Source organism: Anarhichas minor, unplaced genomic scaffold (genome assembly GCF_050575085.1).
Source record: "Anarhichas minor isolate MPS153535 unplaced genomic scaffold, ASM5057508v1 ptg000136l, whole genome shotgun sequence".
Lineage (NCBI taxonomy): Eukaryota > Metazoa > Chordata > Actinopteri > Perciformes > Anarhichadidae > Anarhichas > Anarhichas minor.
In genome coordinates, this window is record NW_027466582.1 from 4415068 (window position 1) to 4558014 (window position 142947).

Consider the following 142947-nt stretch of genomic DNA (forward strand, 5'->3'; position numbering starts at 1 on the left):
ATACCATGTTCTAATAGCGTGTAATATCCCTCTGACACTGATTTACACATTGAAGAGGTATGAAAATTCCAATCCAATAATTGCCAGGAGGCGTGAATCATTTTTTCGCACAGCCCTGTAATTTTAGGATGACACGCATCTTGTGACCAGCAGTGAGACACAGCGTGTTAAAGATGTGTTTGCTATCACTGTAAAACAGTGCCTTAAAAGGGAAATATTGTAGCTACAAAATAACTACAGGCTGATCGATTGATGACAAATTATTCCCCCCATTATAATCATGTTATCATTCAAACTCACTATGCTGAATACTGCCTTTCTGAGCCATTCATAGTTTGGTCTCATGCTCCAGTGGAAGACATGTTTGCTCCCCGTTCTTGAAGAATAGTTGAGTCAGTGCTCAGTGATTGTCAGATTTAGTGGCCAGTCGCCATGATTTTGTACTGGCTGTAAGCAGTAACACTGAAGATGGAGAAGATGGAACGTGTTTTATGCTGTACGTTTTCAGAGAGATATTGGCGTCAATATCACAATGAAAAGGCCACCAAAATAAACAACTTTCAGCACAGTGGATTTAGGGGCAATGGGAACTCTGGTTATGCTGGTTCTGTAAATACCGTTATATTGTTATGATCGATATGAGCCAATTAACGTTCTGTCAAAATGCAAATCAATATATTTATTTTCTCACACAGTCCTTCCTTCTTTTTTTCTTGTCATGTAGGAAACATGTAGTCCGGTCTAAACGTTTTTTTGTCTTTTACAGATTTATAGTTTTTATCAAATAGATCAAATAAAAAAATATCAAAATCACTGTTATAACTACTCAACAAAATACAAACACATTGTTTTTCTCGTGACTGTACAGCTTTCAGTCCCCTTTTTCCTCGTCCTGTTCCTTTTAAATTAAATGTAAATATGGTCTCAACCAATCAGTAGCGTTCAATCAGAAGCAGTCAGCGGATTCTTTCCTTCTTTCTTTCCCACATGTGGCTAATTTATTTTAAATGTCTCTGCTCCTCTCTGTAGTCCAGCATACTGGTCATCACAAAGATAAAGGTATTGCCATCCGGCATCAGGGAGGTTAAAGAGGTCAAACTGTCCATGTGATCCATCAGCAAACACCAGAGCGACCTTTCTCAGACATCCTGAGGAAGACTCTGGTCTCTGTAGCCTGAGGAAGAAAGGAGAGAGAAAGACTTTTGAATGCTTGTAGAAATGATTGTAAAATCTATATTCTGGCTTTTATAGCCCCAGTTAAGAGGGTTTTAAAGTGCTGCATGTAATTTCTAAGTATTTATTTTGAACTTTTGACCATAATTTCTTTTCTCCATTTCATTTAATTGAGAGAAATGAAAGCAACAACCGAAAAGGAGCTCGGCTGGAGCATTAGGCGGCAATGCTTTATCAAGTAGCCCATTGGCTGGCAAGCCATTACCCCAGCTTCCCCAAAGTGGGAAACAATACCAGTCTGTCTGGTATTATGGTTTTAAATGGATTTGAAACTTTAAATTCCACCAGTGTGGAATAAGAAGCTTCTCTTATCAATGAGCCAACGTTTCTAAAAACAGAAGTGTAACAGCTTCACACAGCACATTTTCAATGCAGAGCTTATTATTTTCCTGCGATCATTTGTAGGCTATTTTTATTTATTTATTTATTTTTTGCTGTGGATTGGGCAGAACAATACATCCATTCACTTATCATACCAATAATTTAAAACTGTTTAAGGAACTAACATTTGTTTGTATGTGTTTGTGGCTGCCGCCTCTGTGGAGTTTCTATTGTTTAAACATGTCCACCTTGTGGATGTTTTCTTCTACTGTTTCAGGGACCGTGGAGTCCATAGCTCATTTTATTTATTGTCAATCATTTTTATTTAATTGTCTGAGTTTTGTCTCTCTCTGGTTAATTCTTGTGAGGCTGCACTGAGGGAGGCAGCTGTATATTTATTATTTAATCGATAATCTGTTGTATGCACAGACAGCAGATCTCCTCTGTTGGTTTGGACAAACCCCCTCTTTTACTTTAGTACATTTGTACTTTACTACTTTTACTTTTACTTGAAGAGAAAGTCTTTAAAGTAGCAGTACAGTACTCTTTACACCTCTGCTTTGAAGCCATGCACGCACCTTTATTAGTGGATGGAAGCTGCTCAGTTGTCCTGGAGCTTTCCAGGACAACTGAGACCCTTACATGGACTTCCTCATCAGATCATCACTGCTGATCAAGACTGTGATTGATAGAAGCTCTAATGCTTGTAAGGGGACCTTGAGTTTGGATTGATTGACTTTATTTCTTATACTTTATTTTCAAAGCTCATGAAGGAATGCTTGAGTTAATGAGTTTTTTTATACGTTTTTCTAAGTCTGGGAAATGTGGTTATTTGTTTTGGCTTATTCAGAATCAATGTTAAATTTAGCAACAGCTGACTATTCATTATATCTTTTACGTGTTTCTACACATGACTCCACAATGTCATCAACTCTCTGTGGGACTGTTAGTGAGGGGGGAAAAAGAGAAACACCTACCATCAGAGACTTGAGTTGATGAAGCGGAGGAGAGAAAGAGAGACAGTTACTTTTGAAATATTATCATACAGAGATCGACGAGACAAAACCGGCTTTTTTCCACAAAAAGAGAAATTCCCACAGAGCATTGCGGTATCTTTCAAGGGAAAGGAAAGAAAAAAAACGTCTTTCAACATGATCTGACCTTTGAGTCAGATACATTACATGATCAAATGAATACACATACAGCAACATAACCCTGGTTTGTTGGATCGATGAGCAGAAACATGGAGACAAGGATGGAGAGGGAGACTGGGTAAGGGGGGGAGAGAGTGGGAGGAATAATGTGAAAGAGAGGGAGCAAGATCAAATAGGAACAATCATTAGATAGGGGAAGAAGCAGATCTTCCTCCCACTGATCGCCTGAAGGAAGGGCGATCAGTGGGAGGATGATAATACCATGATCATTAGACAGATAGGAGGAAGAGGAGAGACGGAGTGAGGTCGAAAAGAGAAGAGGGGATGTTTGGAAAGAAAAAGTCCATTGATCATATGCAACGTCGTCTCATTGAAGACAGAAGGAGAAATAGATATGCCACATTATCAGTAATTCATGGAGGAAGAAGGAGGGAATAGCTACAAAGAGTGTATTGTGGTGAGTTGAACAATAATTGATCTTATTGAAGCAAAAAGCATGCACGATTTCACCTTGGCCTTTACTGCTCACGTGAAGATGTTTTTTAATTCAATATAAATATTCACTACGCCGTCAAAACAGGAGTTTTAATTTCAAGCAGCAGCAATTGAATAAGACGTGTGCCCAGAGGCCTGGAAAACAGTGGGGAGCAGTGAACAAAAACTCACCAGGGGGGCCGCTCACTCCGACACACACACACACACACACACATACACACACACAGACACAATTACTGTACCTCACACACACAATCACACAGATTCTTGCAGGCATGTAAATACCAACAGTCATTGGGTTGCACACGCCTGCAGCAATTACCTCACAAATGCACACTCGTACACACAAAGGAGAGAGCGCTGTGGTAATTCAAAGGCTGCCTTGGTGCAGAGAGAGAATTGTGACTTTTTGCGTGTGTGTGTGTGTGTGTGTGTGTGTGTGTGTGCGCAGGCACTTGTTCATGCATCCATGCCCGAGGAGAACACACTACTTTCTGACAGAGAAGACGATTAAAATAACCCAACCTCCCATCTGTGTTCTCTGCATCAACCACTTTCTTTCTTTCTATCTTTCTTATATCTGATGGTTCTGAAATAAAAAATATATTAGTAGCATTGCACAGAGCTGCTACGATTTGCTGGCGTTATTCAACATATTTTTCGAATTTTGTGGCAACATCCGGGTGCAACACTATGTTGATGTCTTATTAGCTCAGATTGAGCAAAACCCGACCCGACGCCTCTCAGTGCTTTCCGACTTCCCCAACCTGCCCCAGCCCGTTGGTTCCTACTGAAGAGGCTTTAAATGCAGGTCACAAATACTTTGTTTCATTTTTTTTAAAGGCTAACAGTTCCCTTAAACTGCTGGGCCATGTCATTTCCAGCCAATGTTACTCACAGCAGTAAGCATTTATGCATTTATTTGGGACAATTTTCAGGTGTGGATTAATAAACATTTTGTGTATAGTGAGTATTTACGGTGGCATGGCACGAATTTTGTGTGCGTCAAAATGTAACCTGAGCATCATTGGTGTCTTTTAATAGTTTTTGTACATAACTAGAGCTCTATGACACCAATGAATACGTTATATCAGACTTTAACCTCACAGACAAAACTTGTTATGCTTTGTTTATACTTAGCGCGAGCCTCCGCAGATGGCAAAAATATATACTAAAATAAAGACTTTTAAGCATTTCTTAAGCATCTAAAAACAAATCGGCCAATAATTCAGAGGTGCACGTCCAAACGCTGCGACCACTTGCGGACCCTTTGCTCACGCCGTGATTACGTCATTTTCTGGCGTGCACGCCTCGTGCCGGCATCACTACAGCGAGTACAAACTAAGCTTTAGAAGGATCAGTTCATTGCTAATCAGTTTGTTGAAAACTGGAAAAGTATAGAATACCGCTAGACTTGTCTTTCAAATATTTTACGACAAACAACTTGAAAAGAAAACTTCTGGACAACTTTAAGTGGTGGCCAATTTCCCACCACTCTACCGGCTGTGGTAACCATAACATTTTGTGTGACACCAATATTAACCCTGACACTGGAAGACTATAGACTGAGTTTGTACACAAGTAGTGTGATATGATTTTCATGTTGTTACATTTTTATAGTTGTTCAAATTCCCCCTTCTGCACGTCATGCGACAAACAAACAAAAGCAAAAGAGACAAGACTAAAATAAAAACAAAGAGAGATGACGAGAAGAAGGTCCGACAGAAAGATAAACACAACTAGATGGGCACTGACTTGCCAGGATGACCATGTCCATTCCCCAGAAGATGCTCATGATCCATCCAACCATGACAACAGCTGTCAGTATCTGGATGAGGGCTGCCGCCATGTTGAGCCAGAACACACAACAAACACCTCGCTCCGAGATCAGCTCGTTGCGAGCTCCACACAGCACCGCGAACGCCGAGATGAAGGTACCTGTGGGACAAAAAGAAGAAAAAACGTCCTGTTACCAACAATGCATTTGGCTCGGTGATGAGTTCAAACAAACATGACGAAAAGTTTTCCACTCTGGTTGATTTCCCTTTGAAGGATACCGGACAGCAAACGTTCCATTGAAATAAACCAGAGGCTTGTACGTGCACGCCTCTACTGAAAACACGACACAAGTAAATTCCAGTGTAATATTAGCTAAATGATGCTAACTTCAGAATATGCTCACAATGACACACATGCTGATGTTTAGCAGGTTGTGTTAACCAGGTTCACCATCTTAGATAGGTGTGTTAGCATTAGCTAATTAGCACAGAAAACGATGACATGTCATTAGTTGTGCAGGTTATAAACTAAAGTATTTGGTAACCAAAGTATTAAGTGACCAAAGGTTCGTCATCTTGACACCATGGATATCTGTACCAATTCCATTTGATAGTTGTCAAGATGTTTCATTAAAAATCAAACGAATCAACCTTATGAAAGGTCTGGCTGCACAATAGAACCCAGTCCCTGTGTAAATGTCAAATGGCCGCCGCTTGTGAGTATCTGGCCACGACAGCAGTGGACCTGTGCCTGAGAAAAGAGCACAGAAAGTCACGGACACATCGTCGCTCACACCCACTGGGCTTCAAACAGGACTATCTCCGTGGACAATCCTCGTCTGCCTGAACGAAATCTAATATCACTCCTTATCTTGTTATCTGGAGACCTAGACCTTCACAGGCACCGCTCACTGTACAGCACTGTGTGTGTGTGTGTGTGTGTGTGTGTGTCTCGGTGCACACTAATCCGATTATTTTATTACAGGATGTTTCCATGACAACCTTCCCTCAGGAATAAGATATATGAATTTTACTATTTGTATAATAGCTCCACCGCATGTTATCAATGACATGTTCAGATTTGCTTACTAAGCGATCATTGTACCAACCTGCAGTGTTTTCTTTGCCATTATTTCTAGCACTCTAGCATTGTTTGTTACAGTCTATATGACATCCATACATTCATTTTTGTGAATGGGACAAGACCAGATAGCAACACCTGCGTCTATGAGAAAATGAATCTACTTCTCACTTGATTTGATAGCTCAGTAAACATTGTGAACATGAGTTCATGATCTTAATCGTTAGTTTCAAGTCTTCTGCAGTCATTACTTAATAGATTTCTATTCATTAATATTGTGTTTTCTTTTATAAAAAAAAGAAGAATCAGCTGATGTTTAGACCTTCTCTCCGCAGGCTTTTTGTACTCTTTTGCAAATACTGAACTGAACACTGTGAATAGTGAATGCGACACAGGAAATGCCTTGTGGGAGTAGTGTGCATCATGGCCTTGGCCCTTCTCTTTCTGCTAGCTCCATTGCTTGTCACATTGGAGGAATTCAAATAACAGTGCAAGTCAAACAGGTTGGGGGGGAGGGAGGAATAAAGAACGGCCGGGCTGCCAGCTCAATCTCGTTTCTCAGGAGCGAGGAAAGGCCAAAGTTGACTCATGTTGAAGTTTCTTATCACTGTTTCTCTGTTTTTCCTCTCTGTCTCTTTCTGATTAGCTACGTAATCAGGCCAAATAGTAACTGAGGGCTCTGTCATGATGAATCTTTCTATAGAAACACAGACGTACCAATTTGTCCCATAATGACAAATCTAAATGGACACCCTAATATTTACTTTCACATGCCCCACACTGCCTTATTTGGAATGGTCAAACTCTGGTACAAGCAGAATCCCAGAATAGTGAGCAGCCCGGCAAAAGAAAAACAACGTTAAAAAAAACCTGTTTATGTGGAAAAGGAGAGATGAAGATATTTACTTTTCCTTTCAAGCGTTTAACCGATGCTCATTTCAGATGCATCTCACGGAAAGAGCAACAGCGGGCTTAATTGAGAGCCGATTTGGTCTGACCAGACAGAAACATTCTCAGGTCGCAGAGGCCACGCCCACCAGCAGATGCTCTGGCTCCTGGCGAAGCTGCCCACCGCCACACATGAGCCATGATTGACAGCAAGCCTTGTGGCTGAATGGTTACACATCACTTCCATCAGTGGAAACCAGCTAGTAAACACTTGACATATTCTCCCCTTTTAGTGGGTTACAAGTTGCACAGATGCGATTGACAGATGCGTCTCTTACTAGTAACTTTGAAAAAAAAAAAATAGTGGATTTGAATTAACAACATTTTTAAGGTCTAATGCCCAGGAAAATGTCCCCCTGATACGCGTCTGATCAGTTGCACTTTAGCAGAGCAAAGCTCGTCTGCCTTTGATACAGTTATTGCATCCAAGCATCATTTCTTTGCTTTCTCATCATCCCACCAACGTCTCTCTGTTTCACGAGCAGAAGAATGAAACAAACGTTATTCATGGGTTCAAACACTGCAGCTGTCATTTGAAAGAAACGTTCCGTTAATGAAAGAATAATTCTGCCCCACAGGCAAAATCAAAGCAAAAAAAATTAGCTCTCTGTTTCACACTTTGTAGCTGCTGACCTCATACAGCGCCTTTCAAACTAAACCATTAATTGATGCAAACAAAGCAAGGGGATAGCTTGCTGTGAGTGAATGTGTACAGTTGGATAGAAAACACACTGTATGTGTGCTCAACAATCCTCAACAAAAGATTTAATATAAAGGTATATTAAATCTTTTATCTTCTTGGTTTGAGAAATCTACTCTTAATAATCCATTATGTGTGACGAGCTCTTAGATTCCCTGTATGTTGCATGTGGGAGATGCGTGTGTGTGTGCGTGTGTGTGTGTGTGTGTGTGTGTGTGTGCGTGTGTGTGTGTGTGTGTGTGTGTGTGTGTGTGTGTGCGCGTGCATAGATAATACCCAGACTAATGACTATAATTACACAGAGAACTCTACAAAGCACCCACTGGTATAGTGTGGGAGGTTAATGATGGCGTGTAAAAGACATAAAGATGGAAAAAGGGAGAAGGGAAAGAAAGTGAGAAATTAAAGGAGAAAGACAGGTGAAGCAGTGTGCTTTGACCCTTTTAAATTGTTATTGGACCAGAAGGATCACATTCTGTTTTACAGTCATTTCAAGAGGGTTTGTGGCAACCAGAAAAGTCAATTCAACATGTTATGATAGCTGTTCCTTGTGTTATAATTGTCTTAAGTCTTTTGGGCCAGTGGCCGTCATGTGCAATAACAAAATGGCCTTTCAGGCGTGCACTGCTCCTGGTGCACACATCTTCTGCATTTAACAAGAATAAGCAGGAAGTTATTTGTGCACTTTACACAGACGATAGTCTCACCTCCAGCCCCTGCGCTAAGCGAACATGCTCTAGATGAATCTCTCTCCTGAACGCACAGAAACGAAAATGACATCAATACCAATGAGTCAGCAAACAAGCCGACCCCCTGAAAATGTCATAGACACACAGTGTGACATGGATTGGTAACTCCTAACGCAATTACTAAATTTCAAATTCCAATCCCCTACACAAAGCACTGCTGCTGTAAAAAAATGCACAGAAATCAGATAAAGTGGCACGGGAGAACCAGAACCAGAACCAAGGTTTGCGCAAAGTCAGGCGCCTGCTCCAGTGAAATGAGTTGGTTGAATGGTTTTCTAAAGGGACACTACCACTGTCTTCCACAGGGACTGCCAAAATCAACACAAAACGAAAGTTCTTCATAGTAACTTTAAAATGTGTATGTATTCTGAAAATACACACATTTCTATGTTTATTTTAAATCCGTCAACCAATGTACAGTTGTCTATGAATATCAACATCACTAATCTATATTCATATCCTAGCTCAGGGACTGGTACTTGATCCGTTTATAGATGTTGGAGATGTTGCTTAACATGAGAGACATTAAACCATCCTGATGAGCTGAACTGATGCTGTGTCTCCAACATCACATTTCATCAATCATACACACACACACACACACACACACACACACATGTGACCTCTGCCACCCACACACTCACGCTGAGGATTGAATCATATATTAACCCTCTGTGTCTCACACTGTCTATTCCACTTATGGCAAAGATCGTAAAACACAACTAGAGCGCTGAGCCGTTGCACATACAGTAAGTATGTGTAATTATTTACAAGCCGACAGCTCTTTACACGGCTAACGCTGCACTGATTAACAGCTTCTCTGCTACTCAGTGGATATTTACTCAGTCTTCAGGGGACATCTTCATGACGCTGCAGCAACATAAGGTCAGGCAGGATTAATGTGAAGTTAAAACAAGCGGACTCAACAGAAGGTATGTTGTGAGATTAAATCTTCCAAGAGCTCATGGTGTCGACCATAGACGCTTTACATTCACGCTATCCTGTTGAAATGCACCTTTGAGGCTCGATCAGGAAGACATCAAACCTACTATATATTTTAGATATTCGGAGGCAGTTTTTGTCAAATAAAAACATCACGGCGCTGTGTCTTTGTGAAATCATGTACTCGAGTTACACCAGAAATTGATCTTTTCATCCTCAGTGTCTCAACAGTAACAGGAACAACAGTCATCATGTGTTACCTCCTCGCTCTAGCTCCGTAGTTAACGCGCTAACATGAGAGTGGTACCTATCTTCTTATATAACTCAGAAAGAAATTAATGTTGAACTTTTCATTTGTCTCCTACCAACAGTCAACCTTCATTTCTTCTAAATGAGTCGTTCTCTGTGAACTTTACTCACTTTCTTTATGTTGGATGAGAAGACGTCTGTGTGCTGTAAAGATGAAGCTAGAGCTTGCAGCCACTTACTGTAGCCTATTAGTGTGATGAAAAAAACCGGAGAAGCAGTTAGTTCACATGCTGATTTTTGAACTCGAGACGTGCTATTAGTCATATTTTGTTACCTTCAGACAAAACAAGTCAATAGACTTGTTTGCTATTAGATAAACGGAGCTACAAAGAAGTATGACCGTGGACAGATTCAGCCATCTCAAACAAACTCCATGTACGCCATCTCATTTATGTGATCTTCAGGAAATGTGACTTGAGATTTGAAAGGTCAGCTGAATTTGTTTAAGCTTCTGTTGTGCTGCAAAGTGTTTGTGTTTTTTCACAGTGATGCACAAAATGCATTTGCATTTTACAGCCACGAGGTTGAATAGAAGAAGCTGCCGTCTTCAGTCAGTTAGACCGAGAACGGCATTGACACACACGCGCCGCTCACAGAACGCGTGCATTGTGTTAATTTCAGTCAGCGTTGTCATGGCAACTAACCGCAGCTGTTCAACGAAATGTCAATGCATTCAGGCCAACCTACACACACACACACACACACACACACACACACACACACACACACACACACACACACACACACCCACACACACACTCGTACTGTACACACACACATACCTAGATAAGGGTGTCACCTTGATGCTTTTCAAACACGTTGGGGACAATTTCTACTGCAACATGTCAGAGCAACGTTCCTGCCAAAAAATGATCATTTGGTTTGTTTTCTTACAAAGATGTTTGTGAAATTTTCAAGCGGTCAGTTATTCAGTGTTAACTGTAGAAAGGTTTGCAGCAAACAGACTGCTGAATGTGTGACTGAAAAGAATGAATGAATGAGGGAAAAGATTCAGGATTTGGTATCTGAAGCCTTCTTCTGGAGGGAAAGATAACAGAGGAAGAGAAGATGGAAGAGATGACAAACACGTATACGTCTCTGGAGAGCTTTGACCAATAGATCAGAGGCGAGAGGAGGAGGGGACACATCTGAGGTGATTTGGTGATCGCTATCGAGACATCAGTCTCATAATTACGTCAGATTTTTTCTTCTAATTCCAACATATTTAAATATTCTATCCTAGAATAAAGCTCTTTTCATTCTCATTTTAGGTGCTGCTTTTGAACTGATTTACTGAAGTTATCCAGATTAGTGAATGACTGCATGCGGGTGTCTGAATGTACGGAGGTGTTTGTGTGTGTGTGTGTGTGTGTGAGTTAGTCATGGCTCCACAGGTTTTGTGCCATCTGTTTGAGTGTCTTTAGCCACCAGATGTTGTTACATAATCTTACTATACACAGGAATCCATGCACAGACATCCAACCAAGTGGAGGATCAAGAGGCAAAGAGGCAACCTAACAAAAGAGAATGATCTGGATGGGCATCAAAGTACACAAAGTGAAAGAACTGGACAGACGTCCTTAGAATACCTAAATCTTGAGATTATTGTGGCTTTAAAAAAAGGTGAATTGCTCAAAGTTTAAAGCGAGTTAGACTCAGCAAAACTGAGTTATAGCTATTTAAATGTATCTGTAAAAAATATCTTCTAAGACGAACTACTGAGATCACATCGTAAAGCTACAGTATCAAGATTTCTACACATGATATCGACACAAATGTTGAGTCGAGCAACAGTGACGATGTCTCTACCAGCTGTCCAGATGCAGCCGCCCACAATGTGTATTTACGCCGTGACACGTTTATTATAGCACAAGGTGTGAGCGGTGTCTCCCGCCATCTTTCTCATCCCTTTTCTCACACATGTATGCACAGAGGAAAATTCACAGACATGCATAGGCAGATATGGATTTGACTCGTAGCTATACCTACAAAAAGTAATGCAAAGTAATTCATATACATCCCAAATAAATCAATGTCCATGTAATCCACGTTACTGTAAACCAGGAAATGTAAAGAGCGACACATGGGGATGTTGTCTTATTTGTCACAAAACTTCGGTACTTAAGATAGTTATTAACCAAACCACAATCCTCTCTTAACCATGCAGTTTCCTATGAAGATGGACTTCTACAAAACACAAACAATGAGTCCAGAATCAGAGAAAAGGGAACTGTGGTTCTCAACTTACCGAGTCCAGGTATGAAGGTGTTAAGGAACAGACAGATGACCGCCAAAGGGAAAGGCATTGTGGGTATTGCAGCCCGCAGGGGTCCCTTCTTCTCCCTGACCTCCACCACCACTCCTCCACCTGCTACAGGGGCCCCAGCTATGGCTTTGGCCCCTAGATGGTCCCCGGTTTTAAAACGCCCCTGCTCTTTTCCGCCTTCTTTCTGTGCCATCTTTCTGTCTTATTTTCTCCTATTTCTGGTTTGTGTCTGGAGACTGAAATAGCTGGTGATGAGCAGGAAAGCTAGTTGAGGATATTTTGTAGGTTTGAATGATTTTTCCTCTCAGTCACTCTCCCTCTGGAAGAAGTAGAAGCCGAAGATAATCAATGTTGATTAACTGTATCCTTTAAGAATTAGATCAAATATTCAGCAGTGCATCTCAACAGTTGGTTAACAATTCACCAGCTATATCACATTCACTATGTCACCATTCATTCAAATAAATAACTACAAGTAGTGTAAATCTAAGATAAATTGGTAAAAAAAAAAGTCCATAAAATAATTTTTTAACAATTGCAATATGTTCCCAAAGTCAACTAGAAAAACCTTCAAGCTGCTCCAGCTTTTGAAGTCCCACCAAACAGTCGGAAGTAAATCACAGACTTTTTCTCTCTGAAAATATCTTCAAGACTGTTGACTCATTCTCATCTCAATCCTTTTACGTTCCTTAAAATTGAGCATCAGAAGTCGAGATATCTGCCAGTTGTTTCCATGTCCAAAATGTTCTTAAGCAACGTTAAATCATGACAGTTCCTCCTCAAAAATGTTGGGAGAAAAATCCACGACTGATTTGAAGCTCTTTTTTTTACAAATTTCCTCTGAAGTCACTTTCGTTCTTTCTTTTTCTTTCTTTCTTTTGGACAAATCTCACTGACACACCTCTCCAAGACAAAGAGAAAGTGCACATAAGACCCCCACCCCCCCTTTTTTTCTACTACATCTCTCTCTCCTCTCCTCTCTTCTCTCTCTCTCTCTCTCGACTCCCCATCCCCTCTCTCCATTTAAAGGAACAGTGCACCAATCTAATGTTGCACTTCAATATAACCAGATTTATATCTCTAAATACATACAGTGATGGACAATGAAAGAAACTGGAAAGCAAGGAAGACTTGGAAAGTAGAAAAGAAGACATGAAATAAAAAGAGACCAAATAAAGACACATATCAGGACACGGAGGAGATAAAAGTGAAAGCAAAGCCAGGACAAAGTAGACGTGGGATTAGAAGAGATAAGAACGATTGGTCCGGACGATGGCGAGATGAAGGCAGAATCAATGCCTCAGTAATTATTCAACCAAATCCTCTAAAGACCAGACATATATTTCTGTCCCCTCAACCGCCCTCCTTCTTCTCTGACTTTATTTAAATTCCTTCACTTTTTTTTTTTTACTTTCTTTCTTCTTCCTCACCTCATCTGTCAGCATGAGCGCGACTTCATCACAAGAGGCAAAAACACACAAAACAATCAGTGCAACCCTGAAATTGTGTGTGTGTGTGTGTGTGTGTGTGTGTGTGTGTGTGTGTGTGTGTGTGTGTGTGTGTGTGTGTGTGTGTGTCTCTCTCTCTCTCTCTCTCTGTTTCTTCTTCTTCTCTTCCCCTCTCTCTCGTCTCTGTTTGGTCTCCTAGCAACCCAGGAAGCTGTAGGTAATTATACGGTAGATTTGATCTCAAGGTTTTTGGTCGCCTCTCTCTCTCTCTCTCTCTCTCTCTCTCTCTTAATTTCTGTTCAATTCCCACTTTTAATTTCCTTTTAATCTTCTCTGACACACAAAAAGATAGCGGCCATAGAAGGCGGTTTTACTTCTTTTTGTCATGCAAAGCAGCATTATCGTGTGTCTGACAGCGAGGGACTCTGAGGAACCTGGACCGCTGAACTCAATCATCATTGGATTGTTCAGCCAAAGGCATGCTGTGTCATGTGCTGATGCTTATTACCATGACAACGTGACGAGAAAAGTGTAGTGACATTTTGGTTTTGAGATTTTCGTCACAGAAATGTACCTCTGATGGGTTTGTTCAATTTACAGTCTAATATCCCCTTTGTCTGTTAATGGTGAGCATCGTTATGCGCTAATTGTGTGTGTGTGTGCGTGTGTTTGTGTGTATGTGTGTGTGTGTGTGTGTGCACGAGACATACTCAACAGGGTGTGATATGAAACATAACGGTTGCTCTGGAGACAAATTGGAGTAAATTGTTTGTTTTTATTTGTTGACTGTCAGCTATCATTGCCTTTATTTTGTTTTCTATATCTGCAGTAGACCCTGGAGAGAGAGAGTGTGTGTGTGTGTGTGTGTGTGTGTGTGTGTGTGTGTGTGTGTGTGTGTGTGTGTGTGTGTGTGTGAGTGAGTGACAGGTGTTATTGGTGTTGACACATGCTGTAACACTTTTGTGTTGCTAAAAATATCCTTTGTGACTCTTTCCCTGCCCTGTCTGTCCGCTTTCTTCTGCACACACACACACACACACACACACACACACACACACACACACACACACACAGTCCTTCTCTCAGGGGAGTTAATTTGTTGATCCCATCTGTCTGGAAAAGCTGACATCACACACCAATTATTTATATACATACTGTATGTGTGTTCACGTGTGTGAGTGTGTGTGTGTGTGTGTGTGTGTGTGTGTGTGTGTGTGTGTGTGCTCCTGCTGACATCCCATTGTGTCCGTCGCCCCCGACTGGATCATCACCACAGTGACTGTACTGTTCACATTCACTTTTTTTCTCTCGCCTTCCTGCTGCAGCTGACTCTCGCTTGCTTTCATGTTTCTCTGTTCTCTCGTCTGTTCTCTCCCGTAACGACACACAGCATTCCCTGAACGAGTGTATCACAGCAGACTGTGTTTTCATTCATCTTCTCGTGAACAAACAATCATGAGATTGTTGTAAAGCCGCAGGAACGTGTTTTAATGTTTCCTTGTGCTCACCAACATTGGAGCTCTCTCAGCTTAAGAAGGTCACTGACTCACCATGCTGTGGCTTCAGTGATCCTTCCATCTTTTCATCATCTGAAAAATACCAAATATATCTTGGGTGACGGACACAAACACACATATCTGTAGAGGAAGTAATAGTCTTTTCTATCGCTAAGTCAGTGGTGGAAAGTAACAAAGTACATTCACTATTGTAAGTAACTACCAATACTAAATACTATACTTAAATACAGTGTTGAGGTCTATGTGAGTATTTATATTCCATGCAATTTAAAACTTTAACTCCATCACATTTCAGCTTTAAATATGGTGTTTTTTACTTTACCATGTTTATCTGACAGCTACTTACTTTGCAGATTAAGATGTCACATCAATAAAACATGTGATAATCGTATAGAATACAATAAATTGTTATAGATTAAACCAGTGGTTCTGAACCTTTTTGGAGTTTAGTAGTGGCCTCTTGTCACATTTCAGATGTCTAAAAGTTCTCAAAAAGTAGTTCCACTAAAGAGATATATTCCCTCTAAACCTGTCTAATTATTTCCCAACAAAGAAAAAGAAGTCTGAAAATGGCTACAAAAGTGTGAAGTGTTTGTTTTGTCTTATTTCCTACATCATTGTCTCCTCCACAGACCTAGGCCCTGTGAGACAACACGCGCATTGAGGGGAAAACTTGGGGAGGGGTCGCCTGTTAGTCATCCAAAAAAACTGAGGAAGTGACACTAGGAGCTAAATATACAGCAGTTCATTTTACTAAAGGATGGAATGTATTTTTTTTTAAACTATAATACTCCCTAGTTTGATAAAAAGAAAAATAAGTGCCACGCTGTGTACTTAGAATTCATTGATAGTCATTACATTTTAAATATTTCTTCATGAATCGTTGAAATTGTTTTCATCCATCACATGATGAGGCACCTAGTCTGATTAAATGGTAAAGCACATAATTCAGATGCATAGCTGCATCAGTATCAACAATCTCACAATATCATATAAACTGTACTGATATCACTCACATAATGAGTGATTTTGCTTTTAATAAAAGTAATATCAGCAAAATAAAAGTAGGATTTTAATGACGATCTTTTACTTGTAATAGAGTATTTTATTTTGGTACCTTTACTCAAGTAAAGGATGTGAATACTTCTTCCATCATTGGTAAAATCCTCGGCTTGCTTGCTTGTGTCCTCGTTTCTTTCTGCTACAGGAGGTCACGCTGACAGACATGTCGATATGCTAATTTAATAGGACATCCGCATGACTCCCTCCGTTGTCTCATGAATGAGTACTTTTACCCAACCAACTGCTAACCCAGAGCGTTTCAAGTGAGATTTGGGGCCTTTGAACGTTTTTTATTTCAATTGTTGATGATCTTCACAATTGTACACAAGAAGCACTCGAGCTGCCCCATCTCCCGCCTGATTATTTCCCCCTCATTAATATGCAAATCTATGCAGCAAGGTCCTCCACAGATCTAATCAGACCATCTCCTCTTATGGGTCAACTGTGGTGTGAGCGTAAAGCCTTCGACGTGAGCTTTCAATGAGTAGACGTCCTCATATGATTGCTGGCGTATGTACACACACACACATATATGAAGTAGCATGCAGAGTGGCGTGGACGGAAATTTAAATCTGGGTCTGAAACTATTTAAAGAAAAGCTGGGTGGTGACGCCATCGCATTGACATCACTTGAGGCGTCATTCTGGAGCAGGAGGAGATTTTGGGGTCAGTTAGTCTAGAAATGTCTAACAAAGTTAGAGCACTGGTCTGTAATGTTCGTCGTATATTTTCATTTTAGCATTGACAGAAAGCTTTAAGTTGTCACATTTGACTTGTACATAACTGTGGTTTAGCTGCATTTAGCAGCCGACATAGGGAAATAAATACCTGGCTTTGGAAACTAATATGAAACATTTCCACTTGGAGAATGTGAAACAGAGCGGAGAAGAGTGGCATCTGTTGGCCGCAGAGGTGCATCACACGGTAAACTGCAAGTGGAGATGATCTGAAGAGTTAAACTGTTTGTGCCTGACTATCGAGCCTTTGTAATGCAGATCTGAACTTCCTGTGGCTTTTTCTACCATAAACCACATCAACTCTGATGTGTCACTATATTGTTTAACAGAACGTGTGTGAATGTGTACTTGAATTCTTTCTGATCAAAGTGTGTGTTACGTGGTGAATTAAAACAAAGAGAAACCAAATAATAGACGATTTTCTTTTTATATATAAAAGCAGAAAACAATCTTTCAGTACATCACTTGAAACCACATTAAAACAGATAAAAGCAAAGATTATACTGTAAAAAAGAGGGTTTTTTGCATTTATTTTTAAGCTAACGTAGAAATCTATATGAAGATAAATCACCAATACGCCTTTTTTGAGTTTGGTGTTAGTCAGTTTGGAGCCTCTCTTTGGCCTTGATGATGAACTTGACCCACTGCAGAGACGGGTCGGCACAGATTTCAGCTCCGTTCTTCATCGTAAAGCTAAAACAGAGACAAAAAACGTTGATGGCAAGCAGATACTCTACATTTGTCACCATTTGTTGCATGTCTGTTTTATCTAAATCTATATTCACACTTATGTCTGTACGTTTGCTTACATTTCTGGATGTCTGTGAATCGTGCTGTGTTTGTTCTCTTCACTGTGTATGAAGTGATTTATTGGTTGAAGTTTAATAACAGGAGATAAGACACTCACGAGACACCTTCCATTGAACACCGCTCGTCTGTGAACTTGTAGCTCACCACCTTGTCCTTCCGCAACCTTGTGGAGATGAAGTTGAAACAGCACTCATTTGGACCGAAGCTGCCTGGGACACAAATAAAGATAGAAAATGCCGTGAACGTGTAGAGAGACTGAGTGGTATTCAACACAAAACCATCACATCCACATCTTTTTGGCTCATTTTCCCATTTACAGTGTTTACCCCTTCGAGAATAATTCAGCTGTGATCTGAGGACGGCTGTGGTTTGACTCCGATATGACTCAACTTTTTGCTAAAACAAAAACAAATCAATTTAAATGCTCTTAACTTACTAGTATTTATATTTTAAAAATAGTAAATCTACTGCAAAGTTTTTGCAAAATCTTTTAATAATGTTTTTGGGCCTTTCCCCTCCCGACATCTCAAACGTATTAGGCCGACTCAGCCTTTAGTAGCTTTTCTTTATTTTGATCTAATTTTTTTATTATGGGACCGTATCATTGATCATTTTGACCTGTTATGAGGTAATACTTACAGTAATTAGTCCCTAGGAGAGATATTGAGAAATTATGACAGTGACCTGAAGATAGATTTGACCTTTTAAGAAATAAAAAGTGCCACGCAGACAGCTTACCTTGATATGCCACGACAGCGAGAGACGAGAAAAGCAAGGTACAGGTCATCAGAGTCATGGGGTTCTTCATCATCATCATCATTATCTTCAATGTCCTGCACGTCTTGTTGTCTTGAAGATGTCTTCTTTCTGTCCGCTTCACTCATAGCCCCTCACTTTTATTATGCTGTGCGTGTGTGTGTGTGTGTGTGTGTGTGTGTGTGTGTGTGTGTGTGTGTGTGTGTGTGTGTGTGTAGGTGTGCGTGTGTGTGTGTGTTCCATGACAAACATCATGAAGACCTTAACCTGAAACTGCCTAGCATGCAAACATCTGCAGGCATGTGGTCAACACTTCTCAGTAAAAAGTTAGTGGTGGGGGACAGAAGATGTTGTGGGTGTGAGGCAGGTTTTATAAAATAGAAAACATATCCGTACCGCAGTAATTCCACGCGTGTGTGTGTGTGTGTGTGTGTATGTTTGTGCAGTGTGCAGATGCACTGTGGTTTAAAGTCCCTTTCCCTATCGCTGGTTCATGTGTTGTGTTTTTTTTAAAGGATATTGTTTAAAATGCTGAGACATGATAAATGAAACATCTTTGATCTAAGTGATGGGTATTTAACAAGATAATGTGCATAAACAAGGCCAAAAACATCTGTTTTAAAAAGCATTTACAATATGTCACTCTTCTCAAAGCCCAGGTTAAGAACTAAACTTTTATTGGAGACAACAGTCTGTTTACAACAAGTCTCTCTGTGACTGGTGACATTTTAAGAAGATTGTGATTGTTTGTTCTCTGTTTGCTCTCTTTGTTGTATTGATTATTTACTGAATGTGCTTTTCATAGCGCTTCTGTAAAAAGGGGGGGGGGGGGGGGACAACAACTGTGAGACAAAAGCTGCATTTCCGCATGAATCTAACAGGATTTTTTTTTATTTAAGATCATATTTGACTATATTGATGTCATTAATACTGACTAATAATAAGTTATTAACTAATAATAACTAATATTAATGAAGAAAACAATAGATGAGGTTAATAGAATTACAGAAAAGAAGAAGAATGTAGAGAACCACATGGAGCAATGATGTAATGAATTAGGGGCGCAGCAAATAATATGGATTGGTATGTTTTGGGGGTCTAAAGAAAGCTTATGAATGTCATATATATATGTTATATTTTTGTATGAAAAACATCATCTTAGAGATTTTTGACAGGAAATGAAGGGACGGAGGTGGGGAGGGCCCCCAGCTGGACCGTAAACCACTTGTTCCCTAAGTTCTAATGTGAGACACACACTTGTCAAATCCTCCTGAACCAACTACATATTTGTATCGCTAGTTTAATTCCCAGCTAAATGTCAAAGTGATAACAGGTCCAGATTCTATATACTATATATATACTGTATCTCTGTGTGACTTGTTGGCTCAGAACAGATGTGTATTCTTTTTTTGTTGCATTTAAGGTTTGTCGTATTCTGTGTTTGTTACTGTGTCTCATAATGTGCATTTAAATGAACAGAAAGGAATACAGCCTGCGTGTATAATGTTACTTCTACCACACGGGTAAAGAGACAACCAGATCAATAACCCAGACAGACACACTGACTGCTGCAGAAATCAACTCTTTGCAACCTCGAAGTGAAACCTGCGGTTTGTAACAGAGGAAGGGGTGTAATGCAACGAGAATGCACAAACACGGACGTGCATGTGCAAACAGTAAAATATCTCCTTCAGCAAGCAAATTTGACTCATTGATACCTTTATATTAAAACAGACATGTGTTAGACACCGTTTATTATATGTAGGCCTACAAGGCTCAAAACCTTTAGGAAAATATATAAAGAAAATACATTAAGATTTGACATGAATAAAAAACAGCCGATAACCTCACGTCTTGTCAAATCCAAATATTCTCAAAGGAGATTTTGGTAAAACACTTGTATAATATAATTCTGCTTCAGGTGTAACTACTGGGAAATTTGCTCAGAAAGTGTAGAATGGAAAATCCACCTTACAGATTGCGGTGATGCGGTGGGGGTGATGGGGAGGGGGCGTTATTTGCCAACATGACTCATCGAGGTTCACGGCAAATTAACTCATCTTAACTTCCCCTTCTTGCCTTGCTTTTATGATTCTTTCCAGGTCTAAGTCAGCTAATTCAGCAGAGAACAAAAAGAACTGGCCAAAGAAGATTTGTAGGAACATTTAAACAAAATGTTCTGAGTTGAAAATGACAACGCAGCCGGCTCTATCGGTGGAACTAGTAGTAATGCTGGGGTTGTGAGTTCAGAATCAGAATCGGTTTATTGCCAATCACGTTTGCTAATAAAATAAATTTTGCTTGGTGATTGGTGCGTGACAATAAACACAGTTTAAGAATAGTATAAGACATCATTTAAGAATACAAAATAAAAATACACGATAAAATATGATAAATAAAGAGAGAGCGCAGACAAATCATTCAGAGCCAGGGTAGCTGTTTCCCCCTGTTTCCAGTCCTGATGCTAAGCTAAGTTAACCGGCTGCTGGCTGTAACTTTTATATTTAGCAGGTATTTGAGGGGGATCAATCTTGTTATCTGTGGAATCTCCACCAGAAAGCAAACAAGTCCCCTCGGTGTGGATTCAAAAGAGCTGTGAAGACAACTAAGCCAGTGTGACAAACTATTAAGATATTTAACTATTTAATTGTTTTAAAAAAAACAGAGGAAACATCGATGATGAGTTGCAATTATTTTTAGGCCCTTTTCGTAACTAAAGAAATTCAACTTATCACAAATATATAAACATTGCATGTAATTAAAGAAATTAAAATGTGTCCTAATATGAACATTCCAAAATAACATTATCTTCGAACAAATGTTGTATTATTTGATTTACACTATATTTACCTCCTTCTGACCTAAATATAACACAATGTTACAGTAACTCACAGTGACTGAGTGACCACTCGGTGGCAGCAGAGGAATGTGGAGAATCAGAGTTCATTTATTTTAGTCTTTGGTGGTTTTCTCTCTTTTTTTTTGTTTCTTCCAGTCATATTTTAGTTTTATGTATCTGTATGTGTGTTAGGTTTAACACCAGAGAGGCCGATCTGAGTAGAGAAATTGTGTGTTTGATAAATCATAGAGGGACATTTGAAAATCTCAGATATTTTTACTTGGGATGTGTCAAATTTTGTGTCTATTTATAGATTTGGAATATGATAGGAAATTATTTATACATCAAGGAAAGAAGAGAAGCAACCGAGGGTAATAGTGCTTCTGTTATTGTTTTCAATTGGACTGCCAACTTAAAAAATATTGTTTTTATTACCAGTGTGTTTATATTTCAGCTTTGTGTATGTTTTTTTTTCTGGGAATACATCCTGTTAAAAAGGAGGAAAATGTTTAGCTAACAATAACTACCTCGCTGCACATCCTCTCCTCATACATGGCTCTTGACCAGTTCAGATAACAGACGCTCATTCATCAAGTGATTCAGTATTCCCTGCGTTTTCAGTCAGCCGGCTCTCCAGGACGACTACCCTGCCTGCAGAAAATGCTCAGCCCTTAAGCACAACAAAGCAAAATTGGACAGTTAAAGCACAAAGTGTCCAGGCTGAAAAAGTCTTGAAAAATGCAGAATTAAACCACAAGTGGAGCGGGGATTCGATGGTGGGAAGTGACCTAGCGCCTCATCTATATCTAAGAATGAAACACTGATAGTAACTGACACAAAAAACTGATATTAAAACTTCCCATCAACGCATTCCTCTGCAATAACGTGGAAAACACTTTCTCGACTGCTGTAAAAACTAATTGTTCCATAACTGCAACAACTGTAGGGATCTTTGAAATTAGATGCACTTTAATGCAGTACTGCATGAAAATCCACTCAAAGGAGTATTCCAGCCATACAGTATTGCACTTAAGTGTGGTATGTTAGGTTGGGGAACTCACAAGAGACTAATTAAAACAAGAATGGTCCAAATGGAAGCATCAGAGGACAACATATTCTAACTTTTTAGACCCTAGTAAGACTCAAGCTCCAAAAACACTGGATACTACACTTCCCATGATGCAACTTGATAGTGTCTTTTATCAGACCCTCCTTGCCTCGTAAACATCAATATTTTTAATCCAAAGGATGTCTGTTAAAAATGTGAAATCTGAACTTGATGTGTAAAATCGGTAAATTCCCCTTTAAGTCAAATTAGAATATAAATGTTTAGGATGTACTCAATACCTTGAACTCACTGCTCTCATATTAATCATTAAGAATACTATTGATGAATGGTTAACTTCCTTGCCTGAATAGATACGTAGTCTTCAGCTGAGTCAGTCTGGTGCCTGCTCTCTCTTAAAGAAAAACAACTACATAATGTTCCTTAATGATAACGTATCCGAGAATTCCTCATTCGGACATCTCTTGCATAACAATGATTAAAAACTCAGGAAACTGTTCCTGCATGTCGAGCACACGCACTTCCACTCACACGCATGCACACGCAGACAGACAGGCGCACTTAATACAGGAAAGTCACCAAATTTGGCATGAACTGAAGAAAAGGGAGGTCAAAAATACTTTTTATGAATGCATTAAATGACTGACTTCAGAGGAAGGTACATTGCAGAAATGGATGGACATTAATAAATATGATGAGTGCAGTAACTGTCACAGGACTTATGATAGTGTCGAGAAGATAAATGGTATAAAAGCTGAAGTTTTGTCTTGTTTTGACAAAGAAGAAGGTTAACTTCCAGGTCTCTCAGAAATAGAGACTATAATGCATTAAATATCTCAATAGTGTGATGTGTTGTCTTGTCGTACTGTGTACAATAATGTGAAATATTGTTGTGTTGTCCATACAGGCAGGAGGCTAAACAATCAGAAGTGACAGCAGCGTATGATGAGATGCTAGCGTTGTTTTGAAGACTTAAACTTTATGGAAGACGTTCTTAATTTAACACAACCATGAACTTTATTTGTCCACCCAAAAGAGTAGGACGTAACGTCGTAACAGTGTTAACACTTGGGTGCAATTTACTCTCGGTCAAAAGGTGATATATTTATGAAAATGGTTCCTGGTTTCCGAAAAGCGATGCTTGTTATTTTAAGAGTCAAAGGTCGGATTTGTTTGGCAAGCAAAAGCCACGAGAGATTCTCTGCAAAATGAACAACTTGAGATGCGCATACGTTGTAGCATCCCCAAAAATGAACGAATGCATCATGAGTGTGTGTGTGTTTTTAACAGGATGTTGACCTCTTCCATGGACTCTGTCCTGGAAGAGGTTCAAGGAACGGCCACCAGAACTTGGGGATACTTTTAAAATAAACATTTTAACACACGAGTTGTTTCAGTCACAGGATAAAAACACGACAGAGACAGCTGACCCGACACCAGGTCATTGTCATTGTCTTCATTTTTGATAGTTTGTACCACCTACACTGAGCTCAAACAACTTTTATTGTTAATTTATTATTAGATTATATAGATTCATACTTGTATCTTTCACTTTCAACGTACTCGTCTTTTTTAATTCACTTCATGATTTGACTAAATTCAGAGATAATTTGAATGAACCCTGGTGGTCACTTAAAAGAAGCAGTTTTGTTGAAGTGTCCGTACAGTCGGCTGGGTGTGAATGAATAAATGTGGATTTAGTTTTGTTATCGTGCCCTGCTCTCACACATTCTGTCACCATGGAGACAGGGGGGGGGGGGGCAATTAACAGGAGGGTGTCACCCCTCGGCCGACCCTGTGACCACTCCACCCTCTAGCTCGCACGCGCACACTTCGAAGCAGCGATGACTTGTGAGTCACAAGTGGATGTGTCACGGCACTCAACTACAGTAGCCTGAGCCAGGTTCAGTCCCCCGGTGATGGGAAGCTGGTGAGGGATCATGTCGCTAAACTTGCGGGGATAAATCTGGGGAGATAGTTGGTGCCTGAAAAGGCGAGTACTCACAAGTGCTGAGTATCGGCCCTCTGATTATTGTCCACATAAGTACCCTGACTTATTATCTGTTCTGCCACCTGCCACCTGCCACCAAGATACAGTACATGCGATAATCATGTCATGCAACTGTTAGGCTACCTTTGTTGGTGTTAGTGTAAACGTATGAGCACTTTGTAGTGGATCATTGCAGAAGTCACCAACAAACCCACTGAACAGTCTAAGTGACATTTAGAATAAATATAAATGCACTGAATGAGACAATATGTTAGTACATACAGTGTATGTGTACACTCATACAATCATTTCTGCAGTTTCTAACAAAGCTCAGGATGATGTTAGCTTGTGTTTAAATCAGTCATGACAGGGAGATGCATGTGTGTTTTTGAGAGCATCGTCCCCACCCTGCGTTCTCAGATACCAGCTCCCTCGTGTGTCTGGGTGAATACGTTTAATCCTGATGTATAGCTTCCTTGTGCGTGCGTCTCCACCAGATAAACACGCAGACGCACATAAACGTTCATATTTCACTGTTGACAGACGTCTTTTTCATTGACAAACCTGTTCAAGATTAACCGTGTTCCCTCCTGAAGAGATAAGATACCAACCCAAACCAGACACAAACACGTTTCAGCTATTTTTGACTCTTTCTACGCTCTCCATCTATGTCTTTCTCTCTGGTCTCTTTCCGGTTTTGTCTCATTTCTCCACAATTTCCAGGAAAGACTAAAATGCTACTTTAAATAGCTTTCCTGTTTTTTTTTTCATTACTTTTTCCTATTCACAAATTAGTTTTCCTTTTTCTGTTTTTAGTTTTATGATTCAGAGCAACAGTTCCTGAATATTCACTCACCATTGTTACTAGTAACTGCTCTGTTTTTCACTATTTGTGTCATTTAAACATGCACATCTACTTTAGAAACCTAAACTCCTCTGGGTTCTTCACCTCAAGTGCACTTTAAGAAAAATAATATTAATAAGAAAATTGAAGTTGACTTTTGCAAGACTGATCTGCTTACAACAAAAACATTAACTTTAGTATATGATAGAGGATGTGTGTGTTGGTGTGTGTGTGTGTGTGTGTGTGTGTGTGTGTGTGTGTGTGTGGGTGAAGGTGGGACAGACAGGAAATGGCAGACAAGAACAGAACTTCCTGTGTGAGAGGAGAGAGTGCTACATCTTCCCTGTGTGTGTATTTATATATGTTTTAGGGGTCTCACAGTCCGAGGGGATGCTCTGATTTCCTGCCAAACACACACACACACGCACACACACACACACACACACACACACACACACACATATGGAAGTCTAGAGATAATAGCTGTAATGTCTAATGTTTCATGCTATGTTTCCTGTCATTCTTTTTTTAGCTCGTGTCATGTTATGGTCAATGTCAGTGACTCTTGATAATACCACGTAAATCTGGCCCTCATGTAAATACAGAACAGAACACATTCATACTGCAGTTAAAGCAGAATTATGTCTCATTGACTTACTGTAACATTGATAGAAACCCTCCCTAAACTAAGGCCAAGATGAGGATGAACCCCTTCAGGCTTACCGTGAAGAAATTCACTTCTATTCCTTTTGCACTAAACAGTATCTCCACCCTTTTCTTTATTAGTTGAAGCTTAACACATGTTTTTGTAATTCATCCCTTGAGTGCATCTCGTTGATACACCCCCAAAATAAGAAAATAATGTTTACATTCTTATCCTCTAGTGGTAAGTTTGTTTCTTGTTTTTAGTTTAGTCTGCGTCTGATTATCCTCCTCTTTCAGCAAAGTGTAAAGAAAGTCTGTAAGTGGCATCAACCCTTGTTTTACAGCAGAATAAAAGACCATTCTTCACATATGTTTGGACTTATTGCTCCATACATCACTGACGACAGTATAGTTGTCCAGTGTGAATCTCATGACTTGCATATTATAAAATGATTTCAGACAGACGGTTTAAGCCTCCAGTGTGATTTTGAAATAATTAACTATATAATATTAACATTGTTTCCTCCTTAATGAGTTAGCATTTTTGTTTTTCAGACAAACTATCATTATATTAGAGTGAAAAAGACAAATTTCAACATAAAATCCTGGAGATCTATTTAACCGTTTACAGAATGGTTCTTAATTTCCTCACAGTTGAATTAAAGAAAATGCACTTCATCCGGTAGCATATGATATTCTCCTATATAGCCACTCACCACTCTGATTGCTCTCAACACAAACAAAACAAGGCGAAAAAAGTAGAGTAAATTAATTTTTATTACACTTTTGGACTGTTGTTAATGTCGACAGAAAAACAGTGAAGTACAGATTCAGCAATGCATGGCCATCTTTAAAAAAGAAAAGAAAAACATAACGCCAGTGTTTCCCCTTGGTGTATTTACCAGCACACAGGACTTCATGTTGCAATCTGTCAGGGTATGAAAACAACTTGCGAATTTCAAAGGACTTTGTTTTGCAGAGGATCCACATCCAACAAGTTATCCTTTTTTTTTTTTTATATTTACTCTGTGGATCTGATCTGGCTCGTCTGTGAAATATGAGCAAGTGATGCATACGGCGCCCGAGATGATGTGGATGATTTCCCAATCTGTGTTCATGGAATGCAAACAGTCGTATTATGTACAGCAGATTCACAGTAACCGCACACAGTCACTTCTGTAGAGCTCAAACTGGGTAAACGCTGTCTCGCTCATAAAACACCATTTCGTATCACGTGGGAACCCAAATTTAGTTTGTTTGATGTTTCATCTTACTATCAAGATTCTCACAGGTGACAAACCACAAATAAAGTCCTTACGTGATGTATATGTGATGTATATATATACACACACACACATACACTGGCATTTTGCGACAGTGAATCTAATTACATTTATTACATGTATACATTTTAAACACATAAATTGGAAAGCCACATTTTCATTCAAAAAATGCTTTGATTAGTGTTTTGTTATCATCACAAAAGAAGCAAACAGGTGTGCTTTCACTCTCTGGACTGCCAGGTTAGGTTAGATTAGATCACTTTCACAAGGTGAATAATAAGTAATTCATCCATTTTTCAATTAACAACCCACTGAATACTCCCAACTCGGCAGCCTGTGTGAAGCGTAAGACTTAATACATACACGTTACAAATAATAACACTGATACATGTGGTCATATGCATACATACAGAAGGTGAATGTCAACACATTCCACATTCAAAGTCCGCACAATACATTTATGCTGAGGATGTCTGAACACTCCAAACAATACCCCATTGTATAGGTCCATATTATAGTCACAGTATTTCCAAACATGTTAATGATATTTCGAACAATGTATAAATCATAAAAGAGACAAACCACTTGTCATTCTTAATTTTTCCCCACACTTGTTTCCCATTAATCCAGGTGCTACAGTAAATGATATAAATCATATAACCAGAATTGTGTTCATATTCGTGTGTGTGTGTGTGTGTGTGTGTGTGTGTGTCCGCGCTTCTACACATTGGTTCGTGTATTCTCAAGCAACCTGACAGGAAACCCTTAAAGGAAATCTTCCTTCTCCCAGAATGATCCTTCCAATCAGATATCTTTCTTTCTTTTTGTCTCCACATTGTCGAATCTCTCCCATTTTCTTCCAGTAGTTTGGATCACTTTACATTCTCCTGTATTCCAGTGTTTCTCGTTTCAGATTTTTCAAATTTGCTTTTCTTTACTAATAACCTTATCAGTCGTCCTAACATCTCTAACACCCGTCCTACCCAACAGCTCTCAATATCTATACCCTGAAATACAAAAGAGGGCACTTGTCTTGATGGAAGGACACTCATAAGGATTTTCTTCCGTGGTAAAAGCTATTTCAGCACTGAAGAAATGTATCATTTCAATCCACATGCCAACAGTACATTAGCAATAATTATCATTCTTTATTTGAATGAAACTGAATATTTTGTTGTAATATTTGCCTCTTAGCAGTTGGAAATGGGGTACATTTTTTTGCTATAATGCTACAGGAATATAACTATATTAATTGGGGTAAGTCTACTTGCAGGTTTTGGGGGCAGGGGATGATGTAACCTTACATTTACTCAGGTATTTTCCTCTTGGAAGGAGGAACCAGGTGTGCAGGCAGCTCCGATGGCAATTCATGTCCCTCCAGTTTCACTTTTATCAGGTGATTGGCCAACGCAAACTCCTCATCGTCAAGCATCCCATCCTTATCGATGTCGGCCAGCTTCCAGACCTTTCCCAGCACCGTGTTGGGCAGTTTTGACTTCACCATCTCCCTCTTGGCGTTGGCTCCAGTCACCTTCCCGTTGACGGGGGACAACGTGTAGAAAATCTCGTCGTAAGCCGGTTTGTCTCGAGTGACGACCCAGTCGGCTTCGTCGATGCCTTCGCCGGCCCCTTCGCCGTACCCGTGTCCAAACGGGCCGTCCGATGTGCCGTCGAACGCACCGCCCTTCACGACCGGGTTGGGACGCTGGTTTTCTTCTTGGCGCACTAGCACCATTAGGCCAGCGATGTCGTGGGCCAGCATGTCATCTACCGCCTCCAGGAGTTTGGGTTTCAGAGGCTGGAATTTGTTGAGATCCTGAGAATTGAGTTGGTCCTGAAGGAGACAATACAGAAAAAAAAACATCACAAATTCAGATCTCATCTTTCTAATCCCTCTATCTATGAATCTACACAGCTCTTCCCCGTTTACCTGCATCTTCTTCAGACTAGGAAAATCTCCGGGTGATATCTGATGCTCTCGTTCGATGCGTTTGTAAATATCTCCAAGACTGCCGATCAGTTCTTTCTTCTTGTTCTCCTTCCCAAACACAGCGGGCATCTCTTTCTTCAGTGCGCTGATGATGAAGGCGTGGACCTGCATGGTGAGAGTGAAAGCTCAGTTACTCAACGGAAAATTTACAGCAAGTAAGCAAGTCGGCCTCTTAAAAGTTCTTGTATTTTAAAGTTATAATCCTTTTAGGGAAAATTCCAACCTTTGATGTGGATGTTGATGGTAAATGCAGTCGATTAAGGGAATAAATCCCCCAGTGTGTGCTATATTGACCAAAATCTGTTGTTCTTCCTGCATCCTGCTCCGAACATTTATGAAGACTATCTTTAAATCAACTGGGACAAAGGATTTCACCATTTCACTCATACTTGCTTTGTTTTATCACCGTCTCATCCTCAACCTTCATTGTAATGATCCTAATAAACATGAAACTAACATTGTAACCCGCAGACTGTTGCAGCCCTGGAGTCTGGGGACACTTAACACTCCTTTAACCAGATTAGTCATACAGCAAAGCATATAACTACACACAGCAAAAGTAACGGGAAAAAACATTTTTGTTATGTTGCCGTGGTGACATTTTTTGTGGGTTTCCTTGAATCCACCTTGTGTCCTTGAAGCTCATCACAATACAAACACACACACACCCTATCAGCTGTCAGACAGGAAAGGAGGCTCAACTCTCGGTGTGTGTACTTGAGTGTGTGTGCGAGTGTGTGTGTGTGTGTGTGTGTGTGTGTGTGTGTGTGTGTGTGTGTGTGTGTGTGTGTGTGTGTTTGAGTGCGTGCATCCTCAGCGTTTCCTCGAACTACAACAGGCAGTGGCCTGTCGCCGGTAATACCTGAGTTCCTGTGCGGAGAGGAAACAGGAAACAATTCACTCAGAGGAGAATGACCACACTTGTCTGGCTCTATTGGTTCTGTGAGAGCGACAAGCTTTTTCTGTCAAGGTTAACGGCTGGACGGGGCGGGTAGAGCGAGTGAGTGATGGGAAGAATGAATAGGAAACACACACACACACACACACACACACACACACACACACACACACACACACACACACACACACACACACACACACACACACACACACACACACACACACACACACACACACACACACACGTGTGCTTAAAATATACACTCGTCAAATAACATCCCAAGAGAAAAAAATCCACTCTTGCTGCCGTTAGTCAGCAAGCCGTCGCAGATTCTCCATCAACGTGTGTCCTTTCATTTGTGCCTTACCTTGGCTAGTCTTGCCCTCTTGATCAGATCGTTGAGTTTTCTGAGCGCTGCGTTTCTCGGTAGAGACTGAATGTCCTTAAATAAATCCTGCTCCTCCGCTTCGAACAGCTTCCTGTTGTCTGGAATCAGCAGAGGGTGGGACCAGAACGAGCCGATGTAGACGCGGATCACCTGTCAGCGAGGGAGACGGACAGAAAATCAACAAGACAAAAGACATAAAAGGCACAATTCAGCTAATAGCTTCTCATTGTTGACTCTTAAAGGCACTGATCTATACACTATTTAAGCATTTTAAAATGTGGTGTTTTATGCAGATGAAGTCGAGGTATAAAAAGAGGTGCATTATATCCACAACAAGCATCAGGACGACCAGTGAGTGTTAAAACTTTAAACCCAAACTCCTCCTGCTTACTATACCTCAGGGGTGTTGACTATTTTCCCCAGTGACCACATCAGGGCACCGTACACTCTCATCAACTGCTGGGTCTCTATCTGATCAGCCTTGTTCAGCACAACCCTACCAAAAGCAACAAGAGAGAACAGTGTTGATGTTGACTGAAAGCAAAGAACTGCTGACAATATAGTGTTGATATGAATCTAGAAAGAGAACGACGATTCTCCTCGCTTTTGTGTAGAACTGGATATGTCTGTAAGTCAAAGCAAACACTGCAGTACCGGATCTTGTCTTCGTGGTTCTTCAGGGCTTTTATCACATCTGAGAATTCATCAGAGATGTCCAGTTTGTGGGCGTCAAACAGTAATATGATCCTGTCCACTCGCTCTGCAAACCACTCCAAGACAGCTGCAAAGTCATAGCCTGAGAGGAGGAGGATCCAAGAAAGACATTAGGTTTTCAATTAGGAGGGACGGGAAGGTTTAGTTAAAAGAGTGAGAGAAAGAGATAATTCATTGTGTATCCCTTTGACTTCCTGTTTCTTTGATCCCATCCCATACCGGTGTCAAAATAGCATTTAAGAGAGGCATTTCACTTCATGCTACTTTTGAGGAACAGGTCAGGCCACTGAGTTTTTTGTGAAGATGTTCACATAATAAGAACATTATGTATAATCCATGAGCTGAGCCATGAACAACAGCTGTGATGTTGCAATTTTCCCAAGAAGAAACTATTAGAATGGCTTCAGGTCATAGAGGCAATACGAAGGACAAATTACATGCTGAGAGAACAGAATATCTGTTTACAGATGGAGGCGGTTCTGCCAGGGCTCAACTAAGTGAAGTTTTTAAAACTAAACAATGAGGTGGAAACCAAAAACAATATTTTATTGTCTTACTTGGCTCAGATGTTTTTGTGGGAAATGCAATCAAGGCGGTAACGAACGCTCGAATGAGTGCATGAATGGGTTAATGCCTCCATACTGCATGAATAAATTAATCAATGATTAAGTCTGTCAGCAGGAATACATCATTGCCTCCTTTGACTTTCTATCCTACTCAAGGACAAGACCGACGCTTACGTGGAGGAATTCCACAGGATATGAGAGGAGAACAAAGAACAGAACGAAGGATTAGTGAGCTAAAGTTTCCAAACACTGAAATACGCATAAGAGATGCAGATTCAATGGTGAAACCTGTTACCACTGAGATTATGGGAGAGAAACTATAGGAGGCATTTGCTCTCAATTGATAGTAAGAAGCTTTATGTTAATACAGTGAGTACAGTTTGAGTACAGACATAGCTGCGATAAAGATTGTGTGTGGCTGAACTGCTGCTCCTCCCAGAAGAGGAATAGTAATACTCAAGGTGTACGAGTTCCACAATGGCTATGTGTATTTATGTAGTTATATTTATTGTAGTGTTGATGCTAACATGATGCCTCAAAGGCTACTTTACCAGCAATTATTAAAAACCGGTGTTGTTGAGTGTTCAACGATTACTCGCTGGGTGTGTGAGCAAAAGTTTGGCAGCTGTAGCAATAAGTATGTAAAACATGGAAATTGGTTTTAGCCGTGTCTTCCTGTCCTAAATGAGCACAGCTGAGAGGAGACGGAGGACACACGGCTGTGGAGGGTTAAGAGAGAACGAGAGAGAGAGATGCCTTGATATTTTGAATTTTAGTGGATCATTCTTCACAGGAAGCACTTTTCACATGATGTGGGGAAAAACAAGACTGAAGTCTGAAGCTCCACATTCTATAAGTTGATTGTGGGTAATTACCATTATCAGGATAACTGTCAATATCGTCACGTGTGACTTCAAAAAGCTGTCTAAGACGCCATCATGGTAGAGAAGTGAAAAATAGAGCCTGATTTTAAAAAATACAGGAATTGTCAAGTGAGAAAGAACAGACTCGCATAACGTTGCGTGTCCATTTTATTTATGCAGATAAACTTTATGATTTCTTAAATATTTGGTTTTTCATAAAAAGATTGTTCAATAAAAAACAATTTATTTATTTCTTAACAAAATGTAAGGTACAGTGATTACAGTATGTTTTAAGTATATTTTGATGACTTCAAAAAAGGATAATTTCGTGAATCGTAATTATTTCGGTCAGTAAAATCGTGACATGAATTATCATATCGTCCCATGCATGGTGGTATAGTTAAGTTCAAGGGATCAAATAAACAATCAAGTGTATTTTTGGGGGGGCTCATGAATACCTACAATCATTTTATATATTAAAAAAAACAAAATAACTATGCTTCATCCTCTCCAGATCATGAATATAAACCTCACAGCATCTGGAAAGTAATTATTGAAATATCCTAAAAACCTAAAGGAAACAGACACATATGACAAATCCGTATAAAATATACAACTGGTTAACCAACAAGGTCAACTTTGTTTCCCCCAAACCGTGTGACAAGAGTCTGATGAAGAACGTGTAGCAGGCCATACATTCTTCAAAGTATCACTTTAATTAGCCTTTTTGTAGCTGGTTGATGCTCAGGTTTATTATCTACAATACCTCCATAAAGACATCTATGTAGGCAGCTATAGCCCGACTCCACATCTGGACACACACACAAAAATAAATACAGACATTGAAGACATTGATGAAAACAATGCAGCGGGGTGGAAGAAAACATATGATAGCATGAAGAGACACACAACAACATACAGATGAAGCATGAAAACATGACGTGCAAAAGACAAAAGGATGGGATTGGATGACAAGAAAATGAAGACACACAAACAAAAGCCTCACCGTACACTTACACACACACTCTGTCACCACAGAAAACACAGCTGTGCTGACTCAGCAGATGTCATGTTTAACCTGTGTTTTGTTTTTATATCCAACAGACAACCGCAGGGTCACACCTCACTGCGCTGTTTATTTGGTTTGACAAGACGTTCACGGGACACTTTGACCGAACGAATAGAAAGTAAAACAGAGCTGATGTGGATCTGCTTCAATTCAACTTCTTCCAATTGTGCTGACAGATGTGAACTGTTGATTCTCCACTGAAAAGCTGCAGACAGAAACGTTCTCATGACAAACATTAATCCAGACCCAACCCTGCTATGAAGTCATGCGCTGAACTCTGTGACCACAATATGTTCCCAGTTAGACTTTGTAACTTCATAAGTATATTTGTACATTTCATCGTGCATGATGATTTGATGAGGGTTTTTTTGCATGAAAAAAAAACCTCATAATCAAAGCATGAAAAATCATTGACTTATAATAACAAAATGGTGATATTGATGCTCTTCATGGCCTTTACGCCTGAACTGTTTCGAGTGCAGGTAAATCCTGTTGAAACAGAATCCGCTCAACATGCAGTCAAGACCCGTTACGACCAAGTACAACTCTATTGATGCTGTCACAGTGTTGTGTATTGATAAAAGCACCTTTACAACACAACATATTCAGAGAGTGTTTAGACGTAGAGTCGATCACGAATGCCAGCACCCCTATGTTTAGTTTGTGTTGTTAAATCGTTTAACATACTAGCGATGCAACGATCCGACTCTCTCAGTCCTGATACCGAAACCTGGGCTTTGGGTATCTGTCGATACCGAGTAACGATCCAATACCAGTGTTAAATTAATAAGCTGTAGACGCTGGCTGCAGCGAATATATGGGCCCCACTGTGACCGATACTCAATCCAGCTATTTGAGTCAGTATCGACCCGATATCCAATATCGGTACCAGTGCGTGCCTACAACATACAAAACCTTCCTTCTTTGTGATACTGTCAGCACTCAATGATTAATGCACTGTGGTGACAGCCAATAGAGTTGGTAGAAGAGACACATATATGTATATGGGCCCTACTTGGTACAAGAAACCTTCAAACAGAGCTAAATGAACACGAGAGTACAAACAAGGAGAATGGACAGAGGAGCAGAGGGAGAATTCAAAGATGGACAGTGTAAGAAAGAGTGGCTGAATGTGGAGAAAAGTCTAAATTATAGCTGTCTTTTATTATCCCAGCTCTTTTGTTGTATGTTAGCGGTTGGTATGGCAATACCAGCATTTAGCTCCGGGAATGCCAGGCATGCCGGACACACATCAAACTGTAAGAAAGCCCCGAGGAATTCTTGTAAGCCTTTCACACCTAAAGTTCTCTTCAAACTGTAGTCTCTGCGTTCAGTTCAACACCACGGCTGGGATCTGTCCGCTGCTGGTTCACTCACGTATAATTAAGAATCACAGAGCTTCCATTTGATTATTTCATCTGTTTCTGTGTTTTAGTTAAAAATGTTCAGTTTTAGAAAACTCCCATGAGCTGACGTGGGTGTCAAGAGATAAGCACCACCGAATAATCAAATTGAGATAATTGGGTTTTTGTGTAAAAAGATGGGATGCATCAAGAAACAATGTCATCAAATTAATGGCCATGTGACACTCTCTTTTACATTCATTTCAATTGGCCCTTAAGGTGCAGCTTCTTATATTTTTCCATCTTCATATTTATATGAAGATGCTAGTTTGGAACATTTGTTGCAAGTCATAGAAAACATCCTTATTTCCCTCTCTTAGTGCAATAAATGAGACATTCCTCTGGTATCTTTTATGCCGTCATTTCATAAAATAAATATAGCGTCCGTTTGTCTTTGCAATTTGGTCATAATACAAATTCAGAGTGTCTTGTTACCTCAGTTTTTTTTCACAAAAACCTGAGTAATTGTAGTTAACGTGATAAATGTATCATGTCTCTAGTGATTCTGGGGGTTTTCCAAAATGTGCAAATGATATATAGAGCGGCCTGCTACAAATAACATGTCCAAGCATTTCATGTATTCTTTTTCTCAATGAAAGTATGTTGTAGACTCATCCCAGTAAAACTCACTAAGGAATGAAATGTAAACAAAGGGAAATCTAACAAACCCTAGAATGATGTTCTGAAATATATAGTGTTCAAAATGTTAAACAGTGTGCGTGTGAGAGAGAGAGGAGAGAACATTTCAAAGCTCATCTTTTCGTCGCCGCTTCCTGTCCTTTGAAATTAATGAAGCATAATCCTCCTGATAGCTAAAAGCTAAAATAAACACACACATCCAAAGGAAATGCTGACATCGTAGTTCAGAGTTCAGTGGGACTATAGGGGGCTGCAGCTGAATGGGTCCAGTGAACGAACGCTGACACAGTTTCACACTCATTAACATAAACAGAGGAAGATTTTAAAAAAGAGAGAGAAAAAGAGTCTTACCTCGACTGATTCTCTGTTTCTCTCCTGACAGAATCCCTGGTGTGTCAATCACACTGATGCTTTCCAGCACTGGGTTAGGCAGCTGGGCACACACAAACCTAAAACACAAAAACACAAAAACACACACACAGTTAAAAGAAACCGGACAGAAGTGTAAAAACGTTTTAACAACAAACACCGTCCCACACCAGATCTCTTCCTTCTCCTCTATCTCTCTGCCTCCAGCTGGATAAATACTACCAGGTTAGCGGTCGTCCTCACTGTGAACCCCACTGACAGTCAGCGTTTCTTCTGTCTAGTTTCAGCAGTGGTGGGGCCCTCACAGCGAGGACACTACCGCAAGAGTAAATATTTTTGGGCACTTTTCCTTTACCAGAAGGATGACTCTGAACAGGTGACTCTGACTGTGTGTGTGTGTCTCTCACACACACACACACACACACACACACACACACACACACACACACACACACACACACACACACACACACACACACACACACACACACACACACACGAAGACAGCCATTAAAAAAAAAAAGAAAAGCCTGACCAGTGAGCAGAGGGAAATTCAATCACGCAGGAATGTAGAGCTGTGGTGTGGCTTTTCACTAGTACTCTCACTCTCCCTTTCTTCTCCTCTCTTTCCCCCCCGTACGTCCTCACAGCCACAGATCTCTTAACAGCATCTGCCGTCGGCGCATGTCATCTAGCACTTTGGGAAAGTGTGCAAGTGAGTTTACCTGTTGAGGAATGCGTTTCCAAATGCGTTCAGCTTTCTGAAGGGCTTCTTGGGGTCAACCACCAAAGCGTTGCCGGGGATGATTCCCTCTGTGTCGCCGTGCATCACCGCGATGAAGGAATCTGTGGTGGGTTCGGGGCCGATCCGCATACCGGGAAAATCCTGCTCCAACAGGTAGCTGTAGGTGAGACGTAACATTACACAAAACAAGGCAAGAGACGAGATGTTTTTGATAAAGAATCCTTCCAGAAGATGCTCTCTGAGACAATGAACAATAGTGTAGAGGGCATTGTGCAGCGAGGTACCGTAGAGTCACATTACAAGACATTAATGACTTTATAAGACATTAGCATTCACTTTTAAAGTAATTGTCTCGGAAGAAAATGATGTTACTCTAAATAAATTAATCATTTCTGACAGAAAATGCATATATGTTCTCCAACCATGGGTTACTGAGTCAACAAGGAGTATTTCTCCACTTCAACAACTGCTTGTAGTATCAGATATATCATTCAGAGTTGACTGAAACCTGCAGTCAACTATAGGCAGCAGCAGGACAGATGTGTGCCAAATCTGCAGCTCTAATTCGATTAGAGCTGCAGTGTCTGGATGGTAAGACGAAATTCAAAAAATCACCCAAAAACAGATCTGCCTTGAATTATAAGCTGCTGGAACAAAGATTTGGGGAATTTCACATCCTTGTTTGCTTCACAGGCACAAACTCAGCCGCATTGAGTCGATAGCGAGGTAGTCAACCACAAGAGCATGGTGACTACTGTCAGTAGTGGCGATGACCGCATCACATTGTGGGGCTGACATGCTGCAATCTGATAAAAGTGAACATAATAATAAAGAGGAAAACATAGCTGTCAGCCTCAGCTGTAAATATTGGACTCACTTGAACTAAGCTCTACCGGTGCCGAAAACAATGAACATAACAGCCTGCTAGACCGTTGTTTTGCTTGCTGAAAAACAGCTGAAGGTGAAAAAGGTGAAGAGACAGACGACCATATATTAAAGTTGAGGCATTTTTCAGGAGACCTGTAAAGAAATTCCCCAAACAACTCAAATTTGTGAACGTGTTTTTGCTGCAAATGGGTTATTATGTTAAACTTACAGCTGATGCTGATTTCGGTGTGAAGGGCTGCGTCCCCATCTGTTAATTCGGTGACATCACACATGTTGCAAATTAAGATTATGAGTTTCTGTGTGAACGCATGCCATAAAGAAGAGATTTAGGCAAAAGGTTCATGGCTAAAAAGGACCATAAATTTAAAGTGTGAGTGTGGGCTGAGTATGCATTTTAACTGCTGCCAGATGTAAGGATGGTTTACATATACGTCTTCTCCACACACACACACACACACACACACACACACACCTTCACAGCGGAGTCAGCCGTGCCTGGTAGAGCCATCGCTCTGCACACGTGTTTGTGCAGTGCGTCTGGTGGTCTGTGTGGAGGTTGTGCAGTGCATATGCATCTAGCAGATTGTATGTTCAATATGACGAACGGTACTGTATGTATGTGGGGGGAATTCACTTCTCAGCTCACACATTATACCATTTAATCTCTCACATTCCGCACAGTACGCTGTCAGTGAGATAAGACTGAAAATGCACAGGCACAGGCTTCACTAACTGTCAAAGATACCGTTTCTTTAGAGGTTTGAACCACCTTAAAAAAATCACCTTAAAAGGAAAACTTTGATTCTGGGGATAATTTGCTTTTTAAAGACTCAGGAGACAAAAGGTGGAAAGTAAATCAAATTCAGCCTTAAAAGAAAGACAGGCTCAGATTAATGACCTCTAAATAACCTCCAAAGAAGAGAGATTACACTACCCTCCATACATCTTCTTTTCCTTTTAGCTGCCAGACAGACATCCATGCACATTTTATGACTTTTTAAATTCCCATAAAGCCAAATGTGATGCAACTAAACATCATTATTGTCACTTCTCCTTGCAACGTTTCAAAGAGCTGCACTGCTCCCACCTCCAGAGTCGCTGCTGTATGCAATAAAAGCGATGCTGAACCGAGGGTTACTCAGCAGTTTGTGCATTCTGCATGTTACTGTTACAATGTCCGCGGAGCGGGGGGGACATGTGGGTGTTGTCATCGGGGAGAGAGTAACAAGAAGAGAGGGGGAGAGTGTCAGTGAGAGGAAGGAGAGCGAGCACTGCAGGGATGTCTGCTCTGTCCTGTCTTATAGCAGGAAGTCACTAACAGCATCCTCTCTCTGGCTTTAAAAGGCTTACCCCACTAATTACCCACTATGCTCTGCAAGTGTGTGTGTGTGTGTGTGTGTGTGTGTGTGTGTGTCAGAGGGGCGAGTCGTTAGTATTATTCCTGCAGTTCAAAGAGGCCCAACACCCAGCTGTCACACCAATACCGGAGATGCTCCAGGTCACACAACTCTGACTATGGAGCATTATTTTAATACTAAAGAAGTTTAAACTAAATCTGAATTTAAGTTAAGATAGGCGTGTATTTGGCACTCTTGTCCAAAATGACTGAAAACTATCACCGAGGAACGTGTGGCAGGTCTGACGTGATGTCTGTCATGGTAATAAAGAGTGCTTCAGTTAGTTCTAAGCAAGCAAACGCTGCTTTTGCTTAATTCTTGGCTAAAAACAATAAGCTTTGCTAAGTTTGCGGGGCTAATTCTAATCTCCACCTGGTGTTTTATTAAGTAGGTCCAGAACAAAACCCAAGGTGACAGATGTCCATCTGTCAGTCTAATCGTACACACACACACATATAAAACATAGATATATACACACACACACACATATAAAACATAGATATATACACACACACCTCCTCAGGCTGGGCTGCAGTGCTATGCAGTACTGCCTCCATATGTATTACGTTGGCATGTCTGTGTGTGTTATATTGGCTGTCATATAAATATTTTATGGATTAAATAAAGCTTGCAGAGGTGTGACTCCTAGTAGTTCAGCGGGGAGTGTTTGTGTGTGTGTGTGTGATGACTGGTCTTTCATATTGCTCTTCATGTTTTGTTTTTTTCTATCGCATGAACTCATCTTCTCTCTTGACACTTCTTCAGGGAAAAGTCAGTTTGGGTGTGTCGACCTCTCCCTCTCTATCTGTCTGGTGGCCTCGTGTGTGTGTGTGTGTGTGTGTGTGTGTGTGTGCTCACTGCTTCTCCTCACCGTATGAAGCTTGTCTTGCCGGTGGAGTACTGTCCCACCAGTAAGACCATGGGCTTGTTGTCGAAGTCTGCATCCTCCAGAGCCGGAGAGTGGAACTCGTGGAACTTGTAGCTCTCCTCCAGCGGCAGGAGTTTGGTTTTGTAGAGCTTCTTAAGTCCCTCACTGACGGTCTGGAAGACTTCTGGATCCTTCTTCCTCCTGTCGTCGGTCCCAAGCCAGCTGAACATGTTTGCTTATTGCTTGAGGCTAGTAAAGCCTCTGATAGGTGTAACTTGTCAGATATGCTGTTTGTCACTAGTGTCCAGGTTACTGCACTATCCTGAAAGGTCTGCAAATGTATAATGTCCTTGAGGGATCAGATACTTGTCCTCACTAATAAGAGGAGAAGAAGAAGAAGCTAAGATCTAACCTAATAAAAAAAAACAAAGACCTTAAGATCCACCTTTATCTCCAAACAAGAAAAGATAGTGACATATATATGCTTAAAATAGTCAAAGTTATATCTCACGTGAGAAAAATATATAATAATTGAAGTCTGTCAGTCTGTCGTGCTTCACTAGAATGGGTGGCGACTGTTGTTGTTGTTATCGATAGTATTAAGGCTTGGTCTGGTGTTATATTAAGCCCAGTTTAAGGTTATTTTGAGTATATTTTGTCTCCGTTAATATCTACAACTCAAAAATAAAATAAATAAATCTAAATTGTTTAATTTTCTTATCGGAATTTAAAGCTGACCCTTCAAATGCGCTCTCATCATCGAGTCCATCAGTCCTCCCGAGTCCAGGCCACTTGTGCTCCTGGGCCAAACAAAGCAAAATAATCGCATTCAATGGGTTTGTTTTCGTGCCCAATCTATTTCACTAAACAAACACGTTGCCCTGTACAAGCCTAAATCATTCCGCTCATGCACAACATCACGTTACCGCTATTCAATTTCGTCCAACAGCGAGCAGAGGAATCCCAAAAATGATGCACCGAGCTGCTGTCAGAGCGCAACCGCCGTTATTGTTCAACGGCTCCAGCTCTTCTGCACACAAAGACAACCACAACCACACCAAAATCTCTTAGGGATCAACTGTTGTGTTGTGTACAAAGAAAAACCCAAAATACGCGTAGCCTGATTTGCGAGTGCTATTGGTTATTTTCTGTCACCGCGCGGCGCTGAATGTAGCAGCAGCTGATGTCCTGCAGCTCAATTTAAATGCCGAGTGGAAGGAAACCCGAGCCCGGCGGAAGTGCCCAACGACTGGCAGTACCGATCTCACCGAGGTCCCGCCCTAGTGATGCGCGGACTGTGGGAGCTGAAGCGGCGCAGGGCGGCGCCATGATGGATGGAGGAGAGACGGAGGAGAGATGGAGCAGCTGCCGCGTAACGACAGCGCGCCACCTAAAGGCACTTGAACGTTACATACATTTTAATATTTCTCTCTCTCTCTAAATTAACAACACAGTGCTTATTTATTATACACTTTAGTTTTCTGTCGACCATTTCATAAAAACTATAAGTTTGATCCCAAAATAGGAAAGGTGGAATGTAATTAAGCAATCAATTAAGCATTTCTGCTTGATAATCTTTACGACATACGACATACAAACCAATTTATAAAATAGTTTAAGCAGTAAAGTAGCTATTATAGCTGCAACATTAAAGTGCTGTACACATGCAACACTAAATATAATACATAAAATAGGATTCTGAAATGGGCAATGCTACAAATGAGTAGGCCTACTTTACTTGTGTTATTAAAGTATATTTTTCTTTTAATGCATTTGTACTTTTGAATGCATGGCTCTTACTTGTAACTGAGTATTTCTATACTGCTGCTGTTACGTTTAAAATAACTGAGAAGCCCATATTTAAACAAGAGCTTAAGATGAGGCCTATTTCCATTTTGTGTAACTTTTTACTTGTAATTCAAAAAAAAGATTTTTTACGATTGCATTTAACAGCTACCAGTTTATTTTAAGATTAAGATTTTCCACACAAAACAAGACTTAAAAATAGTATATGATGCATGAAGCAAAACAGTAAGATGTTAATCATTTATGATTATTAATCCCTTAATGTGACATAATCATAACACTCTCAGGGGCCAATTTTCGTGATTGGTGTTTACAATTTGACCAGCAGATGTCTCTACTCACTCTCTTGTTGCATCTTGTGGAGGAAGGTGACAGGAATGACAGTTGAAGTTGAACCATGCTTCTATTGTCTGAATATTTTGAAACAGTAGATTCGTCCTGAGAATATGTAAAAGATGGTAAGAGTACAAACGAGAAAATTGTACACTTTTATCAGAATATTTAGTTAATAAAAAAGCAGAACAGAATAGTGAACAAGTTCACTTTATTATCATTTCATTGAGTATACAATAATGTTGTAGTGAAAAACATACAAAACTTTGAAAAACATATTACTGACTTCTTCCCCAGAGTAAAACCATTTAATCAAGATACGACTTCATGCACAGCATCAAACTCATCACAGCTTTGCAGATAACAGTTGTGTAAATACAAGAAGCTAAAAGTATCTGTAGAGTTTTATTATTTCCTCATACCGTAGCTTTCGATTCATGCAGATTACCAGTGAACAGGAAGAGATTTTACAGAGTTTCATTGCCAAACATTTCCCCAAATGAGACAGTGAGAAAGCACAATGTCGGTAACTGCTGAGTTAAGACAGTCAAAGTGAAAATGTCCTTCATATAACGTTGAGGTATAACTTAATGTGGGCTGCATGGCAATCAAAAGGAATTAGAAAGAGGAACAACACCGACAAAAGAGTGTAATGCTTTCTTCCATTATTACATAATGAAACATCATTCATGCAGCTTTCTTTTGAATAACAAACAAAGTGCAAGTGAACTGTGCTTTAATCGTCTATATTGTACGCTTGTGTTAATGGAAAGCAGACGAATCAGTTGCATAACTTGTAGATGTTACAGCGTAAAAAAAAACCTCCTGCCAAGCTTCTGAACACCTCGGTAATGTTGAACTGCAGACAGTGTTTGGTTGAAAAAAAAAATGTTGATAGAAAATGAATGTTGCCATTTGTTTGTGTTCAAAGGCACAAATAACATTAACACATACTGTAGGTCAGTCAGCTTCATTATTTATAAAATATTATTTCCTTCATATAACATAGTCAGCAGTGATGGATTTGTATTAAAAGGAATGCTGTAATCACAGGCGGACACAATGAGGAAATAATTACATCATGATCATCAGACTAAAACTGGAACGGACCTGAAACCTGAAACTACCGACAACTTCACGGAGTATCTGCAGTAAACTGTGGTCACGAGTAAACGCCAGAGTAATATTTCTTTGTCGCATCTTTCGTACTACCACTAAATCACTGGAACTCACAAAGATTTTGCAATCTGTCTACAAAAAACACATCAAGAAGAATACTTTGGATGACGGTTACCCCTAAGAAATGAATTGATTAGTGAGCTACGTTTTGCTTAACGTGTAGGTGAACACAGATAATTTCCTTCAGAGTTGTTCACAGTGTGACATTGATTAGTGTGATTTGTTAATCCGATAAAGTTATGATAATAAAGCTTAAACATTCACAGGTGTTAAAGTAACCCGACTACAGTACTAAGTGCTCCTGATAATTTTATATGTATTCTAAATGAAACCAAACAATTTAAGTGTATTTATAAGTGCAGAAGAAGAGCTTTTTTTGCAGTAATAGGGTAAATCTATTGATGAATATCATCTACTCGTCCATCGAGATTACCAAGTTCCATCTGGTCGAAAAGTCATCACCTCCCTCCATCTCCCTCTGTGGCTCTGCCTTTTCCTCGGACCCTTGTCTTACAAACACATTTTCCAACCTCAAATCAACCTCCTCCTCTTCCCCTCCCCCTTTCTCTCGCTGCATCATCCCATCCATCTGCGGCAACACTAGGCTCCCGGTCTCGGGATTCCAATCAAAACAAATATTTGCCTCCCCCTTATCGTCATCACCATCATCATCAACGTCTATTTCGTGTGCAGAAGCCAGTCTCAGAACACCATAGTCATCTGGTAAGAAATCGAACTGGTCAGAGTGGGAGGTAGGCATGTCTGTGGTGTTCTGAGAGGCATAAGCAGAAAGAAGGGGTACCGCCTCATCATCTATCTCTCCATCTCTTCTTACTCTCACCTCTCCATCCATCTCTTTCCCCATTCCTCCCCCCTTTGTTGGTAGATTTAACGGAATTCGGAAGAGGCCAGTTGTGCTTATAAATAAACCAGGAAACTCTCTATCCTCCTCCTCTCCATCCACCTCTCGCATAGTTGCTCCCTGCAAAGACAGTAATGGTGCCTGAGTTTGCGTCAGCAGCCCTGCATGCGCTTGTGTAAGTGTGCTCGTCTCTGTCCGTGTGTGTCCAGCGGAGTGGCCGTCCTCAACCCTCCACTCCTGTTTCTCGTAACTGACTCTGGCTGCGCATTTCTGGTCGTCACCTTTCCGATTATTCCCATCTTCTCCTCTGGTAGCGATTTTAGGAGCAACGCCAATAAACCCATAGTCGACTGACGAATCATCCCAGGGTTCCTCGGGCTCCGGCAGTATTTCGTGCCTCTGGGAAGCGTAGCCTGGTGGGCAATGTGCGACATGTCCCGGGAACTTGGGGCAAGCCGGGTCTGATATGTCACTTTCTCGTTGTATCTCTTTGATGATGGTGATGACGATGAGGTTGGGATTCTCCGGGGGGAACGTCAGAACGGGCGGATGAAAAGCAGGCGGGTCCTGGAGGTTGAAAGAGAAGGTGTGTGGCATTAAAAGAATGACCTTTTAGCTTTAGAAACAACTTTCAACTCAACTTTACACACAATAGTCAAAACTGTATTATGGAATTATCACATACCAATTCGACACAAAAATGAAGTCAGAGGCAGAGATATCTTGACTTTTTAGTCCCGAGCATGGGTCAAACTCACAAATCACTGCATCCCACTTTGCCTGTAACACACCTTTTGTCATGACAAGTAAACTGGTCTTCCCGTGTAAAATTGGTGGAGTGCCCTTTTAACCCTTTAACACAAGTTTTCATTACATTAAAGTCCCAGTAAAACGGAAATCAGAGCTTCTTTAGCTTTTGCACTGTGAGTACTGAAACTGAATATCTGAGTGGTGTACAGTTACAAGAGGGATTCAAAAGAAATCCTTCGCATTTGATTGAGCCGCTAAAAGGAGGGAGTGCTTAGAATATAGCAACCTGTCAATCAAAAGGTAGCAACGTTCTAAGGCATACCCAGCTTTATCGTCTATTTTACTCTAAATGTGACCATAATTCATGCTGTCATCAGGCTGGAAACTAGCGAATGAGAACATAAACTCAAGGGAGAAATGGGGTTATTTTCTCATAGACTTCTGTACAATTGGACTTTAAGAGCACTTTATTAGTGTGTGTAAAAGTGTGTGTATGCATTACCAGTATATATGGGCTCTTCTGTCCTTTCCCCGTCAGGTAGCGATAGAGATGGTAGCCAACCACCACCACCATACACAAGCACACAGATGGAACAACAATACCCACAACCACGCTCTGCAGCTGGCCAATCACAGGGTCTGGAGGGAGACGGGGAATCAGGAACATGTCACACAAATACAAACAGATGTGTGTAAAGGTACATATAGGAAATACTATGTAAACACCAGGCCGTATCAGAACTCATTGTATAAAAGCTCAAATCTCTCACTCTTTTTTTTCTTTTCATTTTGGAAATGTACAAACTGATTCACCAACAACAAAAGGCTGCAGGCACAAACGTAATCTTATCTTTGGTTTCTGCCCCATGTTTAGTCACATTCCTTTCTACCTGTCAAACAGGGAGCAAAACATTCTCCCTGTCACACAGACACACCTAATGGCTGTACCTTGAGGCGTGGCTATGCAGTGCCATGCTGAAGACTGGCTTTGGGCCGGCATGGACAGGAATCTTGTCGTGGCAGAAAAGCAGTACTTTGTATTGTAGTCCATCAGTGGATATTTGTACGAACTGGAGACCACTGGGACATGGAGCTACGAACATACATGCACAAAGATGCTTGATTTACCTGTCTGTGCCAGGAGGGTGGGACAAGGAGGGTGGGACAAGTTTTATATATTTTTACTCACTGTTGTGCCGCGATGGTTGTTTTCAATGGAGAGGTTGTAAGTCATCTGCGGGTATAGTGTTGCCATGGACATCACTGGGGTGTGGTTGTTAAACTGATATCTCATTGGTCCCTTCAGAGTGATGATGGCGTTGCTGTCCTCTATTTCCACAGAAACCAGTGGAGGGCCAAAACTAGCTATACAGATCGAGCAAAATGTTTAGTTTGGGGTAGGTATAAAATATTTCAAGTCGGAATGTTAACTAGCCTTCCCCTGTGTGTCATTTTCAGACAGAATGTCACTTTAACTTACTGTCCGTCTTTGGATCGAATCTCTTCCGTGGCCAGGCCCACGTGGAGAATGCTCCCTGGGTCACAGCACGAACCCTGGCATGGTATCCCTGCTCCAGATCCCACGTCTCATTGCTCAGATCACACCAGCTCTGCACTATTTTTTTACACCGCCGCACCTCCCTCCAGTTCACCTTTCTTCCTTTGCTGCCCTCAACACTGTCCCCGTAGCTGGGAAAGACAGAGCACACCCACATTGATCAGACGATGACTGAGTCCCTGCACAAGCTGGGAGGATATAATGGAGGGAGTGAGCTCAAAACACATGCAAGCAAGCAAGGAGCTTCAGCTTACACAAGTTAATCGTTAGATCTAGTTACTTTTTTCTTTTGTTTTTTTTGTCTTCGTCTCTTTTCTTTGCTTCTTTTTGTCTGTAAATTCCTTTGAGACTTGCTGAAGAACGGCCTATATGAAAACATTAGTTTCATTTTTAACCGGGTAAAGTTCAACGTAGTTACAGTAATGCACCAAAAAGGAAAGAACTTAAAGTATATGCAACTTGAAGACAATACATTTGTTCTGAGGGTCACTTCAGTTAAATAAACTAATTTTATTCGGATTTTTTTATTTATTTTTTATTTAAACTCTTAAATCTTTACTTACATGGCATACTCCACTCTAAAGTGTGTGTCATCCGGTGTGCCACTTCCTGGGAACCATTGCAGCACATTCCTCAGATTGACCGAGGAGAAGTTCACATTGATTGGGCTGGGGAGCGAGGAGGAGACTGAGGAGAAAGAGGTTGAGAATGACACATTTAATATAAACTCATGTTTGTCATCGGAATTTCTAACAGTTTCGCGTTAGCAGATTTTATTTATTTTGTCCGCAGACTGGGGAACTGACTTCCTCTTGTATTTACGGTATCACAAAAGTACTTGTTAATAATCGTGTGCTGTGATACTATTGGCTTCTCATAAAACACAATAAAATATAAAAGAGTAAGTTAATCAATGACTTGGCAACTATGTGCATAGTAACAGTGGCTAGATCTGATGTTCACGTAATATGAATCAATAAAGTCTTTATTATCGTGTCATGCATATGGCAATCCTGTAGGGGCTTAGAAGACACCACAAATGAATTTGTTTCTTAATAATATTTGCGTAATGTTTCCAATGCAGGTTGTAAATATGAAGAGATTGCCTTTTTTAATTGGGTATTTGGGTTAATTGGCCTGTTGGGTAAACATCATAAATCTACTTGGACAAAGAATGAGCCCTAATAAATCATATCTGCTCCACAGTGAGTGTCAGGTCAGTCAATTATTTATTGAATCTGCACATTTCACTCGATGCCATATTCAAAGCCTAAAAAAGTAGTCTAATTATACTTCATATAACTTTAGCTGCTACTTTCAGTCAATCGACCTAACGTAAATAATTAGTAAAAGAGCAGATACGGAAAAACAACAATAGTACTCATAATGTTAGTTAAATGCAGTCATACCTGTACAGTGCAGAGCTCCCAGGTAGAGAAAGATTAATGTCCACATAGCTGTAAGGAGCGCGTTTTCACAATTTCACAAGAAACATCAACATTTCCGACCCTCCGGCAGCTGCTCAGCCGCTCCATCGGCCTGGAGGCTCCGTAAACCTCAGTGGTCTCTCAGATGTCTCCCCACGCGATCAAAAGAAATCAGCTAAAACAAACGAAACACGTTCAGAACGGATTAAGTCGGAATGCTTGTCCCTCAACGACAGCTACTGTAATGAACACCGGGCGGTGCTTCCGCGTGTGAGGAAGGAATGTGACCTCACCTGTTTGTGCACATTCCACCTGTGCAAGTGAGTGTGTACCTACGTCATAATATAAGGAATACTCGTAGCCTTGCATACGTTTGTAAAGGTAGCAATACTGTGTAAAAAAAACAAAAAAACATAAAAAAGTCCTGCAAAAGTAAAAATGCTCGTTAACCAAATGGGCCTTGTTGAGACCAAGTATTCGCTAGTCTTTTTCATATTGGCTACAGCCGATACTTTATACAGGGTTGAGTAGTTTGATCCATAAGAATGCAAAATATTTTCGATCATATATACATGTATTATTTGTTTGCTGTTTATCTTGCCTTAAGCTTTTAGAAAAAGCCTCAGTATTTAAATTTAGCTTTTCTACCAGTCCGGCACAAGCTTTTGTTTTTGAATTAATATATATATCATCTGAATGTGAAAGTCTTTGGGTACATATATCTTTTATAATATCTGCAAATTCACATAGGGCTATATTAGAGTAAAAGGCCAGACTTAACTCTTTATTATTTTAAAAAGACATGCCGAATGTAAGAAGTAATTGTGAATGTACGACATAATGATCACGTTTTAATTACACAGGAATTAGGGCTACGCATCATGATGATAAAAACAAATGAAGCGGAACTGTGCATCGTGTGTATCTTGTGTGTCTCCGGATTGTTTATGAGGTTGCGCGTCTCGCGGCGCACTCGTCTCAGTGCCTGTTAGCATTTAGCTTGTTGATAGCGTTATCAGCGCCCATACTGAGAGGAGAAACTTGCTTCATTTGTATGATGGTTCGCTGAAAAAATATAGACTCTTGTTGATGCAAACATGGCGCTATCGATGGAAACGCAGCTCCAGAGCATCTTTGAGGATGTTGTGGTAATTTGTGTCTTTATTATTAACTGGTTTTAAAGCTAACATTAGTTAGCATGTCAGACAACGTTAGCCTTTTTTTCATTTTATGTTCTCTAATAAACCTGCTGTGCAAATGCATAACCCGAACAGCAGAGCTAAGGTTAGATAGCATTTGCCCCTAAATATAGTTAACGTTACGTTATAGCTATCCATATATATGTATGTATATATATGTGTGTATATATATACATATATACATATATATGTATGTTGGTATTTCAAAACAAATTGAGGTTTTCAGACTTTCTGCATTGTGGCATAACCTTACAAGTGATGGTTCATTCAATGCACCTTTAATGTGCATACTTTACATACAATGTAACGTTATTTCATACTCGTTACCTCATTTGAAAAGACGTTTTCATTTTTAAACCATTTGCAAAATTAAAAGTAATGTTGCTTCTAAACTGCAAGTTTCATTCATAAGTTAGATAAAGAAAGTAGGATTATTAATATAGCATTTAGTCACTTTAAACTTAGTTAAGTCTGACATATGACTTCCATGTTTACTGAGCTACAGTCTATGGTACTGAGGCAAAAGAGCAGATAACTTGTTTTTATTGGGATTACTGTTATTATGAAAGAAGTGGAAAGCTGATACAAAACAATGTAAACATATTTTCCTCCCACATAATATTTTCTAAATTTTCTTTTTCTTCTCCTTTCGTCAGAAAACTGAGATGATCGAAGAGGCCTTCGCTGGGTAAGATGACTCCAAACACGCTCATGCCTCCTGTCGTTTTGTTATTATAAGGTTGAAGCAGCAAAAATGCATCTATAAAAAATATCTATTGTGTTGTTTTAGGATGTTCATGGACACTCCAGAAGATGAGAGGACCAAACTGATCAGCTGTCTGGGAGCCTTCAGGCAGTACTGGGGGACTCTGCCACAGGTGTCTAAACACACAGAGACAGACGCGTGCGTGCACACAAGATGACGAATGATTGGCTGGATGTATCAATTCCCTCCGTGTCTTTCTGCAGGAGTCTCATGACCAGTGTGTGCAGTGGATAGTGCGGTTTATACACAGCCAGCACAGTCCCAAAAGGATCTCCTTCCTCCATGACTGTCTAGCAATGGCTGTGGAGACCAGTCTGTTACCGCCCAGGTACACACACACACACACACACACACACACACACACACACACACACACACAAGAAGGTGTACAGCATGCATGATGTTACACTCTGGGGCTTAAGAATCAAATTTTACACAGTTATTTTGTTTTATTGGTTTATGCTTAGCCTGCAATATCACTGTCAGCTCTTGTCTTTTAGATGTAAAAATAATCGATTAATCATCCTTAAGGTTTATGATGATACCATAATTTACAGTATTACTTAAGATGCATAAAGTCTTATTAACATGTATCTGCAGGTAATCCGTTTAAAGCTGTGACATAACACCAATGCACTGTGTGCACTCTTCTCTGTTATTTGTCTTAATCGTCCATCTAATGAATCTCGTCTGTCTGAAGGACGGTGTGTGTGGCTCTGATAAGCTCCGACAGTTTGGAGTGGGAGAGGACTCAATTGTGGGCGTTAACTTTCAAACTGATTCGCAAGATCATTGGAGGGATGGACTACAAGGTCTCATACACACACACACACAAGCACACACAGACACACACGCTCCCACACACAGCTGAGATAATTCATCTACAATGATGAGAACATTTCTGGCACATTTGGACGTGCTTTAACAAGTTAATCTCAAAGTTTCATTATTAAACATTTTCTAGAGACTTGTTGCCGTTGTCTCTGCCAGTTGTTGAAGTTTAAATCTTCCGCCACCCGACATGTTTTCATGTTAAGTGTGTGTGTTTCAGGGTGTTCGAGACCTGTTGAAAGCCGTGCTGGATAAAATTCAAACCATTCCGACCACTGTCAGCTCAGCAATAGTCCAACAGCTTCTGGCCGCCAGAGAGGTATTTTTCTTTAACTTATTAAATATAATTCTTTATGATTTCTTTATTTTCTAACTTGTTTGAATAATTATCTGTAAGCATACCAAATCCATCACTTACACCTCTTACTCTGTGTGTATTCCAGGTGGTGGAGTACATCCTAGACAGAAATGCCTGCCTCCTGCCAGCCTACTTTGCCATCGCAGAAATCAGAAAAATGTATCCAGAAGGACAGCTATCACACTGGGTACGGTCAAGTTTTGTGTGTGTGTGTGCAGCTATGATGTCATGTGTATATAAACCCCTCTGTTTTGTTTTTATTCTCTCTCTCCCTCTCTGTTTGTAGCTTCTAGGCAGTTTGATATCAGACTTTGTGGACAGTTTCAGACCCACAGCCAGAATCAACTCGATCTGTGGTGAGAGACACATAAACACACCCACGCGCTTACAGAATATTGAATAAAAGATATCGAGTTTTCAGAGTTTTGTTGTTCTCAAGAGTTCTTGTTTTTGGCAAACTCTTCTTCATGCTTTGCCGAAGTCCATTCTTTTTTTTTTTTTTAAACCAAAATATAAACTTAAGGTGAGAAAGTAAAATCACATCTAAAGGGTTTTTTTCCCAACAAAAGACAAAATAGAGTTTCCATTGAGCAGTCTGTGGCTTACTCAACACTTGCATATACGCCGCATTGCATGCGACTCAGACACTACGTGTGCCTGTTCAGTCATTCCATGTGTGAATGTGTCCACAGGTCGGTGCAGCTTGTTGCCAGTAGTGAACAACAGTGGAGCCATCTGTAACTCCTGGAAATTAGACCCCACTACTCTCCACTTCCCCCTGAGAGGCATGCTGCCGTTTGACAAGGTATCATATTAACATCTACGCAAGCATTTACTCACACACACACACACACAAAAGCAGTATTAAATTGTATTTTTTGTTTGTTTTTTGTAGGACCTGTTTGAGCCACAGACGGGCTTGCTGCGCTATGTATTAGAACAGCCATATTCAAGAGAAATGGTGTGCAACATGTTAGGACTCAACAAGCAGGTACGACAACCGTTTCTGCTACTTTTGCTTCTATTCCAGGCCCCACACCTGCACTCACTGTCCCTTTCACTCTCTTTAGTTACTCTCCCTTCTCTTTTTCCATTCGTCCTCCTACCTGCTCCCGCTGTTAATTTTCCCTTCTTCTCCTTCTTTTTCATTCTCCTCTCGTCTGTTGTTCTTTTTCTCCTCGACTTATTCTTCGCCCTCATCCTATTCTGCTCTTTCTGTTTGTTTGTTTTTACCCGGTTTGTACTCTTCATATTCCTTTCCTTTATTTTTTATTTCTTGTGTCTCCTCCCCACCCTGGTAACACAGCTATATACGACCATATGTAAAGCGAGCCAATGCAGTGAGCTTGACCCATAATGCACTGGTGTTCGTTTTCCCTGTTGGGTTCATGCAGTTTCAACTCAGCCCAGCTCACAGTCTGACCAGCTCTCAGAAAGTTTGTTGCTAACTCAACAATCAACACTGACCCAAAGCTCCGGTTTTGATTTTTTTTTTCTCTCATTTTGATTACAAACCAATAACCCAGAACCCAGTTTGTCTGTTTGAATTGGCTGAGTTGATGCTAACTGTGCTGAACGGACGGTGAACTACCTAGCTCCTTAGTCACCACTTTCTTTCTCTCTGTCTCTCCTTTTTTCCCCCTCCTCTGTTTCTTTCTCCCTCTTTCTTTGTTTCTCTTTTGTCCTCTGGTTGTGTGTTGTGTTTGTCTGTCTCTCTGCCATGCGCTCTCTAGACTCTGAACATTGCCCAGGTATGTCGTTGTTTCTCTTCCTGGTCACCTGACCCACCCAACTAACCAGCCCATTGGACGCTTAGCTTTTTGTTTTTTTTGATAGGCACGCTGATGTCATAGAAATGAGAAACTGGGAAACAAATAAAGAACTTGAGATGGAGTGAAGAGAAATGCGACAGAGCTTGAGATGGTCACAGCAGGGCTTTGTTGAGACTCCGTAGAAAGAGACGATGTGGCCGAATAAATACCGGACAGGTACACAAATAGACAAGCAGACACAAAGCGTGACATGCAGCAGCAGGCTGATCAGTGTTTATGGGTCATTAAACAACCTTTTTCAATTGTTATCGTATCTCTGATTTTAATACAGCAGCACGATAGGTGCACACTACAGCACAATGTATTGATTGAAGCCTCAAAGGCCAATATGTTCTGTTAATATTCAGTATCTGTATATAAGACTATATTCTGGGTAAAACAAGTAATTCCTTCCCATAATATAATTCCTGTCAAGTTATAATAGTGCAGGCTTTTGTAAATGGAAAATAAACCATTACTAACTGGTCACCATGAATGCTCATAGAGGGGCAATAGCAATATTGTTATGTTTAATATTCTCATGTATATTTGCCGTGCTGCGGTCAATGCCCAATTCCCCTAAATTGATCATTTAAGATTCTTTTACAACTCTGGATTGTCCTGAAAGTCAACTGAGCTAACGTACACTCATCATACAGGTTTTTATTTCAGACTGAGACAACTAATATATTCTCTGGACTTTAGTTTTTGAGCTCCAGCCGTGTCTGTGGTTCCAGCTCACCAGCCTACATTAAGTAGTCCTCATTCAAACCCTGCTGTTGACATTTCAAGTGCTGCTGCACTGCATGTGTGAATGTAGTCTGGTGGTCCTTTGCCTGTTGTTAGTGAGGTCCTCTCGTGTCTGACCTCATGCTGCTTTCTGTCGTGCTGACCTGGGCAAAACCACTCTATTTAGACTAGACTAGACGCAATATAGTTTATTATGCTTTGGAAATTGCAATTCAAGTACACTGCAATGGCCAGGCAGTAATCACAGGAAGAGCAGCTCTATATCTAAATCGGTATCAGTGTGTTTATTGTCAGGGAGGCGTTGTGAGTCGGTGGATCTTAATGATTTTCTCATCGACATTTCTTCTCCTCCGTTGAAACTCACTTTTGACGCTGGAGTAAATTGACGCTTGTGCCATCCAGTCAATTCATTGCATGAGCGGAAAAAATAAAAGCAACGTTAATTAGTGTTGTGTAATTTGTAGAGTCCACTCTCTGCTAACTTCCTTTGTAATGCTCTATATGCTTATCTTCTTCCCAAAGAGTGCCTCTTGTCTTCCCGGGTTAGAGATGCTTCTGTAATTACAAAGTTCACTTTGAAGCAGCGCACACACTCGCATTGCACGTGCACAGACGGCTTAAAAGGACAGAAGACATGGAAACATTACAAAGCGAAGAAATGCTTCTTACACTCCTTTTTAGTTTTTTGACCAGGGTTTTGCTCAGGTCAGCCAACGAGTGATTGTGATTGGCTGTCTGAGTGGATGAGTGAACTCTGACCTGTGTGGTGTTCATTAGTTGGCGCGTGGTTGATTTCTTGTTGTTGTTTGTACCTTTTGCATCACATTCATCGCATTTGAACACAGAGTCTGAACTACACCGTCAGTGGCAGATGTTTAACTGTTTAACACTTGATAACCAGTATTGATCTCTAGCAGGGGCAGATGTTTCCTACTGGGAAAAATGTGGGTTGAGAGAGAGTTACCTTGAAATGTATTTGTTGTGGACACACATCAGTTTGCCATTGGTGGACTTGTCTGTAGAAGAGGTGGATTATAGACCAACCACACTGGTGTGGTTTCACTGTAACTGGCTTCGGGCCATTGGGCTGATTTCTTTGCACAGTAGACGGAAGATATTCCTGTGGATCCCTCTCTTTCTCTCTCTTTTTCTTTGTTTTTCTCTTGCCCTCTCTCTTACTGTGTTTGCATGCGCGCGTGTGTGTGTGTGTGTGTGTGTGTGTGTGTGTGTGTGTGTGTGTGTGTGTGTGTGTGTTTGGCAGAGGAAGAGAAGTGATGGTCAGCCTCACAGTTTCTCTTCTTCTACCCAATCACAACCCCTCCCCACCTTCCCCAACCCGTGAGCCTGCATGCAGGATGGTGTTGCACTCTTTGCTGTTTGGTTTGCTGTGCCGTTCTATTGTACTGCTGTGCTGTTTCTTGCTACGTCGTGTGAAAGGGGCTCTGTTAAGTCCTACAGTGGTGGCCACTGCCGAGACACACACTCCTTCTGTCTGTCTGGTGGGTGAAGTTAAGTTCCCCACCCTGGGTTAACAGGGAAATGTCAGTAATAGTACTTTTTCATGCAACTCAACAATTGAGCTCTGTGAATAATGCTTCAGTCCAGCACTGGTTTAATGGTGCCGTGTCTACACAGTTACCCGCATGGTACGCAAACTCTAGCCCATGCAGAAGAGTCCACTTGGCCCCTGTGCAGACTACTATATGGCCACTTGAGGCTCGCTCCAAAAGTGACCCTGCCGTGTTAAAATGCCCCACTTTACAGTCGAAGAAAACGTTTTTGGTCTCTTTACTAGGGATGCTAATTTTGATATATTTGAATAACCGTTCCTTGTTAACCAATCATGAACTTGTCAACCAACAAGTTTAGTGCCAACTAGTTTTCCGTCATTGTCTTCCGGCAAAAGTCACATGACACCATAAACAAACGGACCGGATCAAGAAAAGGTTCATAACAAAGTTTATTTTCTCTGTAGGGTTCGTTCCATAATGTTGTCGTTCAAGTACTTTTAGTGTCAGTAAATTGACAGTGAGGAATGGCCCCGAGCAGTTACATTGCAGCCCGTTTAGCGGCTGCCGTCTGCAGCGGTGTCGCTCAATACTGGAGCAATTTCAAAAGAACGTTGTGCCCATTAGTCACTTGGATGCAAAAACCTTTTAAGACCTTGTTAATCTGTCTCCCCGTCTCCCCATTATCTCCCTTTTGGCCATTTTTTTCTGACCTCTTGATTTCCTTCCCTCCTTCCCTCTCTTCACCCCTCTTTCATCAAGTCCCCTCCACATATGGAAGTCTCAACATTGTTGGCTCAGATACCCCAACGAGGTTCACACAGTGTGTAGTTCTGTAAGGGAAATGGAAAAAAAAAATGGAAAAATTTTGTTCCTAAATGATTTGATCAGTCCAGAAAAACCGGTAATACTACAAGACTTCTGCTGAGTTCAGGTTTACAATATATGCACATTAATCAATGTGTAAGTGTGGCGGTGTTACGCAATCAGCTAGTCATTAACTGCAGTCCTTTGGCAGGATGTTCTGAAACCAATTACATCCTCGTCATGTTTATATTTATTTGTCCGGATTAGCTTGTGAGTTCGGTGCTAATTGGCCGCCGTGTGTTGACTCTCAAATATCACAACGACCCTCGAGCACATGAACCTCCCTCTGTGATTGATCCACGTAACACCTTCAAGTAAGATTGTTGCTCTGGAGCTGCAGCAGAAGATTTGACAAATAATCTCACTGGTCCAAAATGACAATGTGACGATTTACCGGAGCTAAGTGGACACTTAATTGTAGCACCTGCTTCTACATGATAACATCACATGGAGATGAGCAGTGTATGGGGGGGGGGGGGGGGTAAAGGTAAATGTGGAAAGGAGGCCACCGGTTTACCCAGCTGACAGAGGCAGGAAGGAGAGGCCGTGCTGCATGCAAGGGATGGGAAGTGTTTTTTATTGCAAGTCAATGTCTAACAATTGTTTGAGCATTAAAATGAAATAGTGTATGTGAAGTAATTTAACCATGGTCTCTCCCTCCCTCTGTCTTTCTCTCTTCTCCCTTCCTTCCCCTCTGTCTGTCCACGTTTCCCCTCACCCTTTTCTCTCTCTGTCCTCGGACGTCTTTCCCTCCCTTTCTCTGTTTAACTTCCTCTCTCTCACGCCCACTTTTTTCTTTATCCTTTAACACTCCCCTCCCTCCCCCCCACCGTCAGCATAAGCAGCGTTGCCCGGTGCTGGAGGAGCAGCTGGTGGACCTCGTGGTGTACGCCATGGAGCGCTCCGAGACCGAGGAGCACTTCGACGCCGACATCGGAGGAACCAGCCAGCTGCTGTGGCAGCACCTCTCCTCCCAGCTCATCTTCTTTGTGTTGTTTCAATTCGCAAGCTTCCCTCACATGGTGCTGTCGCTGCATCAAAAGGTAAGAGGAGGAGACGTGGCACAGGAAGGAAGAGCTAATCCAGATAATGGGTAAAAGCATTTTGTCTTGATTTGAGCCAGTCCCAACTATTAAGAGTAGTCAAAGAGGAAACGACTAACTGTTGGGATCCATTAAAGATAAATGTAGAACCATCTGCCAAAAGGAGTAAGTTAATACCAGCTCTCTGCTCTTTATTTGCTCTGAAATGTTGGTAAAAGAAATGTGCAAGGGAAATTCAAAAGTGAGTGTTTAAATGATAAAACGTGTCGGTTGATGTGACCCTTGGTGTTGAGTGTTTCTTTCTCTGTAGCTTGCAGGTAGAGGTCTCATAAAAGGGAGAGACCACCTGATGTGGGTCTTGCTGCAGTTCATATCAGGAAGCATTCAGAAGAACGCCTTGGCGGACTTCCTGCCCGTCATGAAGCTGTTTGACCTGCTTTACCCAGAAAAAGAGGTACACATCTGCCAAACACTGATTTCGGTTACTATCATCATTACTAGTGCCCTATTTTGTGCAGTAGTAGTTGTATAAGTTTTGGTTGGAGTAGTAGAAGTAGAAGTGATGGTGCTAGTGGTCTGATTTTATTCTATAAGTGAGAACGTTTATAGGCGGTGCCGTCAGATTAATCCCTGTGTTCTCTCCCCCTCCAGTGTATTCCAGTTCCAGACATTAACAAGCCTCAGTCAACTCACTCCTTCGCCATGACCTGCATCTGGATCCACCTGAACCGCAAAGCTCAGAACGACAACTCCAAACTCCAGATACCCATCCCACACTCTCTGAAACTACACCATGAGTATGCGCCTTTAAATAATGGATCCTCAAACACTGTGCTCAGTTAACAGCTGAAATAAAATGGAAGCAAACATGTAAACATGTTTCTGCTTCCCTCCCTCCTGTCTGTTAGGTTTCTCCAGCAGTCGCTGCGTAACAAGACTCTGGGCATGTCCGACTACAAGATCGCCCTGCTGTGCAACGCCTACAGCACCAACTCCGAGTGCTTCACTCTGCCGATGGGCGTCCTGGTGGAGACCATTTATGGAAACGGGTCTATGAGGATCAACCTACCCGGCACCAACTGTATGGCGTCGGGGTCCGTCACCCCGCTGCCCATGAACCTGCTGGATTCACTCACGGTGCATGCAAAGATGAGGCAAGGGAACGCAAACGACGTACAGATGAATTACTGGCACAAATAAAATGACATGAAGATGATTTAAAGAAGAATAGAACATGCGTCATACAGATCATTTATCAAAATGCTTCTCTTTGTTTGCCTGCCCTCCAGTCTGATCCACAGTATCGCCACTCGGGTCATAAAGTTGGCCCAAGCCAAATCCAGCATCACCCTGGCCCCCGCACTGGTGGAAACATACAGCAGACTGTTGGTCTACATGGAGATCGAGTCACTGGGCATCAAAGGATTCATCAGTGAGTTACAGACACATTTTGGATTCACCGCCGTGTTGAGCAGTTTGTTCATTTAGGATTCAAAGTGTAATTTGCATACCTGACTTCTGTATCACTTCATCATGTTCCCTGAAGAATAATTGCCGACTGTTACAGGAGTGTTGTAACTCTTCCAGCATGTCCCCGTCTGATTTGAAGTCAGTCATCACGGCATGTCCACTGGGTTGCATTTTAAGCAGACTGGTTCAGAACAGGTTTTTTGTCTCTTCGGGCCAGCAGACGCATGTTGAATAATGTGACACTCTCTTGTCCGTTCAGGCCAGTTGCTGCCCAACGTATTTAAGTCTCACGCGTGGGGAATCCTCCACACACTACTGGAGATGTTCAGCTACAGGATGCACCACATCCAGCCCCACTACAGAGTCCAGCTTCTGAGTCATCTGCACAGTCTGGCTGCTGTTCCCCAGACCAACCAGAACCAGCTGCATCTATGGTAAGGTGATCATACGTTCAACATAATTACTGAAACTCAAAATCAACTTCACAACACACATGATTGTATAACTAAACAAACTTTTTGGTACTGCTCTCTCTCTCTCTCTCTCGTCGTCTGTCTTGCTGTCTTTGTGTCTTTGTGTCTCCGTCCTCAGTGTTGAGAGCACAGCTCTGCGGTTGATCACAGCTTTGGGGAGTTCAGAGGTTCAGCCCCAGTTCACCCGCTTCCTCAACGACCCAAAGACGGTTCTGTCCGCCGAGTCTGAAGAGCTGAACCGAGCCCTGATCCTCACTCTGGCCCGAGCCACACACGTCACAGGTAGCAATCACTCTGCTTTCACTTCTAAGCTAGTTTGCTTTTACTTTCTTTTCTTGCTCTCTGTCTTTTGCTCTTTTCTTTCATGTAATTCTCCAGTTTGTTTCAAGTTCAAGACCTTTTCTGGTTCTGCCGAAGTAGCAATAAAAAAAGAAATGTGCATAACTAACTCGTGTTAAAAATATATCTAAATACAAGAGTAAAAGGTGAACACAAGATGTAAAACAGTTACAATATTCGAAAGACACTACAGCATTGTTCAGCAGGATCATTAGACACTACAGCATTGTTCAGCAGGATCACTATAACAGCGTCGTCAGCACACTTCTCAAAACGCTGGCTGTCAAACTCTCAGTCATCGGTAAACATAGGACAGAGGATGCAGCCTTTAGAGACATGTTCATTTCCTGTCTCTCTATGAGTCCTGTTAGTGACGAGGTCCACAATGTTGGAGTCCAACCCAAAGCGCTCTGTGAGCTTCTGCACCAGCAGGTGGGGCTGTGTGGTGGAGAAAGACAATTGAAAAGTCTGCTTTTTACTCCCCTCTATGTGCTTGTATATGTAGTTGGACACGTGTCACAGAAAAGGGAGAGATGAAATGAATTTCTTTGCTGAAGTTGTGGACATTGAAGTTGTGGAAGTTGTGGACATTAAATCTTTATTTCTGCCTGTTACCTTTATGCCCGTTTCCCCATATCATCTCAATTATATATATATATATATATATATATATATATATATATATATATATATATATTTATTTTATGTGGCCTGCTTTGTGTAGACTTTTTCACAGGGTCCGACTCCATCCATGGGACTTGGTGTAAAGACATCCTCCAGACCATCATGAACTTCACGCCTCATAACTGGGCCTCACACACACTCTCCTGCTTCCCTGCTCCACTACAGGTGCACTATGGTCACTTGGGCATGAATGACGCTGACAAATTCACTTTTATTTCACCTCAAATCAGATGCATTAATCCTGTTATCATGACTCCCATCTCTCTCTCTCTCTCTCTCTCTCTCTCTCTCTCTCTCTCTCTCTCTCTCTCTCTCTCTCTCTGTCTCTCTGTCTCTGTGTGTGTGTGTGTGCCCCTCAGGCGTTCTTCAAGCAGAACAATGTTCCTCAGGAGTCTCGATTCAACCTGAAGAAGAACGTGGAAGAGGAGTACAGGAAGTGGAAGTCCATGGCCAACGAGAATGACATCATTACCCACTTCTCCATGCAGGGCTCGCCCCCACTGTTCCTCTGTCTGCTGTGGAAGATGCTGCTGGAGACGGACCACATCAACCAGATAGGCTTCAGGTTTGATGGCTTCATTCAGTGTCTCTACAGAGACACTGAATACACTCAAACGTGTATTTATTATATATACACATACAGACACATTGTACACACAGATTCTATAAAAGGTGTACAGAAAAATACATTTGAAATATCAAATTAAAAGCAAATCTTCCAAATGCACAGCACGAGCTCAGTTGCCACCATTTCTTCCCCTTGTGTTACATTCGATGTCTCAGACACCACAGAGTGCCTTTTGATGCAGCATGTGGTAATGATGTGGTAATCACCACTGATGTTCAGGCATTTTGTTAAAACGAATTGGCCCGAGGGGGGAGGGGAGGGGAGGGAGTTCCCAAATCCCTGAACGACATCTGTGGCTAATTGATCCAGTGGGAGTATACAGTGTTGCTTTGACATGATGAGCTAACTCCCGCCTGCTTTTGTGTCCCTCAGGGTCTTGGAGCGTATCGGGGCTCGTGCACTGGTGGCTCATGTGCGAACATTCGCAGACTTTCTTGTCTATGAGTTTTCAACATCGGCCGGAGGACAGCAGCTCAACAAGTGCATTGAAATACTCAACGACATGGTCTGGAAATACAACATCGTCACCCTGGACAGACTCATTCTGTGTCTGGTGAGGAGAAACTTGCATATATAGAAATATATCTATATTTATACTATGTCCAATGTCTTTGTGTCTCACTTCCCTTTTCCTCTGCGTCCAGGCGATGCGTAGCCATGAGGGCAATGAGGCTCAGGTTTGCTACTTCATAATCCAGCTGCTGCTGCTGAAGCCCAACGACTTCAGGAACCGAGTCAATGATTTTGTCAAGGAGAACGCTCCTGAGCACTGGCTGCAGAGTGACTGGCACAATAAGCACATGAGCTACCACAAGGTACACAAAAACTCACTGGTGGTTGTTTGTTTTTGTCAGAAGTTAAATAGTAAACTTACATCCTCTCCACAGAAGATCAGTCTGATTCAGACACACCTCATAAAAAGAAACACAGGTCAGAAGTAAACAATGTCTGTCGTTTCTTTATTAGAAATACCCGGAGAAGCTGTACTTTGAGGGACTCGCGGACCAAGTCAACCCTCCCATGCAACTCCAGCCTCAGTACCTGCCCATCTACTTTGGCAACGTGTGCCTGCGCTTCCTGCCCGTCTTTGACATCGTCATCCACCGTTTCCTGGAGCTTCTTCCCGTCTCCAAGTCTCTGGAAACGCTGCTGGACCATTTGGGAGGGCTGTACAAGTTCCACGGTGAGTACGGACCATCTCCTGGGATGTGAATGTGTTGGCCAGTGTTTGTGCACACTGATGTGTATTTACTTCTTTGTGTGTGTGCAGACCGCCCAGTCACCTATTTGTACAACACACTTCACTACTACGAGCGGCATCTGAGAGACAGAACCAACCTGAAGAGAAAACTGGTGCACGCCATCATGTCGTCACTGAAGGTAGGACAGACACACCGGAGACGAGACCTCGTTATGTAACAGCTTAGAGGGTTTATTATTTATCAAAACATACATGTCTGTCTTGTTTCTTTTAGTCTCTTATATATGTGGTATCTTGTTTTATCTTCTAGGACAATCGCGCCCCAGGGTGGTGCCTTAGTGAAACCTATCTGAAGTTAGGCATGACCGCCAGAGAGGACAACGTGTGGATCCCTGACGACACCTACTACTGCAAGCTGATTGGACGCCTGGTGGACAATATCCTTCATTAATCTCCCCCTGCTGGTGGAACATTCCTCTCTCTAACTGGCCCTGATACTGGCTAATAAAACGTCCGGCACCTGAATAATACATTTACTGCACTGCCAATACTTCTAGTGTCCCTTGACGCCTCTTTGCTTTAAAGTCAGAAAGATCGTGCTTTTACGATTTAATTTAATCTCATTTTATTGCAGCCAATGTAGCTTACAGAGCGGGAAACAAGATGGAAGTGGTGTCTCATGGATTGGTAGACAGCATGTAATTAAACCAGGGACACGCCCACACACTCATGCCTCTGTTGGACCTTGTGTCCTCCACTAGTGATGTTCAGCCTCCCTAACTCTCTCTCACCCATGGCTGGCAAGTCACCTGGTCCCTTCCCCAACTGTGACTGGAGGTTCAACGAGTTCCCCAACCCCGCGGCCCACGCCCTGCACGTCACCTGCGTGGAGCTGATGGCTTTGGCCGTGTCGGGAAAAGATGTCGGCAACGCTCTGCTCAATGTTGTGTTGAAGAGGTACAAAAGACTCTTAATGGCTCTGTCCCTGACTGTAAAACGACTTTTTGTAATGAATAAGGTTGTTGAGCGTTTTGGTCGTGTGAACTGGTGAGATAAGGGTTTGACGTTGATTACCGATGATTCAAAACATCTTTCACCTTTCAGCCAACCTCTGGTTCCCAGAGAGAACATCACAGCTTGGATGAATGCCATTGGACTTGTGATAACCGCACTTCCTGTAAGAATAAACACTCTTAAAAGATTAACATAGTCCTTAACTGTTTGATGAATTCACACTGAGTGTGTTCCCCCCCATGACCACCTCCATCTGCCCTCCTCCAGGAGCCGTACTGGATCGTTCTCCACGACCGCATCGTGTCTGTGATCGGCTCTCCGGTACTAACATCAGAGACCGAGTGGGCAGGTTATCCCTTCGCCTTGCTGGACTTCACGGCCTGCCACCAGAGCTACAGCGAAATGAACTGCAGTTACGTGCTCGCATTAGCGCACGCCGTGTGGCATCACTCGTCCATCGGACAGCTGTCTCTGATCCCCAAGTAAGGAAGTCTTCCTCCGTCTCTGTCCTATTACTCCCAACGCATCATCCTCATGTCATTAATGGTTGTCATGTCATCATTAATGTGTGTGTGTGTGTGTGAAGGTTCCTGTCGGAGACGCTGAAGCCCGTCGTGCAGACGGAGTTCCAGTTACTCTACGTGTATCACCTGGTGGGGCCGTTCCTGCAGCGCTTCCAGCAGGAGAGGACACGGTGCATGTTGGAGGTACAGACAATAATAATTACAACACATAAAATGATGCACAATAATGTTCCCTTTAATTTGTTTAGCTTTACGAGTGAAAACATTGTTCTACTAAATTTACTTGACAGAAAAATGTTTCAGTTGCAGATTTAGATTTGACTCATAATTAAGAAAGCTCCACCATGAACAGATAATAGAATATATCGAATAGTTAATAGCTTTAAGTATATTGTCTGATGCCTCTTTCACTTGAAGTAAACATTTGAATGCAGGATTCTTCGGTGTTAATAGCTTTACTTTAGAAACATTTGAGTACCTCTCATACCAATATTCACAGTTAGAGGAAGGTTGAACAATTTGCAAGACCGCGTTCGTCTGGGGACGTAGATCGGATGAGCGGTTCCCGAGATATGCATATGATGGTAAGATGTTCACTTTTTAAATATGTGCTCGTTTTGTGCGTGTTTCAGATCGGCGTGGCCTTCTACGAGATGCTCCAGGCGGTGGACCAACACTGCCAACATCTCAGCTACATGGACCCAATCTGTGACTTCCTGTACCACATTAAATACATGTACACTGGAGACAGCGTGAAGGAGCAGGTGAGCGTCTTTTATTAAAATGTAAACAACAGTGTACAATAAGAAGATGATACAACTAAAACTAGACAAAGAGACCTTCGTCACAGACTTTAATTAAGATAACAGCTGTGAACCGGCAGCTCCTCAGGAGACAATTGTTTTAATTTTCCATTTTTAGCTCGAGTCTGTCACCACCTGCGCAGCAAGAAGAGTCCCCTCTGGTGTCCAGACCTGACACCAGAGTTAATTGGAGTAGATTAAACTATAGCTCCGTTGTGCTTAAAGGCTTGGACCAGTGAAATTAATTTAAAGGACACAAGCCGCTGTTGAACACAGCGCTGTGTGTGTTATTTTGGGTGACGCATGTTGACCTGGTGATTAATCCGTCTACATCTGTGTCTTCGCTTTATCGCTCTCCATCTTTTCTCTAGGTGGAGAAAATCATCATGACTTTGCGTCCGGCCATGAAGCTGCGGCTGCGCTTCATCACACACAGCGGCTTGACAGATTCTTCGTCATCAGCTGCCACCGCTGCCTCCACGTCCTCGTCCTCCTCCGCCCCTCAGCCCCCCACCTCCGTACTGTCAGCGGCCTCTGCTGTCCCCTCGCCCTCCGCCACACAGCACGCACACACACCTATGTAGGTAAACACACACAGACACATTCTGGTCAAAGTAAGATTTAAATAGGTTTATTGTACTTTTATAAACAAGAAACTTGGAGAGCTAATTGTATTCTGAGCCTGAATCACAAGTACATCAATTCAACTTCTTTGACAGAATTCAGTAGTACTGAAATACTTAGAAAGTATCTATCAACACACTGTAGAGGAATCTGTAGCTCCCTGTATCTGCTGCTTTCAGGAGGGTCACAAGGACACATTTGTTGTTAATATCAATGCATCTTTTTTATTTTTCTGTTTGTAGTCAACTTTTATATTGTACATTATTGCTAGTTGATTAAAAAAAGATTTTGGTAATCTGAGTTCAGCTTTTTATTGATTCTTTCCACTGTGTGTGTGTCAAACAAAGACCGGTGGACTCTGAATCATTCCACGTGATTTCATTGTCTGTACAGCCTTCGTCATTCTATGAGTTATGCAAAGCTTCTGTCAGTCTTTGAACTCGTCCACCCACAATCAAAGTAAAGTTTAGTCTTTTTAAAATGCTGTTCCGTTTGTGTTACTAACCCTCATTTCTCACTCTGACCGATCATGACCTTTACAACACAATGTCTGAGAACACTGAGCTGAGCCACTGTGTCATACAAATTACAATAGAACACAGTCGCCTGTCTGACTCCTGTAGGGGGAGTCAGACCTTTAGAGTGGCCTTCAGTCTACCCTAACCTAGAGCATTGAGTGAGATGCTTCGCAGACCCCAGTGGCCCCATTAGAATGTTTCCCCGTCTTTCTGCCAGAGGGGTAACTGTAAAACATCTCAACAGATATCCATTAGATTTGGTGGAAAGCGTCGCATTGAGCCAAGAACACTTATGATCTTGGCAGCGAGTCGGATCTGGGATTTTTGCCATTTGACAATTGGAATGAGAGAGACTTGTTTCCAAATCCCGGGGGGATATTTGTTGGGTCAGTAAATCAAATCATAATTAAAAAGTTGCCTTTGGCTGAGTGAAGGAAGCTGGGGAACTGATGCTTTTCAGGCAAATTCTGTCAAATCAAGAAGTGTTGTTTTTCCAAAACTTGTTGGAATGTCATATCTTTGTGCTGAATGCTCAAATTAACATGTTTCACTGTCTTAGTTTAGCCTGTTAGCATGCTAACACTTGCACAAAGTAATGATTTTTCCCTCAGCATCCACTGTAGAAATTAAAACATTGACCTGATGATAGCACTGAGAGCCTCAAACCACCCCCAGCTGGTCGGAGCCTCCTTTCCAGCAATCTGGATTAAACCTTTCTGGGAGGTTTTTTTATTATACTACATTTATCCCGGTAAGGGGAAATTTGTCTCTGCATTGTGTCTGCGCCTATGACGGGCACCCGGGGAGCCGTTAGGGGTTCAGAGTCTTGGGGTTCACAACTCGTTTCTGCTGCCCTCTAATAGCAAAAAATATATATATATTAGAGTATCAAGTTGTTTTAACACTATCAATCATGAAGCTGTAGAGCTAACAGGAGTGTCACTGTTAGGTAAGGGTCAGGACGTACCTCCACCCTCCTCCACCCTCATCAAGTCTTACCCTGGAAGACCCTCAGTGAGTCTCTCTGAGCCCTTCACAGTCTCATGCTGACGGCTGCTCTCAGCAGTAGTTGAATCCTGATGAAATACGTAGAAGAAAAACCACGTTAAGACCAATAATCAATCATTCCTACTTGCAATTACATTACATCTTCACAGAGTCGGCTGTAACTGAATCACAAGAACATTATGCAAGCCGGCACTGGAGCACATTAGAGACCTGATCATCTCTGGAGATTTAACTCTTAGTAGTCATTCCTCGTGGCTTTAGAGGAGGGCAGCTTCATGTAAAGATATATTGATTTTAGTTTGGACGACATGGTGCTTAATGTCATTATTCCTCTTCGTTAAAGTTTCATGTATACTAGGTCAACCGTGATGTAATCACATCACAACTAATGCCACGTACTCTGGCCGTTTAATCCCATTCTTCTGTCTGTGTGTGAGTCACAGCATGATGTCTCTATAAGGCCCGGCTGAGATGTAGGTCATCTCCTGCGCTGCTGCGCCTGTGGCTCACCCATTAAAAGTCTGGCCCTAAATGCAATGTGGCAACACGTAGGCCTGTGGGATGCGGATGCACGAGGAGTTTTTATAATCACAGCATGGTCCATATCCGTGTGTCTGTTTCAGCTCTCCTAGCGTGGGAGGTCCGTGTTTATACATAGCACGGCAGTTTATAAGGTTCAAGAGCTGTAGATGGATTGGTATACGGTGGGAATGTGTCATCTTGTATTGATCGTACATATTCCTATAACTTGAACCTCCTCATGTTCATTGTTTAATTTTAGTGTTCTGTTTTTTCCAATAGTTTTGTTTAGAATAGAGCGGTGAGTGTGTTTGCCTGCTGCTCTGATTTGGTGTGTGTGTGTGTGTGTGTGTGTGTGAGCGCGATGATCTCCTCACCCCATCATTCTGAATCTCGTCCGATGATCTTATTGTTTTTGACAAGGAGCGGACAGACGGAGGAAGAGGATGGAAGGGGGATGTGAAAGGAACAGGTGTGAAGCAACAGGGAGGAACGACAGGTTGACAGGTTGTAGTCCTTGGTGTTGGATGTTAATTGTTGTCCTTCCTGGCACACAATTAAAAACAACACACCTGCTCCATGTTGGAGATGCACCCAAAACAGAGCAGGAATCAAAGTAAGATGCGACTCCTCTTGAAATTCAAGCAGATAAGAATACGTGTGTGTGTGTTTGGAGAATGCCGTGCAGAGCAATGATGCCAAAGAGGAAGCAATTACTGACATAATTGCCGTTAACCGCACAGCAATAAGGATTACTCCTTTGTGTCTGTGGAGGACAGAGACAGGTGGACTAAGACGAAGAGAGCCGCATCGGGTTGTTTAAGTCGTCACTGCAATCAAATGGCGTGAATATAAAGAACAATCTGAATAAATCTCTGGATAATAAATGCATTACATCCGGCTACATGTACAAATACCAAGAATCTATAGATTATAAAGCTCCAGTGGACGATTGTATTGTGTCACAGAGATGACGCCCTTCTTTTATTTGTATTTGTTTGTTAAAGCCCCCTAAAGACTGCTTCAATTCCTGTACCACATTTAATATTCATGATTAAATGAGCAGTATTCATAAAATCATACACGTCATAATCTGTAAGAGTTTAACAACTGTCATCACATTTTGATTCAGCAGTTATTAAATCCTGATTGGTGCGTAGAGGTAATCCGGTTATTGTTTTAGACTGTGCACTAAATATTCAAAGCAATGCAGCGACAGAAATCTATCATTTCCATGCAAATGTGCTTTGCAACTGTGTCCCAGCTGAGACTGCAGATCAGCAGCGTGTCTCCAGCTGATTAGAGCCGCTGTTTTCCAAACCCTCTAAAAGCCATCACGCACACAGAATAACTTTGTGGGATCAGTGTGTTGACGCGGCGGAAGATGCTGCCAATGAGGAATATGAAAGGTGAAGAGTAGAGATTCAAGAACAAAAAGGAAAGCTGTATTTTTGTGCTGGGTTGACACAATAAACTAGGGATTTAATCAATAGGAAAGGACACAAAAAAGAGCCAAGCACGTGTCTCGCTTGGCTCGCTTACATAAATCCTCTGCTTCCCGTTTCTTATCATTGTGCACACCACACAAAGCCATAATGACCACACACACACACTCAAAGTGCAACATTCATGCTTATCTCAGGCTCAGAACATAAGCAGTTTCTTGGTTAAACCCTTTTACATTACGACAAACCATTTCTCAAAGCGTAGCGCAGGTTTCTGATTGAATTCTACCTTCCAGGAACCACAAAGAAAATGACCCTGCAAAGTTTTTCAAACTTGCTTCGTATCGGCAATCAATCACAGTTAACATGCATCCTTTTATACGTTGTGTCAGGGTTACATTATGATGTGTTGCTGTGGCTGCAGGGATCATTTCTAAACAAAAAATAGCTTCCCATGAGCCCCTCGACACGCCAACAAAGAGTGTTTTCTAAACAGTTTCCGGTGTTAATTAGTCGCCTTAATATAAAACAGGAAAAAGGCAGAGATAGATAGATAGATAGATAGATATTTTCACTTTGATGGATTATATCAGCGAGTTGATCTTAATGTTGTACTCCCATGAATTGAAACCAAGGCTACCCTGAAGGTAGAATGTCGAGAGTGATGTTAAAAGTATAATCCCTTTGTAGTTAATGGGCTTAGACAAAGTCTTCATTATGGTCCTTTAATCTGTTCATGTGGCTCAATATGAAATCTGAAGGGAGTCTGTTTTTACCAACTGCTTTAAAGGCTTCATTTACACAACAATAGAAACACATCAGACTTTGAGCTCTTTACCAGGATAACAGAATAGTTTTGTTTGCTTTCAATGTTGTGTTTCTGCTGCTCATTAACACATGTAGTCAAACATGTCACCCACAGACATGCCTGGTCAGTAACACGCGCACACGCACACGCACACACACTAATTTGCTGGTGACATTTCCCTGCAGTGTAAATTGCAGCGGTTATGAACAGAGTCAACATAAATCACAATTTGAAGCCGTGAGATATAAATATTAAACCTTTGAAAGAGGTCAGGACACAAAAAAGAGCCATTAAATAAATCCTCTGCTTCCTTTTTCTGTCGCCATCTTCCCGTTTCCCGACTACACGCACACACACGGCTTATCTCAGGCTCAGAACATACAAGCAGTTTCTTGGATAATGTATTTTAAAGACCTTTTACATTTTTGTTTTTCCTTTTACATTTACAAAACATTTCCCAAAGCATAGCACAGGTCTCTGATTGAATTCTACCTTCCAGACAGCACAATTACCCAGTTACATGATCATGTGTGTTGCTGTGGCTGCAGGGATCATTTCTAAACAAAAATAGCTTCCCATGAGCCCCTCGACACGCCAACAAAGAGTGTTTTCTAAACAGTTTCCGGTGTTAATTATTTGCCTAATAAAAAATAAAAACAGGAAAAAGGCAGCTATATGTTCACTGTGATGGTTTATATCAGCAAGTTGATATTAATGTTGTACCGCCATGAACTGAAACCAAGGCTGCACTGAAGGTAGAATGTCAAGAGAGTGATGTTAAAAGTATAATCCCTTTGTTATTAATGGGCCTAGACAAAGTCTTCATTATGGTCCTTTAATCTGTCGGCTCAATAAGAAACCTGAAGGGAGTTTGTCCTCACTGTGGTTACATGCACACTAGATATCAAACCTAAACACATCCGAGTAAAGAAAATAATAATAATAATGAGGTATGATAAAGTATAATTCCAGGGTCTGCGGGGTCCACAGTTTGTAGGATGAGGGGTAAAGCATCTTCGTCTTTTTCCGTTGATGCAGCGAGGTGCCGGAGTATTTAGGAAACGGCTCCCTGAGTTACCCGAGTAGTAACTGAGTTTTATTTTTTAATTGTCTAATCAACCGAAAAATTCGCGGACCCCCTAGGGGCCGCGGACCCCCTGTTGAAGACCCCTGCTCTAGAGCTTCACCACGTCTTCAGTTTCAAACAGCTCAGACAAAAAAACATCAAACACCTGAGTGACCCCACGATCTCCTTTACTCACACAAGCTGCTGCATGAACAACATTCTCCAACTGCTGCATGGAAATGAAATGCATTGAAAACAAGCGCTGCTTTTAAATATCTACATTGATGCACTTTGACTCGCTGCTCATGCTTAATTGACTGTGTGTGTATAACGGACTGCTGAAGTGTATAATGCGTTTGTGACCACTGCAGCTCTACACATGCACAACTAAGCAGATGCATCATTCGAAGCAGGAATCCGTGCTCGTGGTTCAGACATAGCTGACAGCGGCTGTTTATCACAGCAAATTTGCAGAAAATGTCTCTAGAGGTAATTTAGTAAGTGTTGTTATTACAGTTTGTCAAACACAGTGGTTTCAAACGCTGTGCACCGTATGTGAGGTGACAGACAGAGTGTATCACGGCTGCAGGCTGTGAGGCTAATTGTTCCAACACTTTTGTTATCTGAAATGTAAAAAAAATAAAAATAAAATACATTATAAGTAAATGTCCGGAATTTAAAATGTTAAATATAAAAGTACAGATTTATTATGGCGTCAGCACAATTTGCTGGTTAGCGTGAGCATGAAGACTGGAAGCGGGGGGGGGGGGGGGACGGCTAGTTTAGCTCCGTCAAAGCTAACAACATGTGCATAGCAGCACCACTGATGTTATGTACTTTTCTGTGTGTATGGCTTATATAGTAAATTAATGTATACAAATGGAAGGCGGATTTAAGATGTAAACTGTTCCCCCCCCCCCCCCCCCTTCCAGATCTTTATGCTACAATACCAAACTACTAAATATAGATGTAGCTTTAATTAAACGTTATACTGGAGTTGTAAAAAGTACAATATATCTGCCTCTGAAATGTAGTGAAGCTGAAGTATAAAGTAGCATCAGATAGAAAAACTGTACAGTAAGACATGCCACTGTTGGTGGAGACAAATACGGTTGTAGTGGTAAATTTACATCTAAGGGCATCGGACAGGGAAAACAAATTGTAGACCGTGTCTAAATATAACTCAATTTTAACTTTTATTCCAGAGAGAGCAAGATCCGATCCCAGATGTGTAGAGACATGACACATGAAAAAAAAACATAGTTATAAATATTATATTCCATTTCTGCTCATAGATCCCCCTCCCACTGTGACTTTAAATAAACACAGTACCATTTAGTTTCTATTTACTGTATTATGTCAGCTGAGGAGATAAACACACATTTCTTCAGTTGAAAATGATGCGAGTTGCTGCTGCTGTTGAAAGAGAGAGAGCATCATTCTTCCTAATAGAGTGTGTATCTGTACGTGTGTGTGTGTGTGTGGGGGGGGGGGGGGGTTAGCTTGTTCATATTCCAGTCATGTGTGAGTCACCTTGCAGCCGAGGCTCTTCAACACAATGAATGGCTCTCCATCCCCCTCCCCCTGCCCTTAACTTTCTTTAAATTATTACTGTGATAATTGTCAGCTTCCAGCCCACAGCACCAGTGAGATGAGTTTCATGTTTTATTATTATTTCTGTGCAGAGTTGCCACTTATGAGAGAAAAAAAACAACAGATCTATGAGGTGATATGTACGCTGGTACACACATGCAGAATATAGAGCCTCCCTGTCTTTTTCTCTCTCACACACACACACACACACACACACACACACACACACACACACACACACACACACACACACACACACACACACACACACACACACACACACACACACACACACAAATGGTGCCAAATAGAACTGAGACTGAAATAGAAAAGAGGGTAAAAAGGAAAAGAGGAGGATATTTCAGAGCAAAAGCAGAGAACAACCCTATGGGCACAAACACACACCAACACACACACACACACACACACACTGCACAACACATCAGAGGCACGAGGTTGAATGTGGACGCTGACCAAGTTTTGTTACTGTCTTGTATTTATTTCTTCCATCGCTCTATTCTAAAAATGCCACAACACAAGTTGAAAATAGTCGCATTAGTTGGTCTGGATTCTGAGAGCTACAACGTGATCAGTGTGTCTCAGCATGTGTATGAGAGTATTTTTAGTATGTCTGAAACCTTGAATACTATGGAGGCAGAAATATCCCACAATGCAATGCGGTAGCGATAACAATGTTCATAACTGACAATGGCGGAAAGGTGCGTAGCGTCAATAACGCCTCGATGTAAGTGTAGGATTCCACTTTGCGAGGCTTGATCTATTTTTTAAATTGGTTCAGCAGTTCAGTGTGTACGAAAACATACATGCTACTGTTTATTCACACAAAAGTACGCTGAACGATAGTAAATATATTGAGTATGTAGCGTCGCAGTTTCGGACGCAGATGATAGATGGCACTATTCAGCCGTTTCCCCAGGCTGAATAGTAATAAACTGACCGTCGTGGCTAAAATGGGTGGAGCGCCCCTTTAATTGTACTCTGACTTCCTCATTGTTTGATGATTTTGACGTTTGAGGCGACATGCTCACGTGTTCACACTGTCCAGTAAAGGTCCAGAGAACATGAAAGGTTAAACAGAGTAAAGGAAGCGCCTGAGATATACGTGTAGGCCCGTCAAGGGCATCATGAATAGTCAGCACAAGTCACTTGAATGATTTCCATTCATGATGAGACACAGCAGGCATGACGGGCCGACAGCAGTGTCAACCATAAAACGGACGACACAGACGGTAACTACGAAAGAATGCATCATGTGATGAACTTGTAACGCACATATGGATCCTTGTTTAGATACTTCTAGAGATGGGATGAAGTCTCCGATCTCCATTAGACTCCAATTGCTTATATCTGCCAACTCAGCAGAACGAGCGTCCGCATTAACCGAGAGATTCCAGGAGGACAAGCGTCAAGATGACGTCATCTGTCCTCCACATCGTTTCACGGACGTTGGACAGGTGATTGGTCCACTCTCAGCCGCTGGTTACATCACAACGCCTCTCACAGTCGGCAAGCTGCGCAGTCTCAGCCAGTTCCACATGAATCACTCAGCCGTCACGGCACTATATCACATACAGGTCAGCTGATGACTAACTCATCAGCCATGCAGCATTACTCCATGTGATTCAACAGATTCTCACATTATGGAGGGAAGCTGTGAAGTGAAAGAGCTGGCGGGGGTTCCACGTTAGTAACACCCCGATGACCCCGTTTCACACAGACCTTTTTTTCCTCTTGCATTTATTTAAAGATGATCTCGATACGAGGAAGAAAGCTTACAGAAAAGATGCAGTAACAGCAACACTGCAGCCTTCACTTCAGTGTATGTTTACTCACCCAAAATATCAGCGCCGCTGCCTTCATCGCTTCTGCTTTAGACCTCCTGAATGTCAGGAAAAGAAAGGTCATTATTGTTATCATTTCCATCAACTTGTCTCCTATCGTTTCAATTTTTAGATATAAAACAGCTGTATGGATAAAAAACAGAAACTCACTCACCTATCTGCCTCCCGATGGCCACCAGGAGTCATGATATTGCCTGCAGACGACGCACTGCACCCCGGATCATTAACTCACCTCTTCTCAGCAAATGATGACTTCTGTCTGCGGCGCTTCATGTGAATTCCTGTGAAAACCAATTACCTGCAGGGAAGATACAGCTGACAAGTCCTTCGTGGGTTTGTCCGCACCCCGACGTGTGCAAGAGAGGGAGGGAGGTGTCAATCAAGGAGAGGTCTAATCAGGCAAAGTGAAATCACCTGTGTGTAAAAAAACCCACCTTGGAGGAGGTGGAATGACGTCCCTCCTTACTATCTACTAACCTACTTAATCACAGTCAGCGTAATGAAGCAGCACGAGATCCACAGATAGAAATGTCAAACTCATCCCTCTGAGCTTCTCTTTGCAAAGCTGTCAGTTAAACCAGTTCACTTCCTGCAGATTATGTTTCAGATTAAAAGGGAAAACATGGAGGAAGTGAAGAGTTTGCATTAGAAATAAAAGACTAGTATAATAAGCATGTTCCTCTCTTCCATCGAGGTAAATCATCTTTGAGAATGTATAGTAATAGGAGAGGGAGTCTGTATATCTAGGCGTAAATATTGGTTTAAAATTAAACTACTGTACACTGTGTTGTTAGGATCCACCTTCACGCATTTGCATTCAACCCACATTTTTTAGGATAATACTTAGTTTTTTAAATACTGCCTGATGAATTTACCGCCTGCTATTTCCCCCCAAATGAACGTCACATCCAGGAAACAAATGCTTGCACAAAAATCTTCAATAACAGTTCTTACAAATCCTTATGACACGTTAGAAGACGTACGAGGCCAACGGCGACCTGAAAATAATCTCTGTCTCGATGAAAACATACTCCAGGTACTTAACACAATCTGTGAACAACATGGACCTTCCTGTACACCCAGACTGAAATCAGGAGACGAGGAGAGGGATATTGGTTTTGAATCTCATATCCTGTTTTATTGTTCAAATATGGCAGAACAAGATATACAACACGGTACAATAACACACCCACGCGGTCAGACGTACACACGGACGAATGGAAAGACCAACAGAAAAGACAAATTTGTACAGACGTTCGAAGACACACACACACACACACACACACACACACACACACACACACACACACACACACACACACACACACACACACACACACACACACACACACACACACACAGGACAATTTGTGTATTAAAGGGGAGTTTAAGGAGATTAAGGATCCGGTGACAATAAAAGATCAGAAGAGAAACGATCACAGTCCACCGTGAGACAGAATTCACCCGTTATTGACGTTTCAATGAGCCCACAGCGACAGGATTTAAGTGGATTTCACAGAGACGAGGGCACGTTTTCCAGCTCGCACCAGAAGGAAATACACTTCACATCACATGGCGGAAAATCCGAGCTGGTTTCTCAGGAATTTATTTTAAAACACAACTTACATGAATTGTGTTTCATGGTGGACGCTTTTTTGACATTTAACTCAAGAATCAAACTCTTTAGCCACAGGTTTACATTTAGAGACTTCGGCGAAACAGCAAAACGAGCCATCGTCACCCAATCACCCTACACCGGCTTAAAAAATAGCTGTTATGCTAGTTACGCGCTGTCACCTTAAGCACTTACAGAAAAATCGACTTGTTTTTTTCGTGACTTAAGGCCACTTTGAACAGAGGTGATTTGATTTACCTGCTCTTTAAAAAGTGAAAGCAAAGACAATAAAAAAAAAAAAAAGCAAATTCATCATTGTGCTTTTACCACCTTTGAATGCAAACAATGCTCTTTTTCCTCATTTAAAAATCAAATATCTTTTCATTCATTTCTTTAGGAGGGACAGCAACACATTATAAATAATAGTTAGAAAGGATAAAACAACATTTAATGTCAGAGAGTAAACCAATCGCTTGTATCACAGCTGGATCATCATCAACATCTTGCCGTCAGCTGAAAACCTCAAAAAATTATTCAGACAATCTTCCTTAATTTCACACCCGTGTGTTTCTCAGTGGGTTTCATGAGCTCTGGGGTCGAACGCAGAGCACGAAATGCCAATTTAATTTGCAAGTTTAACAAAAAAAAAAAAGAAATGGATGAAAGACACTGAAATCAAGAGCCGGAGGGTTTTCAGCTGACAGCAGCAATTTTCTGAGTTAACCTCCCCAACATCTGAAGAACTTGCTCGGCTGTAATTGCTGTTAGATGTACAGTACTACAAAATAAAAGCTCCTCAGATCAGCACGAGTACTCCCAATGAACACTGAGCCTCAAACAGCAACACCGAACAATTTATAAATTAATTTAACACAAAGTAGGTCATCTGTGCATGTCGCTGCTGCCTCAAATTAATTTCACGGAACAAAAACGAAAATATAGTATGTCAACAAAAATCTATTTCCTTTATAAATGATCAGGCAGGAAGAAGCAGGCATTATGGAATTAATGCCTGTGCGTAATAGTAGTAATAATAGCCTGTCACATAGTTTTCATTGAGACAAGTAATCAGGTCTTTAATGGAGGTTTTGGGATTAATGGAGTGGAAGATGCTTTCGTGGCAACTTGTAGTGTTTTGTTGGAGTGTTATTTTATCATATCTCCAAATCATTCTTTGTAAAGTTAGTGCTATTAGCGGAGATAAGTTAAAGTGACAGAGGGATAGCAGTCTGTATGCTCCCACAGTGTTTGTGGACCAACAGAGTCCAGCTTAGTTTCTTTTTTGACAAAATGTATTCCCACAGAATTCATAACAGATCTTAAGTTGATGATTGTCTCAGTGCTGCGTCGGCAAAACACACTTTTAGGTTAAATAAACGGCATAATATTCAAAGCACAGCTGAGGCCAGATCACTGTTATACAAACAACTGAGAATAAAGACAAAGATGGGGTGTGGTATGCAGACAGTTTAAGTAAATGCTGGAAGTTTAAAGTTTGCTGAAACTGAATGGAAAGAGCTTTGAACCCAGACTCGTCCAACATCTCATACTGAAGTCACAACAGTCATACCAGCTCTCCTCACAAATCCCCCTCAAACAGAAAGATGAGCAGATGTGTAATCTCTTGTAAATGAAGACAGCACTGATTTGTTAAGAGAAAATAAAGGAAAAGAAAATTATTTTCTTCACCTGAAACAATAACGTTAAGGAAGTATTTTTTTAAGGTTTTTGAGTCCCATGTTAAGTGCAGGTGATGCTCAAACCAAAACGGTCTACAAAGGATGATTGGTCTTATTCTAACAGGGCAGTTAGTGAGAGGCAGGTCAAAGTGAACCCGACATGTGCGTCTCTGGAGGAGTGCTTCACGTAGGTTTTCTGGGTCTGATGTGCAAACGCAGACTGACAGCTGAGTGACGATCGAGGAGACCATGTCCTTGCTGTTAGACGTAGTGAGTTAACTAACAGTCTTAGCTGGCCGGCCTGTTGGGATGTTCACCTGAACTCAAGCTACATCTATTTAAATAGCGTTGTGTCAAGCTAGGTCAGTTGGGCAGGTAGCTGGCATGACTGGCTAGCCGTTGTAGTTGGCTAGCTGGGTTAGCTAGTCAGCACACTGGGCTGACTGGTTGGCTGGTTCAGGCTTTGAGCCCAGGGACTACTGACCCGTCTCCTGGTTAGCCAGGCCGGGCTGATGTTTTCTGGTGCGGCTGGTTTGTCAGTCTCTGTACCTCAGTCCGATGATGTCACTTCCTGTTGTCTGTAGTGGAGTTAGCTGTAGTGTCCGTCTTTGCTGCAGTTTCCTCAGTGTTTCCCGGGGTCTGCGGGGCCGTGGCATTAGGCCCACCCCCATTTTGGAGAGTTTCTTGTTTGAACTGTTGCAAGGCTCGATTGACAGCATCCTCGACCAATCGCCTGCTCACCTTCAGTAGCTCCGCCTCGTCGGGCTCAGACCGGCGACGCCCACCTGGGTTGAACAAGCACAATAGAACGATATTATCATAATCATTCACAAGAACACACGATCATTCAGCTGGACACCCGACAAATGTAAGTCCATCTTTTAGCTCTGTTTTTGGTCACCACCAACATCTGGGGGATATATCCAGCTCTTTAGCTGCTAAACATTCCACTATGTTCACAAGCTAGTGGCTAACTTTTGTCTGTCTGCTGTTTGGTGCTGGACAGGTAGCGTACAGTTGGTTTAACAGAACTATTCTCCTCAAAAGACGAACCAAAAAGGTAAAGTTGAAGGCCACAAAACCAAAACAATGAGCTGCAAGACACTAAAACGTTCAGTGGAGCGGAGTTGAGTTCTTTGTGGGTTGATCACTACAAGCAACATCCGTCATACTACTCAACTGTTCCCCATTGTTAATATACAAATTGATTAGTTCAGCTTTGTAATAAATTAAGTAATATGCCTCTTGAAAAGAACTCTGGGAATCAAATCCAATATACAATAATACAAACAATAATGTCAATAACATCAAACTGTGGATTTCCCACCGTGTTTACGCCACAAACTGAGGGTCTACTCCACTATATGTCACATCTAAACTACATTTTATTCAGAAGCTTAACAAAAGTGACTTTTAAAGCCATGAACTCCCCAATGGATATGATTGTAACAGTAAGCCCCCCCGTGGCCGATTTCATTGTTATTCCAGTATGTTGAAAATGAAAATAACTATTAATCTGACAATGATAAATGAGTCTACACTCAGTCATCATAGACTGAATGCAGCAACAAGAGATTGATGTGACAAGTAGAGTTAATAATACCATCTCTCAGCTCTGCTATATATGCAGTTTGGATTTAATCAACCTCCCGGAGTGAAACTCTTTAACACAGACAAAATTAACACAGTGAGAAAGAAGAGGAGTCAGACGAACATAAAGCCTGTTAGGAAAAAAAGTGAGACAGGCAGACAGTCAATAAACCATGTAGACAGACAGGCGGGCTGTAAGAGTGACAGGCTGCATTAAGCAGCCATTCAGAAAGAGAGTAATAGAGAATCACTCAACCATCCAGTCTGCCAGACACACACACACACACACACACACACACACACACACACACACACACACACACACACACACACACACACACACACACACACACATTACTGCAGTGATTCAAAAACACACTATAACCACCATTTGATTACCAAGGCCAAGAGCTGGGCCCACAGGCGTGGTAACATTTGAAAGCAGTTTTTTTGCTTATTATTCATTATCGAAGGAGACGGTTCATACAGTTGGAGTGATGCAGCGAATGACGAGGTCAGAATTATATCCATAAAGTGTAAATGCATATTTTTTTTGACTGTACAACGGCGGTGTTACAGAGTGACTCTTCTCTAAATTCAAAAACAATCTTTGGCTGAGTAAAGACACTACTTCTACCACCGGCGAGGTTTGTCATTTTAAGCAGTGAAAGCAACAGCGGTATTATCAGTATTAATTCAGAATGCATTTCTTTAATCAAATATCGTCCTCTGGGGAACAACCCGTCGCTGTTTATTCCTTTCGCTCTCTCTAAACAGGATTAACTTGATGAGTGTTTGGCCTTTTAAGACCACAGACGCTTCCAGTGCATTTGCGCCTTTAGACACAAAGTGTCATTAACATTTTGGCAAATCGTCTCTTAAATCAGCGTACCCATAGTTATTAAATATGACAAGTTGCAGCTCAGCTTTGGTGTATTCTCTGTTTATGTAGTAGTATTGGTGAAATGCACCAGCTACTATACGTGACATATCTGACCAGAATGACTTGTATGAGGTTGTGCACATGCTCTGCTGTGGATATTTTATTCCCCCCCTCCCCCCCCCCCTTTTATCCTCCAGATCTTCTGCTCGGTTGAGATCGACTTTACAGGCCAGGAATACATGCCTGTCACTGTTACCGCAGTATTTCACCATCACTAACAGCTACTATTGACACATGCATTATGTATCCATGGATTTGTGTTATTCAGGCCAAATATTCAGCCTGCGTACGGCATGCCAAACAGAAAGCAGGATTCATCACATCGGCCAGCATGTGAACACTCTTCACTCATCTAATTACGGTCACCATGTGCTCCCATCAGCTTCCCGTTGTTATTTTTTCTGCTGAATTGATTTGACCCTAACGTGGTGTAAAGTACATCCAATTCATGGTATTGAGTTGTGCTTTTCAGAGAAGCACTGCTGCTGTAGCACTGAGATGCCATTAGATTGCCTGCGGACTGCCCGTCAGTTTGAGTGACTCGCACCTCTGACCGCTGTTTGATACGATAGCTTTGCCCTCAGGTCTGCAGCAGACTGACTTCATTCTGAAATCGGCCTTTCTTATCGAACCGTACACACTAGTATGTGGAAATCCTTAGCGGTTGGCCATTTCCAATTAATCCGAGTCAACTGAAACGAGGTTCTGGCACTATCGGACCGTTTCAGCATTAACATGTGCTTCTCCTTGTCAAAATAGGACATCTAGACACAGATTGCAGGTTAATGCCAAGCGTAAATGGAGTATATGTGACCCGAACATAATTAGGTTTTTTTTAAAACCGTTCTTCCTGATGTTGCTGATGTTGCACGCACAGCCACAAACCTCGGCAAGAGGGTTGTGGGGGATGTAGCCCCGGCACGCACCTCTCATTATTTGAAAAAATTGTCGGGAGGACTAATTGCGGTCATCATTTATGATTGGCTCCACAGGACCATTTTCTTTCATCTTCTAGAGAACCTGATTTTGATGTTGCTTCATCTGCTTTCCAGCGGGGGGTAATTTGAAGGTCCACTATTAAAAACATACATCAAGAGCTGTGGTGTGGAGTCTCCTTGTTCCATCTGCGAAACCTACATTTCTAAATAAACCCATTGTACTGAACCCAGGGTTTATGAATTAAACAGAACCAAAGTACGTTCTGGGGCTTTATATGGTTTCATATTGCAATACACTACAAAGGCGTTCTCATGAGGGAGATGTAGATTGGTCCATGCCACAAACTAAAGTGTCTGAGTGCACGGGTAACTCCCAGCAAGATGTAAGCACAGCAGTATTTGCACAAACTGAAGTCCAGTGATCAACCCTGTTTGCATGATTCGTACTTTATTGACACATAACTCATCGTGTGGTGGAGGAAGTTATTTAAAGCATTAAGGGTTGGATGTTCTTTGTATGCAAATACTCAAAACATGTGAAAGGCAAATATCAGCAAGTGAAGCTGTTGCATTCAAAATGTTTAGAGCTGTAAACACGAGCTCATGGGTACAATCTCTTATTGACGTGGAAATAATGTGATACTGTATCGATCGCTGAAAGAAGATCCTTGTTTTTGTCCCCTTTGAGTCCTTCTACAGCAGTGTGTGTGTGTGTGTGTGGGGGGGGGGGATGGTTAATGGACAGTCTTCTCAATCACTTCCTGTCCTGTTTCCGTAAACCGGACGCACCCCTTTTGCGTGGATCACTTAGGTTAACTGAATTTAAACTGATGAGCGTGCGGATTATAGACGAGAAATATAACATCAGCTGAAAGCGAATGCTGGCAGATGCGTGTTGTTTTTTTTACTTTATAAAACACTTTATTGAGCAACATACCAGATGTGATGCGATTTCCCCCAATACGAGACTGATGATGACTCATTATCATTTCTAGAGAGTTTGATTAAACATGCTTCCCGTGATCATTTGGAGGGTCTCTTGTAATCAATGTAATCACGGTAATCCAGAGGTTGCTCAAATAATCACATCAGTAATCATCCTGAATTATATTCTTTGATGATCTGAGCGATTTCATGAATTTATGCAATTTTTGTGTGTAATCAGATTTAGATCAGGATTTAATTGGAGCGTGTGATATGAGGACGGACACATACTTAACCGTTTGGCTTGGAGAGGGTTCAAATCTGCAACACAAACATCACATATTAGATAAAGACATATGATATTTCGCTGTCTCGTGGATTTCATACACTCAGTACAGAACGTCTCTTTGTCTGTTAACACGAGGGAGATACTTTAGTGCTAGCCAGCCAGCAGGGGGTTTTCAACATTCGTTTTGGAGCCCCAGGTCACACGAGGACCAAAATGGACGCACAAATATTCTGAAGAAATGTTGTTATCCAAGTCCACAGGCTGTCACACCGCCAAAAGCTGCAAGACTCTGCAGTGTATAAATAGAGTGCAGGTGTGCACTCTATGGGGCCGAGTACACGGCAGACACAAGAGCATATTACACAAGTCTGCATTTTGAAAAAGTTACTTAGTGCGGTGAAAGAACGGTCGGGTGCCAGAACTGTTTTATTCCAAAAGGTGGAACAAACGTCTGAATGTGTTTCAGATGAGGCAACGCTTCAGAACATGAACTGCATCAACAGACTTCTGCATGCGTGTCAAAGGTCTGCTCTGTGTCCTTACCTTTTAAAGGGGTGTGTGTTTCTGAGAATGAGTTTTCTATCCGCTTATTCCATGTTGGCCTTTATGATTGCAGTAAAGCTGCCCTCTGTAACTAACACACACACACACACACACACACACACACACACACACACACACACACACACACACACACACACACACACACACACACACACACACACACACACACACACACACACACACACACACACACACACACACACACACACACACACACACACACACACACACACACTTTTTCTGTATCTTCTACTCCCTCTTCATCGTTCATACTCCATTTGTACAACTGCCTCTTTACTTTTACTAACCTCTCTCTCTACTTTATTTTTTTACTGGCAGTGTTGTCATGGTGACGGGATAAGAACCAGACAGGCGCTTCAACTTTTAACGACACCAGAGGTTGTTCTGACTAACATCCATATTTTTTCGGGCAGGTTTCACTACCTCTTGTGCTTCTGTGTGCTCTTCTCTCGCACCGGTTTGACTTTCTTCTTGGCCCTGCTGCCTCTCTCTCTCTCTCTCTCTCTCTCTCTCTTTCAGGCTCATCGTTACCATCTTTATTGACCGGTGAGGCTCAAGACCGGTTTTCAAATATCACTTTTGATTTCTCTCCGTGGGCGGATCTCTGTTCCCCTCTGAAAGCTGTAGCTGTGTCTTTGGCGTAAGAAAAGAAAAGGCAACAAAAGAAACGGTGGAACAAAAGTGTAAGCTGTGCACGCTGAAAACCTTCAGCATTCATGTTTATGAATAGCTGGAGTAGTTCTGGGAAATATGGAGAAAATATCACAGTATTTATGACCAAATACCTGACTTGACCATTGGCGCTCTTACAAAATATTTTCACAATGAGATTTGGGTAATGAAGCCTTAAAAACCAGGAGAAGACAACACTTAAGCCCTATTTTTATATTAAACATCTACGACGTTCTCATGTCACAATATCAATATAATATCGATATATCGCCAATCACTAAATTTGAGATTTCAATTAATGTTAGAAAGAGATTTTGAAGGTGCAGGATTATAGTATGGACTCCTTTCTTTCTTAGTATGCATTGTATTGAAGTCGTATTGAAGTCTCTTTCACTCCGGGGGTAATTCATACATCGCCCATATGGTGCCAAACCAAGCCAATTAGTAGAATCTGGTTAAACCTATTGTGGAAATGAGATTAGTCCCGGATATGCCGTCTTCTGTCCAACAATAGCATGCCAGATTGTGTTTTAAATACCGTCTCTTGCAGCAACTAACGATCACTGTCTTTATCGTGCAATCTATAGATTATTTCCTTGAATTATCAATTGGTTTTTTGGTCTATAAAACGTCACAAAATGTGTCAGAAAAGTCCATCACTATTTCTTCAGAAGTCACGGTGTCTTCAATTGTTTGTTTTGTCCAACTAAGACTCTATGAACCAAAGACATTCAATTTACGATGATATTAAACAGAACAAAGACCCTGATGGTTCACAATTAAGTAGCATGCTGATATTAGCATTTAGCTCATCCACCAGAGCTGTGGACTTATTTTCTCCTTCCACTTTGTTCATTTTGTCGTCCCCCCCCCCCCCCCCCCCCTTGCTTCCTCTGTCTTTGTCTCTGGGCTCGTCGTCGCTCAGACGGCCAAAAAAGGTTGTAAAGGTTGTCGGTGTACAGAAGCTGTATTTGGGAACATGATTGTTCTGTCAGCGAGCAGCGAGACTGTACAACGTTAAGCAACAACTACTGAGTGTCTGCTTTGTTATTTTATTTCATTCCCAGCGTCACCGCTCTGCTTTACTCGGCTCTCTTCTCCCGAGCGCCGCTCCGCAGTGATTAATGGCGTGCTATGTAAGAACCTTTTAACATCATTACTTCAAACTCCCTTATGCACGTATTTGTCTTTCTCCAGATAACTAATAGAGTCCACATCCTGGTTGGAGCAGAGCCGACATTCTGCTGAAGTCTGCCAAAAAATCTTAGCCCGCCGCTTTCAATACTTTGTACCGTGATGGTGGGAGCACTTTAAAATGTTCGGTTCCAGCTGAGGTAACTCCTCTGTTGATGCCGCGCAAGCACTTCACATCTACATGCAGTATCAAAAGGAGCCATAATAATCCCATTAAAGACGAATCAAAGTCAGTGGACACAGCAGTTTACATGTTTACATCCAGCCTAATAATCTGCTGCTATGACTCATTTCCTCTCGCTCTAAAATGAACCGATTCCCTTAAAACTCTATCGCAGCGTATCTGGGAAGAGGACCATAAGGGCAGATGAAGAGGAGGAGAAGAATCTGGAGCAAAGAGGAGGAGATGGACTACACTACAGTATGTGATGTGAGGAAGAGGAAGAGGAAGGCGTCTGTGCACAACATGGAGATCTCTTTAATGGAGGCTGGACGCAGAGATGGAAAATTAATAAAAAAAATAGGAGAGACAGTGTTTTTGAGGACAGAGAGGGAGGGCTGATGAGGAGAAGAAATGGGGGAAGGACAGGCCTTGGAAAAAAGTTAAAGAAAAGGACAGTGGGGTATGTAGGGGGGGGGGTGTAAAGAGTACTGATGGTGAAGTGGTTTCCTGAGGAAATACCAGACTCTCTCAGTCACGAGATACAGACTGAATATAAATGGGTTGAGCTGGGCTGCACACTGTATACATGTAGATGGCTCATATTCAGGTTACAGGGTGACTAAGGGAGAGCTCTTTATGAATTATTACTCAAGAAACCAACCTCATGGAGATCAGGAAAACAGATGAGCACATCCCTGAATGCCAGGAAGGCTGTTCATCAGAGAAATATGTGCCGTTTCAAAGCAAACACAGATGCACCTAAATGCCAAACGACGTCAGGATATTGTTGCGCTAACAAGTAACCTTAATGGAGAATAATCCGGTTAATTAAACATTTGGCTTGAGGTAGGAAGTCAGATCAATAAACCGGAACTGAACCCGAGTAGCCGATTCTGCAGCTCTGTAATCCACTCATTTTTCGACAACGTTCCCTAAAACTTGGCGTGATGAGTCTGCATTACAACAGACTAAAATAATTGCATTTCTGACAATCTCTTCTTTGTGCCAGAACAATGGCACTCTGGGTGTCGGTGCCCAGAAGTGTGCGAGTCTGTTCCTCTTCGCCAGCGCACTGATCGACAATTTCACGGCCGATATATTCCTCACTCGAGACGAACACCATCAAAGCTCTTCATGATATTTCACACGAAGCCTTCGTCCCTCCTCACAGCTTCATCGTCCCCATCGAATGACTTTGAAGGGTGATGAGCTACCTGATATCACACTGACACAGAACAGAGGAAGTGGATTTGGCAATAATGAGCATTTCTGGTTGAATCAGTCTTCCTGACCTGAACAAGATTTGCTAATTGGTACAAAACACAAAGTGCAGCTGAGGCTGATGGGAATGTCCCGAGTTTTGCAAAGAATTTGGCTGTAAACAAAAGTATTCGAGAAATAAAGTATGAAAAGGATTCATCCTCCGGGGACCATGAATGTGTGTACACAACATCAAAGCATCTAATAGATGTTTCTGGACCACAGCGGTGGACGGATCGAACCAACTTTGCCATCCCTCCAGCCATGCAGATAAAATGGCTTTTAATTCACTGAAAAAAACAAAGTGTGGCACTGGCTCTCTTACCATCGGAGGTGTGAAAGTGGACGCAGACATTAAAGCTGTGCAGCTGGACAGGTGTGTAGCCTGTGGACGCTGATTGACACGTAGATCAAAGAAAACAGCTCGACCTTTCTAGTGTGAACTAAAAACACACTCGGCTTTGATTTGACATCTTTTGCTCCTCTTGAGTCACAACCTAGTCTGTTAGATAACGTACAGGAGCATAACAAGGCATGACTGGGCTCTATCAGCCCCGCTGTGACTAGATGTGATGGTGTGGTTTCTGTCGGGGGTTTACTGGGTTTTTTCATCTTTTAAATCATTTCACTAAATAAAGCAACACATGGAATCACATGCCTCTCCCTCTTAGCATCGCCCCCCGTGTCCACGGCTCATCTCAGGCACCAAACTGGTTTATTATTACTTAAAAAACATAAATGCTACCTACTGCAGCTTTAGCATGTGCTGGATACCTGTATAAAAGAGCTCCGGCTGTGTCCGGCCTCATTCTGAAACATGTCGAGCAGAGACACTGGCTGTGAATCAAACAGTCGGGAGACGAAGCATTGAAGATGTCGCTTATTGATTCGACCTTTAAAAGAAAAAGAAGACGCCAAGCTGCTTCTATTTGTCTCAGCACAACAAAACCTGAGTCCCTTATTCCCCCTGGACGTGCATCAAGGCATTAGCGGCGTAATTTAAACCCAGCTGTGGCTCCCCTCCTCTGTGTCAGGACCCGACAGCCGCATTCAGGTTTGGCCTTTTTCTGCTCAGAGACCCAGCTCACTGAGCTCTAGCTGGCTGTCAGACTCAAGGAATGTGGATATTTCTGTGCTTTTCTTTTATATTTCTTAGAAAAACAGACAGCGTGGTAAAGGAACGAGGAATAATCAACACAGTGAGACACCGGAATGAAGGAAGAAAACAGTCAGGACTGTATGGAAGAGAAAAAGGGAAGGATTTAGCTGCATGCATCTCTTCCCCTCGCTCTGCTCCCTCCTCCTCCTCATCTTTCTCCCCCTCTTCCTCACATGTGGTCTCTGCTGTCTCCACCAGTGCTCTCTCTCTCTCTCTTTGTGCATTGCTCTCTCTCTCTCTCTTTGTGCATTGCTCTCTCTCTCTCTGAATCAATCTGAATGTTTAACAGTCTCTATTTTTTTCACAAACCTCGACAGCTAAAAGGAAAAAGAAAAGAAAAGCCTCCCGTCTGGTGAAGGTTGTTCCTGTTCTGTTGCTACATACCGTTAGTGCAGGTGAGCAGCTCATGTCCCGACCAACCAGAGGCTGAGCCACCTTCCCTTCATTGGCTTATTGCAAGCTGTGTCTCTCTGCGAGGGGCAAAGCTGCCTTCATCTGACTTGTTATAAGAAGGGCAAAACACACGCCGATAAGAGCGAGAATAATGGTTACGAACCGAACCAACACCACGAGAGGAGCGGCGTACATTTGTTTGGAAATATCACAAAGAGCAGCAGAGCGAACCGTCCATGTGCATTAGCACCAAGGAACCAAAATCTCTTAAAGAGCTACAGTGAGGGGGCATGAGGACATCAGCACGATTAGTTACTGGATCGTTTACGCAGCTTCACGATCAAACACAATAATCACAACGTATTAAATGAATCATTAAAACTGTTTGAACATGCAAACATGGCAAACATTCTCTGGTTTCAGCTCCTATAATGTGAAGATATGTTGCTTTTTACGCGTCTTGTATCATTTTGAATTGCTTTATCTTTGGATTGGCCAACAAAAGATATCTGGCAACGTCACCTTGAGATTTCAGAGTTGTACGAGATTTTATAGATTACAGATGAATTGATAATAAAAGTAATTGTTAGCTGCAGTCCTACATTAGAAGCATAACGTTTCTGCACAACACGCCACTTACACGCTAGCATTCTAGCAGACACCTTTCTACCGTTTTCCTACAGCTGTCTGTGAAGTTATTATAACCTTTGGTATAGTCACAATAAAGTTAAACATACAGTAAATTGTACTATAATATATATATATATTGCAACCAAATCTAAACGATACACGAACAAATCAACATATCGTCTGTGTACCATTATGTGGCAGCAGAGTGACCATAACTCTGTGGTCATGAGTCGTATTGCCTGCATTTCTTGGAATATAAGCTAAATGTGTTTCACACTAAGAAATTAATTCAGCGCGCATTTATGTTTGTGTGCGTGCACATCAAGTCCCCGACTGTGACAGGTAGTGTGCATGAGTGTGTTGCTCTGCAGCGACCGCTAACACCACTGTGCGACACCTTGTCATATTGGTCACGGTTAAATTCACACACACACACGTCTTGCTGTGCTCACGAGGGGAGCGGCTGACACGCACACGCACACACACACACACACACACACTTTTGTCCACCTCCCTGTCCTCTGTCTTTGTCTCAATATCATCATTTAACTTAAAGTTCATTCCCTCCTTTCCCCTCCTTAGCCTTCATTCCCTGCATCACTCTTTCACCCCCCTTCTCCCTCCATCTCTCCCTCCGCTTAGAAGTAGGGCACAGTGGCCTGACTGTTTATAGCAATGCAGCTGCAAGCGGTGAGAGAGAGAAAGCTAGAAAGGAGAGAGAGAGAACACATGGGGGAAAACACAGGAGGGAGGAAGAGAAGCAGGAAGAGAGTGCACAAAGCAACGTGTAGCCCAGTTTAATATTTCAGTCTTTACCCCCTTTACTCAGGTGTCAAAGTCTGCGTTTATGACCGGAGGATCAGCACGATGGAGATCTTGTTGACAGCCCGTAAACACACACAATGTACACTGTACTTTGTCTCGCTGTTTAATCATTAATCCAACCAACAGGGTAGCAGCAGTAAGAATATGAAGAAACTGTACGTTTCTACCTTTAATTAACAGGGAAATGATTGGACAACGACACAAGTGTATTTAGTTTGATTAAAAACATAAAACAGTGTCCTGGCAGTTGCAGATTTTTTTTTATTGGTTGATAAATTTCTTGCACTCGAATGAAAACTGGGACACACAACTAATCCAATTTACTCCCCCAGACAAGAAGCCGTCCCTAACAGCAGATTTAGCTAGCAATGATCATTATTAAAATGTCACATGTAGGGATGCAAATAAAACGAGAGGTCGGATATCTTTTTATATTTTCTTCACGATATTATCAAAGTAGTGAGTAATGACTCCAGACTTCAGCTGCTCCAGAACAACGAGCGTCTAAACGCTGTATTTAAACCACGAGCTGCGTCGGTAATTATCCTCTGGAGCTCGTTTTATTCCGTGTGAGTTGAAGCGGAGCCGCAAGTTATCGCCCTCGCTGTCACATCTTGTGGGAGATGCACTTCGCCCTTACTTTGGTCTTTTATTTATCCATTTTAATTTCCCTTTCACCGACCACCGATAGTGTGTCACAAGTGTTTGATAACAATCAGTGCTCAAACAACACGAGGTGATATCTGGCTGATCTGTGCCTCACGGTTATGTACCAAAGCAGAGCGGCGAGACGACCCCGTGAGAGTCACTTTAAAGACTCCCTCCGCTCAAATGTGTGTGTTGCTTTGAGCGTCACTGTGTTTCACACTAGAAGGTTGTTTTCACATTCATCTGTTGAAGGAGGAGAGTTTCTCGGCGCTCACATTAAAGATGAGTTTGAGATGTGTTCGCACGAGCAGGATTTTGGAAGTTAATCATCCAACAAAGAAATGCACACACTGAGAAAGGCCTTTTCAGTAAAGTAGGAGACATCTTGTGTCCAAGAAAAGATAATTAGCTAATTCACAGATTTTAGATGTCAGATGTCATGTCTTAACAGCCAATCGCCATGTTGAGAGCCATGTGGACCCAATAGATATGCTCAGAATTTAGAACGCAGCACCTTTAAAAGCCACCGATGCTTTAAAGTTCTTTACCACTAATAGCACTACAGCTGTGTCTGCATCATGCACACACACAGAGGTACATGTACACGGGAATGCAATTCACAACCTGTCAACAGTTTCACGCTACCCTGCTGATCGGCGACATGTGACACGCAAAGAAGCGAAGAAATACATCAACAAAAGGCAGCAAAGAAGAAAAGCTGGTCAATAATTGGCTGTACGAGCGATTTATGTGAAAAGAGCACCTTTAAGTGTGTGTTACCTGGAGGCTAATTTGTATAAGCTTAATAAAGAACATATTTTAAGTTTAGCGCTGACAGCAGATATTTTCAGTAAACTTAACAAGGCAACTAATTTGTCTCGTTGCAGAAGCTCGTGCTTCATAAGCCGGACAGAGCAACTCAGAAACGAGAGGCGACTTCCACAGCTGGAATACGACCGTCGCTTTACAAACACACACGTATGAGACACTCGACCGCACACAAAGAGAAGTGCATGGTCACCCTCTCTCACACGAACACTCCTTGTCCATCTGTAGGTCACAGACCATCATGGACGCACACACACACGGGCAGCTGACACAAAGCGACACACACACACACACACACAGTGTACGGTATATTCCCACGCTGCATGCATGCAGTCCCTCTCCACAGACAGCACCACAGAGTACATCAATCCAATTGGTTTGTCCAACAATGCACACACCCACGCATGGTGACAGGAGACACTTACTGATTTTCTCCTCCGCTTGGGAGAACGGGAAGCAGCACAGTTGACCCATGGCGCCTCCTTCCCTCACCTCCTCTTCCCCTCTGTGTCCCCCCCTTTTTCCTTTTCCCCCCCAAAGAGAGCTCGATGGAGCGAGGGTCCTGCTTCCTCCCTCTGTCTCTCACAGAGACTCTTTATCTCCCAGTCTGTGTCACTCTTTCTCCCCCTCCACCCTCCTCGAAGGACAAACGGACTCGGTGAGGATGGAGGCAACCAAAAAAAAACAAAAAAAACCTCCCTTTCCCTCCGTGCAAGCCCGAAGAAGACCGAGCAAGTCAGCAGACGAGGAAAAAATGAAACGAGTGGCTCCTTCTCCTTGCTCTCGCTCTACTTTGCACTGGCACAGGGAGGAGGGGTGTGTGTGTGTGTCAGGGAGAGAGAGAGAGAGAGAGCGAGAGAGAGAGAGAGAGAGAGAGAGAGAGAGCTTGTGTGTGTAGAAGACAAAAAGAGTAATTTGTTGGTGTGTTTGAAGTGGGGAAAGCGGAGGAGGGGTATGTATGAAATAGAAAATGTGTGTGCATTTTATGTGTGTGTGTGAGTGTGTGTGTGTGTGTGTGTGTGTGGTGGTGAAAGGGGACAGAGTGGGAGGGGCGTGTTGTGTGAGCGAGCTTCAGTAAATGTATATTTAAGACGGAGACACAGTGAGCATGCTCACCAGTGTAGCAAGTGTGTGTGGAAGCGGAAAAGGGAGCAGTTTATATGAAGAGACAGCGGACACTACTGTGTGTGTGTGTGTGTGTGTGTGTGTATATATAGAGGGGGAGGGGGGGGGGCTCCAGGCTCCACCTTCCCCTCGTTATCCTAGCTTGAATAATGGTTGTAGAATAAAGCCGGCAGCTGCTGCCTGCGGCTTGTACCTTTGTTATTTATGAGACCCGTAATGTTCTTTTGTGGCGGACAAATATTCCCAGAGAACATTTATTTTTTAAATCCCTTATCAAAAACAGGTTAATTTCAATGTCACGTGTGGTTAAGATGACGGGAGGTCAGGGGTGAGGGTCAAGGGACTATGGAGACACGCCGAGAGCAGTTTGACATTTAGATTCGGTCGGTCTCGTATTATTTTGTTATCTTGTGCGGTGCAGTCCAGAAATGCTGCAAATGTAATGAATAATAGATACTGCAGCGTGGTATTCACATCCTGAACCTCACCGAGCCTGACCGGACGGTGTTGGGTTGGTTCAGGCTGATATGGTCTTTAAATCCCACCTGCCTTGAATGAGCTCTGGTTGTGTTTTTACTCGCTGGCATAATGAGGAATACTCTTCTAACCACGTGAGAGTGCTTCTTGACTTCCGAGTTTGCTGTCAAAGCCTGAAAATAAAGACAATTAGACAAAAGAAAAGCGCTATTTTGAGATATTTGTAGAGGTTATTCTTTAGGTATCTCATCGTAGACGACATTATATATCTTTGGGATTTTAACTTTAGCCTTGACCATTTTAACTGCATTAACATTAACATGATAGTTTTGTCTATTATCTATTGATAGCTCATCTAGTTAGCTTGTAAGCTAAATCTAGTCTTGCCTTTGACCCCCTAAAATACGGGATTCCCAAGCCGAACATGAGGATCAGAGTAAGAGTGACAGCATTCATTCATGAATCCTTGTTTGTTGTGATCATGCTGCATGTCAGACATTCCTCATCACACTTTGTTAACACACAGGAGCAGCAAAGTGTGACGAGTAAACGGTGAATAATTCAGTGTTTTGGTGCAGCCATACACTAACCAACAATAACTGACTAGTCAGCAGCAGTTTTCCCTCATTCTCATCAGCATACCTCAATCGAGGCTTTATCGACGCTGGCAGCATCGCTTGGTTATTTGCGTAGTGAAAGTAACTGAGACATTTTTATGTGACACATGTTGTGGTGCCTACAAAGGACCGACTTTCCTTCTCTCTCTCTCTCAGCTCAGCACTTCGCTGTGATGTAACGGCCTCAAACGAGCGCTCACAGTCGGAGCTGGGTTTAGTCTGGCAGCACGAGCTGCTCGCGCTGATTGAAAGCTTCATTGACAGCAGAGAAGTGATGCTGAGCTTCATCCATCTCTCGCATCATAACTCAGAACTAAGAGTCAACAGAGACCATCAGCCTGTGAGATTGAATCGATTTACAAAAAGATAGCAATAGCTGCTGTTTGTGAGGGAAAAGTATGCTGCTGTTAAAATACTTAATTTATAAGTACAATTAATTCAATGAAGTTCGTCAAGTTACTTTAAAAAAGCAGCTCTTTACAACTCAGTTTCCCATTCACATTCTGGAGAAGACTCACACACCTAAAAACTCACAAGAATAACTCGTCACAAATTAATTCGCAAGAGCCTTTTGTAGAAGAAGTAGTTTGTGGTCGTATTAAAAGTATGATTTTCTTCCCCCAATGATTCACTTTATAAAATAAAGATCTACTTATATCGGGACCAGCTGATAAATGTAGTCCGTTTTGTTTGTTTCAAAGTGTCGTACTGTGTGCAACGATGAGGATGCAGGTAGAAGGTGATGAGCGACACTCTTCTACCAAAAGGTTCACGCCTCCTCGACATCAACCTTCACCAGAGTCCTTGAGTAAAACAACGAATCACCAACGATTCCAGGGGCGCTTCAAGAAGCCCTCAAGAGGAGGCCTCGTTAGAACGCACTTCCGCTCTGCAGGGCTGATGAGGGATGACAAACGGAGGATGAGGAGACGTTGGTGTGAAGAGCGAGGGAGATGTTAACGCAAACAAGCACGCACACACACACGCCGTACAATGCAGCACAATACGCAGCGAGCTCAGCTGTGTGAGCAGACAGTGGAGGCGCGTCTCCAACAGCAGCATTCAGCTCACAGCTGCCACTTCTCACACGCAGCTGCATCCACTGCTATTTGAGGGGCTCAAGTGTCGTCATCGACGAGGCCGAATTGCTATCGAGCGTCAATCATACCATTTCCATATGTGTACATGAACACATCTAATTGACTTGTGCTTTTTAAAATAGGTGCGAATCAGCTTATATTCATTATCCAAAACACATTAATCAGAACCAAGCAGCGCTTTCATAACTAACATGTCATTTGTGGATATTTTAACTTTAGTGCACGTTTGTTTCCTGCACGTTTAATCATAAAACCCTAATTAACCCAGTAGAGTAGACCAACGAGTACATTTAAGACATTAAACATTCAGCACACTTTCATAAAAGGCCTTGAGAAAGAGAGAGAGGGAGAGAAAGAGAGAGCGAGCACTGCAACAGTGTTGACTTTGTTCGGCTGAAGGTTAACTCATAGTGCCTCAGTACTTAGTCACAGGACAGGTTATGCACACAGAGAGCACAAGACAGCCAGCCGTATGTTGCAGATAACAGGGCCTTCAGTCTGCTCTGGTGATAGTATGCCTCACTGTTTATTGTAATACTTATACATGCACGTACGAAACAACAGCAAGGGATGCACACGGCAGGACGTGCGAGCACAAAAACAAGCACCACGTGAGTGTGTTGTGAATAATGTTAAGACTGTGTGGAGCATTTCTACAAGACAATTAAACCGATGTAGCCAAACAGTCACCGTCTACTTTTACGACGTAAGATATTTATTTAGTGCGGGCATCAACACCTGGTCATGTATTCATGTCTTCCAAATGTACACAAATCAAACCACAGCTCGTCTATCCATCCATCATCACCACATACACACTGAACGTCATTCTGGTTCTTCTCTGGCCAACAGTAAAAGGCCCATTTTACATCATACAAATTATACAAGATAGAAGAATTATGAATTGGTCCTAATGTTAACCATTAAAGTACCCGGACAACTTAAGTAACTGTCTTATTTTAGTTATAGCTGTAGCTTTATTATCATTAAAAGCCTGTTTGCTTAACTGAACACGTGTCTCTCTCACTCACTCACACATACACACACACACTACCGGCTTTGCTTTTGCCGTTTACTGGTTTATTGCGTTGTACTGATTCGGTGAACATGCATTCATGCTCCACCAATGTTCTCTTACCCTCCAGTAAACAAACCATCCATTCAGTTGGCTGCTGTGAATGTGACCGACTGCTCTGTGGTATTTCTGTTTGCTCATCCCGGCTGTTCAGGTCGTTAAAGCTCCTCCGAATCAATCCTGCAGTTTACGGCTGTGGGGTTTCTCCGTTACGACTGCTGTGGGTTCGCATTTCTACCACAATCTCGAGGCTGTTTGCGATATTTACACAGCCTCTAATTCGATTTGAGTCAGAAAACTGTGAACAATGATACTTTTAGGATTCGTTTTTTATATTTGTTGTATTTCTAGTTTTATTGTGGTGGGTTTATTGTCATGACCTGAGGGACCGTTCTTCCTTTCTAAACCTTCATCCAATCTTCCTCCGTCTGCCGTGACCCACGCCGGCCTCCTTTTAATATCAGACCTCAACTCCCTCGTCTGTTTAATGTCACCTTCAATCAGACTCTCAATGTTCTCTCGCCGTTTGTCTGGCCATCCTATCTGCTCGTCTCATCTAGTCGGTCTGTTTAATTCTACTGCCAGCCTATTCTCCTCTCCCCATACTCATTCATCATTTGTGTTTAATCTCACTTAATCCACGCTCTATCCTCTTCGATCTCTCTCACTTGTCCTTCCATCCTCCTATCTGCTAAGTCACTGTTGTCCCCTTCTTCTTTAGCCTTTCCCCCTTGTTGTCCTTTCCTCTCTCAGCTACTTATCCTTGTCAGGTGCTTATTGTTTGCTGCACTGAATGCAGATTTAGATAGCATGACATAAGACACAAGCCTACAATGCACAGGCTTTGCTCTTAATGCTTTACGAATATTATTCAGGGTCGTACAGATGCTTAATGGCAACCCATGCCACGTGATATTTGTGTCTTTGCTTCCAAGATGTTGTGGCGGTCGTCTTCCACTACGACACGAGACAAAAACAAAAATGTCACACCTGTCGGGCTGTTGTCGGGCAGATGTTGCGAGCTCTGACTGCAGCACTGTGTGACACAGCCGGCTCAATGCAGTCAAGGTGTGAGAAGTTTGAAGTTAATGCGACATTCACTCAACGCCGTCAGAATGGGAAAGACAGGAACGCGGTTTCCCGACTTGGGATTGTTTTATGAATCGCCCCATTGGTAGCCTTGTAAACATATAATTTAAAAAAACTAAATGAGTAACTTTGGCAGTGTGATGTATTTTGAGTGGCTTATTAACCAGCAAACCCAAACAAGCTGTGCATAGATCATTCTAAATTAGCTGAATCAACCGCATTAGTGCAGCAGATGTTCATGCCAGTGACGGAGGCTTTGCAGTCTGTTTCCAACTGTTCGTTGACATTTAGGTTCTTTTTCACTAAGTGGGAAAAATCTGTGACTCTCGTTATGACATCATAAATGATAAGACTTAACCGGCCAACCAATGACACAGACTTCTATAAATAAAAATAGCTCTACGCCTGGTAAACTACCGTTAATATTTCTTCCCCTTGAAGAGTATTTTCTTTTGAAGCTATGAAATGACATCCGGCTCAAGCGTGTTAAAACGCTGTGCTGCTATCATCAAACAAACGTCTGTAACGCCTCTGTGGTTTAAGATGCACGTATGCAAGTTCTGTCCCAATGCATCCGAAAGTCTTAATATAACAATGACACGCTGTTAATGCAAAGTGAAGAGAAAAAGGGGGGGAAATGAGCTGCAATGTCCCAATAATTAATCAACAGTTACTCTACGGTGCTTGCACTAGAAATCACATTTTAAAATCCAATTCTTCACGCAGATGTTTTTTAACCAAATTAATTTCATCAATTTAATCCAATTCCCCGAGCCTTGTTTTTTTAAATATCGAGAGCATCATCATTTTTATATCTTAAAAACAGAGTAAATGTATATTTACTCGTGTTCTCCGTCCTGCAGAAGGAGCTCCCTACAGAACCCTCCGTGCAGGTTTATAGTTCATGGTCACGGTTCAAATTGGGACGCAGGATGCTTTCCCTCGTCAGCATTTTCCTCCTTATTACTGCCAACACGTTCAGCCTATTTACGGCGGTCTAGTGTGTGTTCCCTCTGAACCAATCCAATGACTTTTTACACTACATGTCACAATGAAGGCCTCAACAACCATTAACCGCTAGAATATTGGTGTTCCGAATGCTGCAGTTTAATATTTCACCAGGAATAAATTAGCCCACTTAAATGCAAATTAGCAAATTGCGTCATCGTGGCTGGCGACTGGAAAACGAGCGCTGCCAAAGACCCGTCGTATAGGAAGCAGCCGAGCAGCACAGTCCGTACAGAAGTGAGCGACCTTATATCACGATAAAAATACCAAAAGGTCACAGAGCAACAAACCACCTTCATCTGTCGGTGATGCTGTTCCAGTGCTCGTTGTTTGTGTTGGTGTGCACATATTTATGCATGTATTAATGCTGTACTGTGAATACCAAAAGGCCATGACAGGAGCTGCACCTACCGCTCTACCGGAAAAATAATTATCTCCACTTTACAGATCAGCTGGAAATGTCAGCTGATCTGTTACCGTGTAAGAACACAAACGAGTAAAGACGAGTTACTCATGACACGGCATTTTCCAGTTCATCTCTCAAATAGTTTTTGGCCTTTCTACACACTGGCTTTCCAGAGAAAACGTTTTCCTGCTAACTGAACGGAGTTTAAACATTACCCAGAAGTCCTTTAGAAGCGACGTGACAAGCGAGGAGACTTTGTCATCACAGCGCGGATATATTATCCATCTCACAAACACGCGCTCCTTTAATTACCGCCATTCTTTTTGCTTACATTAAAGCAGCGCGTGGGATCAGAATGAGATGAGACTTAAGTGTGTTTTTGTGTCCGACGTATAAACTTTCATCCATCTGTCTAAACAGAAGCGGCAGCACAATACTTCATGCTATTTCTTTCCTCAGCACTTAGAGCAGAGGAGAGAGAGAGAGAGAGAGAGACAACCACGCAGTGTGGCTTTTTAGTTAAACTTCAGCTCATTGTTTCACAAGACGGCGGCATGATGCAGCATGTGATCCAGGCTGACTGTTTGTGATTCTGTTTTACTGATTTACTACTTTGCTGTTTTTAGCCACAGGTGTTGGCCAAATCCACTAGTGTCAAGATTTTAAGGATTATAACTTTGATGAGAAAATCCCAAAACCTCCCGTCTTGTTTTTTTCACCATCCGTATGTTCTGGCCCCTCCCCCTCATCTCCACACACAATGATACCCTAGGTTGTGTATCACAGGCTCTGTTGTGGATTATGTTGTACAGTGGATTATAGGATTAACGTATACAGACATAATCAGACACTGACCAGCGTGCTCCACCAGATCGGTGTGACGAACAAGGACGTGGAGGAGGACAAACCCGGCAATAACTAACCGAGAGGTTTGACCTTCTCTGGTGGAACTTACACAGCTTGATAAATCTTTATTACTCCATCAAGGTCTACATTCAACAATAAGTCTATTGGCAGTGAGGCTTTATTCTACATACATTTACAGCTCTGTCATTCTTAAAACGTAGGTTTTGTGATAGACTGTGTTTTCCCACCTTCCATCCAGTTGCCGTTTTCCATTCATGAAAAATGTCTTCGTCAATCTAAAAACCACTGTATGCTTTGGAAGTTTGAGGACATATTCAGTCAACAACTACGGAAGGTAGCCTAGCTTGTGCAGTACATCTGGCTAAACCAGCAGTGCCAGTTTTTCCCAATAATAAAAAAGGTGCAAAAAGTTACTTTCCAATTTAAAAAGTTTAATTTTGTGTTGATTTTGGCGGCCCCTGTGGACAAAGGCGGTAGTGTTTTGTGTCCTAAAGATCTGCAGCTGCCAGACTCACTTTAGAAAACCTCTAACACAGCACAACAATATCTATCTAAGGTGGCAAACATTAGCAATTATCAGCAACTAATTATACCGGAACAAAGTGGTGGAAGTTCTCTGTAAACTGAACAGTACAACCAAAGCCCTACAAGGTAACACAACTCCCCATTCCATTCTCAAATGTAACACTTTGAAGTTTGTTTGAAGTGTCTTTAAATATTAAATCAGTTACTTCTTGTCCAAATATTTACTTTTCCAAAACCACTATTTGACATTAGCATAACCCCTCACGGCACTCATTTAAAGAGAAAACATTTTAGAGCCGGTTCACGGTGGTGAAGAACACCAGGAGCAAACAGTTGATATTTCATTCAAACTAAATCATGACTGGTGAGTTGCCTGCAAGCCAAATTAATCGGAGCACACAAGGCCAAATTGTCTCTGGCGCTGTGCTCACTCCACATAAAATGCGCTGTATTACATAAATTCCAGCAAACTTAATGAAGAACGCTGAGAACAAACACAAGAAAGCCGCCACAGAGCATTCCAACGTCAGAGAACTGGATGCACTGCTCAGTTTTACCTTTCATGCATTGAAACATATATATGTATATTGTTATGAAAAACACTTAAGACGTGTGAGGTAAACATCCTCCTGCTCTGTCGCTCACTCCCACTCCCACACACACACACACACACACACACAGTCGCTCTTTGTCTCTCACAGACAGCTCAGTGATCCACAAAACATTGTGACAGCCTCGTTCCACCCATGCTGACAGCCTCGCTCACACTCACGGCAATCAGTGCAGCTCCTTCACAGTGGGATTGTAGGAGTCCCTGTCAAGTGGCTTATGCGTACTTGGAGGTGTACGCTAATCCTGTTACAGTGTGATAATGTATTCATGCGTTTGTGGATGTTGGTGGAGATCCTGGGAGACACAATTGCACATAAACCCTGTTTTCCTAAATAAGATTAAAAAAGGCACGTTCAGCATGAATTTTATGTTTTTGTTGTATTTGACACTGCTGCTTTTAAAAAGGTGCGATATGTTTAAGAATTGGCCACATGCAAAAAACAAATAGGCGTCAGAATTTCACCTCAATAATGGCAACATATACTCTAAACTTACCAGTCACCAGTTGTAAAAACTAAAATAAAGCCAAATATTTACTAACAGCAGGGCAAGAATACGCAAAACTCGTCGACACTGTAACCTCTTCAATCTGTTGATAATGCTCATTTTTTTATGTTTCAAACTGAAATTCTGGCCAGATCTATTATATTGCACCTTTAAAAACTAAAATTATAAAAAAGGTACTCAAGTCACAATAGCACAACATTAAAGTTTATTTTGGCTAAAGGTAGTATAAAAGTATTTATTTGTTTTGGTACGTAGATCTTTGATCTATAAAAGCCACAAAGCATCCTTCTTATGTTCAATATTCTACCTCCACGTTCCTATTCGAATAACAAAGCAGTTTAATGATTAAAATGTGATTACAAACAATGATTTTTGCATTTCTTCCAGACACTTCTCATTAGCAAACAGTAGACATTGCATTTGCCATCATCACTGTCAATCGGTGTTGGCTTACGACAGTCACAAAGCACCAGCACTTGTTGCATCTCACATCCCTGTTGATTCCGCGTTGGCCAAACTGGACGAGATGCTGTTTGAAACCAGATTGGGACCGATACATTCATAATAATCATCTTTCCTTTAGAGAGCACTTTGACATCGCCCGTCTGGCTTCAACCCAAAGTCCGACAGCGGTCAACGGTGCCATCTGGAGTTCATGTGGAGCGACACAGCAACAATATCTACCGGGTCAATGTCAGTATGTGACAAAAAGTGAACTATTATCTCCACGCTTCACTGCTAGACCTCAGGATACTCACATCAGAACATAAACCCGCTCCACTCACATTCATTTGAATTAATTACGGCCACAACGTCAGGCCCATTAGCATCACATTCATTCAGCAGCCATTATAGAGCCGCTATTCAACAACGCTGGCAACTGTTGAAAGAACTGGGCAGCCATGATTTAATGGAAATGAGCTCTTGAGTATCCCCATGGTGTGTGATTAGGCCAGCTTGCTTCTCTTTTAGCTTCTGATAAGCACGTTAAGATTTATGGTGTTATTTTATATACTTATTTTAAAACTCACCTCCCAGGCACACAACAAGCACTCCCACCTTTGTTGACTGTTATGCAAACAGTCAACAACCTACCCTAAGTTATTCACAACTTTACACAACTTTGAAGCATCTTATCTGTCATCCAACATCATTGGCAGGAAATACAACACACAACAACTACAGCAACATATTTCCCCAAAATATGCCAATCTTGCCCCACTGCAACAGAAACTCATTGTTCTGTATGTGAGCAGAGGGCGCCCTCTGGGGGTCAATAATGCACCCGATAGCCAAATACTGCCTACACACACATGTCCCTGTGTGTGTGTGTGTGTGTGTGTGTGTGCGTGCGTACTAACCAAGTTGTAGTGACGTCTCAGTGTGGTAATATCCATCTTGTTGCTTCTTTTTCAACATGGAACAAAGATCCACCCGCTCAACTGTCTGGTCTCCAAAAAACCTGTGTTGCAGTGTTGCAATGAGACAGACAGAGTGACAGAAAGAAGGGAATAATACAAACATTATGCATTACTGTTAAAACATTTAAAGTGGAAAGACAATCATAGGGTCTTGAAGAATAAACCAGTGATTCACAAAATTGATTTAAAGAAATAGTTAAAATTGGATTCATGCAAACAGTGCAGTAGGTCTTTCCTGTTTGTCATTATTACACCTGAAGCATGAAGAATGGACAAATAATGTCCTCTGGACTGGTCAGTGTGCTTGGATGTCTGAACGGTTACACGACAGAACAAACACCTACTTGTTTGTATAGTTGGAGTAGAGAGCCGGGTCCACACGCTTTATACCCTGAGAGACACACAAAAGGGAAAATACTGTTAATGTCATGTTCATCACACTTTTTAAGACACGGGCATTCACTCTTGACACACACACACACACACACACACACACACACACACACACACACGGCCTGGGGTGGACAAGAAGCCGCCCAGCAGACGCCAGTCAGGATACAATGTCAACAGGTGTCAAAGGACAAGCTTATTTTCCTGTCCACCCCCCCCCCCCCCCCGCCTCTAATTTAAATCTTTATCCATTTCATACCCATTCTCTCAATCACGCCGCCATTTTCTGTTTCCCTTCTTCACATACCTTTCTCCTACTTCTGTGTAACTTCTCCCCCTAATCCACTCTAATATAACAGTTCAGAAACCATAAAATCTTATAAAATACCACAGCAGGCGTGTTGTTCACAATAGTAGTTTTGTCCGGAACAATAATTTGGCACTGCGACTGCGTATGAACGCTTAATTGGAGTAAGTAATACGATGCAAATCTATGTTGACATGATCCATTAAAAACAAAACCATGCTGTGCCAGTGCAACTCTATGCTCTTATTGATTCATTAAAATTAATTTATTATGCAACTACAGAAATTGTTGAATATAATGGGTTGTTTTGTTTTTTGTTTGGTGACTTAAATCACAACTTGGTCTTACAGTTCAAGTAGTTTATAGTCAAATCTATTAATTGTTTTCTGATGTGCACAATGCAAGAACTTCCCAGAGGCCCAGTGGGGAGCGACTCTCTGTATTTCTCTTACACTAGAAAGTAAAATGTGTTCAGCTTCTCCAACATGCCTACAGATTAAAAAACAGCTTGATACTAGAATTAAACTACAAACCTGTAGAAGATAATAAAAAAAAAACATTACAATCAGTTATATATTGGCAGTAAAATGTATGTTGGACTGATAATCATGTTGATAACATGCTAATTTACTGAGCATCTCTACCACTATAGAAGCTTAGTGTGTGTACGTGTGTGTGTGTACCTGGGATCGTAGTTTGGATGCTCTGGACAGCTTCATAATGGTGAGGTGGGGTTCAAACCCACGATTGCCTTCTTGCAGAAGACCCTTCTCCTCAAAATGGCTCCGCAACAGATCTGCAACACACAAACACAACAGAAGGTCATACAAGCAACCATTTTTATTGATAAGGCCAAAAGGAGGAATGTCAGTTATTATGTCAGTTGGCACAAACAGCGCAGACATAGATGGCACAGAATGTGTGTCAGAAGCTCTTTACTCACATATCACATGAACACATGACATGAACACATACACAAGAAGACCAGCAAGGACAAACACACACAAACAAAGACGCACACACCAGCTGATGAGGTTTAGAGGGAAACCATGGAGGTATTTTTAGTAGAGCAGCTCTACAGGGAGAGAAAGGCTAGTAGATAATCAATAAGAGTGGTGGAAGGAGCAGGCGAGAGGACAGGAGAGTCTGATTTCACGCCTTATCCTTATATTGCTTTTCCAAGGGTAACAATACGGACCTTTATCTTCTGATGTTGCCGTTTCATTTTTCACGTCAGGAATATTAATAAAACTTCGGGAAAGAAATCTGGAACTACTTGGCACCGTTCTTTATGACCGCTCTTTTTGTTTGACAAGCGTTTTGAAAGTGTCGACATGCTGCGGGTCATACAGGTGTTCAGAGAATGAGACTATACAGATGTGTTGCTGTGTTTTTGGGGCTGTTTTAAAGCCCAACTACTGCCATGTAAAGGCAAAATGTCACCGCCCAAACGTCAAGATCAAATCAGCAATTGAGCAAAATTGGTTCCTATTAATAGTTTCTCAACACACTTCACCTTTGCTGCAGCTCGCACTCCATCACTCAAGGGTTAGAGTTGATTGTGTTTGGTTGGGTCAATTATGGAGGGTCTGCCTGTGTTTGTGTCAGCTAAGAGGCACAGTTTGATGGGATAGATCCAGACTTTAACACTTTTTATGCTGCATGTTGAATGTCTAAGCAAGAAGAAGACACACCCTCTATCACTACCACACGCTTCTCTGGTCATTTAGTATGAAAAGCACATCACTACTGCCTAAGATTTAACTAAACCTGATAGCTGTGGTAATTACGTAAAACCTCAGCCCTTGTAGCTCTTTCTATTTAAAAGATTAATTTACTGCGTTTCCTATTCATATCAAGCCTCGAGATGAAATGCCTTTTGGGATTTGTCTCGGCCATCACCAACATGCCAAATGTAGTATTTGCTCTGCTCTGAGCAGTTAAGACACTGGATGAGCGGCTGGGACATTTCCTGTTGAGCCTGTGCACAGAAAAGCATGTGTCTACTTTTGCAAATCCCTGCCTGCATATTTCTCATTAAGCAATTATGAGTGCGTGTGCGTGTGTGTTGGTGTTGCAAGAGCACAGAATCCTCTTAGAAATGTTAGATTAGTGTTTTTGCCAAAGGCACAACACAAAAACACATAAATGCTTCTGCACACACCCCCACACTTGTACAGATAAAAAACAACAGACGTCATCAGATGAATGAATGCATGTCACATGCACAACCCCAGATGTGTGTGTGTGTGTGTGTGAATAGTATGCAGGTACACACACACACGCAGAAAATCATGCAAATACAATATAATTTGACCAGATCTACGAGGATGTCGTTACACTCAATATCAAATGAGTGCAAGTGGTTGACTATCAAGAACTCAAGCTTACATCCATCGACATCCATTATGTTCTTACGGTGTTATATTATAGTACAGGACCCGACTGAAGGGCCACAGGTAAGGTCAAACCATTCCGCCTGCTCCCCACAAGATCACCTTAACGCATGTCCACAAGAACAGGCAGGCTTGGACCACCTATGAACTTTAAATGAGAGTTAGCCCACTCACTTTACCACCGACAACCCCCAGAATATACCCCACGCTCCCTTAAAGCGGTCTAATCTGTGACCCGTAGCAAATCCCCCACGTCAGCGAGCATCCATAACAAAGACTACAAATCCTCCAACCAGCTGCAGTCCTCAGCTGACCCCGAGTTCAGACGTCCCTCCACCGGGACACAAAAGAGAACGTACAGTATCACATTAACATCCTCTGATGAAATGTTTCCCCTTAGTAATATACAGCACGGGTAGCACTGAGAAAACTACTATGATGAACAAAGTGTAATATAGTGACACTGACCTGCCACGCTGTCCAGTGTGTGTCTGTGTTCTCCGGGGGCCAGCCCAACAAACACCACCTCCTTCCTGAAGTGACCGATCCCTGAGAAGGGCAGCACCAGGTCCCGCCCACCCAGTAGCTCAGCCAATGACGGCTCGAACTGAGCCAGCACAGTTGCCGCCCTATAAGGAAATATACACATGAATTTACACACACAACACAACACACACACACACACACCAATTCACAACTTAATCCTCTCTCTCCCTCCCTCTCATATTACATAACGAGTGAATCTAGTGATTACTAATGACACAATCTTCTGCGTGATGCAGATTAAGCATCAGTATCGCCACATAAACATGGCCGACACGTTCCACAGCTGCATTGAGTTGTGTCTTTAAACCCTGGTCATGAAATGTTAGGACGACAACTTCACAATATGAAATGTACTTTTTATTTTTAACCACATATTCAACATGGGAATTAGTTTTTCACAGTTCTTCTAGTTTACCTAAAATACTAGAAACTGGTCGCATTTTTCCTCAATGGAGACACTACTTTGGTTAGTACTTTCTGTCTTTATACGGGTGATTATAACATAAAAAATATAAGCAATGAGATGATTAACTTAAGTGGGACAATATGACCATTCACATCACAATTTTTGGGGGGGATATTGCAATGTAAAGTAATGAAACGTATGTCAAAAAGTCTAAAGGAGGCAGTCTTATTCTGATTATTAATTGTAATAAAAGCCTCAGACTACATTATAAACTACATTCTATCCTCAGGCACTGTCCTCCTTCAGCAGTGTTTCATCAGAGGAATATAAACCTAGAACATTTGCAGGCGTATCAACAGGTTTTCCTGAAAGTACGGAGAGGAAGAGATAAGACAGGAGCAGCAGTAACGTGACATGTTGGTGATTAGTCACTGCAGAACTCTGCATCCCCGTCTTCAAGCAGTAACTTATGTCTGTACAAAACAAACATGAGCAAGACCTTGTTTCTGGTGTTGTGATAATGTACATGGTCACAGAGACTGAATGGGAAATCCGACTATGGCAGTTAACTAATTTACGGGATACTCTTCATGTTTGAAGTTCAGTATTTTAGCTGTAGTGTGTTGTATTCTGGGGGAGCAATAAGGAAAATGGAGAGACCAGGACAAGACAAAGAGAATTAATTCTACTCTATCCTAAATTACAGAACAGACATAACGATTAGTCAATGTGCAGCACAGAAAAACATCTTAAACGGCTCGTCTTATCTTAAAGTTTCAAAGGAAGGAGAAAATCTATCTTCCTAATATAAAAGCACTTCCTAAACTCATTACCGGTTCCTATCCAGCGTTCCTTCAGTTTAACGCTTAAGAATTTAACACCAATTGTACAAAATCCAAAGTTTAACTTGCCGATGTAGGCTGTCTTGTCGGAACTGGGTGCAGTTTCAGAGTCCACCAACATTGTGCGGAATAAGTCTCCTACTCCCTCATTTGACTTGTATGGATTGTGTTTTGTTATCGTCACATTTTAAAATTGTTAGGTCAGAAATAAAAATCCTACTTCTCACATTTTTAAGACCTTTTAAAGGCTGATTTAAGACATTTTAATACCAATTAAGGCCGTATTTTTGGATTAATAAATCCAATGCCTTTTGCAATCATCCTATCTCAGACCTCTCCTCCTCACTAGAACTGTAAATTTGATTCTTTAATCACCACTCGTCCGGTCATGCCTGTATATAATTAGAATGTGCCGGTCGTTCATAAAATCAACGGCTCTCACTTGTCACTGTGAGGAGTCTGAGCACTAAACATATCGATGGAAACCTTTGTAGTTTAATATATACAGAATATATATAACAGCGTGATTAAATGGTTTTAGTAGCCTTCCAATCATTGTGTGTGTTTGTATTGTTCCCCATCTTCATTGTCATACAGATCTAACAACAGTGCTGCTGACATTTTCTGCAGTTATTTTGAATCAAGGACAGGCTCTATGTCGCCCTAATTTGGGATTCTCTTAATTAGGACGGTTCTGTAAAAGCTACATTTCTTACCTAAAATAACATATGTTTCTGTAATACTGACAATCCTAAATGTCATCATAAACTGGGATAAGATTTTCTGTAATGAGGTCTGTGTGTGTGTCAAAAAGCGTATTAGTAATCATATGCATGCATGTGTACATAAAGAGGGGGACAAATCAACAATGCAATATATACGGTGGTCTGCAATCACATACAGTAGCACCGGTATTGGATTACATTTTGTTCGACTATCTGAACTTTGAACCGTTTTGTTTCCCGACAGCTCAGACTTCACCAGTTAATGGACTGTTTAACATTCAAGTAACGACACGTGTTCATGTTGTTGTGCTTGTGAATTTATGGCTCTAATTATAAGCAATTTGGTGCGCACCACTCTTCATAATGTAGGATTTCTGCAAATTACAGGATACATTAGACGGCTCAATATACTGTGTGTATGCTGGGATTGTTTGTATGTTTGTGTTCATTGTGTGTGCGTCCACTCACAGGTCTACTTGCTCCTGACTGGCGAGATGAGTGACTAACAGCGTGATGTGGAGAGTTGGGACGGGGAGCATGGCTTTGGCCAATCGGGGCTCCTGCTGAAGCACCGCCTCCTGGACCTCGCTCACAGCTGAACTGATCTGTCGTTGGATACATTTAATTAGCAGCAGCCGGCAGACGCTGTCACACACATGAACTGGCTGTTCTCTGTCTCTGGTCCTACCCCTCCACTCCTCTTGGTATGGACGGGGGGGAAGACTGAACGGAGGAGAAACTGGAGCAACTTCTGCCGTTCAACATCACAGCTGAGGCGTCAATAGATGAGGACCATCAATGTTCATTCAGAGGAGCTTTTGAGTCAGTAAGCATTCAAATTTCAGAGTCATCATCTCTCAGGTAATTGACCTGAATTCAGAGTTTTTATCCATTATAGATCGAGCTACACTGACCATGACCAAGTGTCAGACACTAAATTCATCAAAGACAGATGGAGAGAACAGATCATTTAAAGGGTTTCTGGTTCTCTTATCTCCTCTAGTATAGTTTAGCAACCCACACGGATGTTTTTCGTGAAGGACGACACCAACGTCTTTGTATGTTTTGGTCAATTTACTACAAATCTTTAGCAAATTACTGCCAACTGTCCAAATCATACCTTTACACTTTGAATGCTGTTTTTACAACCTGCCATGCATCCACACATTTCCATTTATTCTAGCAGTGTGGAGATAAACTTGAAAGACTTGAAACATGCTTATGATACAGATAATCCATCACAATGATTATGGAAGCACATATTTTTTGTAAAGTCTTTTGAGCAGGCGGTTGAGTTGCAACCATGAATGATATTGGGAATTTGGAAGCTACTTATTAGAAGTGAGAGAATCACGCGATTTATAATTAGGCTGATCAACTGTAAATGAACTGGCAAAGCTTAGATATAGAGAAGTATCTGCAGTTTTGTAATAAACGGGACACAATGTGCACAAACTTCAGCATGATCCTTAAAGTACAGCAAAGTGAAGAGACCAGTAATTCATCACCTGTGTGTTGGTGATGGGGATGGAGACAAAGTAGTTGGGTCGTTGGCTCTCTTTCTCTTTCTTTTTCTTCTTCTTCTCTGCGTCCTCTTCGCTGTCCACTCGCCCTCCATTGTCTCCTCTCTTCCTCTTCCTCTCTTTCTGGGTCGACTCTGAGTTGGAAACTAGACAACAAGGGGCGAGCCAACTTTATATTTAAAAAAGGAAAAGTGAATTCTAGAGTTCATCAAAACATATTAAGAACATGCATACATGCAAGCTCTTTCCATGTAGTGGGGCTGGTCACAGAAAACGGAAGCTCCGACATTAACGTATCCAAAGTATCAGCCGACTTGAGCTGTTTCTTCTTCAATTTCTGCCTCGCCCTCTTTATCTTCCTCCTCATCTGCCTCTCGCTTGATCCTGCTTGAGAGATAAATTACAATATAACAAACACACATATTGTATATGTATGAACATGAATAGGAGAGCACTCATACACATGGGGTGCATGGGCATGGTTCAGGAACACAGTATACTTGTCCCATGTGGCTTTTTCCTTAAGATATTGATTAGGCGCACCAAAAAGACAACTATACACTCAGTGTGCTTCACTAAAGCTTTTGGAAATGGTTCACAACAAGATGAAGCAATATCTTATACACTTTAAGTGATTTAATTGGATAAAAAAGGGAAACAAATGTCATGACGTGACTGATGGAGGGATCATTTCTCTTTTGAATTGAGAACCACTAACAAAAATAATAATTGCATCTAATGAAGCAATTCTGAACAGGAGTACTAAAGATTTAATAATAGCACACAGTCTTCTTGGACTTTAATTGCACACAAATTGTTATAATCAGGAAGGTGTTGTAGAGCTTCTTAACAGGCTTCTATACGTTTTACAAACCACCAAATGTCATCGTACTTTCAAATATTTTTCCAGCACAATTAGACTCCATCCGCCCATCACTACTGTAACCTCCATCCATCCATCCCTCTGGTACAAAGTGCCACTGCGTAAGTTGTTTTTTTCCGAGCGTACCCAAGTCAAATAGTTTAAACAAGTGCTGAATTAAATTTTGGCAAACCCCCGGCAGCGTCTCAGGCAGTCAGTTGTACTCACCCGGCTCTGTGGAGGCGCTGGTGTCTTGAGGGACCTTCATGGTGACTGCATCCACCTGACCTGGACTCATCTTCTTCCGCTCCTTATCTTCTGTCCCAGTCTCCTCTCTAATCAGAGCTTCTTCACAACCACCACCACCCTCCTCACCATCACCTGAGGCAGGTGTGGTCTCTTTGCCATAGGAGACACTGGCTGGCTGCATGTCACACACTGTTCGCTGATACAGACAGGACTAAAACAAAGAGGAACGACCATCAACCATCATCATATTGCACTGTTTCTTTCTTTTAAAGACTTTCATTTAATTACCTTTAGTCGGAGCACGTGTGCAGATAGCTTCAGCGCGGAGACGTTACAACAGTGACTGGTGGATGTGGGATGCAGCCTCCGGAGTGGGAGTTCATTGACAGCAAAACAACTCTGTAAACGAACGATTTTCGAACACGTCGATCTAATAATCGGTCTCAACAGAACGCGACCGATGAGCATGACACACAACGAAGTGGGACAAACTTTAGCTAACAGCTGGCTAGTTGCAGAGACATAACAAGCTAACTTAACTACAGCTAACCTGGCTGCAAAACGGATATAAGTAGCCTAAAACTCTCTTCGGGATAGTTACCGATGAGAAGCTTCTAAGTACAGACATTATTTGCCTCCCTGTAGCTAACAGCTGTTCAAAGTAATCACACAGCCATGCAGTGAGTTATCTGTTGAGCTAGCTAACAGTTAGCTAACTGGTGTGCACCAAATTAGCTTCACGAACCGGAATATCATTTTTGGTAACTTGTCATTGCGTTGTTGGTGCAGAAAGCTCGTTGGTGGCAGTCTGTCAGAAATATTCCTCGAAATAAATAACGGAAAATAACACAACGCGCGCTAACTTGGAATGCCGACTGGAAGCAGTTTGTAAACAATGTCCAACTTCCGGCCTGGTTTTTCAGAGGAAAATAGCTTTTCTCTTTCCAGAATAAAAGCATCGGGCGCTTGACCTAGCAGATGAAGCTGGTTCTGTCCACGTGTAACCTCTGTGAGATGTCTCCTGGCTAAATGAATCTCTTGGTGCTGGTCAGGCTTGTGGTAACAGCAGGTTTATTCCACATCTGCATATATGACAAAGGACAACAGTTCATCACTTGTGGACAACAGCGCATGCTCTAGTAATGAATCCTCCGTTGTGTTCCGGATTACCCATTTTGAAATACACTAACACAGTGGTATTATGATACAGTGATCGTATAGTGGGTTTAATTTCATGTAAATAAAATAGCCGAAATAGAAATTGTCTCTCTCTTAAATGTATGAGGAGAAATACAAAAAAATATATAACCAAAAATATATTTACACAGATTTCTCACACTGGACTGTTACCTTTTTTTAAAAGTATTTTCCATTTTATAATAACAATTGTGTAAATGAATAAACATGTAGACTATAGAAAATACTCCATCTGCATGTTTAAAATAGTATCACACTCTATAGAACAACATACTGTAACATACCTGCATATATGACAAAGGACAACAGTTCATCACTTGTGGACAACAGCACATGCTCTGTTCAGAAAGACGGCATCACGTTAATGTTAGCTAGCTATACCGGAGACATTTTTACTGGCAATAAAACACATAAAAAACGATTACTTAACTTAATGAAAACATGACGAATATAACCTAAGACAAATAATATACAACAAAATAAAGCCAGCTCAGCTCTTATGTACTTTTAAAGTTAGTTAACATTATATTGTCCACGGACATTCACGGACCCGTAGTAATGAATGGGTTCAGGATTACCCATAGTCCTTTGCGTCTACTATTCAGTGCAGGTACAAATTTACAACAGCAGGTGGCGTAGTGTTCCCATTTAGCGGGAACCTTTTCAACTATATTACACACGCAGGTCCATAAGGTGCTCACCAGTTCTACCAGCGGACCACAGGCGGTTTTTACGGCCACAAGTGCCGCTTCAAACACTTTAACGGAGAGTAAACGGTGTTTTTGACTGTCGTTGGTGGATTGTCTCCAAGTGTCCTACGGAGCTAATGAAGTTAGCATGCTAGCAGCAAGTAAACGGACCCGAACGTAACCTAGCAACACAGCGCAGCTCAGAGTGAGCGAACCGTTTTTAACGGTTAGTTTGTCTGGAGGAGAAGTTTCTGTGGGTTAGTGAAGATGTCTAAAGTCCAAATGCTGAGATGTTTAGTCAACCAGCGACTAACTGCGGCTGCTGAGGAGATCTTTGGTCTGTTTGAAAGAACCATAGCGGAGTACAAGGAGGAACTTTCTCGTTCAAAAGAGGAGAACGAGCGACAACAGAGGCAACTGCGCGCTGTTTTCATCCCTCAGCTCCGGTTACACAGAGCAGGTTGGTTCACTGTTTATTCTCTCAGCTTCTTTATGACGGAAAATATTTACAATTTGTTCTCTTTGATAACACCACGTGGATTTTGCAGCTTGTTGAATTCTAAAATGATTCATATGTTCATGGTCACATAAGAGTTTATTAAACATTAAATTATCTGGGTCCATTGCAACAATGGAAAGGGGGTGCAGCGTATGGCGGTGAAGGTTTGAATGGGAGCACTGACTATAACATCCAGCTGTTATCACAACACCAATGTACAAAATCATCACAGAACACTGCTCCCTAAAATATAACAGTTTATATGAACAATACTGATCATAAATCAATAATATACATCAACAAACATCAAACAATTACAATCATACTTCCTAAAAGCAACAAACAATCGTGTGTGTGTGTGTGTAGGAGGGGGTGGGGGGGTTCAACCTCGACCTACTAGGTTCCTGAGAGCAGACGACGTTTATTGGTTCAGATTGTGTCATTGTTGTTATTGTCACATTTCAGTTTCATCATCTTTACGTGGATGTTCTCTCTGGCTGACTACCAAGGTGGAGTGCTATTGGTTCAGAAACGATGATGCACGTCCACGGTTACGTTGTGAATGCTTCTGAAGGTTCTATCCACTGTTTCTACGCTGGCAGGTTTACGTACATTAGTCAACAATAACTGCCCACATGATCACATCTCAGCCGGACTTTATGGACGATGCAGGTTCTTTGAATACTTCTTAACAATGTTGGGTAGTGCCACACTTTTTTTTTCTGTTTGGTAACTGTGCACAGGGAGTGTAAGAGGGAATGATGGCAGGAAAGAAAAGTGTATGCACAGGAGACTATCTGCTCAATACTAATATTTCTTTGTAACGTCTCTGTGTGTGTTTACTGTTTTCCTGCAGACGTCCAGCAGCTGTTGGTGGTTCAAGAAGAGGTTCCCCCTGAGCAGCAGGAGTGGAGCTACAGTCTGGACCAGGAGGACCCAGCACCCCCACACATTAAAGAGGAACCGGAGGAACTCTGCACCAGTCAGGAGGGAGAGCAGCTTCAAGGGCTGGAGGAGGCTGATGTCAAGTTCTCATTCACTCCTGTGAAGACTGAAGATGATGAAGAGGAAGCTCAGTCCTCAGAGCTTCATCAAAGACAAACTGAACAGATGGAAACAGAAGCTGATGGAGAGGACTGTGGAGGACCAGAACCAGGCAGGAACTCAGATCCAGATAGACATCCAGAACCAGATACTGATGAGAAGACTGTAGACTCTTCTGACACTGATGACAGTGATGATTGGAAGGAGACCAGACCAGGATGTAGTGCTGGTGAGAAACTATTTAGATGCTCAGTTTATAATACTAATACTCAATACTAATATTTCTTTGTAACGTCTCTGTGTGTGTTTACTGTTTTCCTGCAGACGTCCAGCAGCTGTTGGTGGTTCAAGAAGAGGTTCATCAAGAACCAGATACTGATGAGAAGACTGTAGACTCTTCTGACACTGATGACAGTGATGATTGGAAGGAGACCAGAGAACCTCAGTCAGGTTTAAACTATGTGAAACCTGATGAAGTCCTTGTCAGTGATTCAAGACGTAGTGCTGGTGAGAAACTATTTAGATGCTCTGAGTGTGAGAAAACATTTAACCGGCGTTCATATTTAAAGAGACACATGAGAATCCACACAGGAGAGAAACCTTTCAGCTGCTCAGGTTGTAAGAACTCTTTTAACCGGAGTTCAACTTTACAAACACACATGAGAACGCACACAGGAGAGAAACCTTTCAGCTGCTCAGTGTGTGATAAAAGATTTCGGCACAAGTCGACTCTGAAGTCACACATGAATACTCATACAAGAGGCAACCGGCTTTAGTGGTAAATCTGACACACCACATGGCACATAACGCAGGGGAAGAAATATGGTGCTTTTTTCCTATTGTTGTTTTAATTTGAGAGCATTGATTATTGATTCCACGTTCCGATTTTGAATTGTTTCCTCTTGCTTCTCTACAGAGCGTTTTTGTGTCTTTTAGGTTTTAGCTTTTTTTGGCACACAACTGGACTGTTTTAGTTTATTCTCACTGCTCTTATCAGCCATGTTTGTAGCTGACTATTGTGCTGACCTGCATTCTTTAAATATCCAGAAACACAACTCTAAATAAATGCTTGTGTTGTTCTGTATCTGCTGGTTGTGCAAATAAGGACCATATCAAGTGTAAAATAAGACAATATGTCCATGTTGTGTTTACAGCTTGTTGTGCTGCATCTCTTTGTAGTCATTTTGAGTCTCTTTGTAGTTTTGTCTTTTTTGTCATTTTGAGTCTCTATGTAGTAATAAAGTGTCTCTTTGTAGTAATTGAGTGTCTCTTTGTAGTAATTGAGTGTCTCTTTGTAGTACTAAAGTGTCTCTTTGTAGTAATTGAGTGTCTCTTTGTAGTAATTGAGTGTCTCTTTGTAGTAATTGAGTGTCTCTTTGTAGTAATTGAGTGTATCTTTGTAGTAATAAAGTGTCTCTTTGTAGTAATAAAGTGTCTCTTTGTACTTGTTTTAGTCTCTTTGTAGTTTTTTTGTGTCTCTTTGTGGATGTTTTGCTCCTTTTTGTACTAGTTTTGTGTTTCCTTCTCGGCATTTTGAGTCTCTTTTGGTTCACATCTCTTTAAATGACATTTTGTCGGTGAAGGCCAGAGGGTTCCCCTGACACTTACAGCCCCTGAGCCTGTACATAGTTGACACATTCTTTGATGCGTCTATGATTGTAGCTTTGACAAATGTATGAACATAAACTTTGTGTTTGAAACAAAAATAAAAAACAAATGTGTGGACATATGTGCAGAGAAGCACCTGTCAATGAGGAGCCATGCAGGTGTAACATGCAGGATGTTCATGCTATTCCCCCAGATCTTCCAACCAATTAGACTCTAGTGCAGGCATGGGCAAACTACGGCCTGCGGGCCATATACGGACCGCTGGGCTTTTTAATCCGGCCCATCGAATATTGGTACAAAATTATAGTAAAGGCCGCATTCATTTAGCCTTTTTCCTGCAATACCTGGTGTTTCAGTGGATCCCACTAGATCAGGGGTCGGCAACCTTTATTTATACAAATAACCGTTATTTATTTCCATGTTATTTATTGTCAAAGACTGAGGCCTTGTCCACAATACTACGTTTCCATTTATAAACACATATGTTTTGCTACGTTTACACTACGCCGGAGTTTTAGAGCATCGAAAATGGAGGAGTTTGAAAACTCCGGAGTTAGCTCGTAAACGCATACGTTTAGAAACGATGAGGTAGACGCCCGCGTTCGCTACTTGATTGGTTCTTAGCAGTCACGACGTGTCCTTCTCTGATTCGTCACACCCCTATCACGTGACCCTTTCCCGGAAGATCACAAACAACAACAGCCTTGATTACCGATCATCTACCAGGTTAATTCAACATGGACAACCGAGTACAGGTGTTGCTGATCTTGTTGTCTTTACTAGCAGCTGTTGTCCAGTTAAATTATCTATTTTTGCGGAGGAAGCAGCAGTTATTGGAGCGATTAGCGAGCGGTGTGTCCAGCGGGGTTATCAGACCTACAGAGCGGCCGTCTAAAGTCACGGTTAGCGGCTTTGAGGAGAACGGACACAAAACGGAGTGTGACTTCAGTGTGACTCCGTCTGAAAGGAGAAGTTCAACTCCCTTAAACTGGATGAGTTTTATGCTTCACAAAGCGAAGCCAAGTTTCCAAACATCAGGAGGATGGCACAGAGGATGCTGGTGTTGTTTGGCTCTACCTACGTGTGTGAACAGACGCTCAGCGTGTTGAACATCAACAAATCAGGCCACAGATCCCAGTTAACTGATGAACACCTCAGATCTGTCCTGAGAATTGCCACAACCAAACTGACACCAAACTTTGATGCACTGGCAAAAAAAGGTGACCAACAACACTGTTCCCACTGAAATGAAATGCAAGTTTTCTTACTTTTCAGGTAATGGCTTTTACTTGTAATTTATATTAGTTCACACAAACACTCTCCATCCATCGGCTACTGGCTCGGCCCGTCTGTCAAATTTTAAAACTCATTGTGGCCCCTGAGCCAAAAAGTTTGCCCACCCCTGACCTAGCGAATGTTTAGCACAAAAAGTGATTTTTGAATTGGAAAAATTCAATTAAGTTGTGGTGACTAAAAATGTAACTCATTTGGTTGGACTGAAATTTTATTTTGAAAAATTCAACACAAAACATTCATCTATAATTACTGCATTTGAAATATTGTCCGTCAAAACACATCTGTATTTTACACACTTTGGTGCAGAGTTGAGTACGAGATACAAAGACTGACATTTTCTAATCTAAATGCTACTGCACACAAATATTTTGACACAACATACATGGGTGTGGTGTAGTTGAATGTGCTAAGTTTTAAGTAATTCATTATAAAATAATTTATCCAGACTATTGTTACACAATGTATGGCGAAAATGAGCCAGGCTCATGGTTTTTAATCATAATTACAATGCCATAAAAAAAAGGACAGCAGACGATATGATTACACACATAATTGCATTTTATTGAGAGTATACGGTATATTAGTCATCGCACCTTACATACACTTTCTACAACACAATTGTATAATAAAGGGACAGCAAAACTGCACATTCATGCTTTGAAGCAAACACGTTTTTATTTAATCTTTATTTTTGCATTCATTGTAAAACTTTTTACCAATTATCCACCAACTTTCACTGGGTACATTAACGTCATCACCCACACCCTGGGCATTTCCACTGGTATCTTTACTTCTCTGGATGAAGCTCTCCATTAATTTGGTTTGTATCTCAGTGACGGCGGCATCATTTTGTTCACACTTCAGTAATCCAACCGTCTCATGGTAGAAGACGTTGACATGCAACACAACTCTAGCGTCACCACGCCACGTTCTCATAGATGTTGTGGCCCTGACCTCGTGTGTGTGGTGCATCAACACCAGAATGACAGGTTTATTATCTGAGGACACCAAAAGAGAGAATGAGAGTTACCAAAAGATTCTCTGTTGTCCAACACATCAATATGTTGATGACTAAACTTTGATTATCTAAATCCAATGCAATATTCCATTTCAACATGAACGGGCTGAAAAAACTCCTTCCCTTACCTGTAACATTACTCATGGCTGCCTCAACATCTGACGCAATGCGTGAACTGATCGGACAGAAGACAAAAGTGATCTGGTTCTCCTGATTGCCTTCACAATGCCGGAGCTGATTCTGAACTCGTTTCTCCACTGTCTCCATCAGCTTCAGGTGGGTATCGAAGGTTTTACCGCCGACGACCATCTTGTACAGCGCGGCTACAGAAAGAAAAATGGTTGTGCATGTGACACAGATTTATACATTTGACAGAACAGTGGAATATAATTGTTCTTACGGCAGCGTATGTTTATCAAAAGTCCCAAAAACTTAGAATTAGATTTCAATCAGCTGTTGTGCAAAGGTCCAAAGTCAGATAGTATTCCCCAACACACTGTGTGCTTTGTGTATGATTCAATTCACTGGATTAAATGGTATTACAGTATCATAAGGCTAATAATGTATTTTAAAATCTGAACAAACATGAGAATGAGATTCATGAGAAAATCGTATACGTCATGAAAGTGTGAAGAGGAAGAAAGATGTACTTTGTGTTCCTTGTGGAGGATGGCCACCAGTGAGGCCAGTAGAGAGCCCCACTGGATCACCCATGTCTGAGGTACCTGAACCTAGCAAAGAGTCTGTAACATGAAATGTACTTACTGACTCTAAAATGTATTGTAAATAATCTACAAATTCAACCCCTAAAGAGACCATCATGTTGAGTTGTAATGGAACCTCAAACCAGATGCTACTCATTAAACGAGAGAGAGAGAGAGAGAGAGAGAGAGAGAGAGAGAGAGAGAGAGAGAGAGAGAGAGAGTGAGTGAGTGAGTGCGAGAGAGAGAGAGAGAGAGAGAGATTCACCTGGTGCTACTCGTGCACGACCATCATTTTTGCCACTGTGGGGCTCCACTGGACCACCGGTGACTGAAGGACTTGGACCTGACGAAGACTCTGTTAGGGTACAACCTAATGCAATTACTTACTCAAAAAAATGAAATAAACCATACTAACTTAACACCTATATGTAAAAATATTTAGAGGCCAAAGTATTTTTGGTATTTGAGTGAAAAATGGTTCCAAGAGTATTAATTAAACACTGTGGGAACATCGACTAAATGGAAGTTTGAATCACTGAATTTTTATTTTTCTTGTCGGGGCCAAAACTAATTCAAAAGTAAATACCACATTTGGTGTCTGAATAATACAGGGTTAAAATGAAAAACAATTATTAAAAGAAAGAAGAAAATGTATTGTTCATAATTTAAAAATTCCACCCCTAAAGAGACCATCATGTTGAGTTGTAATGGAACCTCAAACTGGATGCTACTCATTAAACATGAGAGAGAGAGAAAGAGAAAGAGAGAGAAAGAGAAAGAGAAAGAGAAAGAGAAAGAGAGAGAAAGAGAGAGAAAGAGAGAGAAAGAGAAAGAGAGAGAAAGAGAGAGAGATTCACCCTGTGCTCCTCCTGGTTGGCCACTGTGGAGCTCCACTGAAGTACTTGGGCCTGACAAAGACTCTGTTAGGAAAACGACATAATACAATTACTGAAAAATTATAATGAATCTTACTAACTTAACACCTACATGTAGCAGGGTGGACAGATGTTTACCAGATAGTGAACCTTGAATTTTTAGAAAATCTTATATGACATGAAAATATGAAGAGGACGAAAGTTAGATTTACTTTGTGGTTCTGGTCGATGGCCACCAGTGGTGCCAATTTTCTGCAATTTTTTACCTCTGGCATCTGCATTACCTGAACCTGGCAAAGAGTCTGTAACATGAAATGGCATTATTACTGACTCCAAATATTTTAGTATACATTTCAAAAATCAACTCCATCTTTTCGTCACACTCTCAAATACTACTCATTAAACACGACAGTTTAAAGCAGACGATTCACCTTGTGCTTCTCCTGGACAGCCGTTGGTGACTGGACCACAGTTGGCTGATCCCTGGTCAGGCTGATTTTTGCTGAATTCTTCCAGAAGGCTGATGTGAGCTTCAAGGAAACCCTGGACGTTATCCATTTGGGTCTTCATGTCCTTCAGGATTCGGAGGTAATCAACCAAGACCCCATTGTCAGTCAGAGCAGCTGGAGAGAGAGAATCAGGTTGTGCGTGTTAGAATCTGGATGACAATGCAATAGGGTGACCATATGTTCAAACCAGGCGGCCACCTCCGGTTCTGCCGAGCGAAGCCGATGCGGCAGTGTCTTAAAACCTGCATTCTCTCTACTGACCAGCAGGGGGCGACTCCTCCGGATGCAAAAAGAAGTCTGATTGTATGGAAGTCAATGAGAAAATGACCCTACTTTTCACTTGATTTATTCCCTCAGTGAATATTGAGTGAAACATGAGTTTATGGTGATTGAACATGATAGATGATAAAGTATAATCTTTATTAATGTTATTCTAATTGGGGTGAAAAATGGCACAATTTGGTAGAACAATCCCAGACAAATTGGGACATTTGGTCCCTGTAGAATATTAGCAAGGTTACATGTAATGCCTCCACTCTCATGGTCCAAACAAACAGAAACAATCTGCCAAATGTGAAAGTGAAAGCAACTGCTAGCAAGGCTGTACATACCCCTGAAAGATTCAATTGGGATGAACCCCTTCAGTTCGTTTAGGACCAGTTCAACCTCCCGCTGAAACAAAAATATAATATTACATTCAATCTTTTTTTTACAAATCCTCGTGACTAGTTTCTATCCATGTTATTTATCTTTATTTAATTCCCTCTCTAGTCACACTTGTTAGCTCACCGGTTTGTGGATTGCATCATAGATGGCCCTTCTCAGTTTTAAATCCGTAACTGCAGGAAACAGCTGAAGTATTTCTTCTCGAGTCAGCGCTTCGATGTCTGAGTCGGTGTACAATTCTGCCTCTGCAAAAACAAGGTGAGGAGTTGGGTAAGTGCTGGAAAACACTTCGCAGGGTTCCCACTCTTTTTCTATGGATCATTGTCCAGGACACGTTCAGTGCTGAAGAACAGCACAACACAAGTAGGTAGATAGACTAAAGTTCATTCTCAGCTAAATGAAAATAGGAGAATGTTCAAAGAACTGGGAACCCTGATTTTGGTTTGAATTCAGTTTACCTCATTTTTGAAAGATGTTTTTATGTTTCCAGCACCAATAGGCCCTTTTCCCAGCATTTTGACGCGTCATTGCAGGATAAACACAGCTGCATTAATAACATGTATTATGGTCCTGTTCCATTTAGGAGGGCCAGGGCCCTGGTATTGTACATGCTGGGTCACTGTTGCGACTGTGGGTACTTCTCAAGTCTCTTAATTGCATCCCCGTTTCCCTCACTTGCGTCCTTTCCTTGCGTCTTAGTCCCTCCCACCAGGGATGCATGGAGGAAACCATGCGAGGAGAGAGGAAACGAGGAAATATGTTTTAAGAGACATGAGACGTCCTTTCCTCAGTTGCGTCACGTGAAGCTGCGTCTGTTTCTGATGACGGAGGATCAGCTGATCACAGCTGGATCAGCTGTTAATCGGCTTTAACAGCTGGAGAGACTTTTGAGAAGTTTGTGTCTGTTCACATGATCACTCTACTTAATAATAGTAACTAATAATATTAATAACTAATAAAGACACACAGTTATCATCACTGTAGAGGTGTTTTCTCTCTGTAGTCTGTTAACAAACTGTGTCCTGTTTATAAGCGCAGGATCGGCGGAATGCGATCGTCTTATTTATGAATTATTTGCGTCGGTACGTTTTGAAATTCAGATTGTGACGTCATTATTAAATAACCCAGAATGATTATGGTTTCTCTTAAATTATATAACTCATCAAACCAGACACTCAGGAATGATCCGCCTCACGTGGCTGAATGAAATGATGATGAATGATGTAAAAAGTGTTTAGTCTCTCTGCTCTCTCTCTCTCTAGAGAAAGAGAAAGAGAGAGAGAAAGAGAAAGAGAGAGAATCATCTCTCCAGCTCTCTCTGACTTTAATTGTTTCCATAATAAAAGTTATTGAGGGAAAAGTCAGATCATGAAAACACAAATCTCTCTAATAAATGAAGAAAGTTGTTTGTGGTCCTTTTGTTGTTCAGTCTACAATGAACATTTATTTAAACCAGACGGTGAATCAGAAAACTTATCAAATATAAAGCTCGAGTTTAATCTGAGATCAGTCTTCACTGTTTACATGTTTGAAAAGAAATCTTGTCAGTCCGATCGGCTGCAAAATCCAATCACATGACCGATGAAGAATGAGGGGGCGTGTCGGCCGTTCAAACACTTCCTGGAAGGCTGTTCTCGTGAGTCCTCGCTCATGGCTCCTCGGAGATCCCTCCTCTCTCCTCCCTCCTCTCTCCTCTCTCCTCCCTCCTCCCTCCTCTCTCCTCCCTCCTCTCTCCTCTCTCCTCCCTCCTCTCTCCTCTCTCCTCTCTCCTCCCTCCTCAGAGTTAAATAACAGCTTTGGGACGGTCGTCAATATGGCAATTAAGAGACTTGAGAAGTACCCTGTGACACACTAAATATATTTAAATAAATCATCCTCTATTTAAAAAATAAAATGGTCTCTTACGTTTCAACACATCAGCTGCTTTTTCGTCGATGTCCTGTATTTCCTTCAGTAAATGCGACATGACTTCACCTGTAGTGTAGGAAAAGCAGAAGAAAAGGCACATTCATCAGATTGTATTTCACTTTCTATACTGCACTGCATCGCTTCTGTCTTTTCTGGTGTTGGTCTGACATGTTTTGTGATAGATTGGGACACAAACCTGCTGTTGTCGACGAACTAAACCGAAAGAACAAGAGAGACGCTGGGAGGAAAGAGAAAGAGTCACGTAACTAAATAAAAAACAGAAGTCTATGTAGTATACTGCGCCAAGGCCGTCCTCACAGTCCCCGTCTACAGTGAAGAGAAAGTGAAAGTTAAAGGTATATTTATTCGTCTTCTTCTTCTTTGTTTTTGAATGGGCGCTTTCAAAATGTCGCTTTACCGCCAGCTACTGGATTCAAACTGAACTCTCCACTCACTAAGTTAAATAACTTCACAGCATGTTCATGTATACAGCAAAGCCAGCAGGGAGCAGCACTCTGCAGCTTTTATTACCACTCTGCACAATCTTAACCTCCTCAGATAATTCAGTCATTTGCTCTTCAGCTACATTTAATTTCGTTTTCCGGACGTTTTGTAAACGGATCCTCAATGTTCTGTGTATCAATATGATGGATGACATTGGACACCAGCAATCCTCAGTTTAAAAAAAAAAAAGCTGTACAGTTTATGAATATTTTGGGGGCATTTTCACATCGGCTCATTAAACTCTCTGCTGCTTTTAAAGGGTTAAAGAGGATGAGAGGATGGGATTTATTTCACAGATGGCTTCTGTTCATTGGCTCTCTGTTTGTTTTAGAATTGATTTGACTTTTAAAGCAGGTATGGGTCTGGCCCCAAAATACATAGAAGAAATCTTGACCCCTTGTCAGCCAGCTCGCAGCCTTAGATCCTCAGGTGGGGCCCTTCTGGCTGTTCCAAAGCCGAGGCTGAACATTTAAGGTGACCGTGCTTTTGCCTTCAGGGCCCCTCGGCTTTGGAACGAGCTGGCTGAGGAGATGAGGCTCGCAGAATCAGTAAACTCTTTTAAATCACTTCTCAAAACTCATTTGCACCGGACCGTCTTGGTGAAGAGGGAGCTGAGCCGGAAGGCAAAGCTCTCAATTTACCACTCGGTCTACGTTCCTACCCTCACCTATGGTCACGAACTCTGGGTCGTGACCGAAAGGACAAGGTCGCGGCTACAAGCGGCCGAAATGAGCTTCCTCCGTAGGGTGGCCGGGCTCAGCCTTAGAGATAGGGTAAGGAGCTCGGTCATCAGGAGGGAGCTTGGAGTCGAGCCGCTACTCCTTCGCGTCGAAAGGAGTCAGCTGAGGTGGTTCGGGCATCTAATTAGGATGCCTCCAGGACGCCTCCCACTGGAGGTTTTCCAGGCACGTCCAACTGGGAAGAGACCCCGGGGAAGACCCAGAACACGCTGGAGGGATTACATCTCCCAGCTGGCCTGGGAACGCCTCGGGATCCCCCAGAATGAGCTGGAACATGTTGCCGGTGAGAGGGAGGTCTGGGTCAGCCTGCTTGGCCTGCTGCCACCGCGACCCGACCCCGGATAAGCGGAGGAAAATGGATGGATGGATGGATGGTACTGTTTTATCCGGGTTTAACTCTTACCTTAGCTGTCGTGCTGTGTTGGGCCTCACTGCTGAGCTCTCTGTTGTTATTGTTGTCTTGCTTTTGCTGCTTTGTCTGTCAAAGCACTTTGTAAACTCTGTTTTTAAAGGTGCTATATATATATATATATATAAAGTTGTTATTATTGCTGAAGCTCACTCCAACTGCTGTTATGGGCAATATGATTATGATTTAAATAAAAACACAATTCTAAAGTCAGCACAGATTAAATTGTCTCTCTACCTACCTAACCGCTGTCTGTCTATCTACTATATACAAAAACTATAGTTTGTTGTATTTATGAAAATATAGAACAAGAATAAAGACAACTCTTGACATTTTATTGCTATTTTACCTGTTAGAACAATATCAAACTCTTATGAAGAGGAGAGTTTGCTGCAGCAGTTGAGAAATCGCTCTTTTTCGCTCGTCTCCAGCGTGACACTTTTCAGCACATGCTGTGTGCTTGTTCTGGAAGTGACTTTCAACATCACATTTGTTGTTGTTTGCAAATTTCTCGCCAGGTATCAAGCATACAGGTAAGCCAGCATCGTTGGTACTGAAAGCAAATGAATACGTCCACGCAGAATTAATCTCTATTTTTTTGGATTTATCCATTGATAATTTACCGAGGGCGGGGCGGGGGTCTGCAAATCATGATTAGCCACCTGCAGGGAAAAGCGCCTGACAGCGACGTAATAGTATGTGACGCACATTTTGGTTGACAAAATATTAAAAAATATATATTTTCAGTGACACAGTATCACCTCAAACCCCAAGATAAGAGGTGTTCCCTTTGAAAGATTGTCCACTGTGCAAAAAAATAAAATACAAATAACCGTTATTTATTTCCATGTTATTTATTGTCAAAGACTGAGGCCTTGTCCACAATACTACGTTTCCATTTATGAACGCATATGTTTTGCTACGTTTACACTACGCCGGAGTTTTAGAGCATCGAAAACGGAGGAGTTTGAAAACTCCGGAGTTAGCTCGTAAACGCATAAGTTTAGAAACGATGAGGTAGACGCCCGCGTTCGCTACTTGATTGGTTCTTAGCAGTCACGACGTGTCCTTCTGTGATTCGTCGCACACCTATCACATGACCCTTTCCCGGAAGATCACAAACAACAACAGCCTTGATTACCGATCATCTACCAGGTTAATTCAACATGGACAACTGAGTACAGGTGTTGCTGACCTTGTTGTCTTTACTAGCAGCTGTTGTCCAGTTAAATTATCTATTTTTGCGGAGGAAGCAGCAGCTATTGGAGCGATTAGCGAGTGGTGTGTCCAGCGGGGTTATCAGACCTACAGAGCGGCCGTCTAAAGTCACGGTTAGCGGCTTTGAGAAGAACGGACACAAAACAGAGTGTGACTTCAGTGTGACTCTGTCTGAAAGGAGAAGTTCAACTCCCTTAAACTGGATGAGTTTTATGCTTCACGAAGCGAAGCCAAGTTTCCAAACATCAGGAGGATGGCACAGAGGATGCTGGTGTTGTTTGGCTCTACCTACGTGTGTGAACAGACGCTCAGCGTGTTGAACATCAACAAATCAGGCCACAGATCCCAGTTAACTGATGAACACCTCAGATCTGTCCTGAGAATTGCCACAACCAAACTGACACCAAACTTTGATGCACTGGCAAAAAAAGGTGACCAACAACACTGTTCCCACTGAAATGAAATGCAAGTTTTCTTACTTTTCAGGTAATGGCTTTTACTTGTAATTTATATTAGTTCACACAAACACTCTCCATCCATCGGCTACTGGCCCGGCCCGTCTGTCAAATTTTAAAACTCATTGTGGCCCCTGAGCCAAAAAGTTTGCCCACCCCTGACCTAGTGAATGTTTAGCACAAAAAGTGATTTTTGAATTGGAAAAATTCAATTAAGTTGTGGTGACTAAAAATGTAACTCATTTGGTTGGACTGAAATTTGATTATGAAAAATTCAACACAAAACATTCATCTATAATTACTGCATTTGAAATATTGTCCGTCAAAACATCACATCTGTATTTTACACACTTTGGTGCAGAGTTGAGTACGAGATACAAAGACTGACATTTTCTTATCTAAATGCTACTGCACACAAATATTTTGACACAAAATACATGGGTGTGGTGTAGTTGAATGTGCTAAGTTTTAAGTAATGCATTATAAAATAATTTATCCAGACTATTGTTACACAATGTATGGCGAAAATGAGCCAGGCTCATGGTTTTTAATCATAATTACAATGCCATAAAAAAAAAGGACAGCAGACGATATGATTACACACATAATTGCATTTTATTGAGAGTATACGGTATATTAGTCATCGCACCTTACATACACTTTCTACAACACAATTGTATAATAAAGGGACAGCAAAATTGCACATTCATGCTTTGAAGCAAACATGTTTATATTTAATCTTTATTTTTGCATTAATTGTAGACAAAGATCATCCTTTGGACAGTTACTGAGCTTTGTTTAAGTCCGAATATATACAGAAACAGTAGCAACTGGAGAACTGATTCTTGGACATATTAAATCTATACAAATCTGACCAATAACTGAGCGTTGAAGAATTGACAAATAACAAGTTACGAAATCTACCGGGCAGAACATGTGCAGAGAACTCTTTGTTTAGATATTTACACCCGTGAGAAGACAATTATCATTAGACTATAATCAGTAGCTGAGATGATACAATAATGTTTTCTGCAATGTGTTTTATCTTTTGCTGTTGATGCAATCCATTGCATGAACTGAAGAAATACCATTATAACTATTTGTTACTACTTAAAAATAAACTGTTAAACCAGCTGCCACCACCCTTCTGGTCATCACCCACACCCTGGGCATTTCCACTGGTATCTTTACTTCTCTGGATGAAGCTCTCCATTAATTTGGTTTGTATCTCAGTGACGGCGGCATCATTTCGTTCACACTTCAGTAATCCAACCGTCTCATGGTAGAAGACGTTGACATGCAACACAACTCTAGCGTCTTCATGCCACGTTCTCATAGATGTGGGCCTGACCTCGTGTGTGTGGTGCATCAACACCAGAATGACAGGTTTATTATCTGAGGACACCAAAAGAGAGAATGAGAGTTACCAAAAGATTCTCTGTTGTCCAACACATCAATATGTTGATGACTAAACTTTGATTATCTAAATCCAATGCAATATTCCATTTCAACATGAACGGGCTGAAAAAACTCCTTCCCTTACCTGTAACATTACTCATGGCTGCCTCAACATCTGACTCAATGCGTGAACTGATCGGACAGAAGACAAAAGTGATCTGGTTCTCCTGATTGCCTTCACAATGCCGGAGCTGATTCTGAACTCGTTTCTCCACTGTCTCCATCAGCTTCAGGTGGGTATCGAAGGTTTTACCGCCGACGACCATCTTGTACAGCGCGGCTACAGAAAGAAAAATGGTTGTGCATGTGACACAGATTTATACATTTGACAGAACAGTGGAATATAATTGTTCTTACGGCAGCGTATGTTTATCAAAAGTCCCAAAAACTTAGAATTAGATTTCAATCAGCTGTTGTGCAAAGGTCCAAAGTCAGATAGTATTCCCCAACACACTGTGTGCTTTGTGTATGATTCAATTCACTGGATTAAATGGTATTACAGTATCATAAGGCTAATAATGTATTTTAAAATCTGAACAAACATGAGAATGAGATTCATGAGAAAATCGTATACGTCATGAAAGTGTGAAGAGGAAGAAAGATGTACTTTGTGTTCCTTGTGGAGGATGGCCACCAGTGAGGCCAGTAGAGAGCCCCACTGGATCACCCATGTCTGAGGTACCTGAACCTAGCAAAGAGTCTGTAACATGAAATGTACTTACTGACTCTAAAATGTATTGTAAATAATCTACAAATTCAACCCCTAAAGAGACCATCATGTTGAGTTGTAATGGAACCTCAAACCAGATGCTACTCATTAAACGAGAGAGAGAGAGAGAGAGAGAGAGAGAGAGAGAGAGAGAGAGAGAGAGAGAGAGAGAGAGTGAGTGAGTGAGTGCGAGAGAGAGAGAGAGAGAGAGAGATTCACCTGGTGCTACTCGTGCACGACCATCATTTTTGCCACTGTGGGGCTCCACTGGACCACCGGTGACTGAAGGACTTGGACCTGACGAAGACTCTGTTAGGGTACAACCTAATGCAATTACTTACTCAAAAAAATGAAATAAACCATACTAACTTAACACCTATATGTAAAAATATTTAGAGGCCAAAGTATTTTTGGTATTTGAGTGAAAAATGGTTCCAAGAGTATTAATTAAACACTGTGGGAACATCGACTAAATGGAAGTTTGAATCACTGAATTTTTATTTTTCTTGTCGGGGCCAAAACTAATTCAAAAGTAAATACCACATTTGGTGTCTGAATAATACAGGGTTAAAATGAAAAACAATTATTAAAAGAAAGAAGAAAATGTATTGTTCATAATTTAAAAATTCCACCCCTAAAGAGACCATCATGTTGAGTTGTAATGGAACCTCAAACTGGATGCTACTCATTAAACATGAGAGAGAGAGAAAGAGAAAGAGAGAGAAAGAGAAAGAGAAAGAGAAAGAGAAAGAGAGAGAAAGAGAGAGAAAGAGAGAGAAAGAGAAAGAGAGAGAAAGAGAGAGAGATTCACCCTGTGCTCCTCCTGGTTGGCCACTGTGGAGCTCCACTGAAGTACTTGGGCCTGACAAAGACTCTGTTAGGAAAACGACATAATACAATTACTGAAAAATTATAATGAATCTTACTAACTTAACACCTACATGTAGCAGGGTGGACAGATGTTTACCAGATAGTGAACCTTGAATTTTTAGAAAATCTTATATGACATGAAAATATGAAGAGGACGAAAGTTAGATTTACTTTGTGGTTCTGGTCGATGGCCACCAGTGGTGCCAATTTTCTGCAATTTTTTACCTCTGGCATCTGCATTACCTGAACCTGGCAAAGAGTCTGTAACATGAAATGGCATTATTACTGACTCCAAATATTTTAGTATACATTTCAAAAATCAACTCCATCTTTTCGTCACACTCTCAAATACTACTCATTAAACACGACAGTTTAAAGCAGACGATTCACCTTGTGCTTCTCCTGGACAGCCGTTGGTGACTGGACCACAGTTGGCTGATCCCTGGTCAGGCTGATTTTTGCTGAATTCTTCCAGAAGGCTGATGTGAGCTTCAAGGAAACCCTGGACGTTATCCATTTGGGTCTTCATGTCCTTCAGGATTCGGAGGTAATCAACCAAGACCCCATTGTCAGTCAGAGCAGCTGGAGAGAGAGAATCAGGTTGTGCGTGTTAGAATCTGGATGACAATACAATAGGGTGACCATATGTTCAAACCAGGCGGCCACCTCCGGTTCTGCCGAGCGAAGCCGATGCGGCAGTGTCTTAAAACCTGCATTCTCTCTACTGACCAGCAGGGGGCGACTCCTCCGGATGCAAAAAGAAGTCTGATTGTATGGAAGTCAATGAGAAAATGACCCTACTTTTCACTTGATTTATTCCCTCAGTGAATATTGAGTGAAACATGAGTTTATGGTGATTGAACATGATAGATGATAAAGTATAATCTTTATTAATGTTATTCTAATTGGGGTGAAAAATGGCACAATTTGGTAGAACAATCCCAGACAAATTGGGACATTTGGTCCCTGTAGAATATTAGCAAGGTTACATGTAATGCCTCCACTCTCATGGTCCAAACAAACAGAAACAATCTGCCAAATGTGAAAGTGAAAGCAACTGCTAGCAAGGCTGTACATACCCCTGAAAGATTCAATTGGGATGAACCCCTTCAGTTCGTTTAGGACCAGTTCAACCTCCCGCTGAAACAAAAATATAATATTACATTCAATCTTTTTTTTACAAATCCTCGTGACTAGTTTCTATCCATGTTATTTATCTTTATTTAATTCCCTCTCTAGTCACACTTGTTAGCTCACCGGTTTGTGGATTGCATCATAGATGGCCCTTCTCAGTTTTAAATCCGTAACTGCAGGAAACAGCTGAAGTATTTCTTCTCGAGTCAGCGCTTCGATGTCTGAGTCGGTGTACAATTCTGCCTCTGCAAAAACAAGGTGAGGAGTTGGGTAAGTGCTGGAAAACACTTCGCAGGGTTCCCACTCTTTTTCTATGGATCATTGTCCAGGACACGTTCAGTGCTGAAGAACAGCACAACACAAGTAGGTAGATAGACTAAAGTTCATTCTCAGCTAAATGAAAATAGGAGAATGTTCAAAGAACTGGGAACCCTGATTTTGGTTTGAATTCAGTTTACCTCATTTTTGAAAGATGTTTTTATGTTTCCAGCACCAATAGGCCCTTTTCCCAGCATTTTGACGCGTCATTGCAGGATAAACACAGCTGCATTAATAACATGTATTATGGTCCTGTTCCATTTAGGAGGGCCAGGGCCCTGGTATTGTACATGCTGGGTCACTGTTGCGACTGTGGGTACTTCTCAAGTCTCTTAATTGCATCCCCGTTTCCCTCACTTGCGTCCTTTCCTTGCGTCTTAGTCCCTCCCACCAGGGATGCATGGAGGAAACCATGCGAGGAGAGAGGAAACGAGGAAATATGTTTTAAGAGACATGAGACGTCCTTTCCTCAGTTGCGTCACGTGAAGCTGCGTCTGTTTCTGATGACGGAGGATCAGCTGATCACAGCTGGATCAGCTGATCACAGCTGGATCAGCTGTTAATCGGCTTTAACAGCTGGAGAGACTTTTGAGAAGTTTGTGTCTGTTCACATGATCACTCTACTTAATAATAGTAACTAATAATATTAATAACTAATAAAGACACACAGTTATCATCACTGTAGAGGTGTTTTCTCTCTGTAGTCTGTTAACAAACTGTGTCCTGTTTATAAGCGCAGGATCGGCGGAATGCGATCGTCTTATTTATGAATTATTTGCGTCGGTACGTTTTGAAATTCAGATTGTGACGTCATTATTAAATAACCCAGAATGATTATGGTTTCTCTTAAATTATATAACTCATCAAACCAGACACTCAGGAATGATCCGCCTCACGTGGCTGAATGAAATGATGATGAATGATGTAAAAAGTGTTTAGTCTCTCTGCTCTCTCTCTCTCTAGAGAAAGAGAAAGAGAGAGAGAAAGAGAAAGAGAAAGAGAGAGAATCATCTCTCCAGCTCTCTCTGACTTTAATTGTTTCCATAATAAAAGTTATTGAGGGAAAAGTCAGATCATGAAAACACAAATCTCTCTAATAAATGAAGAAAGTTGTTTGTGGTCCTTTTGTTGTTCAGTCTACAATGAACATTTATTTAAACCAGACGGTGAATCAGAAAACTTATCAAATATAAAGCTCGAGTTTAATCTGAGATCAGTCTTCACTGTTTACATGTTTGAAAAGAAATCTTGTCAGTCCGATCGGCTGCAAAATCCAATCACATGACCGATGAAGAATGAGGGGGCGTGTCGGCCGTAAACACTTCCTGGAAGGCTGTTCTCGTGAGTCCTCGCTCATGGCTCCTCGGAGATCCCTCCTCTCTCCTCCCTCCTCCCTCCTCCCTCCTCCCTCCTCTCTCCTCTCTCCTCTCTCCTCTCTCCTCTCTCCTCCCTCCTCTCTCCTCTCTCCTCCCTCCTCCCTCCTCTCTCCTCTCTCCTCCCTCCTCTCTCCTCCCTCCTCTCTCCTCTCTCCTCTCTCCTCTCTCCTCCCTCCTCTCTCCTCTCTCCTCCCTCCTCTCTCCTCCCTCCTCTCTCCTCTCTCCTCTCTCCTCTCTCCTCCCTCCTCTCTCCTCTCTCCTCCCTCCTCTCTCCTCCCTCCTCTCTCCTCTCTCCTCTCTCCTCCCTCCTCTCTCCTCTCTCCTCCCTCCTCAGAGCTAAATAACAGCTTTGGGACGGTCGTCAATATGGCAATTAAGAGACTTGAGAAGTACCCTGTGACACACTAAATATATTTAAATAAATCATCCTCTATTTAAATAATAAAATGGTCTCTTACGTTTCAACCGGTCAGTTGCTTTTTCGTCGATGTCCTGTATTTCCTTCAGTAAAAGCGACATGACTTCACCTGTAGTGTAGGAAAAGCAGAAGAAAAGGCACATTCATCAGATTGTATTTCACTTTCTATACTGCACTGCATCGCTTCTGTCTTTTCTGGTGTTGGTCTGACATGTTTTGTGATAGATTGGGACACAAACCTGCTGTTGTCGACGAACTAAACCGAAAGAACAAGAGAGACGCTGGGAGGAAAGAGAAAGAGTCACGTAACTAAATAAAAAACAGAAGTCTATGTAGTATACTGCGCCAAGGCCGTCCTCACAGTCCCCGTCTACAGTGAAGAGAAAGTGAAAGTTAAAGGTATATTTATTCGTCTTCTTCTTCTTTGTTTTTGAATGGGCGCTTTCAAAATGTCGCTTTACCGCCAGCTACTGGATTCAAACTGAACTCTCCACTCACTAAGTTAAATAACTTCACAGCATGTTCATGTATACAGCAAAGCCAGCAGGGAGCAGCACTCTGCAGCTTTTATTACCACTCTGCACAATCTTAACCTCCTCAGATAATTCAGTCATTTGCTCTTCAGCTACATTTAATTTCGTTTTCCGGACGTTTTGTAAACGGATCCTCAATGTTCTGTGTATCAATATGATGGATGACATTGGACACCAGCAATCCTCAGTTTAAAAAAAAAAAAGCTGTACAGTTTATGAATATTTTGGGGGCATTTTCACATCGGCTCATTAAACTCTCTGCTGCTTTTAAAGGGTTAAAGAGGATGAGAGGATGGGATTTATTTCACAGATGGCTTCTGTTCATTGGCTCTCTGTTTGTTTTAGAATTGATTTGACTTTTAAAGCAGGTATGGGTCTGGCCCCAAAATACATAGAAGAAATCTTGACCCCTTGTCAGCCAGCTCGCAGCCTTAGATCCTCAGGTGGGGCCCTTCTGGCTGTTCCAAAGCCGAGGCTGAACATTTAAGGTGACCGTGCTTTTGCCTTCAGGGCCCCTCGGCTTTGGAACGAGCTGGCTGAGGAGATGAGGCTCGCAGAATCAGTAAACTCTTTTAAATCACTTCTCAAAACTCATTTTTACAGACCGGCTTTTACGTGATGTCGTCGCTTTACTGCTTTATTTTTATTGTTGATTATACTAAATTATTCTATTTGATTTATTTCTTAGTTTATTTTTATCATATCGATTTTCTTTCTTTTCATCTATTGTACCGTTTTATCCGGGTTTAACTCTTACCTGAGCTGTCGTGCTGTGTTGGGCCTCACTGCTGAGCTCTCTGTTGTTATTATTGTCTTGCTTTTGCTGCTTTGTCTGTCAAAGCACTTTGTAAACTCTGTTTTTAAAGGTGCTATATATATATATATAAAGTTGTTATAATTATTGCTGAAGCTCACTCCAACTGCTGTTATGGGCAATATGATTATGATTTAAATTAAAACACAATTCTAAAGTCAGCACAGATTAAATTGTCTCTCTACCTACCTAACCGCTGTCTATCTATCTATCTATCTATCTATCTATCTATCTATCTATCTATCTATCTATCTATCTATCTATCTATCGTTCTTTCTAACTTGGAAAAATAAAGGTGAAATAAGTAAAAAATAAAGTCTGTTGTTGCTCGTTTGCAGCTACGTTCCCACCAGAAGCCTTGAGCCTCTCAGAGGGAGTGACACTAACAACATGGTAGTTCAGTGTTGTGGCCTCAGACAAGCTCTCTCTTTACAGTCGCCCATAGTGTAGAAAGCTGAAAAATAACGAAAAGCAAAGAGACAGAAGCCGATGTGTGTTTGTCTGTTGTGTCCAATGTCATTCACCAGTTTGTCTGCAGGTGTTGGAAGCTGAGTCTGGTCTCGGAGCAGACACTGGCAGTAGGTGAAGTGTTCTCGCCCCCCCCCCCCCCCCCCCCCCCCCCTTTTTGCAGAGGGGCGAGACGGCTCCTGGTGGCTCTGCTTAGTCTCCTTCATGTCTGACAGTGGAATAAAAGACAGTTTTGTGCGGATCTCACTGTGTAGCATAGCGCTCTCCGTGTAATGACATGCAAGTCAGTTGGAGAAAGTGAAAGCTTGACTACAGATGGTTTTGATATGAGGTTCAGGGGCATCTTTGAACAGAGTATAAACATGAGCCGTGTCAATAGAACGGTTAACGGTTTAGCTGCAATATGTGAGATACATATAATAATAATACAAGTGTTGTGACATATTCACTCTTTTCGGCTTTAATAAATGAAGAAATAAAAAGTTGCATAACCATCTGTTGGTTCAGGGGCGTTCATGTTACAAGCAGTAGCTAGAAGATGGTAATCAGATATCAGAAGTCCATCTGTGTGGTTCAGAAAATGAAAGAATCTTAATAGAGAAGTTTCAGGGCATGATTTGGCCTCCAGCCGGATTTTCAGATCAAGCAGTGCATCCGCAGACTTAAGGACGGAGCCAACAGTTAACACAAGCAGATGTCTCGGTCCTACTTTCTGATCTCATTTATGACTATCAAGATTATATCAAACATGTTTCATTCTGAGTAAGAGGCTAAGGATTTATTTATGGTGCATTTGTCCTTCACAATAAAAGCATCCACAATAAAATATCAGGATAGTTCATGTGAGTAACACAATTAGACAAAAGAGAGATGACATCAAACGAAAAGAGCAAAGACTGAATCTTGTCAGATTTTATTTTTTAAATGAATTTGAATAAGATGATCTAATAGTGAGATAAACCCAAATTACAAATTGCTTCACACGAGTCAACGAATTACAATCAACAAATGATAAAATCATGGGAGAAAACAGACGAAACCAAATCCAATATTGCAATTTAAAAGAAATTGGGTCAAATAAAAACAAACTGAAAGTCATTCAGGTTTTAGATATATTTAGAGAACCCCCCCCCCCCCCCCCCCCCCCGCAGGATTACAGTCAGTGTGCTTTGGCACAGGCAGTACCTTTGTGCCACAAAGCCACACTGAACTAAGATCTTAAAGGCAGAGGTAGTAATCGTGATAACATAGCAAGAGAACACTAGATCTTAAAAAATTATCCAACTGGAAAACCCAGCCCAGTGTTGTCAACTATTTTCCAATGAAAGTTGCTAGCAGCATTAGCTCCAAGAGTTGCTAAATCTAGCAAGAAAGTCAACAACACTGACAGCCCGTCTCGTCAGGCCTCCCTCCAAAGCCACTCCCCCAAATTATTATTAACGAGCACGCAGGCAGGTAGGTAGACAGGCAGGTAGCCCGTCCACTCATTACATCCGGGCCGATTCAAATCATTGGATGGGCTTATTACAGTACTGCCACAGCCACAGATACCAGATTTTGAAATCTTTCTAGGATGATAAAAACCCGATGGAACAAGCTTTGTGGTACGCTGCTCAAAATAATCAGACAAAACAAGTTGTGGACCAAAGACAGCAATTTTAGAATTAGGGCACAGCAATTAGTAAATGTACTCAGGGGCTTCACCGTTGAGTTCCTGATTACCTGTCAAGACTTTTATTAGGTCAAATCCTCCACGACTCCTGTGAGGGGACATAAACAGCGACACACTAGTGACAGCAGATCCACTGGCAAATCCGTCTTCTACTTAAATCACTCTTTTATTTGTTCAGTTAATATCATGTCCTCCGCCTGCTCCATCTTGTATTCTACTACGCAGAGTTGATTGTGAATGCTGCAACACAAAAGTAAACACAAAGCAAATTGACACCGGCAGAAGTGTTTGGGGATGAGCTTAGAATTCAACAGTGTGATCAGAGACATCAGACTGCTGTTTAGTTTGGATTGAGTCATGATAACAAGATTATGTTTTACATTGTGAAGTCCGCCGTGTGCACTTCAGTTGCTTTACACAACAGCAGGGAGGTGGAAACAGCAGCGTAGAGGCAAATAACGCAACAGGTGTGGGCGGTTGTCTGTGGCAGTCGCTGATAGAGTCGTTTGGCAACACCACCTGAGATGACAAAGTGGAGGAGACAAATGTTTATCTAATAATATTCCTTCAGGGAGGTGGAATCGAGTTGCAAGAAAGCAAAACAACAAGAACTCAAGGGATAGAAGATAAAATGCAATATTAAGTCATACCATACCAGCTGAGGAATTCCCTTTTATTGTCATTTATTGCAAAAAAATCCATATTATTTGGTAAAAAAAAAAAAAAGACTGTCACAGCCAATGAAATCCGAAAGGGAATCAAAAATGTGTCTTATGAATAACTTTGCCACTCTCTACTGTTATGCAAATTAGGGATTATATTGCAATTTCACCCCACAGCTGGAAAAGAAGACAAAATAGTATCTAGCAACAGTGACAGCAAACAATGCATCTCGCTGTGTGCGCATAATCGAAAGAGCCGATGTTAAACTTTGGATGCTTTACTCAAGGAATAGAAAGCTAAAGTCAAGTGAAGAAGAAGAAGAAGAAGACGACTCATGCATTCGGATCCTTTGATATGAACCACAGCGAGATAAGGAAAGATGAGAAGCGGTGATGCAACTCACGCTCCCTCACACCAGCAGTCACATCTTTCCCTCTTAACACGCTCAATTATTGCAAAAATGTGATTTTCTCTCATCGAGGCACAAGCAACATGTTAGATTAAAAGTCAGGGCTTTGTAGACTCAAATTCAAACACACACTCTTGCTCACAGTCACACACATTGCCCTCAGTTATTATGCATTCATAAATCAAAAGGTTGTGACGGGAATTAATCTAAAACGATGGTGAGTGTAAGTCACCGGATGCAAATATGACAGCTTTATTAGAAAACTAGATTGCTTGAATTTGTCTGAATTAATGTGACACTTTTTTGATTAAATAGCAGCCCCCTCCCCTTCGCTTTACTGAGTCGAGGCTGAACGAGGAGGTGGATTAGGCAACAGCAGAGAAACACTGGTGGCTCATTGTCACTCTGTTTTCCTTTTTTCCTGTTGTCATCTGTTCACATGGCGATACACAACACAGTAATACTTTTTAATTATGTTAAATTATTCATTCTGTCTCTGATCCAAATGAACTGAGGAATTTGTTGAGCGTGATTCGAGCTAAACGCTAACATCACTAATCAGAGGATCACTTAAAGATTCCAAGCATGAGTTCTCATGAGATAAAAGATCTGCAACGTAAACTTTTCAATAAATCATGGTGTTGAAATTTCACAATAAAAGCCTGCTGACAGTTAACAGATGCTTTGTAATTTTTTTTCTTCTATATGAACTGCATCAAACTGTAGCTCTGCCTGCAGTATTAATCATACTTATTCTCTCTTCTGTCTCAACCTGGCTCTTTCTCACGCTTTTCCTCATTCCCTCTGATGTTATGTTATACGGCCTAATTGGTGTGCCTAGGGGTACACAGGATGTAACACTTGCTCATCTTGCAGCATGCGCTCACCTGCTTCTCTTTTTTTCTCTTGACTGAAGTCACCAGGAGAGGAAGGAGAGGAGTAGGAGTTAAATGACTTCAGTCTTCAGGCGGACACAAAACGAAGGCCTTTCCTTTTCTTATTAATGCTTATATTGTTCTAACTGTGGTGAAGTCCACACAGAAACTGCTAAGGAACAAAAGCATAAATGCTCTACAGTGCAACGGGGACTTCAGCCACCAGTAGAGCTACGAGTGTAAGAACAGACGACAACGAAACCGAGAGGAAATGAGTGCGAGACGTGTGTTGACCAAATTTATTGACCCATAATCTAGTAAACTTTGATTTGTAAGTAAATAGTTGTGTGTGTGTGTGTGAGAGAGATAGAGCGAGACCTGCTGCGTTGTAACTAAGTTGGAAAAATAAAACTTCTAAAACTTTATACGAAATGTGTCTGAGTTTATCGAGGAAGATTTTAGAGGAAGATCTTAAGTATCAAGCACTACCTTCAATTATTAAAGAGTACTATAATACCGTCGTATTTTCTGTAACAAAGCAACCAATCTACTTCCTGTTTACACCGGCACCCGCATGCCCAGTGTACATGAATAGTCGTGTGATATTCAGGCTCAGTATGGACGGAAATAATTTCACAAACGATGCTGAAACGCCCGTGTGGACAGAGATCGCTTTTGTTTTAAAACCCCGGTTTTAAATGAAAATGTGTTAGTGAGGATGTAGCCTTACCGGTCAGGCTGTTTTCTGTCTTTTACAAGTAAACTACCCTGGACACAATCCCCTCATCCAAATATATATATATATATAAAATTTAGGTCAGAGGTGATGTGATTTATGTATTGAAGAGAGAGGTTTTGAGGTTATGATGGAAAGGGAGTGTCGCTGCTCATCTGACTGTAGTAAAGTTATTCCACCTTTAAGAGAGGAGGAGGAGGAGGAGGAAGAGGGGGCAGTGGAGGGTGAGCGATAACCAGCCTGCCGCAGGGAGAGTGAAGCTAAGTGGCAGCTAACGACAGAATGCAGATCACAGGCCGACGTGCGCGACTAGACTGCGGCCTGGAGGTTTGAGCAGAAGAGTTTTGTATTCGAAGCAAACAGCCCAGTGCAGGGACTGTGGGACGTGTGTGTGTGTGTGTGTGTGTGTGTGTGTGTGTGTGTGTGTGTATGTGTGTACGTGTGTGTGTGTGTGTGTGTGTGTCGGGGTGAGGGAGAATTCTGGATGTAAGGGCTAAAGAGTGCTTTGGGAGTCGAGCCAGGAGGGATGTTGCAGCAGCCTAGGCGGGATGACTAAAGCATGAAAGGAGGGTTGGGTAGAGTCCCTTGCGAGGGGGGGGGGGGGGGGGGGGGGGGGGGGGTTTGATACAGTGGATGGTGTCGATTTACTGTGGCACATCTTTGGAACAACAATCGGCCTGGTTGCCGGTAGAAAACATCCATGAACCAACCGGCAACATACAACCACCTTCTGTATTCGTCTCATATGTTCTGCGGCTCAGCTGCCGACTTCAGATCATTGAAACGCCTCTCTGGTGAATGAAGTCCTCACTGCATTTATGGAAATACTGAATATTTCAAGCTGTCAGCCGTGCAGATTTTGAAAACATACTGGAGCCACGTCTTCATTTATTTCAAGTAAAGGAAAATTAAAAGCAGCATCAGATTTACAAGTCTTCATGTGGCTGCCCCTACATGTCTATTTGTACTGTATTGGATGTGGGATGGTTGCAAACACATGTAAGAAAATGAAACAATTTCTCACTGAATGCAGTTTCAGATGGCGTGGGAGCTTCGACTGATCATTCACTCTCTTGCTGGATTCTGCTCTGCAGCTGCTTTGAGTATTGGTGCGTGAGAGTGTGCTCGAATGTGTGTTCTTGACTGGTGTGTGATTGTGTGTGTGTGTGTGTGTGTGTGTCCATTCCCACACTGCCATTTTCCCAGCATGAGCCAAGCTCCTTAAAGAAAACACACAACATCAAGCGGTAGTGAGATTTGCTTTGTGTGCGTGTGAATGTAAGTCGCGGTGTTTGTGCTAAAAGTCCATGTGTGTTTGATATGTGTATGCCTCTGGGTGTGTGTGTGTCGGCGCATGCACACACGTGTATCCATGTGCCTGTGTGAGTTGTTGTGTGTGATAGTCATGGGAGTGTGATCCCTTTGATCACGACAGCAGCATGGAGAAACAGATTACCTTTTGCAGCCGCGGTGACAGAAAAAGCGCTCTCAAGTTGACAAACCTCACGAGGAAATTTAACATCCTTCTCATTTCACCGACAAACACTACATGGAGTTGTGTGGGGAGCTGGATTGAATTTGTTTGTGAGTATAATGCTAAATAGTTTGACGGTACCTGTCTTATTATTCCATGTCTGGAAAGTAGAGAGTACCGTGCTGTGCTGCATGTTGTGCTTTTAAAAAGATTGAACCTCGACACTAAATTCAGCTGAGAAGATTAAAATGGATCCCTAAACTATGGATATAGCACAAGGATTGTTGGCAGGAAAATTACAACTACCTACAAGAATGCTGGTTATACAGTATGTCAAAACAACACATTTACGACGGACTATTTCTTGGCCTGGCGCAGGAACTTTAACCTAAAAGTAGTCCAGCAGCAACTCCAATAAAACCACAAAGTGTCAATTTCACAGGGATTAAAGAAAAGCCATTCAATATGTTTATCAGTGAGCTTTAGAGGTGCTGGTAGGTAAAGTGTGTTACCTTTGATCAAGAGGCCGGACAGCTAAGCTTACCAGCTGTTATCTCATGTTCTATAGAAGCATACTGAGGGTGGTATCTGGTGGTTTTCTCATCTAACTCTCTGCAATGAAGTAAATAAACACATTTCCCAATATGTCAAACTGCTGCGTGCTACTGTAACACCGGCCAGTAGGCTCCTGAAAATTCATTATCCGGCCAAATGTTGGCTTTTGTGCTTAGTGTTTTATTCCTGATACGGTTTCAAGAATTATTAATGTTGGGGATCTGATGAGGCATGTACAGGAAACAGCTTATTGTGATTATGATCATTACTCAGCGGGATCACAGGCGGGTGCTGTAAACACACTCTGGACTTTTGGCAACATTAAACTCATCATGGGGTGAGTGTAATCAAAGGTTGGTGGCACTGCTGATCCCGAAATCTGTTTTGGATTTCCGGACGGAAGATATTAAAAAGGCTGCTGTCTGAAATCAAAACATAACTTGTGGGGTTTCACGATGTCCTGGATGTTAAATAGTTATTTTCTGCCCATGCAAGGATGAAAAATCCTGAATAACACATCATAGAGCGCGACAAGTCTTGATACACGCAGACGCACGCACGCACACACACACACACACACACACACACACACACACACACACATACTTTTTCTAAACATAAAAAAGAAACTGAACATATGTTACACTGCTGTAGCGACAGTTTGGACCTGGCATCCCAACCAGCCCTCCACAGCTGCTGCTGTCTAATCTTGTCAGCACGGGCGACGGGTTAAGAACTAAATCTGGCAACCCAGAAGAAGAAGAAGAGGAGGAGGAAGTATGCTGGATCATTAGTGCAGCTTCCTTCAGAGTTTTGTAACTTGTTCTTTGCTCTTCCCCTGTCGAGTGTAATCTTGTCATGCATACTTTTCCCTGACGGCATTTTATAGCAGGTATTAACAAATGTCATCCAGTTTTATACAGTTAATATAAAACACTTTTTTAGATTTTGTCAAACTACATATAATCCAAACTAACACTTGCAGTAAGAAAAAACACAATAGCACCTGCCGTTGGACAACCGAATGCAAGTCCCTTTACGCAGAGTACGGAGGATGAGTTGAGTGTCATAAATCCTGAGGAAAGAAGCTGCTCTGTATTCTGATGGTACGACAGCGGACACATCTGTATCGCTTGCCAGACAGCAGCAGGGTGAACAGGCTGTTGTTTGGGTGACTCTTGTCTTTTAATATCCTTTGGGATCTGCGCAGGCACCTCACCTCACTGATATCACTGATGCTCAGTAGATGGGTGATGTTCTGGCCGGTGTTAATCGTCTGCTGTGGAGCCCTCCTTTTCCTGGACCACGCACAAACCATCCCGACTTGTAATGTTTCCAGGATGCTTTCTAGTGTTCCTCTGTAAAAACGTGTGAATGTATACACCTCTGATACTCAGCAGCACGTAACTACTTCCCTTGACTCGAAAAGGAACGACTCAATACTCAACTATCTGTTGAATAAATATTGTGAAAAGTTTTCGAAAAAGTGAAAATGAAGTTCTGAAATACTTCTTGGAGATAGATGGTTTCGACGGGGCGCTAGCAGAGGGATGTGTTATCTCTGCACCATCATCAAATGTTTTGCACTAACGTGTTTCTTTGTGAATGTGTGAAACCGACAGATTGTCTCAGAGATGGAATTTGCATAAAAGACGTACAAGATTATGTGTCATACCTGGTGAAGATGTGTGAGTCACACGCACTTTTTCATGAGTGTGTGTGTGTGTGTGTGTGTGTGTGTGTGTGTGTGTGTGTGTGTGTGTGTGTGTGTGTGTGTGCACATGTGTGCCATACCCCTACCTGGGTGGTTCAGTGCTGTGTAATGCCCCCACTGTAGCCTGAGGGGCCAGGGTTGCCAGGTTGTGTAAATAAATTAAAGCAACAAATTATGTTTAAAAGCTTCTCCCTCAGGCCAGAAAAAACTAAGATCCATTATTCATTGCTTTTACTGCCGGGAATCTAAAGGCAGGTGTGTGTGTGTGTGTGTGTGTGGGTGCCAGTATTTTCTGTCAATTATTCAAAGATTAACCGCCCTTATCCCATCACATTATCTCGTTGATGAAATTGAATACCATTTACATTTTGATACCAGTAATGACAACCACAACAACGGATGCCGAACCTCGTGTCTCCGTAATCACAAAGGGAGAGATTCTACTGCGGGCAACATTTGAAAGCTGACACAGCGGTTTTCTTTGTCATCAGCAATCACATTTCAGCAAACGGACAAAGACACAATGGTGAAAAAAACAAAACATTTCTAGCAGACGCTTTGAGAAATCATGATACATGATACACATGTGTGCACCTTTTCCTTTGAAATATGATTTGAACTTTTTTTTGAAGGTTAAACTTATTTGAGATGAGTAATAGTAGGAACGCTCTGCAGAGAAGAGCTGCAGCCGTCTTTTCCAGAATCCAAAGGAGTTTTTTCTTGCCGCTGTTGCCAAGGTGCTTTCTCATGCTGGGAATTGTTAGGTCTCTGTAAATATTATAAAGAGTACCATTTAGACCTGCTCTATCTGAAACCTGAGCCGAGATAACTCATACATAAAACTAAATGTAATTGAATTAAAAAGGCTACGATACTCCAGGAAGTTACTAGGCTAAGCTAACCAGCTGCTAGCAGTGGCTTTGTTAGCATATAAACATGGGAGTCCCTGTCCCCATGCCACATCCCTTTGTTTCATTTTGTTTGTACAATCAAACTACAACAGTTTAATTGAAAATAGTGAATCATTTTACCTATAATTTTGTGCTAAATCATCGCCTGGATGCTGCTCAGCCCCCAAACAAACCATTACCGGGATGAAAGTGTCGCTCGTTTGCCGTCGGCGTGGATGCTGTGTTTGCTTTGACAAATCGAAGACTCTTTTTCATGAACATCTTCACCGAGAAGGATTTCTTGTGTTCAGTGATTTAATCTTCAAATCTGAGCTGTATGTTCCTGAAGAGGTTTTCAGTCTTGTTATCAGGCTGTATCAGGGAATACAAAGAAATAGCCTTGTTCTGAGGATGATGTTTCTGATTCGCTTCTATTAAAATAGATGATGATGGATAATGTAATGCAATTTACAGAATCAACTCCCTGTACAGTCTTTTTCAGCTAGCCTGTTATGTTCGTTACAATCTATTCGAGCTGTAATGAAGTTATGATTTAATTATGATTTCATTTCATTATGTTTCAATTGAACGTGAATGTATTTATATTTACATTTAATTCATTTAAACATATGAACAGTCTATAAAGTATGATGCATTGTTAAGGAACAAACTACCCGAAGTAGTAAAGTAGAGCAGTGCTACTTACATGCCAATGCATCAAGTATAATGATCCAATGATGTATTACACTGCATGGCGAATATTGTTACTTTATTATGATACTACTGCACATCTGTACTTTTACAAGCTGTTTTCTTGTGACGCAGTACTTCCCCACTCTCTTCATAGTATTTCATAGTAGATTGTATGAGGTTACAGCATATAAGGTATTCCTATATCTCGGTGATCTCATGCTTAGGCTTACAGCCCATTTTTCTTATGTTCTCACCTCCTTTATTCAGTCCTGTTTTCTTTTAACTGCGGGTCACGCTGCCCTCTTTATTTCAAGAAGAGTTATGAATTTGCCGTTGTGTGTTCTCTCTCTGTCGCCCACCATCATCTGCTTCGAACGTTCAAGCTCGGTATTGGAGTCACCAGCCTGATGCCCCTGCAGGCGAGTTGATCCTTATCTCTTCCACGACTGCTTCCTCCTGGCACAACCGTTCGTTTTGCTCTTACTGTACCTCATCACTTACCTGGTGTCGACCCCGGGGGAATGTTTCGTCGCTGGTCATCTCCAATTCAGACCACCTCCTACGCAGACGGATATAAAGACTGGAGAGGAAGTGAAAGGACGCCACGTTGCTTAACCGTGTGTGCTGTATTTCTATCACAAAAACGGTCCTCATGGAAAAGGCCCTCCTCAAGATTGTGTGTTAAATTATTAGTGCGTCATAGATGCAGACAAAAATATAGCAACAATTGACAAATCCAAAATGAGGTCAGAACAATGTAAAATAAGAGCATGGGGAGAATACATATAGAATTAAATGTGTGAGGAAAACAAAGGATTATACAAATACAATGAGCCCCTAAAAAATATAGAAAAGACTGAAATAAATTAAACTTAAATATTTTTTATCAACCGATAGGTGACAAATAAAAGACACATATAAAGATTTGTCTTTCTTTTTTATTGTCATGATAACAAGCCTTTACTTGTTTAATTACAGTTTTGACATTTTTCATCTGATGATCTTTCACAACATTTTAC

The 142947-nt window shown here is 41.7% G+C and overlaps 9 protein-coding genes across 19 annotated transcripts in view; 1 reads left to right on the forward strand and 8 right to left on the reverse strand.

Moving 5' to 3' along the window:
• Positions 1 to 1139: 1139 nt before the first annotated feature.
• On the reverse strand, positions 1140 to 12169 carry stum (stum, mechanosensory transduction mediator homolog). Its single transcript, XM_076084795.1, has 4 exons — positions 11959 to 12169; positions 4959 to 5141; positions 2532 to 2540; positions 1140 to 1174 (listed from the first exon to the last, which is right to left on the reverse strand). The coding sequence occupies exons 1-4, from the start codon at positions 12167 to 12169 to the stop codon at positions 1140 to 1142; spliced, it is 438 nt and encodes a 145-aa protein (XP_075940910.1).
• A 4985-nt stretch (positions 12170 to 17154) lies between these two features.
• LOC142942452 (C-C motif chemokine 4-like) lies at positions 17155 to 18534 on the reverse strand. Its single transcript, XM_076084778.1, has 3 exons — positions 18289 to 18534; positions 17648 to 17759; positions 17155 to 17433 (listed from the first exon to the last, which is right to left on the reverse strand). The coding sequence occupies exons 1-3, from the start codon at positions 18368 to 18370 to the stop codon at positions 17337 to 17339; spliced, it is 291 nt and encodes a 96-aa protein (XP_075940893.1). The 5' UTR covers positions 18371 to 18534; the 3' UTR covers positions 17155 to 17336.
• A 7915-nt stretch (positions 18535 to 26449) lies between these two features.
• On the reverse strand, positions 26450 to 41009 carry ehd3 (EH-domain containing 3). Of its 2 annotated transcripts, XM_076083855.1 has the most exons (9): positions 40700 to 41009; positions 39777 to 40573; positions 36601 to 36777; positions 35858 to 35955; positions 30907 to 31048; positions 30649 to 30748; positions 30232 to 30402; positions 28904 to 29068; positions 26450 to 28807 (listed from the first exon to the last, which is right to left on the reverse strand). In XM_076083855.1, exons 2-9 carry the CDS (start codon positions 40001 to 40003, stop codon positions 28280 to 28282), a joined length of 1608 nt encoding a protein of 535 aa, XP_075939970.1. In that variant the 5' UTR covers positions 40004 to 40573; positions 40700 to 41009; the 3' UTR covers positions 26450 to 28279. The 2 variants fall into 2 exon arrangements, with proteins under 2 accessions (XP_075939970.1, XP_075939969.1); XM_076083854.1 differs by having other exon boundaries at positions 39777 to 41009.
• A 2494-nt stretch (positions 41010 to 43503) lies between these two features.
• On the reverse strand, positions 43504 to 47716 carry il20ra (interleukin 20 receptor, alpha). The gene is made up of 8 exons (XM_076084645.1): positions 47671 to 47716; positions 46825 to 46948; positions 46184 to 46392; positions 45893 to 46068; positions 45652 to 45796; positions 45206 to 45342; positions 44154 to 44520; positions 43504 to 43901 (listed from the first exon to the last, which is right to left on the reverse strand). The coding sequence occupies exons 1-8, from the start codon at positions 47714 to 47716 to the stop codon at positions 43504 to 43506; spliced, it is 1602 nt and encodes a 533-aa protein (XP_075940760.1).
• Positions 47717 to 48681: 965 nt separating this feature from the next.
• Positions 48682 to 64881, forward strand: med23 (mediator complex subunit 23). Of its 2 annotated transcripts, XM_076084327.1 has the most exons (31): positions 48682 to 48836; positions 49544 to 49575; positions 49678 to 49765; positions 49857 to 49981; positions 50354 to 50465; positions 50705 to 50803; positions 50928 to 51029; positions 51129 to 51198; positions 51535 to 51647; positions 51738 to 51833; positions 52576 to 52593; positions 56615 to 56821; positions 57132 to 57275; positions 57473 to 57618; positions 57730 to 57975; positions 58111 to 58253; positions 58551 to 58725; positions 58883 to 59046; positions 59828 to 59952; positions 60147 to 60352; positions 60788 to 60968; positions 61060 to 61230; positions 61382 to 61598; positions 61686 to 61795; positions 61927 to 62053; positions 62408 to 62573; positions 62721 to 62793; positions 62898 to 63112; positions 63217 to 63337; positions 63787 to 63918; positions 64329 to 64881. In XM_076084327.1, exons 1-31 carry the CDS (start codon positions 48786 to 48788, stop codon positions 64539 to 64541), a joined length of 4188 nt encoding a protein of 1395 aa, XP_075940442.1. In that variant the 5' UTR covers positions 48682 to 48785; the 3' UTR covers positions 64542 to 64881. The 2 variants fall into 2 exon arrangements, with proteins under 2 accessions (XP_075940442.1, XP_075940443.1); XM_076084328.1 differs by lacking the exon at positions 52576 to 52593.
• A 9631-nt stretch (positions 64882 to 74512) lies between these two features.
• akap7 (A-kinase anchoring protein 7) lies at positions 74513 to 109702 on the reverse strand. 4 transcript variants are annotated; one of them, XM_076083962.1, is made up of 11 exons: positions 109556 to 109700; positions 109099 to 109209; positions 108790 to 109021; positions 107934 to 108086; positions 107685 to 107845; positions 106645 to 106781; positions 104126 to 104286; positions 101945 to 102057; positions 100909 to 100955; positions 100505 to 100605; positions 74513 to 77479 (listed from the first exon to the last, which is right to left on the reverse strand). In XM_076083962.1, exons 3-11 carry the CDS (start codon positions 108989 to 108991, stop codon positions 77259 to 77261), a joined length of 1296 nt encoding a protein of 431 aa, XP_075940077.1. In that variant the 5' UTR covers positions 108992 to 109021; positions 109099 to 109209; positions 109556 to 109700; the 3' UTR covers positions 74513 to 77258. The 4 variants fall into 4 exon arrangements, with proteins under 4 accessions (XP_075940077.1, XP_075940073.1, XP_075940075.1 ...); XM_076083958.1 differs by having other exon boundaries at positions 109099 to 109702; XM_076083960.1 differs by having other exon boundaries at positions 107934 to 108083; positions 109099 to 109701.
• Positions 109703 to 115680: 5978 nt separating this feature from the next.
• LOC142941576 (uncharacterized) lies at positions 115681 to 121176 on the reverse strand. Its single transcript, XM_076083537.1, has 10 exons — positions 121020 to 121176; positions 120821 to 120889; positions 119039 to 119160; positions 118861 to 118921; positions 118172 to 118363; positions 117953 to 118042; positions 117723 to 117785; positions 117131 to 117235; positions 116290 to 116484; positions 115681 to 116141 (listed from the first exon to the last, which is right to left on the reverse strand). The coding sequence occupies exons 2-10, from the start codon at positions 120879 to 120881 to the stop codon at positions 115822 to 115824; spliced, it is 1209 nt and encodes a 402-aa protein (XP_075939652.1). The 5' UTR covers positions 120882 to 120889; positions 121020 to 121176; the 3' UTR covers positions 115681 to 115821.
• Positions 121177 to 124742: 3566 nt separating this feature from the next.
• On the reverse strand, positions 124743 to 130822 carry LOC142941577 (uncharacterized). Of its 4 annotated transcripts, none has more exons than XM_076083541.1 (10): positions 130672 to 130822; positions 130473 to 130541; positions 128444 to 128565; positions 128266 to 128326; positions 127577 to 127768; positions 127358 to 127447; positions 127128 to 127190; positions 126536 to 126613; positions 125693 to 125887; positions 124743 to 125544 (listed from the first exon to the last, which is right to left on the reverse strand). In XM_076083541.1, the coding sequence occupies exons 2-10, from the start codon at positions 130531 to 130533 to the stop codon at positions 125246 to 125248; spliced, it is 1161 nt and encodes a 386-aa protein (XP_075939656.1). In that variant the 5' UTR covers positions 130534 to 130541; positions 130672 to 130822; the 3' UTR covers positions 124743 to 125245. The 4 variants fall into 4 exon arrangements, with proteins under 4 accessions (XP_075939656.1, XP_075939653.1, XP_075939655.1 ...); XM_076083538.1 differs by having other exon boundaries at positions 126536 to 126640; XM_076083540.1 differs by having other exon boundaries at positions 126536 to 126625; positions 130672 to 130821.
• Positions 130823 to 142848: 12026 nt separating this feature from the next.
• The window catches only part of LOC142942216 (triadin-like), a 17450-nt gene continuing 17351 nt past the window's right edge, over positions 142849 to 142947 (reverse strand). For all 3 annotated transcript variants that reach the window (XR_012951573.1, XM_076084452.1, XM_076084451.1), the window contains one exon: positions 142849 to 142947. This exon is cut by the window's right edge and continues 376 nt beyond it. The gene's annotated coding sequence lies outside the window, so the exon portion shown is untranslated.

Bases quoted from the DNA above. Each gene is read 5' to 3' on its own strand.
- akap7 (XM_076083958.1), bottom strand. From the start codon at position 109,278: ATGCTCATCGGTCGCGTTCTGTTGAGACCGATTATTAGATCGACGTGT. The intron at 107,846-107,933 runs GTATGCATGTTC...CTTGTTGTCTAG, and splicing joins TACATGGAAAGAGCTTGCAT to TTTCCAACTCAGAGTCGACC. The intron at 102,058-104,125 runs GTCAGTGTCACT...TGTGTGTTGCAG, and splicing joins CACACTGGACAGCGTGGCAG to ATCTGTTGCGGAGCCATTTT.
- il20ra (XM_076084645.1), bottom strand. From the start codon at position 47,716: ATGTGGACATTAATCTTTCTCTACCTGGGAGCTCTGCACTGTACAG. The intron at 46,949-47,670 runs GTATGACTGCAT...CTTTCTCCTCAG, and splicing joins GGGAGCTCTGCACTGTACAG to TCTCCTCCTCGCTCCCCAGC. The intron at 44,521-45,205 runs GTAATGCATACA...TTCAACCTCCAG, and splicing joins AGAAGAGCCCATATATACTG to GACCCGCCTGCTTTTCATCC.
- LOC142942452 (XM_076084778.1), bottom strand. From the start codon at position 18,370: ATGATGATGATGATGAAGAACCCCATGACTCTGATGACCTGTACCTTG. The intron at 17,760-18,288 runs GTAAGCTGTCTG...TTTGTGTCCCAG, and splicing joins CGCTGTCGTGGCATATCAAG to GCAGCTTCGGTCCAAATGAG. The intron at 17,434-17,647 runs GTGAGTGTCTTA...TCTCTGTTTTAG, and splicing joins TGTTCAATGGAAGGTGTCTC to CTTTACGATGAAGAACGGAG.
- ehd3 (XM_076083855.1), bottom strand. From the start codon at position 40,003: ATGTTCAGCTGGCTTGGGACCGACGACAGGAGGAAGAAGGATCCAGAA. The intron at 36,778-39,776 runs GTGAGGAGAAGC...TCTCACCTACAG, and splicing joins GGCAAGACAAGCTTCATACG to CTACCTGTTGGAGCAGGATT. The intron at 35,956-36,600 runs GTAAACTCACTT...TTTGTGTTTTAG, and splicing joins GGAAACGCATTCCTCAACAG to GTTTGTGTGTGCCCAGCTGC.
- stum (XM_076084795.1), bottom strand. From the start codon at position 12,169: ATGGCACAGAAAGAAGGCGGAAAAGAGCAGGGGCGTTTTAAAACCGGG. The intron at 5,142-11,958 runs GTAAGTTGAGAA...TTTGTCCCACAG, and splicing joins CACCTTCATACCTGGACTCG to GTACCTTCATCTCGGCGTTC.
- LOC142941577 (XM_076083538.1), bottom strand. From the start codon at position 130,533: ATGTCGCTTTTACTGAAGGAAATACAGGACATCGACGAAAAAGCAACT. The intron at 127,769-128,265 runs GTATGTACAGCC...CTCTCTCTCCAG, and splicing joins CCCAATTGAATCTTTCAGGG to CTGCTCTGACTGACAATGGG. The intron at 127,191-127,357 runs GTAAATCTAACT...TTTTCCTAACAG, and splicing joins CCATCGACCAGAACCACAAA to AGTCTTTGTCAGGCCCAAGT.
- med23 (XM_076084327.1), top strand. From the start codon at position 48,786: ATGGCGCTATCGATGGAAACGCAGCTCCAGAGCATCTTTGAGGATGTT. The intron at 57,976-58,110 runs GCAAGGGAACGC...CCTGCCCTCCAG, and splicing joins ACGGTGCATGCAAAGATGAG to TCTGATCCACAGTATCGCCA. The intron at 58,254-58,550 runs GTGAGTTACAGA...TTGTCCGTTCAG, and splicing joins GGGCATCAAAGGATTCATCA to GCCAGTTGCTGCCCAACGTA.
- LOC142941576 (XM_076083537.1), bottom strand. From the start codon at position 120,881: ATGTCGCATTTACTGAAGGAAATACAGGACATCGACGAAAAAGCAGCT. The intron at 119,161-120,820 runs GTAAGAGACCAT...TTGTTTTTGCAG, and splicing joins AGCAGCTGATGTGTTGAAAC to AGGCAGAATTGTACACCGAC. The intron at 118,364-118,860 runs GTATGTACAGCC...CTCTCTCTCCAG, and splicing joins CCCAATTGAATCTTTCAGGG to CTGCTCTGACTGACAATGGG.